We start from the raw sequence: 144,179 nt of genomic DNA, 5'->3' as shown, positions 1-144,179 counted from the left end.
CAGCTCCCACGAAGGGAACCCTTAGATTACCCAGGGGGTAGCTGTACTTATCTGCCTCAGTCATGGAGATATATAGCATGGCAGTAAGCCCTTTGGGCCAACTCATCCATGCTGACTAAGGTGCCACTTGCCATCTGTCTTTGTAACTGGGGTAGGAAAATCCTTAATCTTGAGGCGTAAAATATACTAACATTCAGCAAAAATATAATAAATGAAAAAGACTGATTTCATAAGGGAAGGTCATGGTTGACTAACCTCAAAAATGCCTTAAAAAATAACTGGTGAGGGTAGACATTGGTAAATTGGTAAATGGTACGTTTAGCGATATTCGATCAATCTTCTCCATGAGTATGATAAACTTGGGAGTAAAGATATGAATATATGGATTCAAGGGATGAGTAAAGAATAACTCCTGGGCTTTCTGACTTACGCCTGCTCTAAGTGAAGAGTGTCCCAAAACGGTATTGCGAATATCAAGGTTATGCACCGGGAGCACGGTGGCGCAGCGGTAGAGTTGCTGCCTTACAGCACCAGAGATCCGGTTATGATCCTGACTACAGGTGCTATCTGTACAGAATTTGTACATTCTCCCCGTGACCTGTGTGGATTTTCTCCGGCTGCTCCAGTTTCCTCCCATACTGCAAAGATGTACAGGTTTGTAGGCTAAGTGGCTTGGTAAAAATTGTAAATTGTTTCTAGTTTCTGTGTAGGATAGCGTTAGTGTGCAGGGATCCTGGTCGGAGTGGGCCCGGTGGGCCGAAGGGCCTGTTTTCGTGCTGTATCTCGAAATTAAACTAAGCACACAGCACCCCACATAAGCAGTGGAAGGAGCATACCTCCTCAAAGACTCATTATCCACCTGCTCCATTAGACATCTTAGTCTATCTGTGAAAGAGTCTGGTGGGGTGGGAGGGGTGTCCCACTTTAATCTCATCAGCCATCCCAGGATCCATAAAAGTGCAATGGAAACAAACAGCCTAGGTCCTAAGCGACTGCCTAAGAAGGATAAATATTTTGCCAAAATATTTTGTTTGATTATCAGAGAGTTCTGGAATATGGAAATAAACTTGCAAATTGGGTGGTTGATTGGTAAATTATCTTCAGTTCATGAGATAACGAACAAGGAACAAAACATTTTCTCGCAAAACCACAATGAGTAAACAGAGGAATAGATATTAAAGGGTTAAGTTGTATTTTCCCTTTTGATATCTCCCCATACATGTCTTTCTTGCATTTTCAATCAATGTTTTTATGATGTATTTTTCAGTAAAGCTCATTCTTTCCACTGTTGTAAAGCTAAATGGCCTGTGGTCTCTTAAACGTATCCTGCCTCATCTTTTAAGCACAGAATCATGTCCAAGGCTGATGACTGTGTCCTGGAAGAACTTTCATCTTGACCATTAGAATAAACTTCTGGACCCCCCATACAGAATTGATTATTTTTGGAACAACAGAAGCCTGCTCTGAGCTCACTGCATTTCAAAGACGTTTCCTTAACTACTCCTGATAATGGCAAAAAAAACGTATACTCAAATTTTGGAAAAATGCATCCACCCCAACGCTTAAAATGTGGATCACAAGTATGTCTGAGACGCTACATCTTGAAGATATGAGACTCGTCCTAGCAGGAAAATCAAAGCAATTCCTAAAGATATGGTCTCCTTTCATTGATTGATTACAAGTATAGTATGGTGCAACTCAACTGGAGATTAACCGTTTCTGAACTGGGTGATGGGTGTGGTGAGATATGAAGTAGGCATATCCCTTTTCTGTTTCTTTTCTCTTTTTTTTCTCTTTCTTTTTCCTTCTTCCTTCCTTCTTTTAAAAAAAATAATTCTATGGGTTTTTCTCTTTATCTTTCTACAGGCTATCACTTGTTAACCAAGGGAGTGGTACTCCAGGGGTTTACACATCACCATTTCCTTCACTCTTTCCTTTTCTCGCTTTCTCTTTCTTGTGTTACCTTTCTTTTGCTAAATTTAAAATAGAAGTTGTACACAAAATGTATTATGTCTTATGTCACGGTTTATACTACTGTACACTGCTTCTATTAAAAATACAAATTTAAAAAATTTTTAAAAAAAAGAATAAACTTCTGAAATTATCGCAGTTTCACAGGGCAATAAAACAAAATGCCGGACATTATTTCTAAAAAGTATGAAAGCAGCAGTAGTTTTGGTGGGAAAGCTCAGCAAGTCAGGTAGCATCTGAGGAGGGATAAACAGTTCGTGATTCAGCTCAATAACATTTCATCAAAGCTCAAAAGAACTCTGAACAGACCATACCATGGAGTTTAGCGAACATTTCTAGTCCTTCGTTTTAAAAAAAAGGATAAGAGGCACTAGAGAAGATTTAGAAAGTTAATAACAGAATTAAGAGCCTATAATGATATTGATGCAATAACAGACAGATTCCGTAGGTTAACTTATGATGAGCGTTTGTCGGCACTGGGCCTGTAGTCGCTGGAATTTAGAAGATTGAGGGGGGACCTCTTTGAAACTACAGAATAGTGAAAAGCTTGGATAGAGTGGATGTGGAGAGGATGTTTCCACTAGTGAGAGAGTCTAGGACTAGAGGTCATAGCCTCGGAATTAAAGGACGTTCTTTTCGGAAGGAGATGTAGAGAAAATTCTTTAGTTAGAGGGTGGTGAATCTGTGGAATTATTTGCCACAGCCGACTGTGGAGGTCAAGTCAGAGGGTATTTTTAAGGCAGAGGTAGATACATTCTTGATTAGTACAGGTGTCAGAAGTTATGGGGGGAAGGCAGGAGAACAGGGTTAGGAGGGAGAGATAGATCAGGCATGATTGAATGGCGGAGTAGACTTGATGTGCCAAATGGTCTAATTCTACTCCTGTCACTTATGACCTTGTGACCTCTCCTGCAGAAAATGAAGGCAAACAGGTGATCATAGATCTTCAACGTTATGAAAAATTTGAAAGGATGGGCCTCGGGAAGATGTTTCAAATTGTGGTTGAGCCCAAATTCATTGCTCCAAGTATTGGATGTTTTCCGCAAAACACAAAAGGGAATTCAGAGTAAACTCTCTTAGCTAGTGACTGGCGAGCATGTGGATCTCACTTCCACTGGGACAGCATTGGTGGATTGGACAGGATGTCAAGCTGGATAAACGGAGGAGGAGGAAGGAATATGAAGCTATCTCTTTAAAGAAAGCCATGGATCAGATGAAGAAACTCAGCAGACCCAGTAGCATCTGCGAAACAATGGAAAGTTCATAAGATCCAAAGATCATAGGTGATAGGAGCAGAATTATGCCATTTGACCCATCAAGTCCACGCTGCCATTCAATTATGGCTGATCTATCTCTTAATAATAATAATAATAATATATCTTTTATTGTCATTGCACGTCAGTGCAACGAGATTTAGTGTGCAGCTCCACTGATGTCCAGGAAAGGTAAATAAATACAATACATAAATAAACAAGCTGAATTGATTGCCGTGACCATCTGAGGGAGACTGTCCAAAGGGGGTGGGTGGGGGGGCACTCATTAGGGCCGGTTCAGAGCCGCTATAGCTCTTGGGATGAAACTGTTCCTGAGTCTGGAGGTTCGGGCGTAGAAGGCCTTGTAACGTCTGCCGGAGGGAAGTAGTTGAAACAGACCGTGGCAGGGGTGTGATGAGTCCTCTTAACCCCGCTCTCCTGCCTTCTCCCCATAACCTCTGATACCACTTCAGGTCTGTAACCCTTTGTCAGGTGGGATTTCTGGCATCTGAAGTGTTTTGTTTTATATTTACTGGCATTTAAACCCATTGAACCGAATGGGTCGTCACTGAGTTTTAAAGATCATGTAATTCTATAATGATCATTTCTCTGTTTAAAATTCTGTTTATGGAGGACTACACAGGTAATATAAAGGCTGCAGATTGCTATCACCATGTCAAATCTTATCCGGTTAGTGATAAAGCTCTTAATTGCCAGGTTAGTGTTGAAGTCCTTAAGAATGTGCAAGTTTCATGGCAGGCGCATATTGTTGGCGATGTAAAGGTCAGCACATTGCCTCCACCATGCCACTGGCAAAGGTCCTCAGGCTTGCTCCTTATCTGCCTAATCCTGCCACATCCGGAGTGCCTTTAGCTTCTGACGTCGGGAACATAATCTGTCTCCTAGATCGGGTCACGCAAGGGTTTCCCTACAACTCTGTTCTCCATGGCAACTACCTGAAGATACACATGCTGATGAGCAACACACAGTTGATAAGGACATAGCGTGAGTGAAGGTAGCTTCCCACGCAGTTATCCTGCTCTGTTGCAACACAGAAACATCCGGAATGTTCTGTTACACAATACAAAACCCGTTTAGCTGCTTCTAGCATCTCTGAAGATAGTAAGGGAATCTTGAATTGCTTTGAATTGCTGTTCGTTGCATACAGATGTAAAATAATAACAGCTTTCTAAAGATAAACTGTGTTTACGTTCATGATCTCGTTCAGGAATGCATCACAACAATGAAATAAAACTGTAATTGTCCAAATCGGAAATCAGGATCCAGGGCTATACATTGTTAGATCACTAACACCTGTAGCAAAGGTCGTATAAAATGCAAACAAGACATTATCTTTTCAATCTTTGATACCTCTGTGGTAATACTTTATGGTGATGAAATAAAACAATTTGAAATATATTACTGATACTCAGAAGCCAGGCTTCATGGGAGCGGCATCAAACAGTACATATATTGGGTGATGGTCTTAACGTCATTCGCTTTAAGGTGTGCCTTCCGTGACTGTCGGCCTGTGTTTGGTATGTAATTAACCCCCTTTCACAGGAAAAGCCTGGATACGTTGACAGGGTCCAAAGTATTAGGGCTCTGCTTCACGACTGGTGATCATTTTCACATTGCCTTACAACATAGGAGAACATTTCAGCCCATCGAATCCGCGCCAGCTCACAGAACAATCCCATTCCTTGCTAATTTTCCCTGCCATCTATCCTTCCGACATTCCCATCTGCTCCTCCCAGATTCTACCTCTCATCCACAGACCAGAGGCAATTGACAGTGGCCAATTGACCTGTCGACCCATCACTGAAGCCCGCACAGACAGCACCGGTGGGAAGGATTGAACCCGCGTCTCTGGAGCCGTGAAGCAGCAGCTCCACCTAGTCTGCCATCCCCCCCAAGCACCATACCCCTCCATTAAGGCATTTGCCACCATTTGCTTCAAATAGTGTTCAGTATATTTCTTTGTACGAAGCATACTTCAACTTGCCTGGAGACAGCTACAGTATCTTCATGCTATTCTGTGACCTGAGATGGGATTTAAACCAGGAATCCATCCTCATTGGGAATAATGAACCTTTAGTTAATCTCAGTTTGTGGGATCCAAATATCTGAAGGTGCTCCAGATTTTAAATGGATACTTTATATTTCACCTTGTACCCAGTTGGATCCAGTTCCACTAGTTTGGAGCGTCCCATTTCCACCAAAACCCCACGGGGACCTGCGCCCCAGGTGAGAAATCTACGTGATCTCAATTCAGCTGCAATCCCTATCAGGGTTTTGGATTTCCACAGAACTCCGACCCATCCTTCAATGACTGCTGAGTAGAGAACTGCACAGTTAGTTGCTATCCCTGGTTTAAACATTGTCAAGTGAGTCTTGCTATGTCAAGTCGAGTTTATTGTCAAATGCGCGTCCAGTGAGGTACAGGTATAATGAAACACCTCCTTGCAGCAGCATCACAGACACAAAGACTCAGATAACATATATAAACATAATGATACATCAATTATATGTAAATTCTATGAGATTGTATAAAGAATGTGAAAAAAAACAAGACATTAGTGTAAAACATAATTAGAAAATAAGTCCACAATAGTGCAAGAGGTAGTCCATAGTGTTTGATTGTTAAGGTAGGATTAGGTTGTGAGGTCAGTTCAAGAAGCTGATGCTTGTGGGAAGGTAGATACACTATTGTCCACTCATATGGACTATGGTTGCTGGCAGTGCCTGAAACTGCACACTTGGTGTAAGAGCAGGGAGGTTATTCTCCAAAGATAGACACAAAAAGCTGGAGTAAAGGACCTGTCCCACAGCGGCGACCTAATTCACGAGTTTAGAAGATTTTGCCCTTGACTCATACACGCATCATGGTCGACACAAGGTCCTAGGAGGTCTTTGTAACTCTCCTTCATGCTCGAGAGTAGTCCCCGCGTACTTGAGGCCTCAGCTAGATCGCGCCATTTTTTTCAAAATGCTGCAAAATGCCCATGAGTAAAAAAAGATCGCCATGGAAAAAATCGATATTTATTTACTCGTAGGTTTAGTCGAGGTAGGTCGTAGTAGGTCGTAATGCTATCGTAGGTAATCAAAGGCAATCGAAGATAATTGAAGGTAATCAAAGAAAGTCAAAGGTAAAGCTCGTTGAGAAAAAAAGGTAAGTAAACCGACCGGTCATGTTAAATGCCCGCTAAACTTTATTAAAAGTTGTCTGGCTTCTTAAACATGTCTTCACTCCATCTCCCCCCCTCTCCGCACTCTCTAAAGGACCTACCGTAACTGTGCCAGCCGTCTTTTACCTTCCTGTTCATCGCGGGTGTGAATTCCAGACAGTGCTCCCCCACTTTTCCTGGCTGTGTGTGTGTGTGCGTGTGTGTGTGTGCGTGTGTGTGCGTGTGCGCAGACGGTCGATCCAGCTCACAGTTTCATCGCTGACGGTCGATCCAGCTCGAGGTTTTTCAGGCGAGTGCACTCGAGCGTGAAGGTCGAAGACAGTCGCTGAAAAGTCGCGTTAGTGGGACAGGCCCATTACTCAGCGGGTCAGGCAGCGTCTCCGGAGAAAAAGGATGGGTGATTTTTTGGATCGGAACCCTTCTTCAGGCCTGACCAATTCCAACCCGAAACGTCACACTTCCTTTTTGGCCAGAGATGCTGCCTGACCGGCTCAGTTACTCCAGCACTTTGTGTCTATCTTCGGTATAAATCAGTATCTGCAGTTCCTTTCCACACAGGTTATTCTTCAACTTTATCAAATCTTGGGTGGACGTCAGATGGAGCTCTGCATGTAGTTCTGGTCCCCACTCTAGAAGATAGATATGATAGTGCTGTAAATAGTACAGAGAAGATTCACCAGGATGTTGCCCAAGATGAAGTGTTTCAGTTATGAGGAGAGACTGGGTCTGCTTCCCCTGGAGTGAAGTAAGTTATTAACCTCTGACTGAGGTGAATAAAATGATGAGAGGCAAAGATTGTAGATTGGAGGAAACATTTCCCCTTATCAGAGGTAGATAAAGCTAGAGTGCATAGATTTACGGCAAGGGGAAGAAATCTAATGGGATCTGAGGGGGACCTTTTCACCCAGAGAGTGGTGAGCACCTGCCTGAGGGAGTGGTGGAAGCAGAATCGCTGACGACATTTCAGAAACGTCTTGTTCAGCACTTGAATGACTCAGGCATGTAAGGCTACAGAACAAGTGCTGGAAGAAGGGTACTCACTGGTTGATGTGGATATGGTTGGTTGAATGATTTGTTTCCGTGCTGAGTGACTCTATGATTCAAAGGATAAGGTTCAGGAGAACAGATACTGCCTGTTGAAAATGCTATCAACAGTAACCTTATTTGACAGGGAGGCATAGTGGCGCAGCAGTGGAGTTGTTGCCTCGCAGCGCCAGAGACCACAGTTCAATCCTGACTACGGGTGCCATCGATGCAGAGTTTGTATGTTCTCCCTGTGACCACGTGGGTTTCCTCCAACATTCCAAAGAGGTGCAGGCGTGCAGGTTAATTGGCTTCTGTAAATTAGCCCTAGTGTGTAGGATGCAGAGGTAGGATAACAGAGTGTACAGGTGATCAGTGGTCAACGTGGGCTCGGTGGTCTGAAGGGCCTGTTTCCACGATGTATCAAAAAAAACGTTACATTTATGGAGTGACAGGATAACTCTCATCACAGTTTGGGATTGAGGGAACTCAATTGATGGAGGAGGAACCATCTCAAGAACAGATTTTGAGTTGAGCAATTTCTCAATCCATCCCAGTCAAGGAGTAAGGGAGTGGGAAGGGGAATCACTCACAATAAGTGAACTCACCGAATTCTAGTTTGGAGTTCATTGACCTCATCCAAATCCCACTTTAAGATTGAGGAAATTCCTCCAAAGTGAGTTGGGGTGTGAGTGAACCACTCCAATCCCACTGGAAGGATAAACTCCTTCAATCTTGAGGTGCGAAGGAATTGCCCGAATCCCAGTTGAGTTGTAGGAGAATCTCACTAATTCCAGAAGTATGGTGAGTAAACTGACCCACTCCCTGTGGGTGAGAACTGAGGGAATTCCACTAATCCCAGTTAAGGTCAGAAGAACCTCATCTAATCCCAGTAATGGGAAGAGGGATCTCTTCCAAATCCCAGTTAAGGAATGAGGGAACTCCTGTACTCTATGCCAACCTGGTTGACCTTTGCTATATTTTTATAGTCAATAAGTAGCACGAAATCTAAATCAAATTTGACATTCCAAAGTTCAATATTTATCTCGTGGACTTAACAGAATAGTGTTTTGATTGTTAACATTGTTATATTTCTGAGGAAATGTTATGTTCACAGTTTTCAGGTTGAGATATTTATATCACATGTTGTTAACCTCTTCACTGCTGGGGAAGAGGTAAAGAGAGAGTTATTGTGTTTGACATTTGCCTGTCACACCTGGAGCTTTGCTGAAGGCCAGCCCAGGTTAGACAGAATGATTATGTGTTCCTTACGACTGGAAATGAGTGGTATGAGGATGAAGGGGTGGGCCTCAGGTGGTCTTTCTGACGGGTGTGGTGCTGTGTGTTTCCCGTGATGGGACTTGTCCCCATGCTCTGGTTGACTCCCTACATTGTGCTGGGCTGGAGGCTCCAATCTCCCAATGAGCTGCTGGTGTGTGACTGTGGACAGTACATGATGCAAGGTAACACCATGCATACACACGCAGCAATCACCACATCCTTGTTCAGTGACGTCCAGGTACACTGAAGGCTTCCACTGGGAACCAAAGAGTGGCTGTGGAGAGAGAGGGGCTACTGACAGACGGACCATTGTACACAGTGACGAGGATGCTCAACTGGGAATCAAGAGGACCCGGGTCCCGTTCAACTCCCACTAGGAACGATGAGAAATTTCCATAAGGAAATAGATTCTGAAAGTAGAAACTAAGTCGATAATGGTGACTTTTAAACTGCTGGATGGTTAAAAATTCAATTGTATCTCTCAGTCCATTTATTACTTGTAGATGAATCGACCATTTGGTGCCTGGAGATGCTCCACTGTTCAATAAGATCATAGCTGGTCTTTGGCTTTCCCGCGTTCTTATATTCCATAATTCCTCTTATATTTAAAAGACTATCAATTTATACCTCCAATATACAATTGGCATTGTGTAACTTGCATCATATTGTGCCTCTCTAACCACACTGCACAACCCTAACCACAACCCTACCTCAGCACCGTACTTGGTAGACCTTGATTAAGAGTTGCGCTACATTTTTGTTGGCATATACCATAATGGTCTGGTTACTCTATGAAACTGATAATTTGTTATTTCTTATAAATGTATTTGTTGTGTTGTTCCATTAATGGCCCCTTCCCATTCCCACACTGACCTTTGTGTCCTGGGCTTCTGCCATTGCCAGAGTGAGGTCAGAGGCAAACTGGCGGAACAGCATCCAGTATACTACTGGGTCGCATACAACCCAGTGGTATGAACATTGAATTCTCCGTTTTTAGGTAACTAACCAATCCAACCCCTCTCTTTCCTGTGCCCTGAGATACACACCCATTTCTCACACTATCCTGCTCCCCCCCTTCCCCTGTCACCTTGCACCTGCATCCTATGACCTCACAATTTATGCATTTCTATCCTTATCTTACAGCCTTCTCTCATCTCTGGCCAATCAACCCCCCTCATCTGTATCCATCTTTCACACGTCTGGCTTTGTCCGCCCCCCCCCACCCTCTCTTCCAGGTTTTTTCCCCCTTATTTTACAACAGTTCTAAAATAGGGTCCTGACCCAAAATGTCACCTAGCCATCTTTTTCTGAGTGACCAGCTGAGTCACTCCAGCATTTTGTGTTTTTTGCAACAAAGAATTTCATTGTTCTATTCCCAGTACATATGGCAATTAAACTCTTTCAGCTTCTGAATTCTGTCCCTTTCAATGGGCTATTGAACTAAGATTCTTTGAGTCTGAGAAAACTCCTGTAATCTCATTTGAAGGTTGAAAAAAAAAATCCTCTAATCCAGTTAAGGGAGGAGAGGTCTCTTCCAGTCCCACTTTAGGAATGAGGGAGTTCCTGTAACTTTTTTAAATCCCTGTTTACGTGTAAATGTCCAATCTCTCATTTGCTAACCAGATTGTAGGAAACCTTCACAGAGTTAAACAAAGAGTTAATACTTGGTGTAAATTGCTCAATGTAAATTGTCGGTTTGAAGGTAGATTTTCTAGATAAAGGCTTGTATTACAATGATGTTTTCAGAAAGTGCCTCACTATGCCCACAGGTTGATGGAATGGATAAGTGTAATATAACTCAATTACTCCAGATTAAAGAAGACTTTTACTCTTTGTGTGCTGACATTGTTTACATACAGGTATCCCGTTCTGAAACCGACCATTCTCAGTTGCTATGTGGGATCATGAAACTAGTGCACAAAGGCCCAAAGATACTAGAGCAAGCCTTTCATCCAAATTACTCAACTCACCACTTTAGTCCTTCAGTAACAAAATGCTGAAAGAGTGGAAATCAGAAGGAGTGGTGAAGATGATGCAGTGCTCACATTAATTCAGTTATTGACTATGATTAACTTGCGATCTCTGAGAGTAAAGGGGCTGTCCCACTTGGGCGACCTAATTGGCGAGTTTAGAAGAGTTTAGGAGAGTTTGAAAAAATGTCATGTTGAAGATCTCCTTCGACTATGTAGAAGGCCTCCTTTGATCATTTTGAAGACTAGCTTCGACTAGCTACGACTAACTTCAGGAAAATTGGACACCGAATAGTGGAGAGTGAAGATGACCTCCTTCGACCTCCCTTCGACTATGATGAATACTATCTACGATTACCTTCGATTACCTTCCACTACCCTCGATTACCTACGACTAACATGACGACCGCTACGATGTACTATGACTAATCCTACGAGTAAAAAAGTATCGATTTTTTCCATGGCGACCTTTTTTTACTAGCGGGCATTTTTCAACATGTTGAAAAATACGCCGCGACCTAGCTGAGGCCTCGAGTATACCGGGACTACTCTCGAGCATGAAGGAGAGTTACAAAGACCTCCTACAATCTCGTGTCGACCATGCTGCGAGATTGAGTCGAGGGCAAACTCGCGGATTAGATCACCCAAGTGGAACAGTCCCTTAAGTGACCGATAGCGGTTGGAAAAGACACAGCACTGCTACATTACATTGAAGATTTCAGCCCAGTCCATTGAAAAAGGAGAATATTACAAATAATTTATTGCTACTCTGTTCACAGGCATCAGAGAGAGTGAAAGCATGTGGACCATTCAGCCCATCATCCTTGAGCTATCATTCATTGGTTCAATCTTCGGTTGCTGAAGTTTCTACTTCATTGAGGCCACTATAGCCACTACTTTTCACTATTCTACAAATTCTAAGGTTAATTCACCTTGTGGACGTCAGCCTGGTTCACTGAACGGTGTTCATGCAGCTGACTCATGAGCTCATGGGTTCCTATCCCAACTCCCTCGTTTGGTGACAGAGAAGTGAGCACAATATCAATGCTGGCAGGTGCCGTACTAGATGTGGCCGTGCTCAGGGTGAAACAACTGACACAATGCCACCAGCTACCGCACTGACGTGGATATGTGTGGGGTTGATGTGATGGCCAGTGACTGAGACAACTGGAGACCAGGACCTGCCGCATGAAACTTAATGCTCACATGGGGATGGGGACTTGGCAGGTGCACTCTCGTACACCCATAGACGCACACACCACGCACACGCCCTCACACATACCCCTACATATACTCCACGAATGTACATGTACACTACACAAGAGCATGCACACTTACCAAAACACACTTGCACTCATATCACACATGCTCACACATGCACTCACACACACACACCTTTTCACACAGAGGATGGTGGGTATATATGAAGCAAGCTGACAGGAAAATTGTTAAGGCAGGTACAGTAACATTTAAAATACATTTGAATAGGTACATGGATATGAAAGGTTTAGAGGGATATGAGCCAAATGTGGGTAAATGGGACTAGCCTTGATGGGACATCTTGGTTGGCATGGACGAGTTGGGCCAAAGGGCCTGCTTCAGTGCTGTGTGACTCTAAGATATAAGATAATCAGTCGGAAACCTGTGTCGAGCAGGTTGTTGGGCATAGTCTCGCTGCCTGAAGACTGAGCTGAACCCAATGTGTGTTAGTGTGTAGAGTGTTTCAACAAGCAGTGAGGGAGCTTTCCCACCTTCAGACTGGTGCCCTCATCAGCCAGTGTTATGGCTGAGCCACCAGCAAATGTAGCTGTGCGGAGTATTCTGCTAAAGCACGAACAGCTGACTTCACAGGTAGCCCGAGAAAAGCAAATACCATCGACTGTTGCCATAAGGAATGTAATGAGGTGTATGCAAAAATATAGGAGCCATCCCAAGCCTGATATTGTGCCTCACTTGACAGGTTCTCTCTCGGCCCCTTCACAAACTGTATTCATAAACCACAATAGCAGTTTACGGATTTCCGTGTGCTCCATTCAACCAAGTTCCTGAAACCAGATACTGTCGGACATTATGACAACAAAGCAGCCACTCTAAGCTGCGATACTTGAATTTGCAACACACAGGTATTTTGATCCTTGTGTAAATTCTCGAGGCAGCCTCTCACTGCCAACTTGTAGAGTTATCGCTAACTGAGCCACAATTTTCTGCAACCATTTCTCACGCTGATAATGGTCTTCCACAGGGAATGATTCCTATTGTGGCATCGTAAAGCACAGTGGTGTCGGTGTCAACATTGCTGGCACATCACATTACAGCACGCACATTTTCCTTCACCGTCACCCTTTCTATTTCTCTGTCCTTGTAGGTAGTGATACACCCTTCACGGAAGACTACAGCTAATGTGCGCAGTCCACACTATGGGGCCTTACCCCACTCCATCTTCCAATTGTCTGAGGCTAAATCAGATTGGTGTTGCAATTGATCCAGTTTCAGTTTAAAACAGTCCATCTCTATCTCTGCAACCCTGCCCACCTTCGCCCTGCCTCCTTGCCTCTGCGGAGTCAGGATGTGAGTGTTCTCTATATCCCTCCAAATCTCTCAGCAACACGAGGGCAGCTCCAGAGTCCCCTCCACTTTTCACCTCCCTGTTCTTCATGACCCTCCTTTAACCAGCCCCAGTAATCCCCATGGCCTGGTGTGAATCTCTGGTTGATACTCCCCTCCCCCCCCCCCCGAAGGACTTTGGGCTATTTTATTTAAGACATATAAAATGTTGTTATTTTCTATCTGGTCTCTTACCTTCTGGAGCCATTTATTCCCCTGAGCACAATGGATAACACATTGGTGCAGCTGCTGCCTCACAGCACCAGAGACATGGGTTTGATCCTGACTTGGGTGATGCCTATGTGGAGTTTGCATGTTCTCCCTGTGACCAGGTGGGTTTCCTCTGGGTACTCCGATTCCCTATCACATCTCAATGATGTGTGGGTTGGCATAGTATGGTGAATGGTAGAATCTGAGGAAGATGACGGAAAGGTGGAGAGAATGGGATTAATCTAGGATGAGTGGTGATGGGTAATTGATGGTCGGCATGGATTCGGAGGGCTGAACCTTTACAAAGGTACCTTTAGAAAGAAGATGACGAGGAAGTTCTTCAGCCAAAGGGTGGTGAATCTGTGGAATTCATTGCCATAGACAGTTGTGGAGGCCAAGTCTTTAGACAATAGACACTAGACAATAGACAATAGACAATAGGTGCAGGAGTAGATTTTTCAAAAGTGGAAATTGATAGGTTGTTGATGAGTAAGGGTGACAAAAGTTACAGGAAGAAGGCAGGAGAATGGAGTTGAGAGGGAAAGTTAGATGATTGAATTAATGGCTGGCAGAGGAGACTCACTTTGCTGAATGACCTAATTCTGCTCCTAGGTCTTATGAACGTATGTATTTGTGGTGTATCTCTACGACTGAAATACACTACAGTGTACTCCCATTTTGCTTGTTAACCAATGGGAAGGTGTACGATGGAATGGCTCCCAAGAACCGTGTGAAATGCATTACCCTTGATCCAGCCAAGTTGTCTAATTCTGGCCACACATATACAGTAAATGACAGGGGCCTTAGAAGCATGATGTACTGAGGGGTGCAGGTTTATAGCAGTGTAAAAATGGTGGCACAAGTGTATAGTGTATAGGGTAGTGAAGATGATTTGCTTATTTACCTTCATTGGCAGGGGCATTGGGTACACGTTGCAGCTGTACAAGACATTGATTCGAACACACTTGGAATATTGTTTGTGGTCTGGTCGTCAAACTGTGGAAAGGATGTAGTAGCGCTAGAGTGTGTAAGAGATGGTGCCTGGAATGGAGGGCTTTCGTTACGAGGAGAGATCAGATGGACTGGGATTGTTCTCACTGGAGCACAGGAGGCTGAGGGGTGACCTGATAGAGATTTAGAAATTATGAGGAGTAAAGAAGATAGGGTAGACAGTCACAGTATTTCCCCCAGGGTAGAGAGGGGGCAGGGTCTAAAACTAGATAATTGAGGTTCAAGGTTGAAGGGGAAAGATCTAAAGGAGATCAGAAGGATGTTTATTATACAGAGGGAGGGTAGTGGGGAGTGGCGGACTGGGTCTAAAAATATTGGTTGCCAGAAGACAAAGGGGGCCCACCCACAACTACAATGCTATCATTTAACAGGGGCCCACTTGCCATCACTTGCTATCACTTCATCAGGGGCCCACTTGCCATCGGGCAAGCTGACACCCTGGCCAGTCCGCCACTGGTGGTGGATATATGGAATGAGCTGCCCGATGATGTGGCAGAGGCAGGTGCAATCACTGTTTAAAAAAACATTTGGACAGGTACATAGATAGGAAAGGAATAGAGAGATATAGGGCAAGTTCAGGAAAATGAAATGAGCGTGGATGGGTATATTTGATCAGCATGGACGAATCAGGCGATCCAGCCTGTTTCCATGCTATATGACTCAATTACACTAATCTGTTCATCATTTGTCTATTTTCCATCGCTTAGATTTCCTGTGGTTTATTTTGTTTGTAGGATGGGCTACACATGAACAAGTATGAGGAACAGGCCACTTGGGACCTGGACCTCTTCAGACATTTAATACATTCATGGTTGCTCTGATTGTAACATTAATTCCACATTCCACTACAGTAACCATCCACTCCTTGCTGATCCACTGCTTGGAAAATATTCAAAGAGTCTGGTCCCATCTTCCTCTGAGGAAGCAAATTCCAAGACTCATAAACATCTGGTTTGTGCGTATGTGTGACCTCTTATTGTTAAACGGTGACCACTGTTCTAGATTCACCCACATGAAGAAACAACATCTCCACGTCCAAAAGATGTTTCAATGAAGTCATGCTCACCAGTCAATGGAGCTGAGCTTGTACAAACTTTCCACACGGCATTAATTCCTGTTTATTCCAGACATTTAGTCTGCTTCATTCCAGACATTAGTTTGTTCCCAATGCATTAACATATATTCTTTAATAAGGAGAGCAATACAGTACGCAGTCCTCCAGACGGGGTCACATCACAATTCTCCAAATATCAGAGGCATATCAGAGAAATATCCTTCCAACATTTCGCTTTACAATGAAGAATAACATTCTGTTAGATTTTCTAATTACCTACTTTTGAATCACACACTAGGACACCCACATCCCTCTGCATCTGAGAGCCATTACTACCAGTAGCTATTTCCCAAGTAACATATGACACATATTTGTCCAGACTGTGGGAAAGCCAAACATGAGTTAAGGGTTGGTGGTGAGAAATCAGCCGGTGGAGACGGGAGCGTGGGGGTCATTTCCCCACACAAGCCATGGGTGACTGGGCAATCTGAACGCAAGCACCGTTGTAAGCGGCTGAAGGAGCGCATCCCTTGGGACAGCCCCACTTTCCCATGGCCACGGCCGCCTTCCGTCTCGTCTCCCCCATGTGGCTGCACTGTGACGGGCTGTGGGTCGGGTGGAGCGGAGGTGTGGGACAGGCTGGTCCCTCCGCCCATCCAGAGTCACTGACCGTGATGCACCACCATCTGACCCCAACCCCCACAACAGGGTGATTCCCCCACTTCCTTCACAGGTGTATGGTTTCTTGAAGGTGGAATTGCAGGTAGTTAGGTTGGTCAAAAATGCTTTTGGCACATTGGCCTTCATCAGAGTATCGAGTATAGAAGATGGGAGGTCATGTTGCAGTTGTATAAGACGTTGGTGAGTCCACATTTAGAGTATTGTGTTCAGTTCTCAGCACCAGGTTATAGGAAAGATGTTGTCCAGCTGGAAAGGGTAAAGAGAAGATTACGAGGTTGTTGCCAGGATTAGAGGATCTGAGCTATTGGGAGAAGGTGAGAAGGCTGGCACCCTTATTTAATACAAACGCCAGAGAGATTAATGACAGATTCATAATAACCAGAATATTGTGGTGGACATTAAATCGTCTCCTACATTCATGGGCACTTAGGGATGGGCAATAAATGTTGGCATCGCCCATGGTATCAACGCCATGAGTAGAAAACTTGAAAATGGAAATATACTGGATTAATGATGGGTGGGACACCACATTACTTGCTGATATTTTCTGTTTTTGTTTCAGATTGTCAGCTTCTGCAGCGCATTTGTGATTTTCATTTAGTGGTGCATAATCTGGGGATGTTTGCTTTGGGACAGAGATGGCTGAGGCTAATTTATAAAATTATGAGAGGCCTAGGGTGGAGTTATACACCTGTTTGTCTTAGTACTTAAACAGGTATATAACTTGAACTTGAAGAGACGTGACCTTCAGTGCAATGGATGGTGGGATTAAGTTAGGATGTAGCTTCTCAATGGGCACAGACAATGAACCTCACACCCTTCTGACCCAGAGTCGAGGCTTTGACACAAGGCATCGTCAACCTGTTCTGTGCTCGTGAAGTCTGTTAGCTCGCATGTGATTCTGATTTTCCTGATCGCTGCCACCTGCACCCTTGGCAATTTCTTGCAACAGCATCGCAGGATCCTTTACCCCCACTGGAGGGACAATGAAACCTCTGTTTAACTTCCTTCTCAGCGTGTTCCTCCTCCAGCACTACGGTTGAAGAGTCAAGTCAGATTACGTGATGTATCTTGGGCTCTGGGCTCCTACCATTTTAAGAACAAAGGGTTCTATCAAAGAGAACCATATTCTGAGCTTATCTAAAGTCCTGAAGAGGAGAACAACCGGTCAAGTGAGGAGATATAACTTTTGTTTTGTGGCTTTTGCTGGTCACTCGATCTCGAGTAAGATCATGACATGTACGGTAGTGTACCGTACTGTAGTGTTGTGTATGGAGACAGTTGATTAGACCAACTGAGCTCGAAAGATCCTTCCATACAGGTAATAGCAGTGTGGGGACACTGTAGTTCCCGATTTTCAATATTCTCTTTTCCTGTTTGTTTCTTCATATAACTGAACACTTTGCACTAACAAATAGAGAAGACAACAAACCTTCATTAAAAATTGCCATTATACCCTAATGACAAACTTTATTGCACCCAAGCCGGGAGCAGGAACTTTATACCATACAGTGTGAGGTATCTGTTGCCGACCTGTTTCCCTATTTAGGAGGATGAGTACTAAAAACCAAACACTGGCAGTTCCAGCAATACTCAGCCATTCTATACTGGGACGGTGCAAATGTAATGTTTGCTATCACAGAGGGAGACAGCTGAGTCTCCATTTTTAGCATTTTTATGTCTAAAAGCAGCAGTTGGAAAAATAATAATCATCATTCAAGAACTCCAAATAGCTTCGAGACACGAAATGCAATAAAATAAACATGAATTACACAGTAATAATTCAAAGTCTGTAATTTAAAATTACGTTTTTCATTCTAGGTGGCTAAATCTGCCAGTCTTTATCAGTCAGAAGGCTCCAGTTGATTTCTAACCCATTCTTTATGCTTGGCTGTCTCTCTGTCTCGGAATTACTGATCTGTGAGGACTTCGGATATGTATTGAACTCTGTTACATCCCAAGCACCGTGGTAACAACTGGTTCCTTGGGTTTGCAACTTCCACAGTGCTCTCATTCCCAACAAGAGATCATGGAGGACAGATTCAATCCCTACCAGCTTCACTCCCCTTGTGAGCTCTCTAACTTTCCGCTCTCCAAGTACACATCCAATTCCCCTTATAAGGTTACCACTGACTCTGCTTCTACCACCCTTTCCAAGAGTGCAATACAAATTTTAATAACTGATGGAATTAAAAGATATCTCCTTAGACAATACCTCTTCCCACTCTGTCTCTTGAAAGGATGCCATTCCTTTTTCTTAGTTTCTCTGTCCATCATATCTGCACTACAAATGAAGCTTTCCACTCCTGGACATCTGAAATGTCCTTCTTTTCTCATGAAACATAGAAACATAGAAATTAGGTGCAGGAGTAGGCCATTCGGCCCTTCGAGCCTGCACCGCCATTCAATATGATCATGGCTGATCATCCAACTCAGTATCCCGTACCTGCCTTCTCTCCATACCCTCTGATCCCCTTAGCCACAAGGGCCACATCTAACTCCCTCTTAAATATAGCCAATGAACTGGCCTCGACTACCCTCTGTGGCAGGGAGTTCCAGAGATTCACCACTCTCTGTGTGAAAAAAGTTCTTCTCATCTCGGTTTTAAAGGATTTCTCCCTTATCCTTAAGCTGTGACCCCTTGTCCTGGACTTCCCCAACATCGGGAGCAATCTTCCTGCATCTAGCCTGTCCAACCCCTTAAGAATTTTGTAAGTTTCTATAAGATCCCCTCTCAATCTCCTAAATTCTAGAGAGTATAAACCAAGTCTATCCAGTCTTTCTTCATAAGACAGTCCTGACATCCCAGGAATCAGTCTGGTGAACCTTCTCTGCACTCCCTCTATGGCAATAATGTCCTTCCTCAGATTTGGAGACCAAAACTGTACGCAATACTCCAGGTGTGGTCTCACCAAGACCCTGTACAACTGCAGTAGAACCTCCCTGCTCCTATACTCAAATCCTTTTGCTATGAAAGCTAACATACCATTCGCTTTCTTCACTGCCTGCTGCACCTGCATGCCCACTTTCAATGACTGGTGTACCATGACACCCAGGTCTCGCTGCATCTCCCCTTTTCCTAGTCGGCCACCATTTAGATAATAGTCTGCTTTCCTGTTTTTGCCACCAAAATGGATAACCTCACATTTATCCACATTATACTGCATCTGCCAAACATTTGCCCACTCACCCAGCCTATCCAAGTCACCTTGCAGTCTCCTAGCATCCTCCTCACAGCTAACACTGCCCCCCCAGCTTAGTGTCATCCGCAAACTTGGAGATATTGCCTTCAATTCCCTCATCCAGATCATTAATATATATTGTAAATAGCTGGGGTCCCAGCACTGAGCCTTGCGGTACCCCACTAGTCACTGCCTGCCATTGTGAAAAGGACCCGTTTACTCCTACTCTTTGCTTCCTGTTTGCCAGCCAGTTCTCTATCCACATCAATACTGAACCCCCAATGCCGTGTGCTTTAAGTTTGTAAACTAATCTCTTATGTGGGACCTTGTCGAAAGCCTTCTGGAAGTCCAGATACACCACATCCACTGGTTCTCCCCTATCCACGCTACTAGTTACATCCTCGAAAAATTCTATAAGATAAGAAACATGTCTCCCCTCTTCTGTGTTTGATGAAACCTTCACCAGCATCTCCTCCACTTCCCAGGTTTCTGCTCTCATCCACCTCCCTCCAGGCAGAACAGGAATAGAGTTCCCTTAGTTCTTACCTTTCACCCTACCAGTCTCCGCATCTAGGACATCATTCCTTGTCATTTCCACTAGTCACATCATGATTCCACTAGTCACATGTTGTTCCCCTCCCTTCCCCTTTCTTCAAAGATCACTCTTGTTACTCCCTGGTTCGTTCATCCCTCCCCATCATCAGGGACTTTTCGCTTCAGCTGCAGGATAGTCTACAACAGAATTCTCCAGTTTCAAGTAACTGCTGCCCCCACCGTCTCTTTCTCTTTCCTTCTGATCCATTAAGTCCTCACTCACACAAACACCCTCCTTTCAAACTTCACATACACAGCACTGCAGGTCAGGATTGAACCCGGTTGTAAGGCATCGGTTCTACCAGCTGCACCACAGAGCTGCTCTGGAAGAGAGGATCCGTATTTTTTTTAGATATTTATATTTACCTATAAAAGTGCAGAGAGAGAGAGGTTGGTGAATGTGAGTTTGTCTGTGGTTGAAAAAAATGTCCACAGTGCGCTGAAATATTTCCAGTAATCCACATATCATACCATGGAAATCTGAGGGTTTGTAATCAGTTCTATCAATGATTCAAAGTTGAAACCTGTCAGCAGGATCAGATCATCGGAAAATCTAACCTTGGGGTGAGAAACCACTCTGTGCCAGTTAGCAACTCCTGATAGATAGCATTGCTGTAATGATGGGTAGTCTGTGGTATCCTTGACAAGGAGAATGCTGAGCAAGAGCATTTGAAGGGAATGTGAAAACGATAGCAAGTAGGCAGATTGGTGTTCTTGGCCAACAGGTACAATTAGGTTTATTCTTCATCTTAGCAGAGTCAAAGTAATTTGTTCTCTTCCTGTATTTGACATCTGAAGCAACAAAGATATTTTACAATGGCCAATCTGCACATCTTGAGGATGTGGGAGGAAACTCGAACACCTGGAGGAAACCCAGTGGTCAGGAGGGGGAGCTGATCACAGGTCTACAAAGGGTCCACAGACAGCACACGAGGTTAGGATCAAACTCGCTGCCTGTAGGTTTGAGACAGCAGGTCCAGCACATGAACATGCCGAAAACATGGGGAAAAGGGATGAGCGCGACATACTTTTTTAACCACATCCCGAAAACAAACAAAAAAACTCCACGATGCGGTGAAAAAACTATCAGGAGTTGAACCTAACATTGGGAGAAAGCAAAGTGTAGTTTAGTTTAGAGATACAGTGGGGAAACAGGCCTACACATCTGTATGTCTTTGGAGTGTGGGAGGAAACCGGGGCTCCCAGAGAAAACCCACCCAAAACTACCGCTGCACCACTGTGCCGCCCACTAAGGGTTGTGGTTAACTGGGATTTTAGTGATGGCAGGGCTGTGTGCAGCGGCTTCAGTGCTGAGCTTGGTTTTTGTGGTGTTTATAATTTAGAATTAAATGCAGGTGACGTGACTAAGGATTTGCAGATGTTGGAAATTTGAAATGAAAATAGAAATTGTAAGGAACAGCACTTAAGAAAGCGATGGGGTCACAACTTCTCTCTACCTGAAAGGGCGAATATTCACAGCCTTCCAGGTGACTCAACTGAGACGTACAGGTAACCTAAGGTCTACTCTGGGCCAATAGCTTCCCCCTGTGCTGGTAATCACCATGATTTGTTGATACTGGTGAAGCTGGACATCTCACCAGCTAGAGAATGGTCCTGACCACCCATCTACCTAATTGGAGAAGTTTAAACTATCTTTAATTGGACTTTACAAGATACAAGATACATTTATTTGTCACATGTACCAATTGGTACAGTGAAATGTGTGGTCGCCATACAGCCATACGAATAATAATGAGCACAGAACACGATAGTCTTTAACACAAACATCCCCACACATCGGGATCAAAGTTTCCCACTGTGAGGGAAGGTTTCAAAATTCAGTCATCCTCCTCCGTTGTCCTCCCGTGGTCGGGGGGCTCCCGAATCCCCCGCTGTCGCCGCTACGGGCGGCCCGATGTTCAGGCCCGCATGCCGGGGTGATGGAAGTTCGACGTTGGGACTGGAGGACATCCTCAGTGGCTTGGCCATCCGAATCGGCCACCTCCTACCGGAGTCCGCGGCTCCGATGTCCACAGGCCGCGCTGGGCGGAGATTCAACGCTGGTGTCCCTCGGCAAAGGGCCCCAGTACTCCGCGATGTTGAAGTCAGCGCCGCCCGCGCTGGAAGCTCTACGAACCACAGCTCCGGTGTTGAAGCCGCAGGCTTCAACGGTGATCCAGGTAAGCAATCGCCCGCTCCGCGATGTATCCAGCGCTGTGCCGCCGCCACTGCTGGTCCGGGTCCCCGGCAGGAAAGGCCGCTCCAATCCAGGTGGTAGGCCGCGAGGAGGGGGGTGGGGGGGCGAGGACGCGACTCGGAGAATAGTGACTGGAAAACGGTTTCCCCCTTGCCCTACCCCCCTCCTCCACATAGAAAAGCTAAAGAAATCGCCAAAACAAACTTTTAAAACTGACTAAAAATAAAAAAGGCAGAAAAACAGACAGACTGTAGGCAGAGGCTGCCATCAATGCGGTGCCCCCCGTGGGCAAGACTTTAGACAATAGACAATAGGTGCAGGAGTAGGCCATTTGGCCCTTTGAGCCAGCACCGCCATTCAATGTGATCATGGCTGATCATCCCCAATCAGTACCCAATTACTTTATCTTGCACTAAACGTTATACCCTTCATCCTGTATCTGTACACTGTGGACAGTTTGATTGTAACCATGGATAGTCTATTCGCTGACCGGATAGCATGCAACAAAATTGTTTTCCTTGTACCTCGGTACATGTGACAATAATAAACTAAACCAAAGCCAGTTCCTGACTGCAGCCCCAGTTGTAGTTCCATCAGCTGCCCAGATACTGTCTCGGCAAGAACCAGCTGGTGGTTTGTCTCAATATTCTGAAGGAAAATGATTCCTGGATTTAGCTATGCCTTTTCCTCTTCATTCATAACCCCCAACTCTAGCCTTCACCACTTTACAGCTGTCCTTGGTATTGTTCCCCATAAGCTCGACTTTCCCCTTCCCATACCCACTTATCCAGAACTCCATGAAATGGCTCCTACTCCATTCAAAACCACGGTGCATGGACTCCACATACATTGGGTTGAGGACCTAACAGTGAAACGGACAACAGACAATAATAACGATATACAGCAATGTTAGTTCAAAAATATATATTTTACATTGGTGTACTATATTAATTTGGTGTTGAATCATCAATATTAAATTCCTTCTAGGGTTGGGGGTTCTGCTGCTTTTTTCTTCTGATGAAAGAATAATAATAATAATTCTAATACATTTTATTTGTGAGTAAAAAAACATATAATCGGAATAAAATAAATAATAGAGACATCACCAGTACACAAATTAAAGACAGAATTCGATTCAAAGACAAATAAATCAAAAACACAATGTGAAGAGAGAGCAGCAGCAACCAAACCGTGCCAGCGTCCACTCTCCCTTCCGACAGCCATCTTGGACACAAACTTAAATATTCACTTACATACAAAAATCATCCCCCCACAATGGTTACCACTGTGGGGGAAGGCACAATGTCCAGTCCCCATCCCCAGTTCTCCCAAAGTCAGGCCTAATTGAGGCCTCCGCTATTGCCTCTACGGAGGCCCGATGTTCCTGGCCGTTCTGGCCGGGTGCTGTTGCCCCGGCGTCGGGAGAGTCCACTCAGCTGCTGGGCCACCTGGAACGGCCGCTTCCTAACCGGAGACCGCGGCTTCCGAAGCCGACAAGGCCGCGTCGGTTTGGAGCTCCCAGGCTCCGCTCCGCGATAGCGCTCCAGCGTTGTGCCGCCACCGAAGCCGAGGCGCTGGGCGGTCCCCGCCAGGAAACGGTGCTCCACGCCCGCTGGTAGGCCACGAGGACGGGTCGACGGGGCAGCCCGGAGAAAAAGCTGCCTCACCGACCAGGTAGGGACCTAGAAATTTAGTTACCCCTTCCCCCCACATTAAAAAGTCTAACTCTCCAACAAACAAGGCACAGGACTCACTAAAACTACAAAAAAAAAAAGTGAATTAAATGGAACGACTGGGCTTGCATTCACTGGAATTTAGAAGGATGAGAGGGAATCTTATAGAAACATATAAAATGATTAAGGGATTGGACATGCTAGATGCAGGAAATATGTTTCCTATGTCCGGGGAGTCCAGAACCAGGGGCTACAGTTTAAGAATAAGGGTTAGGGCATTTAGAACTGAGATGAGGAAAAACCTTTTCACCCAAAGAGTTGTGAATTTGTGGAATTCTATGCTTCAGAAAGCGGTGGAGGCCGATTCACTGGATGCATTCAAAAGAGAGTTAGATAGAGCTCTTACGGCTAGCAGAATCAAGGGATATGGGGAGAAGGTAGGAACGAGGTACTGATTGTGGTTGATCAGTCATGATCACATTGAATGGCAGTGCTGGCTCGAAGGGCCGAACGCAGAACCCCGGGTAATGGGGCACTGAAATGCCATGGGCATGGGTCAGATGACTATGGGGACCGAGAAGATGCTCAGGTTCTGGAATGCCAATGTGTCAGTGCCCATCCAGGCTTTGATGACTGTTGCAGTGTTATTCCTTTGCTACAGGAATAAACAACTTAAGCACAATTTTACAATTTACATGTAGTACACACCCTGCTTTAGTTTGCTTAGTTTTCCACTGGGGACGTTCCGAGTTCTCTCCAACTGCTCCATCTTAAGTGTTGGTGTAATAAACAAACTGCTGGGGGAACTACGCGGGTCAGGCGGCATCTGTGGTGGAAATGGACAAAACTTTTGGTTTCAGACCCTTCCTTGGACTGTTTCCGTGTTAGCTCCATGTAGCTGATAGGAAGAGATGAGGGGCAGGGGTGGGGTAAAAGCTTGCAAGTGAGGGGTGGATTCAGGTGAGGGGTTGATTGATGAGGGAGAGAAGGAAGGAGATAGTAACCAAGGCTGGAGGTGGACAAGCCAAAAGGGAAAACATGGTGGAATTTGATAAGGATGGCGAGGAGCGAAATGCAGAACTAGAGGAAGGGGGAATGGCCAGAAGGAAACTATGAAGGCTGGGGGGAGAAAATGAGGGACCTGGCGCAGGGAAGGGTGGAAAATGATGGAGGTGGTGAAGGGGGAAAAACTGGTGGAAGAAAGGTGTGCGTGGATGGGGCGTTGGGAGGGGAAAGCTGGGTGGATGGGAAGTGGGGGTGGGGGTGAATCTAAATTCAATGTTCATGCCATTTCAACATTGGCTGTCCAAGCTGATAATGAGGGGCCGATCTTCTAGTTTACATTTGGCTTCACTCTGGCAGTGGAGGAGGCCGAGGACAGTAAGGTCGGTTAGGGAATGGGAAGGAGTTTTAAATGGCTCTCAATTGGGATATCCCGCTGGTCTTGCTAAACAGAGAATAAGTCTTCGGGAAGCGGTGGCCAAGTTTATGTTTGGTGTCATTGATATGGTTGGGATCGCACTGCTCTCCCTTATTCATCGCAAAGACACACCACTGACAACTGACCAGATACATCCCCGCAGGCAGGGGCTGGTACTGCAGTTCAGGGCACCACTTACTGCTGAAAAGTTGTTTGCAACAGTAATGAGGTAACATATAAATAGTTCAAAAGCTTTAACGAAGAACACATGGAAGGCTTGGACCACAGTGCCACCTAGCTCCTCCAGAGGGTGGTTTAGGTCAGGCTGCTGTGAGGGGTGGCTAGTGGGAGATAACTCCACAGCTGTCAAAGTCAAATCTTTTTACCATCAAAAGATTTATGTTGCCCAAAAGGTATGAACATTGAATTCTCCAATTTCAAGTAATACCCCCTTACGCCCCTCTCTTTCCCACACCACCACCCCACATCCTGATGCACACAAATTTCTCCCACCACCATGTTCCTTTCCTCTCCTTCATGCACTCATCTCCCACTCCCACCTCTTTTCCAGCTTTCTCCCCTTACTCCAATCAGTCCGAAGAAGGGCCCTGAACCAAAACATCATCTATCCATTCCCTCTACAGATGCTGCGCTGCCTGGCCCGCAAAGCTCCTCTAGTACTTTGTGTTTTGCTCAAAGCCAAAGATCCTGGCTCGGAGCAGAGTGGTGCCATTTAACCCTTTCCAGACTAGACACCTGTGACTTTTACAATTGATTAACTATTTTCCAGCTGCATGCTATCAATGTTGATTTGGACTATGACTATAATCATAAATTTCAACTTAAGATCTCTATCAATTTGTAATCAGGTTATCACTGAAGATTTGTGCCCAACTGCCTACTGCCAAAACTTGTCAATGCAGTGATCCCAGGTCTCAGATGTGGTTGGAAGCCACAACAACTGAAACACTGAGTTACTGCCCCTGCAGTCTAGTGCGCCAGGTTGAATGGTGCCCGTATGTGAGTGAGGAGCCAGGCTCAGCTGAGGGGGACTATCAGGTGGAGGACAACATGTTCCCGATGTTGGGGGATTTCCAGAACCAGGGACCACAGTTTAAAAATAAGGGGCAAGCCATTTAGAACGGAGATGAGGAAACACTTTTTCACACAGAGAGTTGTGAGTCTGTGGAATTCTCTGCCTCAGAGGTGGAGGCCGGTTCTCTAGATACTTTCAAGAGAGAGCTAGATAGTAGCGATGTTACAAAACTTACCTTCAGCGGCGCTGCAGTTCTGCCACTGGCCGTGTGCGTGACTTTGGCGCCTTTGAGGGGGGGGGGGCGGGATTAAAATCCAGTTTTCTACTGCCTGTCCGAGGCGGATTTCCTCGGGCTGCTAGCTGCTGAAGAATAATCGATCGGACTTCCATTCCCGATTTTTTTTTTTTTTTTAAATCGTGAGACAATTTAATAATTAGATTAAAATAAAAAGCGACTTCTAACGTCCTCAACACCTACAATGTGACGGATCACAAGAACGGGACAAAACAAAGGGTAAATCGATTATTTTACATATAATCTTGCTTCTTGGGATGGATTTAATCCAGTAACATCCAGTCGTACTAATCAATCTGAACATCTGGATCAAACCAGTGACCGCTGCGAAAGGAGAGCTGACAACCAGGGAAAGACCTAGTGACGACCTGGAGAGACTGCTGGCCAGAGGGAATAGACCCCACCGGGGCTAGCATGGGCTAGTTCCTCACGCCAGCAGGATCCATCGCTAATCAGCGTTTTGGATCCACCCTTATATTGCTACGGAAGGAATCGCCTATGAATATTACAACTAGCATTGTAATTGACAGAGCAGCAGCACTGGCAGGACATAAGCTACGAAGCTGCATCTGTGGCTGGGAAAAGATAACATCAGAGAAGGCTCAAGATCCACCAGGGCAGGGAAAAGTGTGAAAGGGCCTCGCATTGACCATTACTTTCTAAGAGGTAGGCCGAATCAGTCGATTGAGGCCCAATGGCAGGTTAACCACCACAGTCCACAGGGCATCAGCACCCCAGGCGAAGCTCAACCAAGTACTATCCCACCAACGGACACGAGTCCAGAACCTAACCACCCACAGTCAACGGTAGAGAGGAAGATGGAAGGAAAAAAGCTGAATGAAGCAGTCACTGGCTATGGCTAAAGAGAAAAGATGCTGTCTGGGCTGCCACGTGACCATCTAGAGGCTAACCATAAGACACACATCCAGGTCTGATCTCCCTGCGGTGGGCCTGCCTCGACTGAGGGTGTCTTGTGATAAAAGGCCGAAACACCCAGTGACGTTGAGGTACACAACTGAAGATGTGTCTGATTGGTAGCAAAATCACCTAGAGGTCATCCCCAAGAATACCAAATGTTAATTGTAGTGAAAAACCTTAGGGATTGTTCTAGTGAGTCCTGTGTTTTGTTTGTGGGAGAAATAGACTTTTTAATGTGGGGGGAAGGGGGTAACTATATTTCTAGGTTCCTACCTGGTCGGTGAGGCAGCTTTTTCTCTGGGCTGCCCTGTCGACCCGTCCTCGTGGCCTACCAGCGGGCGTGGAGCGCCGTTTCCTGGCGGGGACCGCCCAGCACCTCGGCTTCGGTGGCGGCACAGCGCTGGAGCGCTATCGCGGAGCGGAGCGGGCGATGCCTTGCCTGGGTCGCCACGTTGGATCGATGCACTGGAGCTCCGGTGAGCTGTGACCGCCGAGTTCAACACCTCCGGGCTGCGGGTCTGCGGAGCGGAGCGGGCGGCGCCGACTTCAACATCGGGAGCCTGGGAGCTCCAAACCGGCGCGGCCTTGTCGGCTTCGGAAGCCGCGGTCTCCGGTAAGGAAGCGACCGTTCCAGGTGGCCCAGCCGCTGAGAGGACTCTCCCGACGCGGGGCAACAGCACCCGGCCAGAACGGCCAGGAACATCGGGCCTCCGTAGAGGCAATAGCGGAGGCCTCAATAGGCCTGACTTTGGGAGAACTGGGGATGGGGACTGGACATTGTGCCTTCCCCCACAGTGGTATCCATTGTGGGGGGATGATTTTTGTGTGTAAGTGATTATTTTAGTTTGTGTCCAAGATGGCTGTCGGAAGGGAGAGTGTACGCTGGCACGGTTTAGCTGCCGCTGCTCTCTCTTCACATTATATTTTTGATTTTTTTGTCTTTGGATCGAATTCTGTCTTTAATTTGTGCATTTGGTGATGTCTCTATTATTTATTTTACTCCGATTATATGTTTTTTACTCTTGTTAAATTCTGTAAGGTGTCCTTGAGACTTTTGAAAGGCGCCCACAAATAAAATTTATTATTATTATTATTGTAACATCCAGTCCTACTAATCAATCTAATTTTACGTTGCGAAAATGTGATTTGGGCCCCATACGAACCGGCAGTGTTTTTCCTGCCGATATGGAGTTTAAATTCACCGCAAATGCAACGTTCCAATCGATCGCGTTCCAGAAAAAACACTTGCAAGATGATTTAAATGCTCTTTTTCTTTGGACAATCATGTCATAAGAGCATCTAAATCGTCTATATTTTGTGTTATTGTCTCTCCATAGTGAATATTTTTATACTAAATATCAGTTTTAGTCCCATGTATTGTGCAAAAAAAAAATAATTTCAATTATATTGAGTGGATGTTTCTAGATTAATTTATGGGAATTAAACATTCCTTCCATCTGACATATAAATTCATGACAGTGAGATTTAAAAATCATGTTATATTGAGAATTCTTGTGTGTATGGGATTAGTTTGTTATTTGGATACTTAGGCTATTTAAAATAAATATCCTTTTCTTAAGAAATGGAATCTACAGGACATTCTTAATAGGAAAGTAGTGGGCAGAAAGGCATGTCATGCTTGGTTTGAAGAGCAAAATCTTGTAGTTTACAATGCCAAAATTGAAAAGTTGAGGAAAAACAAGATGTACAGAGTTGCTTATTGGTTACAATCTGAGGAGTATGATGATGCTACTGATTATGATATGCCAATGTACCAGCTAGCAACTGATCTTCTTCATAAAGACGGTCTATTGCTAGAAATTGTAATTTATTTACCTATCTGTTGCGGACTTACAGCATATAATACAATAATATTAAAGTTCTGATCTGGAGAACATCACATTTTTGAATTTTCAAGGCAGTCTGGGTGTTTATTACTATTTCCGTCACAACAGTCAATTTTGTAATTAACTACAATTAGGTAATTAACTAATTATATGCTTTAATTTCAGGTACAGCTTTTGTGTTAAGTTAATGGAAATGCAATAGGGAACAAGATGCTAATTTCCGAGTTTGAAAATGGCCATAACTTTTTTTAATACTGAAGATATGAAAGTGAATTAGGTGTCAAATTAAACCTCTTTTTATGCTTTATCTGATGGGATAAATTGCAGACTTGATTTATGAAATCTCAAAATGTTGTAACATTGCTACAGATAGGGCTCTTAAAGATCGCGGAGTCAGGGGATATGGGGAGAAGGCAGGAACGGGGACTGATTGGGGATCATCGGCCATGATCACATTGAATGGCGGTGCTGGCTTGAAGGGCCGAATGGCCTACTCCTGCACCTATTGTCTATTATCTGCAGGAGGTCAAGCTCGTAAACCTGGCCATACTCTAAAGCTGCAGTTTAACCATTCTCAAAGGGCTGCCACTGATGATCCCCTGATCACTGACCATCTCCCATCTCCAGCAAATGACTGCTCTGTCTTCTCAGTCCAGTTTAGTTTAGTTTAGATACAGCATGGAAACATGTCCATGCCCACCAGCAATCACCTGCACACTAGTTCTATCCTACATTCTTGGGACTATTTTTACAGAAATCAATTAACCTATAAACCTGCACATCTTTGCAATGTGGAAGGAAACCGGGGCACCTGGAGGAAAGTCACGCAGTCATCCTCACTTGGTTCATCGCGTCTCAATTACCTCATGAATATTGCTGTTGCCACATGCAGGGCAGATTTTGTCTCGCAAAATTGTGATGCAGCGGCACTCCAGGGGTCTCGCACCATCCAGGTTAACGTTGTCCAACTTGCAATATCTTCGCTTCCAACCACCTACTCCATTCCCTCCCTATTTTTCCTCTCCATTCAATGGCTTTCTTATTTCCATTTTCACTTCCCCTTAACTCACAGTGCAGTAAAGATGGTCGCTGGTATGGGTCCACTTGGCATCCATCCCCTGTTCTCACTGGTCCATCTGCTGCCGCCCACCACAGTTACACTTGTCAAAGGGTTTCCACACAATGCCAGGGAATTCCCAGGACAGGCCCAACTCTCCAAAGGATTAGCCTGTGATGTCCACAGGGGGTGAACCGGAGAATCATTGTAGTGGCCGCAGCTGAAGAGTGTGGTAGAACATGACTCCCCCTGCTGGTCCCCGACACCAGTTCTCAGACTTCATTGTACTTCGGACCGAGCAAACATTTAAATCCAGGCCCACTGCACTGCTGAACTGAGACCTATCACCAGATGAAGTGCACAGCCATGTTGGGCACAGTTCTCCTATTTAACACTTGCATAAAGTGCTAGAGGGGACTGGTCTTTCACACTATAACACTGGAATTCATTTCTAGTGGGGTTGGGTTTGCCGCTATATAACATTGGGGTCAGAAGTGGTGGGGACAAATCTGGTATTGTATAAGGTAGACAAAATTGCTGGAGAAACTCAGTGGGTGCGGCAGCATCTATGGAGCTAAGGAAATAGGCAACGTTTCGACTCGAAACGTTGCCTATTTCCTTCGCTCCATAGATGCTGCCGCACCCGCTGAGTTTCTCCAGCAATTTTGTCTACCTTTGATTCTCCAGCATCTGCAGTTCCTTCTTGAACACCTCTGGTATTGTATAAGTCTGGGGTACATTACTGATGGGGACATATTCATCCCAGTATAACACTTGGGTACAGCAGGTGGAGATGGTAAGCCTCTGTATAACACCAGGATACAGTACCGATGGGGACAAATCTGTCTCTAGACCATGGTGAAAGGTACTGATGGGGCTGGGCATGTCACTGTATACAGAGATATAGTCCTGGGGGAAAAAATCAGTCATTATAACACTGAAATAGTGTATGGCGGGGGACACACACACAACTGTCACTGTATAACAGAGGTACAGAACTATTCTGGGTCTGCCGCTGCAAAGCACAGGTGGGGTCTGGTTTGTCACTCTTTAACACAGGTACAGAGCTTGTGGATAGAGGTTTGCCACCAAATAACACTGTGGTACAGTATCACATTGCACAGAGTTGCAGTGAGGTGGTGGTAAAGAGGGAACTAAACTTTCACAAGTTGACAAGATAAACTGAGTACCATCATTTAGAGTTAAAATAAAACAACGTTCTCACCTCTGGTCTTTCAGAAGAGGTTTGGTTTGAAAAGCTGGTTGCCTTGCATTGTCCTTCTCGGTCTATCTTTCGTGGTGGTTGCGTTCGTTACCTGTTCACCAGGCAACCCTTCCTGCCTTCGGCATGGCACACTTTGCCTGCCTTTGTCCCTTTCACCCACAGAGTCGTCTCTGTCTTTGCACCTGCTAATGAGATGTTCAATTGTGTATTTCTTCCCGTTCCGATGGGAAATCCAGAACTGGAAATTGCTTCGACACAAGTGAAACTTGAGCCATTGCCGAGTTGTTGTGTGATTTGGAAAACTTCCTGGGCATTCCAGTTGCAAGTCACCACGTTCCTCAAAGTGATTTCCATGTCAGGGCTGCAGAGGCCTCCAGAGCATATCATTCCCTAGGGATCCATTCTGTTGGTGTACTGCGGGGAAACCTAGACCATGGTGTATTCTGTACCACTGCTGGGCATCCTACAGGCAACATATCTTGTCTCTGAACAAGGAGGGTATGAAGAAGGGTCTCGACCCAAAATGTTACCTAATCCTTTTCTCCAGAAATGCTGCCTGACCTGCTGAGCTACTCCAGCTTTTTTGCGTTTGCGTATATCTTGTCTCTATATCTTGTTTCTACCAGCATTGACCTGCAATGCTTAAAATCTTAGAGCTCTTCAATAACACTTAGCTTCCTGTGTCTTGTTGACTAGTGGCTGATAAATCTGTTCCTTCACTTCCTCCCAGCGTCTGATTCCCAAGCTTCCTGCTGTCTGGTCTTCCCTCTCACAGAATCACCAATGCAACCTTACTCCAACTTCATCCTCCTCCTCTCTGTGGCCATCCTTCTGAGCAAGGCCTCGGCAGTGGGGGGTGGGAGGTAACCAAACCACACATTTTTATATAGGAATACTGGTCCACAGATACATTCTGCAGTGCAGTTGTCAGGTGCACACTGGAATTCCTGGCATTCCCGATGGTTTACTCTATTTTAACGGTGCCGTGAAGTATTTCCAGAATTCATTTATTTTCCCCCTGATTTCCAGTAACCACAATATTTTTCTTTTGCGTGGAAATTTATCCCACATCTGCAGATTTAGTTCATGCGTTGTGTACTACACAGAATGGCTGCAAATCATCAATCCACAGGTGCCTGGAATACTGTATGTACTTTACCAGGGAGCTGCTGATGCCATGGCAATGGGGCCCTTAATTGCCAAAGGTATATCAAATTTAAATAAATGCTCCCAATTACCTACTTCTTGGATATTTGCAAACATTATGACGAGATTGTTTTGAAGGGGAAAATGTCTCATCAGGAGTGTGCATTTACGTGCACGACCTAATCAGAGAACAGACTTTATGTGGATTCTTTATAGCATTATAAATCAAACAAATGAACAAATTTGGCTCTATGAAGTATTGGCACTCACCCACACAGCAGCGTCAAATAAGATATTTTGTAATAGTTAGACGATACAGCTACTAATTATTAAAACCAAACACTTCATTGATATGGAGGTACAAGGTAGACAAAAATGCTGGAAAAACTCAGCGGGTGAGGCAGCATCTATGGAGCGAAGGAATAGGTGACATTTCGGGTCGAGACCCTTTCTTCAGGACTACAAGGAACTGCAGGTACTGGCATCTTGAGCAAATGCAAAGTGCTGGAATAACTCAGCGAGTCAGGCAGCATCTGTGGATGGAATGTATAGGCAATGTGTTACATCGGGGCCCTTCAGACTCCAATGTTTCTTCTTTCCTCGATGAAAGAACAGCTCAACCAACCCTCTGCCTTGGACCCTTGGACACATAATATAATATCAGAGGACAAATCACTGACTCTGCCAAGCTGAAAAATAAATCCAATGTAATCTGTTGGGAAGGAGCATCAATTTATTTGTTGTCTTTGTCACATTCTCTTCAAATATTCTTGCTGTTCATTCATACTGCCAAGGGCACCATAGACTACCTATCATTCCATCAATACTGAACATTTACAGTTACTTACTGGTGAAGTAGTTTCTCCCTTCAATGTTGGATGTCCAGACAATCTGGCTGTCAGTAGCTGAGCTGATAGATTTGAACTTTTGAATTATTGATAGAGCTGATTTCAAATTCTTAGATTTCTATGATAGGACCCAAAATGATATCTAAATTACTGGAAATACTTCAGCGCACTGCAGCACCTCTTTATCCACAGACTAACCGTCAAACCCTCTCTGGAGTTATAAAAATAAATATTATATTAAAAAACCCAACAACTTGGCCTTCTGGAGCAGCAGTGGCCCAGCTGTTGCCGCACAACTCCAGGATCTGTCCTGACCTTGGTTGCTGAACGTGTGAAATTTGCACATTCTTCCTGTGACCGCGTAGGTTTCTTCCTATAACGCTTGAGGGCCCATTCACCTGTCGTTTTAATTCTCCAAACTACACTAATCTCCACATCTTTGGCCACCTACGCCGCTCCAACAAAGCTCAACTTTTAAACAAGGGGAAGAAACACCTCATGTACATTGTAATTTTCTGCATTCAATGCTGAATTCAACAATTTCATCATTCCATCACTGCATCTAGTAATCCTAGCATTTTTATTTCTCTTCGCCCCCTGTCCCCCCCCCCCCCCCCCCCCCCCCCCCCTCCACTTTTGGTAACTCCCGATTCCATTCACTCACTTCAATTTGTACCACCCATCAAGCATACATTTTAGTAATCTTCACCTCTATCCTTCCACTGGCATTACCTCCTTTGATGTACTCAATCTTTCCTGGAGTCCAACCTACCATGGACATTCCCTTCTATTCTCTCCACTATACTGCAGGCAACACAGTGGAGCAGCGGTACAGTTGCTGCCTTTGACCCTGTCCCACTTAAGAAAGGAAACCTCTGGAGACTTTGCGCCCCATCCAAGGTTTCCGTGCGGTTCCCGGAGGTTGCAGGTAGTGGAAGCAGGTAGTGAGACTGACAAAAACCTCCGGGAACCGCACGGAAACCTTGGGTGGGGCGCAAAGTCTCCAGAGGTTTCCGTTCAGGTTTCCTAAGTGGGACAGGGGCAGTGCCAGAGACCCGGGTTCATTCCTGACAACAGGTGTTATCTGTACGAAGTTTATAGGTTTTCTCCAAGTGCTGCCGTTTCCTCACACATTCCAAAGATATGAAGGTTTGTAAGTTAATTATCTTCTGTAAATTGTCTCTAGTGTGTTGGATAGAACCAGTGTACGGGTGATTGCTGGTCAGCATGGATTTGGTGGGCCGAAGGGCCTGTTTCCATGCTGTATCAATAAACTAAACAAACTAATACCTACAACCCGCAAACTTTCTTTGCAATAGGGCTACAGGGCAGGGTTTTTTTTCAGTGGTGGGACTATTGAAGCTGCAAGTGATTATGGCGTTACATACACAAACAGAATTCAGCAAATGGAACATACAAAAATTCAAAAATTGAATGAAACAATGGCCTTTATTACAAAATGTTTGGAATTCAAATGGGTCTTATTCAGAAAGACCTGTGGAAATTCAGAATATCCCACCATCCCTGCTCAAGCAAATTGCAACACTACAAATGTAACTGGTGCTGCAGTAACATAACAATTTACAGAGATCAGCTGCACATGGTGATCACTAAGATACGTGAAAGTGGCTGAAATATATTTGGCCGAAACATGAATTGTTCTGATTCCACTAACACACTTTCCAGCTTATCCCTGGTTAATGAGAAGGAAGGTTAATTGATCTTTATGTAAATTCTAAGCTACTTTTAGCGAGAAATGTAAAAAGCAAGTTGCAAAATGTGCACATTGGTATTGCCCCATGGCACACCATACACTTTCAGTTCTGATGAGGGATCATCGAACTGGAACATTAACTGTTTATCTCTCTCAACAGATGCTGGTTTGACCTGGAATAAAGCCCCGGTTTTCTGTTTAATCTCAAGTTCCCACTGTCCACGGCATTGGATTTGTTGTGATCGGCCCACAACACTGAAAGTGGACAAAATAACGAAAATGTTCTAATCAAAATTCTGAAGGCTGCGTCTGGTTGGGATCACTTCAACTTGCTCGTTAGCATCTGTCACACTGTTACTTGGTTGCATCTTGTCTGTAACCACCATGTAAAAAGCACATACTCCAGACTGCATTTTGCGGTTTCTTTTTATTATTAGTGATGTAAAGAATTTGATAAATTGACACCACAGAAGGAAGGCAAATGAACACAACATCTGTAACAGGCTGGGAAAGAAAGATTCTTAAGGAAGCTAATGAGTTACATCTCATCAGTTTATCCAGGCATTTGAAGAGTTTGACGACAGGAATACAATCGGAGAACCTGTCCAAAGATCGAAGGGGAACCAACATTGAGGACTAAACGCCAACTGCATCTTCTGCTCAGGTTTACTTGGCACGGAAAAATAAAAAGTGAGGACAGGGGGAAGAGGTAAAATTGAAAGGGCAAAGGGCAATCTCTCAAACTGGCAGTGCCTCTTTGCCTTGCATTGCCAGCGGCAAGGGTTAAAGTAGGGAGACAATGATGACGTTGACACTATTTTAGAAATCTCTTGACTGCAAATGCCTCTTGAAATGGGGAACATAGTGCAAAGAAGTTCAGCACCCAGATCCATGGAGGAGTGCTCCCTGACCAGTATAAAAGCTAAGCACATGTACAGACATGCTCCATGTATCAGGCAAAGAGCGGCTAAAATCAAGCGGTTATTTGGCTTTGGTGCATCAGAGGACTTTTTGGTTTTCTTGCTTAATCCAATTAGGGCTCCCAGGAGTGAGATGGCTCAATCTAAATGAATCGCTCATTCCATTAATAACTCTCCCGGAGCAGGCAGATCCAGACAACAGCCATTCCTCATTTACATGCTGATTCTGGACTTAAAGTTTGTGCAGATGGACAATTACCTTTACACAGTTCCTTCTGCCATCATTCACATGTACTTACTGCAACTGTGAAAACTATCCACCACAGGCACAAACCTATTTGAGGATATTCAACAGTCCAGGGGTTCTTTAGAATGAGCATAATTCATAAGAGGTGAAGGCATCACCAGACGTCCCTTAGGTCACTGTACTCCCACCACGCCAAAATGGAACTAAACAAGGGTGCAGGGATTACGAGGCTTGACATTCAGTGCTATCAAATTTTCCAACTAGTACCACGAAGCAACCTCACTACAAGCATTGCTAAAATGTATCCACCATCATTCCAAAGTCTCTGCAGGACCAGTGATGCTGCCTGATATCCTTCTAAAAAAAATACAGAATTACATACTGACATTCATATACCTTGGCGCATGTGGATACAGTTGTTGGATCGACAATTCAATTACCAGCCAGCAATACAGAATGGGCACTGTGTGCACCTGTGGCTAGCTCTGTAAGCCCAAGGCAAAGGAAAACAGAGGTTCTTGCAAAGGCATCTTTTACTGAATATCTACCACCTGCAGTGAGGAAAACAGGCTGGAATCCGACTGCCCTGTTCTGCAAAGACTTTTAGTTTAGTTTATTGTCTCATTCAGCGACATGTTTAATGGTAGCAGAATTCACGGTTCCTAATTCTTGGGGTAATACTGTTACTCCTAGAAAAATGTGTAGAAAAACAACTTGAAAAACAAATTGTAGGGCAATAAAAAATTCAAAGAAAATGTCTTTGAAATAGAGCGATTAAAAGATAATAATCAGTCTAAAATGCTCCAAATTTGGAGGCAGAGGCGGTATATATAGCACTATGTGTCCTTAAACTTTAAGGACACTTTTACTTGATCATCCATCAGGTTACTTCAGGAATGTGCTGAACTTGGCCACAGATGCATGTATCCATTCATAAGGTCAACAACAGAGGAAGCATCAAACATTTCTATGCATCATACTGCCTTCATAAAGACAATTTGCTGAAATTGAGGATGCCACAAACATGCAAGGGAGATTTACAAATACACTAGCAAGAAATACATGTTATCTCCAGACCAATCAATAAATGACCCCTGCCCTCCCTCCTTTCCTTTCAAATTCTCCAGAATATGTTGCTTCTACTTGTTAATTCGTTCAAGGACCTTCCAGAATATCCTAGGTGGCTGAGTCATCAAAAAACTATGCCGGTAGTGGACACACAAGCAGAGGTTGATGAATATCTCAACATCCCCATATTGGTTTTCACAAGGCAACGGCAAGAAGCTAATCAGTGTTGGCCCAAGGTACCATCTTAGTGGCAGCTCCCAATACTCAGACCAAAGTGTGGCCTCATTCTGGCTCTTCTGCGAGCAGAAAAATCATAAACTCAGTTGCTTTAAAGGCCATAAGGAATGAGGTCCAAACTAATGGTGTCCACCTCCCCTGGAGACAGGACCAGTTACACATTCCCTCTGCTGCCAAAGCAGAAATGAGCTAGCTTTCAAACTAGGACAAGCCCAGGTTGAAACCTTTGGTCATATACCTCTAATCCATTGTGCACAGTGCCTTCAACCACAGCACACTTGGTCAGCTCTCTGGGTGTACAAGTGTAAATAGCATTGTGTTACAGTCATTAACCCCTAAGGTTCAACGATCAGCTGTGCAGATCAATTGCACTCTTTCTAACACTATCTTTATCACTTTATACAGTATTACACACATGCAGGTCTAAAAGCACAGTAGTATACATAAGATGCATTTCCTTTCAAGTGACCAGCTATTGGAATAATCCCTCAGGTTTATGAGCCAAGTCAGCCTTTGGTTTGGGGGAGGGGGAGATACAAAGACAAACTGAGAGAGGAAAGCAATTGCAAAGATTAACAAATTGGTCATTCTGTGGCAACACAGGAATGAATCTACTGGCAGTTCAAAACAAAAATTGGGTGTCCATACTGGTATAATTGTTAGGTCCAACGTGGACCTGCCTGGGTGGCTGCTATTCATTCATTGCAGCAGTTGGCAGTGGGGAACAGATTGCAGAATTCAAAGTCCAATGTTTATCGGCCAATGTGAATGGTCACCAACAAATGGAAAGCAATGGGATGGTAACGCCAGCTCCTAAATCACTGAGGATGGATCCTACATGACTATGAATATTGTTATATTTCTACAACAAAACAAATATTTGGAGGAAACTTGGGCACATTTTTATACTTGCGAGGACAACAAGGTACTCTTCTTGGTTTTGTGGACATTATTCCTTAGCGCCTCCTTAATGAAATGCAATTAGAATGACTGGCAACTCTCCTTGAAGTCCATCATGACCATGGGTGTTCGGTTTCAGCACTTGGGGAATCGAGACACAACCAACAAAGGACAACTTTCAGGTAATGAAAATTCCACTTGCATCAAACACAACAGCTGAGCAATGGGGACAAAGTATAAACCCATCAAGAACATTCAAAATGAGCACTCAAAAGTTCAAGCTGAAGTTCAGACTGACGGGTTAACTTGCTCAGGTGCTCAGGGAGAATGAAGTCAAAGAAACTCAGTTTACTTATTCATGGGGACTAAAGCAACAGGAAGATTTGGCGACGGCATCAGGATGGAGGGGTAATGGAGACAAGGGGACAAACAATATCTGCTTTCATTTCAGTCCGTGAATGAGTGCATTTAACATGCTTTACCTTCTTCATGAATGTCAGTGCTCTGACAGTGACCTGAAACATGATGAATACATTTAACACTTTTACACAATCCACTGAATTGGATCTCTCCTCCCAATCAATCTTCAGTTGCAACCTTGCTTCACTGTGTCCGTAGCTGGTAGTCTACAAAATAAAGGGAGAAGATAGGATTAAAAGGCGCCACGAATATTTGCACAGAACCCCAAATTAAAGAGTAAAAGGTTCAGAACATGCAACAAAACACTACCTTGCAAAATGTAAACTGCAGGCTGCACACTTTATAACTTTCATATATGTGTGGTCTGTAGTACATCAACTCACACTCTATTACTCTCTACAGATTCAACAAGGAACAAACAAAGCTGCTTCTTTTGAATATCTGCAGCAACATGACACTATGTCCTGTGATAATACCATCTGCTTAACATCCTAATCATGTGCAAAGCAAATGGGATGGAATTCATTTAGGCATGTAATGTCAAGACCATGATGTACCATAACTTGTATTTACAGATTCTGTTGCTCTGGGTTACATTTTGGGATTGCTACAACCTCTGCTTTGGGTCCTCACAACAACTCGCCTTATCCATCCTGAAGGCAAAAACAAACACATGTAACTCACCCTGGCAATTCTTGCATCCCTGTAATTCCAGCAGAGGTTGCTGCACAAGTGAGGAGAGACACCGCACAGCAAACATTCATCCTGCTCACTGCTACCTTGGCCAAATCAGACAACTCGGCATTAACTACAGGTCATAACCTCACTGCTCTCCTTTCCTTCCTGGACGCAAGGGATCAAATGCAAAATGACCACGTATTCCCTATTGACTCAAATATGCTTCATACTTAATTTTAGAAGTGCAAATGCCAGATTAATACAGTACAGAGTGCTCATTTAAAGCTCAAAATCTCAGGAGCTGGTTTTCTTATGGAAAAGCGGCTGTGTTGCAAGTGACCAGGAATGCTCGGCACAGGTACGGGAAGCAACTTTATTCTCTATTGTTTCATCGCTTAATTTATGACTAAAAACTTTAGTTACATGGCTAACAAATTCAAAATTGTCAGCATCTTCCCCAATTTCTTGATTAGAAATGTCTAAACCTTTTCAGCATTGTAAAAAGAAACTTTGTAAGGCATCTATCAAAAATTAAAGCAAGGTCATTCAAAGCAAGGAGTCCATTGCCCTGCACAAATATATCACAAATAGGTCAGTTGGAATAGATTCTACTTAGTTTAACTCACTGCTAACAATATGCATTGATATCTGAAATCCCTGCGATGGATTACTTCTGGCAAGAGATGAAATTACATAACTACGTGGTCTGGAAAGATAGTAGGGAATAACTAGTTCAACCCCTAAAATCTAGTAAATTAGTTGATCGATCCATATCATAACTCATAGTTTCGTCTAGTAATCATACCCTTTTTATTGCCCAATTTAGCAAGAATCTAACTCCAATTATCTCGCCCTGTACAGCCTTGGGGAAAGAGGGTTCAGCATTAGCACCACTTTTGCAAAAAAAAATAATCACTTCCTGATTTCTACTTTGAAAGGTTAAGTTTAATTTTAAGATTAGAACTCTCCTTCTTCCTGCCAATTCTATTCCTCCTCCTGACCCCAAGAATACATTTTCTCTCTGTCTACTGTATCAAATCGGCAAACACTAATGAGATCTTAAGGGGTTGGACAGGCTAGATGCAGGAAGATTGCTCCCGATGTTGGGGAAGTCCAGGACAAGGGGTCACAGCTTAAGGATAAGGGGGAAATCCTTTAAAACCGAGATGAGAAGAACTTTTTTTCACACAGAGAGTGGTGAATCTCTGGAACTCCCTGCCACAGAGGGTAGTCGAGGCCAGTTCATTGGCTATATTTAAGAGGGAGTTAGATGTGGCCCTTGTGGCTAAGGGGATCAGAGGGTATGGAGAGAAGGCAGGTACGGGATACTGAGTGGATGATCAGCCATGATCATATTGAATGGCGGTGCAGGCTCGAAGGGCCTAATGGCCTACTCCTGCACCTAATTTCTATGTTTCTATGTTTCTATCCCCCCACAATTTTTTTATACTCAAGTGAATAAATACATCAAGTTAATCAAATCTTCACATATAATTTATGGCTAGCATTCTGAAATGGGCAACAGCATGGCAGAAATTCCTCACCTCCCTTTAGTCCGAAGGATATTAGGATGTGGCCTGTTGCAGCTTTCATGATCTCTATGCTTCAAAAGCCAATAAGCTAACTGAAGATGGTGGGGCTGGGACAGAGTTGAGAGGGCAAAAAAAGAAAGAGCAAAGCAGCCACCAGTCCACAAGCAATATATTGTCACTACGTAACTACAAAAAATATATGCCAATGCATTGTGACAATGAGGTTGGGAGTTTGCAGGTAGGCACTAGCCAAAAACTGGTCAAAGGTATTGTCAAGAACCAAAGATTTCTTCTCCTTAAATCGGATGACTACATTGCTAAAGTTGTAAGTCTATTTAATAAGATCTCCACCCACACAATCTTACATCTGTATCCAGTTTGTGTGCATTCTCACGAACGCCATCTGAAATAGTTTCCTTTTTGTGACCGGATCAAAGGGATTTTCCCAACAGATCATTTCAGCTGCTGGCAGGACAATCGCTCCGAAAACTCACCAATTTCTATTTCCTTGCCCCAGAGGCTTTGCTTTGTATGTCTGTCTTGTGTGTAAGTTTTACATACAAAACCTTAATGGAGCCACATGAACATATGTTCCATTTCAGGCCAAGTGTCCCTCAGACAATAACTTTATACTTTTCAACAGCTCCAGTTTACTCATCACTTGCAGATTTTCAAATTAAGAGTAAACTGGCACATGGATCGCAAATACTACAGCTAAACCCAAAGTTTTGTTTTATATTAATTGCCTGGGTAATCATCTGAGACATATAATGAAGGGATGAATAACTCCCACTGAATCACTAAATGGTTGATGTCAGGTCCAAAGATACTTGATCTTTGGTCATGTCTGAACTGGCTCTATGCAAGAGCAATCCAGCTAGTCCCAAACCTCTACTCTTCCCTCAAAGCCCTGCAAATTTCTTCCTGTCAGATACCTATGCAGATCTCTTGCAAACACTTCATTTTCATCTTTGGTGAAGATTGGTGTTAAGTACACGTTTTGTAATTCAGTCATGCCTTCTTCCCCCCTTTAAAACAACTTCTGCTTTACTCAAATTGTACTTCACTACATTTGCAAATCAACTTACAAACAAGCCCATTACAACCCACAAGAGTTCCTGCTATGGGAGTAGAAGCAGTGCCGTGGTGTACATAGTTTGGCTGCAACTCTCCTCATTCCATCTAAAGAGTTGCAGAAGAGTTACTAGGAATACAGCAAATTCCTGTCCAGTGATTCCACAACATCATAAACACACAGCATTATATTCTCAGAGCAGCACTGAAGAGTTCCATATTTTCCATGACAAAACCTTCAGTTAGTGGAGTGGGAGGGGAGGTGTGATTGAGAGCAGACGTGGTGAGGATCGAGAGATACTAGAGAGGGAGTGATGATGGGCTGGTAACGGGTATTGGAATGTGCAAATAAAAAATAACACATTACATTCACAGTGTGAATAGAAGGGGAGTTATTTGGTCATTATTTGGATTCTTATTCACATAAGAATGATAAGTAATCAGAATCCTTTACTTAACTTGAGAGCATGTGTTTTGAAAGAATGTATAGATGTTACATTGCCAGATGAAGTCTAATTCACACTTTTTTAATGAGGGGAAAGCACTGCCTATTTAAAATTCTTGCACCTTTTAAACATCCTTTACAAATCTGAATGTGGAACGCTTCAGTGCTGTATTGGGAATATAAATCGCTGTATTTAGGATGGTCTCTTTTATATCGATGCTTAGCTTGTTGATTATTTTCCATCTTTAAATTGTTTCTGACTATCCTGCAGTGTTTCCACATTGGATGTAAAAAATCCGCAGGTAGATAAGGTGGTCAAAAAGACTTTTGGCACTTTGGCCTTCATCAGTCAGAATATTGAGTATAGAAGTTGGGAGGTCATGTTGCAGTTGTATAAGACTTTGGTGAGATCGCATTTAGAATATTGTGTTCAGTTCTGGGCACCATGTTATAGGAAAGATATTGTCAAGCTTGAAAGGGTTCAGAAATTATTTACGAGGATGTTGCCAGGACTAGAGAGTGTGAGCTATAGGGAGATGTTGAGTAGGCTGGGTCTCTATTTCATGGAGCGCAGAAGGATAAGGAGTGATCTTATAGAGGGGTTTAAGATCATGAGAAGAATAGATCGGGTAGATGCACAGAGTTTTTTTTGCCCAGAGTAGGGGAATCGAGGACCACATTGGTTCAAGGGGAAAAGATTTAATAGGAATCCGAGGGGCATGTTTTTCCACACAAAGGGTGGTGGGTGTATGGAACAAGCTGCCAGAAGAGGTAGTTGAGGCTGGGACTATCCCATCGTTGAAGAAACAGACAGGTACATGGATAGGACAGGTTTGGAGGGATATGGAGCAAGCTCAGGCAAGTGGGACTAGTGTAGCTGGGACAATGTTGGCCAACCACAGGGCTGTGTGCTCAGTCCTCTCCTGTACTCCCTGTTCACTCACGACTGTGCTGCTAAGCACAGCTCCAACATAATCTTAAAGTTTGCTGACGACACAACCATCCTGGGCCTCATCACAGACAATAATGAGACGGCCTATAGAGAGGAGGTAAAGGCACTAAACAGCTGGTGCCAGGAAAATAACCTCTCTCTCAATGTCAGCAAAACTAAAGAGATGATCGTGGACTTCAGGAGACAGCAGGGGAGTGAACACCTCCCCATCCACATCGGTTATGCTGAGGTTGAAAGGGTCAGCAGCTTCAAGTTCCTCGGTGTGCACATCACTGAGGACCTCTCTTGGACATTGCACACGGACACAATAACTAATAAAGCCCGCCAGCGGCTCTTTTTCCTGAGAAGTCTGAGGAAGTTTGGCATGAACGCCAGCATCCTCACAAACGTCGACAGTTACACCATCGAGAGTCTGCTGACGGGCTGCATCACAGTCTGGTACGGGAACTGTTCTGCCCACAGCCGCAAATCACTACAGAGAGTGGTGAAGGCGGCACAGCACATCACTGGCAACTGTCTCCCGGCCATTCAGGACATTTTCCACAGGCGGTGCGTGCGGAAGGCACACAGCATCATCAAGGACCACGGCGACCCAGCACGCAGACTGTTCTCCTTGTTACCGTCAGGCAGACGATATAGGAGCATGGCTGCGCATACCACCAGACTTAAGAACAGTTTTTATCATGCCAACAGGCGTCTGAACTCATAAACACATCATATATGTTGATTATTTTATTTATTATTGTCCTTTATCTACGAATGTCACTTTTATTGTATCTTTTTTTATCTAAATTTTACTCTTGTAATATCATTGCTGAGGTGAACGTTGTCTTGTCTAACACATTTCATTGTACCGTCGACCCTGTGTTAACCTACATGTGACAAATAAAACTGAACTGAACTGGGTTGGGCCGAGGAGCCTGTTTCCATCACTGTATCACTCTATGACTCTATTTTTGAACATGTATTTGCAAACTTACATGGAAAATATTTTAACAATGATTCCATGTTATGCCTATCCCCAAGTGGCCGTATAAAGGAATTAGATCCATTTATGTTGGGAGCAAATGGACACCATGACCACCCATCCTGGTGTTGCTTGCCAGATTAAACTCATAGTAGAGCACAACAAGTGAACTGAAATCATCGACAGTGAAGAGGCCTTGGGGACATTTATCATTCCCATTTATTGGAGCACAAACTGACAAGTCAGCAAATGCCAACTGTAATTGTGTAAATCCACCCATCATCCATATCAGAGTAATAGCAGCTGTAACGTTTGTGCTTGGTGTTATGTTGAAGTCGTAAACAATCTTTACAACCATTTTCCTTTGTGCACTGTTACCTTTGAATGTCATCACTTTTAACATTTGATCACTTCTTCCCCCCTCCTCCCAGACTGTTCATCTTCGAACCAGTCTTCCTCAGCTTCGCCTTTGCTTAAACTATCATTTTTAATGAAGTCACTGATCTTTAATATTAACTGAATTGCTCTGTCCATAGACCATGCCCAATACAATAATGGCATTTGAACTAGGCATCTAACATTGACTAAGTATACTAAGTGACAAAGAGTAATGAAGGAGAAAATATGTCCTCTCAAGGATCAAAGTGGGCAAGGAGGGGCGAAGTCTTCAATGAATATTTCTCCTCATATGCCTCAGGGGTCAGTGCTGGGACCTTTGTTGTTTGTCAACTACATTGGATGAGAACACACAAGGCATGGTTGGTAAACTTGCAGTTAACACTATTGTGTGTGGTATCGTAGACATTGAAGATTATCAAGAACTAGCAGTATCTTGATCAGCTGGGCAAGTGGGCCAAGAAATGTCAAAGAGAGTTTCAATCAGATAAAGGGCAAGGTGCTTCAAGATGTGAAGTGACAAGGGTCAGAGTTGAGTTTTTGGGCGTTTTGTACAACAGAGGGATCTAGGCGTACCAGAACACAGTTTCTTCTTGATGGCGTCACCTGGACAGATTCTGACATGCTGGCTGGAACAATTTGCAATGGAAACAGCAGGATAGAGCAACACAATGACTGATTCACTAGATTATAAGTGATAGTCCCTGACCCAGAGAGACAAATTCAAATTTATTATGAATGTGTAATATTTTATGTGTTATTCCTAACTGTCACTGTATGTCATGTTGTCACTTGTGGGTGGAGCACCAAGGCAAATTCCTTGTTCATTCAAATCCCAAAATAGCAATTCGGAAATTTAAATTCACATAATCAAATAAATGCCAAAAGGTATTTACAGCAACGGTCTAGATGATAATAAAGATGCACTTGGGTCACTGACATCATTTGTTCTGTGGAAGGAAATCTGTGATCATAACCTGGTTTGGCCCATATCTGACTCCACGCCATCAATGTGGTTGACTATTCCTTTCTCAGTTCAAAGAATAGACTATAAATACCTGCATTTCCCCCAATATCTACAACCTTTGAATGAAAAAATAAAAAGAGCGTAGCCAAGTGCCTTTCATTAAGATGTCCTCGGGCCTAATTTAAATCTACTTGGATAACTTGCTATCTAGTTATCTGTATCAGAACTGGCCATTTTGGCTGAGTTTTCTTATTTTATTTGCATAGGATACGTCACACTACCTCACTATTTATATTAAGGTTTGCACTTGGCCAGAGCAATTTGTTACTCATAGTTCGGCCAAACACATTACATACACAAAGAAGCTTAATGTGCTTGTAAATAGAGTCATAGAGTCAGCGTGGAAACAGGTCCTTTAGGCCAACTAGCCCACACCGGCCAACAAATGCTCCCACTAATCCATTTGGAGTCACCCTTGGAAATAATGCCTTTATTCTAATCTTGTCTCGCCATCTTCACTCCTGATGAAATCTAACATGTTTACTCTTTCCTGGTTCTGACAGAGTTCAAAACGTGAAGTATTAATTATTTTTCTCTTTAAAGATACTGCCTGCCTGCTAAGTGTTTCTAGAACTTTTTGTATTATTTTAGATTTCTAGTATTTGCTGATTTTTTTTTAGATTTTCTTAAATCTTCTGCTTATTCTTTAGTTTGTGCAGAATTATTTGTGCAAAGATGCCCCTCGCAGGAATGGAGGCAGATGGAAGTGTTTGGTGTTTACCGAAAAGACCACAAGCAAGGTCTGCAGGCTTTCGATACAAGGTTAGCCAAACTGGGTACACTTTAGTTCTGCATGAATTAGAGCAGTAATTTCTTTCTCCAAAAGAACACGTCACTCACATTGGCAGAGATGCCACTCTGGAAATAGTGAAAATTCCCTGGTTTCCAGAAGGAAATGGAATATTCTGATAAATTCCCGCCCTGATACTCTGCTGATGCCTAAGATATACAAATTGGTTGCCATATTTTCTCCATTAAAGTGGTGAATATATTTTAAAAGGGCTCATAGGTTTTAAGACTCACTGGGTCTTGCCCAAACCATGAAAGGCACCCATGTCAAGATGTGTTCTCTCGTTTTCATTTGACTAATGGCAGCATACTGGAAATAAGTATCTCCTAGCAAAGGAACCACATCTCACAATGACCTATTCTCTGCAGCAATAAATAGGGTATGCAGCTCTACAGTAGTCAGTGAAACTCTCCTGGCGAAAGATCAAATGCTTCCAATAAAAAAAACCCACAAGTGGCTAAATCTAGATCAGAGTAGGAAGGATAAATAAACATTAAGCAAAAGGTCCAATTGGAAAGATTTTCAACTTTTAATTTTAGAACATTTAGATTCTTCACATACTTTTGGTCAGATGGTTTACTGGTGCTTGGAATTAAACGTGAGGAATTTGAGACGGCTTCGTGCATGATTAATATGAAGCAGTCAGATCTTTGTGAACATTTTTTAGTACAAATGACAAAGGCTGAGGGAGAAGGTGCAGAATGGCTGAGGAAGCAAGGAAAAGGTACAAGGGAAAAAGCGATTGTAACCCGTCATCTATGATTTTATTGGGGAAAGGTGTGATGCATTCCTACCAGATAATCTGGCAATCTTTAATAGTCATAACAGTCCTATAGCACGGAAAAGGTCCTTTAGCGCAGCTCTTAGATGTAGATTGAGGTGCCTACCTGAGTTAGTCCCACTTGCCTGCATTTGTCCCATAAACATTCCTTATCCACGCATTTGTCTAAATGTCTTAAAGGTTGCAATTATACTTCTCTATTACTTCTTGTGGCAGCTTATTCAATACACCAACCATTCCTCAGTTAGGCATCGGTGGGGGCGCTGCAAGCCGGCACCCTGTCAGCAGCGTGTCCGTTTTTTTCAACTTTTTTTGTTTTTTTAGAATGTTTTAAAGTATGTATTTTGTGTTTCTTTGTGTGTATTGTGTGGGGGGTGGTGTGGGGGGATGAGGGGGAAACCGTTTCGGTCGCCTCCTCCACGGAGAGGTGACTTTTTCCAGGTCGCCTCCCCCGTGGCCTAACAGCAATGATCGGGCGGCCTTTCCCGGAGACGCACCCGGGGCTTCAGCGGCAGGCGCAGCGTGGACTCTCGGCGTGGAGCGGGCGAATCCTCGCTGGGGCTCGCTGGAGGGGAGCCCCTGAAGCCGCGGTCTGCAGAGCTACAGCTGGCGCGGCGTCTGCAGACCGGGATCCCTCGCGGGGGACCCGGGAGAAGGAGCTTCCACCGCCGGCCCGCGGCCAACTTCTACCGCGGACCCGGCGTGGACTTAACATCACTTCTGGAGGGGAGCTTCTACCGCCGGCCCTGCGGTCTGCGGTGCTTCTGGTTGCGGCGGGGACTTTAAATCTCGACCGCCGGCCTGCGGCCTACACCAACCTAACGCCGCGGTCTCCGGTGAGGAAGAGCCGATCCTGGACTGACTCTGGACTCTGGTCTCGACCACGGGGGGAAATGGAGGAGGACTGGCCAAATTTTGTGCCTTCCACCACAGTGATGAGTGCTGTGGTGGATGTTTGTGTTAAATTTTTTTACTGTGTATTGTGTGTTCTTTATCATTGTACCGCTGCTGACAAATTCAGTTCACTTGCACTTTATGTGCAATGTGACGAATAAAACCGTATTGTATTGTATTGTTGTATTGTATTTTGTGTGGAAAATGCTGTCTTTTCAGTCATTTAAATATTTCCTGCTCATCCTCTAGTTTTAGACTACGCTATTGTGGGGCACCTTATCTGTGCCTTTAATATTCCTCTAAGGATCATGTCTCAGCATCCGAGGAAAACAGCTTCTGCTTCTCCACTCTCTCCAGACTAGTCAAGCCCTCCAGTCCCAGCAATATCCTTGTGAATCTTTTCTGCACCTTTTCCAGCTTAATGATATCCTTCCTACAGCTAGGTGACCAAAACGGCACACAATACTGCTTGTGTGATCTCACCAACATCTTGTGCAACTGTAATATGATAGTCCAACTCTTGTGCTCAATGCCATGGCTAATGAAGACAAGTGTACCTTCTTCATTACCGTCTACCTGTTTTGCAATTTTCAAGAACTATGGACTTGTATCCCAAGGTCGCTCTGTTTTACAACACTCTCCAAACCCTGCCCTCGTTTAACTTATCAAGACTTGTCCAGGTAAACTTTACATAACGAGTCTGCAGCTCCAGAGATAATCCAACAATGGAACCTCCAGAACAAAATGTAATGACAAATTGATAAAAACTCAGAAATACACTACCAGTATGAGACAAATTAATATTACAAGACGACTGGATTTTTAGCCAAGCCTAAAACATATTTACAGAAGAGAGCATCTCTGGGCTTCAAATCCAAGCACTCATTCTGCACGCAGTCTGAAGGAAAACAAGCAACAGAATTTTTCCCAAATGCTATGGATGAATTTCACCAATTGATGCTTGATTTTAAAACTTTGTACCGGAAATAAACAATCATTGCTGATTTTTGCATAACCAATTATTTTCTGCCAACTGGACAAACATAAAGTAGTAGAACGTACACATCTGGAGCAAATACATTAGGGTCACAGATTAGGCTTGCATAGGTCCCTCGGAGTGTACTGGATTCTAATACAGCCCAACATACAAGAGTAGCAGAGTGTCAGAGACTAAACAGTCGAGACAGTTGAACTGCCACCTCAATTGGAATGTCTTTTGTTGCTGAAAGTTGGAGATCATGACCTTGGCTTATGGCTGCCTTCTTTGGCTGATTTCCAGGGATTTTCACAAGAGTATCACTGCCTTCAAATGCTTCACCTACTCACTTCTACAATAGGTCAGCCACCTATCACCCAGTCCTGATCAGTCTTTGTAGAATTAAAAGTTAAAAGAAAATAGAAGAGTGATATTTTTTTCTCTAATATTTCTGAAGACTTCATGGGCACTGCATAGGTGCACCCTGCACCATGTGCTGTGTCGTGCCAGATCCAGAGCTCTTCCCTGTCAAAAGGCAGACACTGATCAATGGAAAGAATTAGCAAGACCATCTCTAGAACTGCATAGCCTTCAAAACTCTTCAAACTGAAAAGAAAATAGGGCAGCAGTATGACTGGCAGCATCACATATCCAATGAGGTGGAGCTTCAATATGAAGCACATGGACGATTCACTTAACCACAAGAACTCCTTGTACTCCAACAGCGAGTACCAGATAATTGCCTTGGGGAAAACAAACTATAATCTGACTTGGACTTCAAAGAATCAGCATTTGTCTGGGCGGTTTACATAGGCTATGTTTCAAAATCATATAAAAATAAAATATACATTTTGTACAATATCCCTCTTAACAGAGGCCAGCACCATCATAAAGGCCACATGTAACAAACCTAGACATTATGCTGATAGTTGACAAATATAAAGAGAAAAATAAATTGGCTGCCATTACTACATTCCTTCACTGTCCTTTGACAAGCTGTTTTTCATGGCTAGAATAAAATTAAAAAATGTGAACTTAAGTTGCTCATTTAAAAATGATAAAACATTATAGCAATGTTTGAAATATTTGACAAGAGAAAGTAAAAAATCAGATGGAAACACTAACATACAAAGGGATTAGGTAAACGGGCCAATGGAAATGAGGTACAAGGATGCAGATGAGATACCTGCCCAAATCAAAAGCGTTTCTGACCTGCAGAAACCCTATCACCAAACCTTTAGAATCTTTAAAATGTTTTTAAAGCAGCAAGATTTCTCTCCTTAGCTGGGTCTCTACTTCCACTAAACGTTTGCCCTCACTCACTTTTTATTATATAATAGCCAATATCTTCTCCCCAGAACTGTTGGCAGATTCAGGCTGAGCATGTGCATGCAATTCCAGTCTGCAGATAGTGATTCTTAGTACTGGGGAAAGTATCTTGGGAAAGAATAAAAAAATGATAAAGCCAGCTCAGGACTGAGATACACGTAGAGGAGGGTTTAAAAAAGAAAAGTACCAAGCCCAGGGACTTGGAAGATCAGCAAGCATAAAAAGAGCAGTTCTGCACTTAATCTAGTATATTTGGATGCAATGTTAATCTAGTCGAATCAAGATTTTTTTTTAACACAGTGAATGGTAGGGCTTACATAGTGAATGGTAGGATGCAGGGATCTAGGACTGCAGGTGCATGATTCCTTGAAGGTGGTGTCGCAGGTAGATAGGGTAGTCAAAAAGGCGTTTGGCACATTGGCCTTCATCAGTCAGAGTATTGAGTATAGGAGTTGGGAGGTCATGATGCAGTTGCATAAGACGTTGGTGAGGCTGCATTTAGGGTATTGTGTTGAGTTCTGGGCACCATGTGATAGGAAAGATGTTGTCGAGCTGGAAAGGGTACAGAGAGGATTTACAAGGATGTTGCCTGGGCTAGAGGGTCTGAGCTAAAGGGAGAGATTGAGTAGGCTGGGATTATATTCCTTGGAGCGCAGGAGGATGAGGGGTGATCTTATTGAGGTGTATAAAATCATGAGAGGAATAGATCGGGTAAATGCACTGAGTCTCTTGCCCAGAGTAGGTGAATCGAGGACCAGAGGACATAGGTTTAAGGTGAAGGGGAAAAGATTTAATAGGAATCTGAGGGCTAATTTTTTCACACAAAGTGTGGTGGGTGGATGGAACAAGCTGCCAGAGGAGGTAGTTGAGGCAGGGACTATCCCAACATTTCAGAAACAGTTAGACAGGTAAATGGATAGGACAGATTTGGAGGGATATGGACCAAATGCGGGCAGGTGGGACTCGTGTAGCTGGGACACGTTGGTCGGTGTGGGCAAGTTGGGCCGAAGTAAGTAATGTTTCACAAGCTTTGAACACTTTTTTGGACTCTTCAATAGAAAAATCAATTTTTCTATCATCTCACTGCCCAGCAATATAACCAAGTAAGTAATTTAAAAAATGTTTCAGCACAATTTTCTAAAGACATTGGCATAATGCATGCGTAAACAGTGGTTGGTTCTTTCTGTTTGAAACAAGAAACAGTGAAAGGAGAAAGGATTTACCAAATCCTTTGAACTATAATTAATTGAACTTTATCAGAATTTATCTTGCACTAACTCTTGTCCCTTTATCCTTTATCTGTACATGTGGATTTCTTGAATGTAATCATGTATAGTTTTTCCTTTGACTGGAGAGCATGCAAACAAAAGCTTTTCACTGTACTTCGGTACACGTGACAATAATAAACTAAACTGGATAAAACAAGTGGAGGGCATGAAGGAACTAAACCGAAGATGTACCAAAAGGGGAGGAAAAAAACTCAGATGGCTACTAGGTCAGGACTGGGGCCTGTGCAAATATTCAGACGGTTGCAAGGTTAAAGAGAGGAGGTTTCAGAGAAGTGGGAGGCGGCAGCAGAATTTGCAGTGCATAATAAGAATTTAAAAACTAGAGAAGGGCTGGACATAAGGACATGAACCTTAATCACTTTCAAAATACTTAAGGGCCTGTCCCACCAGTATGCGATTGCGTGCGTCTAGCGCGACCAAACGTGGTCGCTTGAGGCGTACGGCCGCGCGGGGCCGGTCCCACTTCCAAGCGCGGAGGCTTATGGAGATGTGCGGGGCTGGTCCCGATATCGCGCGGGGCTCCAAAAATCCCGCACTGTCCGAAAATTCCACACTCCAACCACGTTGTCCCGCAGGCGCATTGAGAGCGTAACCAAGCGTCTTGACGGCGTTGCACGATGACGTCACCGCCCGGCGTGCCGTTGCGTGATGATGTCACCGCCCGACGCCGTGCGACGTCCAAATTCAGTCAGCCCGCCTCCTGCCCAGCTGATTGGTGAGTATGACGGAAATTACGTCACGCGCGTACTTAGCGCGAACTCCGCTTCCGTTTGGTCGCGCTAGACGCATGCAATCGCATGCTGGTGGGACAGGCCCTTAACAGGATTGGAGCCGAGTGTGAATTGCTGCATGTCACTGCAGCCACAACCCCCTGCATGCCATGCATTCAGAAAAACAAAGGTCTGTGATGAACACAAAACATTATTCACTCTATTGGTGCTTGTTCAGTATTTGATGCCTTTCTACAACCTTTTGATGGCTGTAGGACTGCAATTGTTTGTCTGGTCAGTTAGCACGATTTCTGTACTTTTAAGTACTACAACATAATTTTTAAAGGCTCACAGGGCAGACCATTGGTATCATCTCTGAACAGTCAGAGTTACACAGCACAGAAACAGGCTCTTCGGTCCATCATATTCATGCATCGACTCTAGTCCCATTTACCTATGTTAGGTCTGTATCCTTATATGCCTTGCCTGTGCAAATGTTTGCAACATAATTGCATCTGACTCCACTGGTTGCAAGTTTCATATATCAACCACTTTCAACTCAAGTCCGTTTAAAACTGCATCGTCTCACCTTAATCCCACACCCTCGTTTTAGCAACCACATCCCTCTTATGGTGTAGCAACCAGAGCTACACACAATACTCCAACTGCAGTCAAACCAACGGTTAATAACGGTGCAATATAATGCCTCAAAGTTTATATTCTATGCTCTGAGCCATGAAGGCAAGCCTATCATATGCCTGCTTCACCACTCCAATAACCTGCATTGCCAATTTCAGGGAACTATAGACTTGGACCCCGAGCTGACTTTGTGCATTATATTCCTTAGTGCCCTACCGTTCACTGTACATGTCCTGCCCTATCTGACTTAATAACAGCATTAAACAGTACAACCTCACACGTCTTAATGAAAATCCATATGCCATTTAATTTTTGCAGCATATCTATATCGTGCTGTAGCTGAAGACAACTTTCCTCACAACCTACACCATTAACCTTCCTGTCATCTGCAAACTTACTAATTATACCTCCTACATTCACATTTAAGTAATTAACATATATCACAAACAAGGATCTCAACACTGAGCTTTGCAGTACACCATTGATCACAGACTTATAATTGAAAAGCAATCTTCCACCACTACTCTCTGCCTCCTATTACCAAATTAATTTTAGATCCATGGATACATTAACCTTCCTAACCAATCTCCCACGCAAAACCTTATCAAATGCCTTAACAAAGTTCATATCGAGAAAGGCTACTACCCTGTGTAAGAAAGAACTGTAGATGCTGGTACAATCGAAGTAACTCAAAATACTGGAGTAACTCAGTGGGTGAGGCAGCATCTATGGAGAGAAGGATTGGGCGACGTTTCGGGACGAGACCCTTCTTCAGACTGATGTCGGGGGGGGGGGGGGGGGGGGTGGGACAAAGTTATAATTTAGACGGAGACAGTAAGACCAGTGGGGGAACGGGGGAGGGGAAGGAGAGAGAAAGCAAGAGCTATCAGAAGTTAGAGAAGTCAATGTTCATTCTGCTGGGGTGTAAACTGTCCAAGCGAAATATGAGGTGCCGTTCCTCCAATTTGCGCTGGGCCTCACTGACAATGGAGGAGGCCCAGGACAGAAAGGTCAGATTGGGAATGGGAGGGGGAGTTGAAGTGCTGGGCCATGGGGAGATCAGATAGGTTCAGACGGACTGAGCGGAGGTGTTCAGCGAAACGATCGCCGAGCCTGTGTTTGGTCTCACCGATGTAGAGAAGTTGACACCTGGAACAGCGGATACAGTAGATGAGGTTGGAGGAGGTTCAAGTGAACCTCAGCCTTACCTGGAAAGACTGCTTAGGTCCTTGGATGGAGTCGAGGGGGGGAGGTAAAGGGACAGATGTTGCATCTCCTGCGGTTGCAGGGGAAAGTACCTGGGAAAGTGGTTTGGGTGGGAAGGGACGAGTTGGCCAGGGAGTTACGGAGGGAACGGTCTCTGCGGAAAGCAGAAAGGGGTGGAGATGGGAAGATGTGGCCGGTAACTGAATCCCGTTGGAGGTGGTGTAAATGTTGGAGGATTATATGCTGTATACGACGGTTGATGGGGTGGAAGGTGAGGACTAGGGGGGACTCTGTCCTTGTTACGAATGGGGGGGGGAGTAAGAGTGAAGCTGCGGGATATCGAGGAGACCCTAGTGAGAGGATTGGAAGAGGAGACCCCCGGGGGTTCCCTAAAGAATGAGGAAATCTCCGATGCCCTAGTATGGAACTCCTCATCCTGGGCGCAGATGCGGCGTAGGCGGAGGAATTGTGAGTAGGGGATAGTCTTTACAGGAAGCAGGATGGGAAGAAGTGTAGTCAAGATACAGTAGCTATGGGGGTCAGTAGGTTTGTAGTACATGGCGGTCAATAATTTCCTGCGATGGAGACGATGAGATCTAGAAACGGTAGGGAGATGTCGGAGATGGTCCAAGTGAATGTGAGTGCAGGATGGAAATTAGTGGTGAAGTTGATGAAGTCAATGAGTTCTGCATGGGTGCAGGAGGTAGCACCAATACAGTCGTCAATGTAGCCGAGGTAGAGTTCGGGGATAGGGCCAGTGTACGCCTGGAACAGGGATTGTTCGACGTACCCAACAAAGAGGCAGGCATAGCTAGGGCCCATGCGAGTGCCCATAGCTACGCCTTGGATCTGGCGGAAGTGGGAGGAATCGAAGGAGAATTTGTTGAGGGTAAAGACCAACTCTGCTAGGGAGAGGAGAGTATTGGTGGACGGAAATTGGCTGTTTCTGCAGTCGTGGAAGAAACGGAGGGCTTTAAGACCCTCCTGGTGGGGGATGGAGCTGTAGAGTGACTGGACATCCATAGTAAAGATGAGGGAGTGGGGGCCTGAAAAACAAAGGCTACTACTCTACCATCCATCAATCTTCCTCGCTACATCCTAGGCAATCAAATTAGTGTTTAAAATTAATCAAAATGTAAGGAGCAAGGGATTGTCTTTTGGCCCAGCTTCAAACCCTTAACTGTAGCTTTACACCAACCATACTGTATGGTCCACAAGTACACCTCCAGGGTAATAGTCCAATGCAAGTCGTTTTGTAACTGTTTACCATTCATTATCTGGCAGACTTTCCATCCCTTCCTCATATTTTTTTCCTCCCACTTTATAGCCTAATCCAATCTGTGGCAGTGCCATACAGGTGCTAGCAATCTTCTAGTGCCTCAGCCAACTAGCTGCACAATACAATGCTCTGGGAATGCTGGCTGGAATTATTTATTTCCTGGTCCAAGTGAGTTGACGTGAATTGCAGCATGCCCCATGACATTTGGCAGAGAGGAGCTAACTCAACGCAGATCAGCAAATGAATCTCGGACCTGCCTGATCTAGATGGCTCAGTACCCGCTGGCATCACTCAGCAAGTCAGACAACAGCTGCGTTCTACAGGATTTTCAGCTGATCTTCATTCACCAAAATCACAAAACAAAATATGATTAAAAAGCAGTAGGTTACATCCAAATTGTAACCAGACTGGAGAGAAGTGTCCCAACGGATTACTTACTTCCTACCAAATTTACTGCACAGAGTTCGCAACTAACTTTCAAATATCCAAAAATTATAAATCGAAAGCAGCTGCATTCCAGGTGTAAAAGAGGTTGGTTGGACCCTTTGGTTGCTTTGTAGTTATGGCCACGTACTGACAGAGGGGCACTGTGGGTCTTGTGAGGGTGGAGCAGCTAGCTTCGTGATGAATGATGAATTTAATTTATACCGAAAGTTGAAAAATATTTACACTGGCTCTTAGTTTACATAATTGGGAATAACTATATAACTAAAAGCTATACTACGGAAAGGAATATAAAACAAATAAGTTACCAGGGAAGAGCAGCATCTGCTGGGAGAGAAATAGTGCTCACGTTTCAGATCAAAGACACTCGATAAAATCATGGCTGATCTTTTGCTTAAACATCATATTTCTGCACTAATACCTTGTTCCATGATGTGCAAAAATGTAGCATTTTTGAAACAATTTATTTTTAAGGACAAAATGCAGTGTGATCCAACAAAATGTTAAGGACATTCTGGACCTCAGGACAGAATCCTGTTGGCCGCAGTGCATTCCGGATGTCTAATCAGCTCAGCGTAAAATATGTTTTTTTTCGTTTTGCATGTTCTGACATTTTTTTAAATTGGTGGGTTGGAGTTGGAGATTGGTGGGTTGGAGAAGATAGTGCAGGTGATCTTGGCTTTTCCCAGCAAGAAGCATTTTCTAAGGGTCCCATTAGGCTAGATGAGGAACTACCTGCTTAGGAAAGTGGCAGGGCCAATCTCCACCAGGAGCTATCTGGACTTCCCAAGTGAGATGGGAAGGGATTAGACAATGTTTAAAATCGCACGCATAAAACCTGTTCTGAACCATTTGCCCCAGAACAAGTTTACTCCAATTTTATCAATGGCAGAACATGCAAAACGACAAAAGACATATTTTACGCTTCGATAATTGTCTGAGTGCTATTTCCTGCTTTGACATGAACATGAAAGTCTCATCAACTTTGCTATCAACTCTTCACTTCCTTTCTCAACTTCCCCATCTCCATCTTCGGAGATAGAATAGTGACCAATTTCCATTATAACCCCACAGTGTTTCACAACTATTTTGACTAATGGTTTAAGATTGTAAAGATTAAAATCTGAGATGGAGGAGGATCTTGGTGCGTGACTAGCACTAAGCTTGTCTGTGAATATGTAACAAGTATTGGGGAGAACTAACGATTTTATTATGTATTGCATATTATCTAAAGGCTTCAGTTTGGGCATTGGTGAGGCCACGTATGGAGCGTTGAAGGATAATTGGCTTCTTTTCCCAAGGATAGATGTTAATGCGTTATAAGCATTATAGTAAATCTTTCCTGCACCAATACCTGTAATGTGGGTTGTCTTGTGACAATAGTGTAGGCTTGTCGTTGTAGATTAGGGTGATTGGGGGAGGGGGATTTGATTTGAAACACAAGATCAAAACACAAAATCATGTTTAAGAACACTTGGATATTCTAAGATGAAGGTCCCTAAAGACGAGTAAAGCTGGCGACTGGTGTACATCAGATTGATAATTTGTGGGTAACACAACAGGTAAAACTCTTGGGCCTCCACAAGTCCACCTTAAATGTTCCCCGTTCTCTATGTTCTGTGTACATGTAGACTCTCTCAGTCAATGTTGGGTGCCTCCATGGCTGAGGAAGGACAAGAGAGGGAGAAAGAGAGCACATGTGTGTAGAAACGACAGATGCCAAGAGGATGTGTGACTGTTTGCCGGCGGTGAGATGGGGGGCAGAGGGACAGACGGAGATATAGTTGGTCACTTCGATCCTCTTCATCTGCCTTTCTAACATCTTTCATGGCCCTTCCTGAAGTTTTATTTCCAATAAACCACTTTCAAAGTATTCTCATTGTTATAGTCTGATTACAGAAGCACGTTTATTGATAGAATGGACATAGACTTAAGAGTAGATATGGTTTTGGGGTGGCACAGCACTAGAGTTGCTGTCTTACAGTGCCAGGGACCAGGATTCAATCTGTACGGGGTTTGTATGTTCTCCCTGTGACCGCGTGGGTTTTCTCCGGGTGCTCCAGTTTCCTCCCACACTCCAAAGATGTGCAGGTTTGTAGGATAATTGTCTTCGGTAAAATGTTCCCTTATGTGTAATATAGTGTTAGTATACAGGGCGATTGCCGGTCTCCGCGGACTCAGTGGGCCTGTTTCCGCTCTGCATCTCTAAAGTCTAAATCTTTCCTGAAGATAGCATCACCAGAGTCAGTACAAACATTAGCCCAGCCATTCGGGGCAGCACAATGGGGCAGTTGGTAGAGATGCTGCTTCACAGCGCCAGAGATCTCAGTTCAATTCAGACCTTGGGTCGTGTCTGCGTGGAGTTTGCATATGCTCCCTGTGACCGCGCGAGTTTCCTCCCACATCCCAGACTTGCGGAGTTTGTTGGTTAATTGGCCTCTGTCAATTGCCCCTTGTGTGCAGTGAGTGGATGTGAAAGTGGGATAACAGAACTTGTGTGAATGGGTGATCGATGGCAGACATGGTCGCAGTGGGCTGAAGGGCCTGTTTCCATACTGTATCTTTCACTTTCCATCAATTATTGCCCACATTGCTGGTCAGGATTTGAACAGAGGAACCTTCTGAATCAGAGACAATTACGAAACACCCATGATAACTTAACTGATGGAGAACAAACAAACTAGGAGATTAAAGATAAAATCACAATACTTTTTTCCTGAAAATATCACCAGTACTTCATAAATTAAGAACGATTCTGAAGCTCTACCGCTAACTCAGTCTGTCCTCATATCTTGAATATATTCATCTGCTTACCCTCCTCCTCAACCATTTCCTCATATTCTTCAAAATCAAATCACTTAATAAGACACCAATTTTTCTCTAGTTTGAGTGCCCAGTACACACAATCCTTTCTAATATGCTGTTGATGGTCCAAACTTCCACGAATGCTCATCAGGGACAGAGTAGGTGTGACAGCTTATTGTTTATAGCAATGGATATGCAATCCAGAAGTTACAGGAATTTCATCCTTTCTGAACCAATAACGGGAAAGCATGCAAACATAAACTGTTATAAAATCCCAGCTTGATCTTGAGTAGATGGCAAGGTCATTTGACATCACTAACCTAACATCAGAGCTCCCTGGATTAAGCCTAATGCTTTCAGGCTGAGCAGGAAAAGCAAATCAATGTGATGTGGTTGTTGGTGTCCCTATTCCCAAAACAAATAAGTTTAAATAATATACTAATTAGTCAACAATGCTTCAATCAGCCAGCTTACTATCAAATGCTTCCCTGTCACAGTTCTCCAGGTATCGACTTACGGTCCTGAACACTTGTACATCCAAAGGAAGAATAGAAATAGCTAATGAATGATAGGTATCATCATGCAGGAGTCACAAGGTTAGCTTGCATCGCCCGGTGGGGTATCGCCTCAGCGCAGAGGGAGAAGAGGAGGGAAGAGACAGTAACCCTAAGATTTTTGCCTCCATCACATCACAGGAGGTGCCTGGTGGACTTACTGTGGTGGATGTTAATTTGTGTTTATTGTGTGTTTTGTTGTTTATTATTACATGTATGGCTGCAGGCAATGACATTTCGTTCAGACCGAAAGGTCTGAATGACAAATAAAGGATCTAAGTCATCTAAGTCTAAAATAAGCAAGAAGGTTTTCATTACAATAGGAAGTTCATAAGTTATAGGAGCAGAAAGAGGCCATTCGGCCCATCAAGTCACCTCTGCCTCATGGCTGATCCATCTTTTCCTCTCAACACTATCCTCCTGCCTTCTCCCCATAACCCCCGACACCCTTACTAATTAAAAGATCTCCGTACGTTGCGCTGTATTCCTCCTGTAATTAAAACCTCCTCACTTGTTTTACCTGCAGGCTAACAATAGACAATAGACAATAGGTGCAGGAGTAGGCCATTCGGTCCTTCGAGCCAGCACCACTATTCAATGTGATCATGGCTGATCATCCCCAATCAGTACCCCGTTCCTGCCTTCTCACCCATATCCCCTGACTCCGCTATTTTTAAAGAGTCCTATCTAGCTCTCTCTTGAAAGCATCCAGAAAACCTGCCTCCACCGCCTCTGAGGCAGAGAATTACACAGACTCACCACTCTGTGAGAAAAAGTGTTTCCTCGTCTCCGTTCTAAATGGTTTACTCCTTATTCTTAAACTGTGGCCCCTGGTTCTGGACTCCCCCAACATCGGGAACATGTTTCCTGCCTCTAGCGTGTCCAAACCCTTAACAATCTTATATGTTTTAATGAGATAGCCTCTCATCCTTCTAAACTCCAGAGTGTACAAGCCCAGCTGCTCAATTCTCTCAGCTTGCTCACATCCACACAGGAAAAACTAAACATGTAGGCAATTGCTAATAGAAGCAATTACTATTGTCACTAGCTCAGCGATCTGCAGGAACCATCAAGAAGGGTCAAGAGACGAGAATGTTTAATTGTCATATGTACCAACAACAGAACAATTAAATTCTTACTTGCTGCAGCTTAATAGGCCTGTAAGCACAATAACGCACAGATAATATAATAATCAAAAATACAACACATTATGGAAAGCATAACAGTTGTTGAGCTAAGGTTAGTGTTTTGCAATGTTGGTTGCTGGGAAGAAGCTGTTCTTGATCCCAGTGGCCAGTTTTCAGGTTCCTTTACCTTCTTCTCGATGGAATCTACTCCTGACATTCATCAGGGCTTCCATAATTAACATCCAACTAAGGTTACTGACAAGAAACGCAACTGGCCCACCAAACCAATTTCTACTTTAACTACAAGAGGTCAGAGGCTGGGTATTGTACATTATGATCCATCTTCCTAAAAGCTTCCCTACCAACTGCAATGCACAATCACCAATGTGATGAAAAATGCTCCATTCGCATGTAAAAATGTTGCTCCATTAATATGTAATGCTGGCTTTAACATAGATGGTACTATTGCTATTGGGAATTCTCATCTTCACATAAATGTACTAGTTAGGCACCCTTGGGGACAAATTCATGCAATGTATTCAAGGCATTGTCCAAGAGTACACTATGGGATCAATCATGGAACAGGTTATTTTACAAAAAGTACCCGGGACGGAATCGAACTGAAATCAAGGCTTGAAATTACAAAAAATAGTTGTCGGTCTGAGTACTGGCAAAAAAATTTAGGAACAAAGATGACAAAAAAGTTAGAGGTGAATAGAGGATATGCTAGCAGGAAATTAAAAGAGGGTTTATTATGCAAAGAGGAAGACAGCAGCAAAAAACAATCTTTAGGAGATGAAACAGGGAAACTAATACTGGATGTTAATGACTTACATGTTAATGACTTACATGGAAAACACAGTTGGGGGTTTGAGGGAATGGGACCATTGTAGCTGACAATCCCTTCCACTACATCCCAGACATTCCCAAATGGAAGCACTCCAGCAAGCTTTCAAGGCATCAGGGGTAAAGATAATATTTTGTAGAATGCTTTTTTGTGAAAGTGAAATGTCATGACAGTTCTGATAAAGATAAAGTTAACACTTGCTGAATAAATTCAGTAATTATAACAGACTAGACTAAATGGGACCCATTGGTCCCTGTCACACGGGAGGCATGGTCCTCCAACGCAACCCGTTCCCCCAACGTAATATTCCACCACTCACCCATAGCCCCCAAATGCGCAGGTGCAACTCATTTCCCTTCATCCCCAGCACTCACTCCCCCTCCTCTTCTTTCCCCTGTCCTCCCCTCCCCACTCCCTCCCTCACCTCTCCCTCCCCTTTCTCCTACCCTGCCACTCCCTCCATAACTCCTCTCCCCATCGCCCTCCTATCTCTCTATCCTCATCTCCCCCACTCCTCACCTCCCCTATCCCCCCCACTATCCCTCCTCATCTCCCCCACTTCTCTCTATTCCCTCTCCCTCCTCACCTCGTCCCTCTTCTTTCCCCTCTCATCCTACCCTCCCCCACCTCTCCTTTCCCCTACCCTCAGTCCCTCCCTCCCTCCATAACTCCTCTGCTCTCCCTGCCCCCCTCCTCTCCCTCATCACCTCCCTCACTTTCCCCTCCCTCTACCTCCCTACCCCTTCCTCTCCCTCAATTCCCCCGTCTCCCTCCTTACCTCCTCCACTTTCCCCCCCTATCCCCTCCTCTCCCTCAACACCCCCACTCTCCCTCCTCACCTCCCCAGGATCTTGAGGTTGCCGCTCCTCTGACCAGAGGGTACCTTGACCGGAGGCCGAGGCGGGCGCTACCGGTGACTGACAGCGGACATGGTCAATCAGTGCAGCGATGGTGCAGGGAGGGAGCAGAGGAGACCAATCTGCGCATGAGCTGGTTTTAAGATTTTTAAACCTTAATAACTTTTAAAATATTCCACCGATCAGAATAAAATTTGTTGCATTTGCAGCACAGGAGCATGGTAAAGTGGCGAAAAATTGTGTAGCGATTTTGCGCAAATGTAAAAACAACGCAAACCGGAAGATAACAAAATGAGAGTTTTAGTTATGTATAGATGGCATAAAACTAAAAGAGAAGGCACGTAATATTGCAAAGATTAGTGGGAAGCTTGAGGATTGGGAAGCTTGTAAGGACCAACAGAAGGTAACCAAAAAGGCCATTCGGGGAGAAAAGTTGAAATATGAAGGTAAACTAGCCAATAACATAAAAGGGGATAGCAAAAGTTTCTTCAGATACATAAACTGTAAGAGAGAGGCAAGACTGGACATTGAACCACTGAAGTGATAAAGAAGTGGCAGAGGAATAGAGTACGTTTTTTGCATCAGTCTTCATGACAGCAACGTGCCTGAAATTCAAGTCAGGGGGCAGAAGTTAGTGCTATTACTAAGGAGAAGGTGCATGGGAACCTAAAAGGTTTGAGGGTGGAAAAGTCACCGTTAGATGCACTACAACCCAAGGTTCTGAAAGAGATAGCCTTGGAGATTATGGAGGCATTAGTGGTGATCTTTCAAGAATCACAAGAGTCAGGAGTGGTAACAGAGGACTGGAAAATTGCAAATGATACTCCTCTGTTAAAGAAGGGAGAGAAGCAAAAGAGCGGAAACTAAAGGCCAGTTAGCCTGACTTCAGTGGTTTGTAAGATGTTATAGAGTTCATTATTAAGGATGAGGTTTCAGAGTACTTGAAAGCACTTGATAAACTTGGCTGAAGTCAGCATGAATTTGGGAAGGCGAGATCACGAGAGTCAGTAGATGTTGTTTACCTGGATTTCCTGGCCTTTGATAAGTTGCCATACATGAGGCTGCTAAACAAGATGAGAGCCCATGATATTAGAGGGAAGATACTAGCATGCATAGAAGGTTGGCTGAATGGGAAATGGCAAACAGTGGGAATAAAGAGGGGGATGAGGAGGAATTTCTTTAGTCTCTGGGGGTGAATCTGTGGAATTCATTGCCACGGTTGGCTGCGGAGGCTGTCATTAGGTATTATTAAAGTGGAGATTGATAGTTCTTGATTAGTAAAGCTGTCAAAGGTTATGGAGAGAAGGCAGGAGAATGGGGTTGAGAGGAAAACAAAGATCAGCCATGATTGAATGGTGGAGTAGACGCGATGGGCCGAATGGCCTAATTCTGCTCCTATGACATGAACTTATTTGTGATTGGATTCAACCAATAATGAGTTAATAATTGAAAATATTCCTTACCTCCATTCTGAGTAATATAACGAACCCACGGCAAAGCCTGGTAGCCGCTTTTTTCAATGATCTTCAAGTAACGAACCTGTCCAGAAGAAGACAACCTTTTGTTTAAATGGCAAAATACATTAAACACATTAAGACATTTATTGTCAGTTGTAGCTTTGAGGATGAAGTCAACATGCAGGCATTGTTTCAGATATCTTGAACTTTATTTTGCATGAAGAACTGCTTAAAGGCACGTTTCTGTTATGTGTGTGCAATGAAAGTCTCAGAAACTAGTTCGAGAGAAAACTACGTGTTGTGAAGGATAGTTTGCTATGACCATTACACTACAGAAAAGACTGAATATTATCCTCTACTATCTTTACATGAACATTAATCGCACAAAACCACCATAAAATTATGTGTCGCTCTGAATCGTGAACATTTTTGACAAGCTTCCAGTTTTTAGGTCAATCCTTGTCCTCGTGGAGCTGCTGCCTCAAGCCTGACCTCTCATTCTGTTTGTGGAGTTGGTACATTCTGATGGTATGGATCCCCAACTTTCTTTCCTCCTACATCCCAAATACATGTAGATTGGCCATCCCTAGTGAACATAGGTAGAATATGGGGTGAAAAGAGTTAATGGAAACCTGGGGAGAATAAGATGGGAGTAATGCAAATGAGTGTTTGATGGTCAGCAAAGACTCAGTGAACTGAAGGAGCCCGTTTCCATGCTGCTTGACTGTATGATTCCAACGTCTCCTATTTTGCTTTCCCAAAAAACAGGATTAACACAAATTGGTGGTTAAATTTGACGCGGATTAAGTGGGCCAAATTACCGGTTTTCCTGTGGTGCGTCTTTGACACTAACATGTGAACAATTTCACATCTTCAACTAGTTGCTTTAATCACAAGTAAGTTGCTGCTTTTCAAATACTTCCATGAGTGGAGAGGCCAAAGCTCAAAAGTAGTCAGGTTTTAACAAAACAATTTCTTCCTTTGTTACATTCAAAGCACATACATACTCAATATTCAACTTAATGTTTCACTTTTATTTACATTCCCAACTATGACATTGCATATTGTGTGCATAAATTATATTATGTACATCACATACACCTCTACATTAAAAGGCCGGCCTTCTAATCCCTTCAAAAGCTTCATCTTTAGCATCATTTCATTACTCTTTCATTAAAATATACATTAGACATGTTTTTGTACTAAATGTCAAACAATAACAATCCAATGAAAGTTTCCTTTCCATAATTGTATCTTATATTATTGCATTTTATTGGGCACTTTGCTGCTGAGGGGAGTGAATCATTTTATTTTCCTTGTGTCAACCTTGCACATTGCTAGTTCAATTCAACTCAGTCAGCTGTACGGCAAACATTTCTCCTTCAATGAATAAAACAAATTCAGTTATGCATCAGGAAGAATCAAAGCAAAAATGGAACCTTGCTATTTAAAAATAGCACGATCTAATTGTAAAAGATTAGCTGAGAATAAATGTCTCTGGGTTTACGGGGAGACTGCTGTGTGCAGCTGCCTGATCGAATCTGCAATAGAAAGCTCAGTCCCAGAGTGTGCTGGTGAACCATATAGGTGGTTTCTTGAAATCTCAGAGGTGGCGCTCTGGTAACTTGCTCAACCAATTGTATTGCAGGATTTCAGGGCAGAGGTCACTTCAGTCTCCACGGGCCTTTTATTTTTAGATTAACCGCATTTATTTTTGTAAACACAGCGAATGCAAATATATAGGTTTAATTTTAGCAAAGACCAGAAAAGTCTTTGATTCCTACTTCAACTAAACTGGTGCCTCAGCATTTTAAATTTTGGTTTGTAAAGACCACTTTCTTCTAGCTACTAAAAATGTTGCAAAATGGAATTGTTAAGAAATAAATCATACTGCAAACGGACTTAGAAAAACATTCACATTTCCATAAAGGATTTCACCTTTACAGATTTCCGATTTCAGCTAAATCTAACAGAGAGGTGATTATTCTGTTGCGCCCAATTATAAACAAAGTTTAACAGAGCTGTATGTAGAGTTTCCTTGCTGCATGGGATGCCCAAGCATCGCAACATGCCGAAGAACAAGACTGAAAGTGAGGATTCCACGACACCTAAATTTACAAAACAAACACAATTCAATTGTGAAAGTCATAGGTCAGATTTATTTAGACCTTCAATCCAGTATTAATTATGAAACTTTCTATACGAACTACCAGCTGAAAGCCATGCAGTTTAAAAAAAATGTCCATGAATCTGTACCTTACTTGAGTTTCTTACCTTACTCCCCATCCCCCCCAGCTAAAACAATGCTTTACCTTTCATAAGTATAACTGAGTGATTGTCCTCTCACCTTTGAACCCAGTCAAAGGGATAATGTTATAACCCCCACATTGTCACATGTAGACACTATGATTTTTACTTGGTATAAAGTAGACTGAAAGATGACAATGGTTGAATTAGCATCTAGAACCACTGGGCACATGACTATGGCAGCATTTCTTGGGCTCCAGGATTATATTTCTTGAGCAGTCTACGTAAACTGATACTTTAGTGTAGCTCTGGGAGTTCCACACTATTGGAGGAGCTTTCAATCATAAGGGACCTTAAAGCGCAGTTGCGCCTATCCCCAAAGGAACAAAGGGAGAATATGTGTACTCCACAATCGTTACACTTTTGTATTTATGTATGCCTGTGCTTATGTACAGTATGATTTTTACTAAATTATAAAAAATAAAGAATGTAACTGTATCTGCACACATGAGACAATAAAGTACCATTGAACCATTAAATATTACAGCCCCACAAGCCAATTTTCCCTTCAGCTAGATCATTGCTAATCGGCACATTAATTCGACTTAACCACGTAAAGTCTGCAGGACTCAATAATCTTCCTTATGAGCATCCACATCATGAACAATCCAAGTTTTCACTGGCTAAACAAATATGTGCACTACAATCCTCAATCGTTACAGAGCGACACTATCATTTTTATTTGTGACGAGAACACACACACACACACACACCCAGCTGAGCGCGCAGCACGACTTGAGCACGTGTTTAGCGGCTTCAATCTAGAGCCCTGTGGCTCAAGTTGTGCTGCGCGCTCAGCTGGGCTCCTTGAAGTTCTACAACATGGCGGTGGTGGTCGTTATCACAGCGCGGGCGCGGCAAAGAGCGGTTGAAAAGTGGACGTGACGGACATCACAGGGGACAGACAAACACATAAATCCACACACAAATAAATACATCCACATCAAAGATCAGAGTTTTATATTATAATAGATATAGCTGAACAAGTGAAAATGGCGATGGTTTAATTAGCTTCTAGAACCACTGAGCACATGACTATGGCAGCATTTCTTCGGTCCCTAGTTTATATTTCTTTATCATGTCTTGACGTGGTCTGAAGTTCTTTTATCTACTACTGTATAATCTAACTAAATGCCCCTTACTAATCAAGTCAGCTCGTGTAGTAGTTGTGGTCTGCCATATAAATATATGGAAGCACAGTTCTTCTAATACGTGCCAAGTAATGCCAAGCTGGTTAACACATAATTTTCCACAGAACAACCATTGTGGGCACCCCTCACATTACAGCTTCCAATTAACTTTACTTGGCACATTAGCAACAATTCCCACATGTTTAAAATATATAAACGAGAATGCTCAACAGCAAACACTATATTTGACTCTGGCACTCAGTTCAAAGAAAGGATCTTGGAAATAGTCATTAAATAATCATCAAATTTAGCTGAACTTATGGCTTCAAGTTTTAATTGTTTGGTAAACATACAAGAGTTCCAAATTACACCACTAGATTTAGTTTAGTTTAGAGATACAGCATGGAAACAGGCTCTTTAGCCCACAGTTCGCACCAACCAGCGATCCCCACACATTAACACTGTCCTACACACACAAGGGACAATTTACATTTATTGTAACCAATTAACCTACAAACCTGTACGTCTTTGGAGTGTGGGTCGAAACCGAAGATCTCAGAGAAAACCCACGTGATCACGGGGAGAACGTACAAACTCCATACAGACAGAGTCGGGGTCAAACGGGGCTCTGCCGCTGTCAGGCAGCAACTCTACCACTGCGCCACCGTGCCACCCTAGAGTTTGAATAGATTATACTTTTCAATTAATTCCTTAATTCCTCTTTTATTCCTCCTCATGATGCCACTGATTATCAAAAGACAGAATCACAGGGAGTGTAAATTTCCCATCCCCAAAACAAAAAAGCATTTTTATCCTACCCATCATTTTGATCTTTGTACCTCTTAACCTTATTCCTCACTTAAATCATGTTCCAATTCCATTTGCCCTAAAACATTCCCTCTTGCTTATGTCTCTTATCTGTTCAGATTAATTTACCACGTCAAGAACTAGAGTTTTAAAAATCTTCCCCCATTTGATAATTCATTGGAGTTAAGAGAAATCCTGAGTTTCAATGGTACTTTATTCAATGGTACTTTACTGTCACATGTATCTAGGTACAGTGATTTTTTTTGTATGCAGTTAAATAACAATCTTTTAGGCACAGTCACAATTTAGTTATAAGATAGTAGATTGCACTGAGGCAGTATACTAGAGTCACCATGTTCCGGCACCATCAAGCCCTTGACTGAATTAATGTGCGTTTTCCCTTCGGCTGTCAGAAAATACTGCTACTGCTATCGTAACAGTGAATGAATTACACATCACATTAGATGCCAGCATCAGAGAACATGGAAACTCATCCACACCAATCCAAAGTGCCCATCTATGCTAATCCCACGTTCCTGTGTTTGACCTATATTCCTCTAAACCATTCCCATCCGTGTATCCGTCCAAATGATGAACTTCAATGCACTTTTAGCGGCGACTATGAAAATTCAAGCTTGGGCTTCTAGATGTTGGGATAAACCGTGAACAAGAAAACATGACAATGGGCAAAACTACGAGGGATGGGGGAATGTGTATTGCCCTAAAATCTACGTAAAAAAGGGCAGAGGTTGGCAACTGGGAGAGACAAAAATGTCAAAAGATGTTAAAACATTTGGTAAGAGCTTAAAAAAAGTTTCAAGGGAAACTTAAGGTTTGTTGTAATCAACATTAAAAAAAAATCGGGTTACTTAGGTTCTGCGGAACAACACAGTGGAACAACACAGTGCTCTTGATGAATCATGATATTGAAAATACAAGATGATATGTTGAATGATTACTCATGGACACCATAGAAGCAATGCCATAGAAAAAGAGATCTGCTGAATTTGAAGCATGCTAAAAGCAAGGCACGTAATAGCATTGAGACGTCAAACCTCAAGGATGTAAATTGTAGGGTTTAAATAAGTGTTCTAGAACACTGTTGAGCCCTACTGCAATCTTTCTAAAGGTCTTTCAAGTCTGGTTTGTCCCCATAGATTGGAAATTACTGTACATCATTCAGCAAAGCAAGGAGAGAAAGAACTCAGGAAATTATAGCAGAAATACCTGCCATCAGGGATTACTAAAGTACACATTTAAGTACAGAGTAACTGAACCCCTTCAAAATATCTGTCGATCAAATACAGCCAGTGAGGATTTGAAAAGAGTGGGTTATGCCTGATGAGGCACATAGATTTTGTGGAGGTTTATGCCCTTGGACATTCCTCAGATCACCTAACTGAGACAAAGATAAAAAATCATAGACATGAAAACAAATTATTGACTTGGATAAGCATTATAGTTATAAGATAGTTAACGCAGGTGTATGGGACTAGGGGAGAATACGTGTTCGGCACGGACTAGAAGGGTCGAGATGGCCTGTTTCCGTGCTGTAATTGTTATATGGTTATATGGTTATTGGCTGATATCACAGAGTTAAGGAAGGATTTTGCACAAAGAATGATAAAAGGATCCATGTCTATAGATCCTTATACCATGGATGGGTACACGGGATTAAACATTCTAATAAAGGTTATTCTTTTACATCTAGAAGATTGGTATAGTGTGGCCACAAGTCTTCTCATACAAAGCCCTAAATGAACAACTGCTATGAGCCATTCTGGACCCCCGAGTTTTCAGGGTTGAGGCATGGACTTGGATTCTTTAGGTTGCATATTAAGGAGAACTTACACAAACAAGAATGAAAAAAAAAATTGCTGCAAAAGCTCATAGTGTCTGAAATACCCAAGGCCAAAGGAAGAGTTAACAGCTCACACAACAGTATTCCATCAAACACGCAATGCTGGAAATCTGCTCTTTCTTCAACTACCTCATTAATCTAGCAACCAGATGGTTCATCAACATCTTATCACCACAGCAACCCAATCTCAGATTTCCCTTCTGCCCTACTCATCCCCTGTGCAATTTAAAACAGACTTGTTTTTTCACTTTCATAGTTCTTAGGAAGGTTTTTGACTTGAAACATCAACAGTTTTTCTTTCTGCTGATGCTGCCTAACCTGTTGAGTTGTCTGGCATTTTCTGTTTTTCTGACCCTCAGAATATTTCTGTTGAATATGTAAAGATCCAAAACAAATTTATCCTTTCTCCTCAGATGTTGGCCGACTTACTGAGTATTTAGATATCTTGTTTTTAGTTCAGATTTCTCACATTTACAGCCTTACTTTTAGAATGCACAAAATTATGGGAATACTTCTTTGGATTTAGAACACATTGGGGTGGTTTTCAAGGGGACAAGTTAGGAGAAAATGTTACCATTGGTAGTATCATCTAAGATTCAGGCTTTTCAGTCAGTTCAATGAGTGACCAAAGTCGCAAGCATTCTTTCCACCAGCAGCAATGGCTGTCAACTCAATTGATAAATTCCAATCTGTATCCATTAACTCAAATTAAATTGTGATATTTGGAGTTAATCACATATAAGCTGCGAACCCACTTCATGGTGAATAGGTACCAGAAGGCATACAAGAACATTGGAACAAGAGATAGCTGTGTTAGTGCCCCAGCTAACTTCCATATGCCTATATATTTTGATGGCTTATAACAAACATTTAGTTCAAGTCCTGTTTATAATACGCCTTTGGTTATTGCTGCGGCACCTGGTCTTTTGTTGCACATCACTGCCTCCAATTCCCCCTTTACTTCAAAAGGTGCGTGCATTGATGTACAGGTAGTTTAATTTCAGTACCATTTGTTCCTTTTTCTCTATTTTCTCTATTTTTGTAAAAGTGTTTCTCTACTTCTGCTTTATGATTATTGCTTCTCTATATATAACTGTTACTCTGTACATTGGTCTGACTTCCGCTCTCACTCACTGTAGATATTTTCATCTTGATATCCCCATGTTGTACTGCTTGAGTTGGTTACAATTATACTAATACTTGTTGAAAATGTGAAGAGTTATATCTACCCAGACAGGTGGTGAAAGTAGATACTACTGTTTACATTTTCCACAATCCAGGTAATATTATCACAGATTCGTACAGCATGGGAACAGGCCCTTCGGCAGAACTTGCCCACACCGATCAACATGCTCCATCTACACTGGACCACCTGCTTGCATTTGGCCCATATCCCTCTAAACCTATCCTATCCATGTACCTGTCCAAATGTGTCTTAAAAGTTGTGATAGTATCTGCCTCAACTATCTTCTCCGAGAGCTCCTTCCATACACCCAACTATTCATTAATTCATAATTCTAACAATTGTTAACAAGATGTAGACAGTTAATAGTATTTTAATACTATTGAGGACGCCACAATACAGACTGGTGTAAGACAAAAGTCCCAATGATAACCACCTACAGTGATAGGAAGATAGACACAGTTACATCTCTCTGGATTACTTTAGGAAGACATACACAAGTATAAGCATATTGTTTAGTGACACAGCACACTAAAGGGTCCGATGGCCCAACCTTTCCATGCTAACCAAGTTGCCTACCTGAGCTCGATCCATTTGCCAGCACTTGGCCTATATTCCTACAAGTCTATTTAATATTGGAAATAGTTATTACAATGCGCATTAGTATTAACTATTAAGTATTAACTGCATTAGCTCAAAAGACATGCAATTATTGGGAACCTTTTAAGACGTTTAACCACAATGAGAAAAAAAAAAGTATAGATGAAAATCAGGACGTAATATGAGCAATAGGGACTCAGAAGGTAAAGCCGTAGCCTCACAACTCCAGTGCAACCCTGATGTCCAGTGCTATCTGTGTGGGGATTGCTTATTCTCCCTGTGACCACATGGATTTCCACTGAGTGCTCTAGTTGCCTCCCACATCCCAAACAATATGCCGCTTAACTGGCCACTGTAAAATTCCCCTCGTGTTGGAAGATACAAAGAGAAACAGGGTGGAGTAGTCAGGCACACAAGATGGAATAGATTATAGGAGAACTGCAGAGGAAAGTGGACTGCTCCGAGTGTTGGTATAGATTGGCTGGGCTGAATGGTTTCCTTCAAAATTGTAAGAAAATGCAAACATGAGAAATCTGATTGATAATGCTGCATTTCCTATCCGATTAGTCTAGTCATGCACAGATATGATCTATAGTTGGGAGATATGATGAGCTTCTCTTCGGTGCAATGAAATGTCCAGTGGCACTGGAACCCTTTCTGGGTTAATATCTTTCAGCTGAATATGTCCAGACAGCGGCGCGGTAAAGCCTTGGCATTTGGGCCAAATTAATTTGGTGTGTAGTACCGTACCCAAAGGGAATGATAACCTTTAAAGTATCATTTGCAGCATCTGTTGTGTTATTCACAGAATTCCTGCTCTGTTGCTCCTCCAGGGTCCACTGTGTATATTTTGTTTCCACAGTAACCGCTTTAAATGGTATTCCCCTCTATCTATCTATCTATCTATCAGGGTAGCCAGGAGTACGCTAAACTTACATGTGTCTTGGAGACATTGCTGCACGAAACCACCCTTCCCATGGGACGAAGGCAGAAAATCATCTTTTACACCAAAAATGAAAATCCACACATAGTGGAAACAGAACAGCAGAAACCAAACACGTCTGGTCAAATGTTTATCCTCTTGAATAATGATCACTGTTTCCCACTTTCACTCACAAGGGTCAGGGCAAGAGCTGTATCATTTATCTGCTTGATTTTACTCTCATGACAAGGACTGTTTACACAGAGCACATAACTCACAGATAGGAATCTAGATCCATATTCCAGGGAAAGTATCTGAAGGGGTAGACGTTTGTCTAACTTTATGTTGAACCTTGATCAGATTAGTTCTGCTTGTCGTATTATTGAGCTTCACAATAAGGGGATGGATGCTCATTTGGGGATGACAAGAGCCAAGAAATTATTTTTCTACTTTTAAGTGCACCAAAACAATTTTCAAAAGAGCATGTGCTGATGCAACCACAATTAAATAATGTTGTCACATTTGGTGAATAACTGTGATTTGCCCCTGGTCAGAACATAAAAGTAAACTGATGTGTTGTCATAATGTGTGGTTACTGAAACTTTGCTCCAGACCTGTGAACTTCTAAACCAGCCTTCAGAGGACACGTTAACCATTGCTACAAATTGAACAGAGCGGTGCAGTGTGAAGAAAGGTTGCAGAGCTGCTGGTGGGATGCGGAGGGGAGAAGCACACGCCCAGAACCACTGAAAGGGATTCTACTGAAAGGGAACAGATAACCCCAGATCAGGATGTAGGTGCTTTAGAACAACTGCCAGGGGAAGATGGTGGAAACAGATTCAATGGTGGCATTTAACGGGCTTTTTGATATGCATGTAAATATATGCAAGAAATGGAGGGATATGTATCATGTGCAGGCTGATGAGATTATTTTAACTGGGCTCATCTTCTGCACAGACCTGTGCTGCACTATTTCTATTTTCTCTGTATAGCAGAGATCAGGGGGTATATCTGTAATGATTTTGGGACCAGGAAGCTAAGAGTGACTGTAAACTCGTTGGAGGCCAGTTCAGTCACATATAGGCTGTACATGGGATCAGAGGATCAGAGACCCATCTTGATGGAATTGCCTGCAGAGGGATTGTTCCCCAGGGAAGCCAATTTACCATGTATGCCCCTGTAAACTGAGTAGATAAGGTCTCAAGTAAGGACTACTTCCACACCACCTCCTTTCTGCTCATAATGACTGTTTCTCTTCCATGCCATCCAGAAAGAGGTGTTCTCGGTGTTGACAATAACAAAGGGAACTAAGTTTTGATTGCTGAAATGCGGTTGTGCAACAGAGAAATTTAAATATTAAGTGTAGTAGTCTGTACGTTACGCAGTGAGGCTGCAGAGTGCTGAGGGGTAGCCTGGTCAAATTTCATTTGCCAAGTCAGTCATACAATAAAAAGCAACGGAACACAAAAATACATTTTAACATAAACATCCACCACAGTGACTCCTCCACATTCCTCAATGTGATGGAAGGCGAAAAAAAGTTAAAATCTCTTCCCTTCTATACTCTCCCGCGGTCAGGGACATCGAGTCCTCCGTTGACGGGACGATCTTGACTCCAGTAGCCGGTGTCGTTTGGGCTCTCTGCATCAGGGGGAACAGCTCCTGCAACAGGGGGAATGTCAGCTCCCCTGCGCCGGTGATCAGACCCCGCCCTAATGCGAGCCTCTGCTTCGTTGGAGCTTCCCGACTCGGCCTCTTCAGAGACTGCGAGCTCCCGATGTAAAGTCCGCATGCCGCGGTTGGAGCGATCCCAGGCAAGAGATCGGCTCCAATCCACGCCCACGCCCTGTGGTGAGGCCGAAAGTTAGTCCGAGGAGGCCTCCAGCTCCATCGATGGTAGGCTGCAGATCGGCCGGAGATGCGACCCGGAAAATAATTGCATCTCCGGCAAGGTAAGAAACTGAAAAAAAGTCTCCCCCTCCCCCCACATAAAACAAACCAGAGAACATTTACACAGACTTTTAACACGCAAAAAATGTTTTAAAAAGACGAAAAAACAGACAGACTGTTGTCGGGGCTGCCAATCCTTCAGCGCCCCTACTTTAAAGGGATCTACATAATCCAATGTTTTGCTGTTGATCCTCCGCACCAATCTACATGAAGAATGATTCAGCAGCACTGCATTTTTTGTGAAGCGGAGGTCAAGTGGGCAACAAATGCAGCTGGATAGTATGTAGACACCACCACCCTCTAGTGGCCATTGCCAGCAACATCAGTTCAAGCAATTTATTTGATTTCTAATCAGAATATAATTTGTTCACAAAAAAATCTAGGAAGGGAAAAGGAGTCCCTTTGCCAGAACATATTGGCAGGAGAGAGAAGAATTTAACTAGGTCATGTTTACAAGTCCAAATGAACAGCATGCCAGATTTCAAGAGTACGCGGATACAGATAGACATGGAAAACTTCAAAATGGGCATACTTTTGAAGAGGCTTCATTGTTGAATGTAGACAAGATATTGCAAACCCCCCTTCCCCAAAAAAACTGCGGGTATCTATGGAGGGAAACGGACAGATAATGTTTTGGGTTGGGATTGCAGGGTTCCTACGCGAAACGCCATCTACCCTATTCCCCCAATGACGCTGCCCGGCCCGCTGAGTTCATCCAGCAGTTTGTTATTTGCTTTAGATTACAACATTAGCAGTCTTTTGCGTTGCAATACATGGATACGTTTGCCTCAAGGAGAAAAGTGGGACACAATTAGTTGTGGTTCATGTTGGTGTTTCATACCATGTACAACAATCACCAAAAGCAACGGGTTTGATAAACCTCTAACGTTTGCTGTGAATTGTGTGATAATTTGTGTCACAAGATGGAAACTGACCCTTTAGCCCCATGTCCTCACTGGCCCTTAATCACCCAATTATACTAATCCTGCACTAATCTCAATTTACTCTCCTCAGGTTCCTGTCAATACCCCCCCCCCCCCCCCCCCCACACACACACACAATGGGAGCAAATCTCACAATGGGAGCAACTGAGAAACAGCACCTTGGTAAACGTACCGATTATAATGGGACCACTGCGGTTCCTTTAATTGATGTTATTGCATCAGTTTACATAACTAAGCAGCAAGAACAAACGTGTCAGTAACTGTGCTTTAAAACAAATACAGCAGGTGCCGATAATCTGAAATAACAGAAAAATCGCAAATCTGCCTGGTGTTTGCCTATTGAAAGGTAATGAAAAGGATACAATCCTCAGTTCCAGTCACTGGTTGACATAATTGCACAGCAAGAGCACACTCGTAACATCAGGCGTCGGCTATTTGGTTCCCCCATCACGACCTAATTTGCCCGATAATTAGGGAGAAAGCAGCTAACCATGACCTAGCTCTTGATCTTTCAATGTATTTGCTAATTGCATCAATTTCATGATTTTAAATTAATTAAACTTAGCAACATGTGCCCCATGATGGAGTTCTAGATTTTCTGCTTGTTCCTAATTGTCGCGGACACAGCCCAGTTCATCATGCACACAGCCTCACTCTCATCGACTCTATGTACACCTCACTCTGCCTAGGGAAGGAAGCCAATATAATCAAAGACCACTTACACCCGAGGCATCCCCTCTTCTCTCCACTCCTATTGGGCAGAATATATGAAAGCGTGAAAGCAAATATCAACTGATTGAAGAACAGCTTCTACTCTGTCATTATCAGACTACAGGACAGACTTCATAAGAAAGGTCTTGACCTGAAATGTCACACATTCCTTCTCTCCAGAGATGCTGCCTGTTCCACTGAGTTACTCCAGCATTTTGTGTCTATCTTCTGATCTCAGGTGGAATTCTCCATCACATAGAGGTCCTTGCAATTTTTTTTTTTAATCTGCATTTTCTCTGTAGTTTGGGAACAATATTTTGCACCTTTTCCTGATTACACTACTGTACTCGAGTATGGTTTAATCATACTCATGTATGGTCTGTAAACTTCCCTTGGTGTATCGATCAGTGGTAGAATCTGGGGGAGTTGAGGAGAACAAAGGGGCATTGGCATAGATGAGAGCTCAATGGCCTGGGTGGACGTATGTGGCATAAGGGCCTGTTTCCATGCTGTGCATCTTTCTGGTTATAATTCTATGACTAGGTTATAGGAATAGAAACATACAAACTAGTTGCAGGAGTAGGCCATTCGGCCCTTCGAGCCAGCACCGCCATTCAATATGATCATGGCTGATCATCCAGAATCAGTACCCTTTTCCTGCTTTTTCCCCATATCCCTTGATTCTGTTAGCCCTATCTTGACTCTCCACCTTTACCCCCACCCCCCTCACCCCTCCACCCTAACCCCACACACAACCCAATGTGTACACTTCAAAACTGTGATGGACAAATATTTTCTGTGTAACCATGGCGGATGAATGGAATCAAGGGGAGATCAGCCGTGGCCTAGTTAATTCAATGAACTGAATGGCCTCCCTTTGTTATTTTGTAATGTCAGAGGAACTGTTGAATTCTACAAACAGTACAAGATGACCAAGTAACTTTGCTAACTAACAATGTGAAAAGTAAGTGCTATTCTGTGGGTAACCATCTTTTGGGAGCAAATGCTGGCTTTGCTCAAAAACAACTGCCTGTGCAGCTTAAAGCTAACCTTGTCACCCTTCCAACATCAACCCACACCCACTGGTTGGTGCATAATTAGAGGAGAGGGAGAGATTTATTGGGGCCAGGCCAGATCCTCAATGCTGAACTGTATAACTTTGGGTTAACATCTGTTGGAAGAGCCCTGGGGAAATAATTGCATAGATGAGAAAGGAAACAACTCACCAAGCAACATAAACAAACTGTATCAGTAATGCAGCAAGTGCCACGTGCAGCACTAGAATGGGAATGTGAAAATGGCATTAGTGTCCTTCAATATAACGTCTTATTGCAGTCTGTTTTACCAGTGTTCCGATGGGAAAAGACAAACGGTGACATCTAGAGTTCATTATAATAGTATCACCCACCTGTATTCCTGAAGTGGTAAAATAGGGAATTTCAAACTTCACACTGATGGGTGGCTTCCCCTCCTTGTCTTCAGCCTCCACACTGGGAAGCCCAAAGTGTGCTCTCATCAGATACTCCTTTCCACCCTACAAGCATAGGAGAAAGTCAAGTCAGCCAGTGATTTATTTTTATTCATCCACTGAATATTGACGTTGACGGCATTTATTGCTCCATTTCTAATTGCCCACGAGATGGTGCCAGTGATTGCAAGCTGCTACCCTGAATTGCTGCAGTTCGCACAGTGATGGCACTTGCATGGAACCAGAGAAGTAAACTTCGTCCCACCCAGCAGCGACAAAGTAATGATAATTTAAGTAAGGATTGTAGGCGATTTGGAAAGGAACTTCCAAGGGGAGCTATTCCCATGTGTAAAATGATTGGCATCCATCAACCACACTAAACATTCATTTCCTCCACCATTGATGAACAGTTTTGGCAAATTACTGCAGTGCACTTTATAGTGAATCCACATGTGGCCACGGTGCATTGGTGGCAGAAGGATTGTATTTTCCTGCATAGTGGAGCAGGTCCCATCAGCTAAACTGCTTTGGGCTTGGATGGTGGCAAGACCATAAGTATTATTGAAGTAGCACACATCCAGGCAAGTGGGATTTCATCGAACTCCTGAAGGGCCTTGTATGTGGCAGAAAGGTTCTGAGGCATCAAGAGGAGAACGCAGAATGCCCCACCTCAAGCCACAGTACTTTTGTAATCTATATTGAACCCCATCCATATCCCCAACTTTTACATGCTTCATTTTTATATCTATTCATTATTCAGGATCTGGGCACTGTTGACACCTATTGCCAATCTCTAACTCAGTTGAGAAGGTGGTGGTGAGCATTTTATAAACCACCCCTGGGGAAGGTGTTCCATCAGAACCATTTGCGAGGATGTTTCAAGCAAGTAATGATGAAGGAACAGCAATATAGTGCCAAGTCAGGATGGTGTGCAACTTGAGGGGAACATGCACGTGGTGGTGTTCCTATGCATCTATTGCCCGCTCTTCTTGGTTTTAAAGATTGGGGGTTTGGCAGTAGCCAAGGTGAGTAACTGCATTTTACTTTGTAGATGGTACACATTGTCGATACTGTGCAGCGATGGAAGGAATGATTGTTTAGGGCGGTGGATGGGAAGCTAATCATTCATGGATTGTGTTGAGTTTCGAGAGTTGCTGGAGCTGCAGTCACCCAGATAAATTGAGAGTATTCCATCACATTCCTAACCTGTGCCTTGAACAGAACGGCTTTACGGTGTCAGATTAGTCACTCAATGTAAAATCCAATCTCTGATCAGCTCTTTTGCAATTGTATATATCACGCTTGTCTCATTGAATGTGTTGTATGGTGACCTCCAAGATATTAATGGTGGGGGACTTGGACAACTTAGTGCCACAGAACGTTATGGGTAGATGGTTACCTTGAACCATTGTGAATCAGTCGTGAATAAAATTGAACATTGTGCAATTATCAGCATACATCTCCAGCTGAATTGATAAAGTAATTGATGAAGCATTTACGATGACTTCAAAATAATTTCCATACACAAGAAAATAATCAGTGTTTGTGCAGATAGTTAACATAGAAAACATGAACAAAGATCCTTACTGGAAACGATTTGATCGACCACACTATTTCACTGCTCTCTGGCATCCACTTCACATTTCCCACCGTGGTCTTAAACTTGGGTGAATCTGCATCATTTGGGACAGGAATGTGAATCTCAACATTGTTGGCTGTCGATCTACGTTTGAACTGACTCTTGGCCTGAGGAAGATACAAAATGTGTTAGGTGCTGTCGAGTTATTGCAACATTGCTATTATCATTGGCTTGCTGTCCAGTTATATCTTTTCAAGATTTGCAAGCAGTTATTTTTAAAGAACAAACATTATGAGTTGACAAGTTACGGTCAGAGATGAGATAATACAGGACAACACAATTAATAAAATCCATAGAGTTAGCGTTGTGTTCAATTTAAACATTAATGCCACAGAATTAAAGTGAGATATCATTGGTATAATTTATATAATTATCTTATAAAATGGGAATATTCAACAATTCCAAATATCTGAAACAAAAGCAAGAAATGGTGGAAAAACTCAATTCAGGCATGTTCCAGCATCTCAACTGTTGTTGATTTCCATTTGTCTAAATATCTGGAAAACTGTACAGAGGCCTATAAAAATACCAAGCAGTTTCAAGTATTTGTCCTTTATGCTAAGCCAGCTGATATTGAAATATGTAAATTCCAGAATATGGGAGGAAGTTTTCGGAGTTCTACAACACAAGTACTCCCACATGGGTTGGCTCTACAATGAAACTGAATGACACTGGGTTAGGCAACATGAACCTGAAAATGACTGACAGCTTTCTGACATCAATAGATTTCTACCTTTCCTGGGAAGCAGACATTCAGCCCATCACAGACGTACTGGCTCTTTGAAACAGCCATCAAATAAATGCTTTCTTTAGAATGTAACATTCTTTTCTTTGCATAAATCGACCACCATTTTAAAGTCACTGCTGTGCAGCCAGACCTATTGTCTGGCATACTATGCTCTAACACACGCACGCATGCACTATAAGGCAAGGAATATTGATGCAGAGAATGACAGAAAGTTGGCTCCCTTTTACTCATTAACATTCTTATAACACATTCTCCACAGTATCTGGAAAATCCAGAGTACAAAAATCCAACAATCGGAAGAGTTTCTATGCAAGCTAATAACCCTGATGCTTTGCAAGTTATTGTCAAAGCCAAGAATGGGAAACTGATTGTACACAATCGAGTAGGGTCGCCATCGTAGACTTTTTGATAATCAGGCATCCTACAATTGTTTGGGTCTGACTAGATGTACAGAGGCTGATACATCATTAGCAAAACACAAACTGCAAGGTGAACCCAGAGAGTTGAGCAGCATTTGTGGTGGGCGAATAAATTGTTGATGTTCTGGGTTGAGGCCTTGAATTGGGACAGAGAGTGGAGGGCATATAGCTGGTATAAAGAGGAGAGATGGAGAAGTAAGACAAAGGCAAGTAGGTGATAGGTAGACAGGAGGCTGTCAGGCAGCTGGAGATAAGTGGAAGGATGCTGGCAGCTGATAAACAGGAAGACTAAAAGCTGCTATCTGTCTGCACCACAAAATCTAGGATGTTCAGTTATCCTTCTTGACTCATGTTATTCACACTGTAGGTTAAACAAAGCATTGTTAAAGTTAAACATGCAGCTTGATTTCAAATGGCAACTAACCTGATTATATTGGGAGATCTGATGAATTTTATTTCTAAGCTTCATAACTCAATTAGGATTTCATCATGAAGTACAAAGGAGAAGTTAAAAGTGATGTGATAAGTTATTTCAATTGGATTTCAGCTTGAGTTTCTCAGCTGGGCCACGCTTCTAAAAATCCCTTGGGTATTGGGTGCTTTGGAACATCATCAGTTAACTCAATTTGGGGTTTTGTTCCCGATTGATCTATGTTGGAGAATAGAATAACTCACCTTAATCATATACTCAATCCGACTGTGGGAATGCTTCTCGATCACAGACTCAATCCAGATTAGAGGTTTGACCTGATCATAAAAATGCAAGATCATAAGTACTGTGACTAATTTGAGAATTACATTTTAAAAAGGCAATTGCTCTTTGCAGATTTAGTTTAAATTCATTCCAAATAACATATTCATTAGCTGAAACATGAGTGAAACTGTATGCCGTGCATTATAAACACACTGTCCCAGCTCTGCAGCAAATCAATTTCACAGGTGCAGTGACTTCAAAGAAGTCAATAAATTTAGTGCTTGCGAGTTCTTGTCCACATGTCAAGCATTATTTAGCTCAGGGGAATGAGCTTGCTTTGCCTTGGAGTTTCAGGCAGAGGAGGATATGCAGCAGGCTGTCAACATATTGAGAAACCAGGACTTAACATATTTTCCATATTAAGCTGCCTGACGAGCGGGCTGGAGAAAGAAATAAGCTGAATGCAAGTAAATAAGAAGGTTGCATGAAAAACTAATGCAAGATCAGAAACTGTTCTTTTTCTTATGACAGTAACTGCACAACTCAATCTCTGAGCAGATGGGTCATCAAATGCCTTGCATTGTGAATATTAATATTAATATTGATTTTCTGCGACCCAGTGAAAAACTAAAATGTTGTGGTATCTCATGGGGAGTGGCAAATTAGATCGAAAACACTACTGTCCAAAGTACTCTACTCCCAATTCCTCCATCTACGCCGCATCTGCACCCTTGCTTTCTCCCTCCCTCCTCTTCCTTCCCAGCTCTCCCATAGCCTACTGTCTCCGCTTCTTCCTTTCTTCTTCCCACCCCCACATCAGTGTGAAGAAGGGTCTCAACCTTGAAACATCACCTGTTCCTTTGCTCCATATATGCTGCCTAACCCGCTGAGTTTCTCCAGCATTTTTGTCTACCTGTCCAAAGCAGGGCTTAGCTTTCAATGCTCTACTTATGGATGATGGGATTTAAGCCCCCTAATCAAATGCATCCAAGTAAATAGGAGTCGGTCACTGTCTCTATCAAGTTTGCTGTCATTTTGTGCAATCACGCAGATCTGTCCCCGGTCCTCAGCTCCTCCTCTGTGGTAGCTCTACATAGTCTTCAATTCTTCAAATTGAAAAAATAAATCATCTACCACTTCATTAATTAACTCCAGTGATCAGTCTGGACAACACCGTGGAGCGGAGAATTCCAGAGGCCCAGCACCACTTGAGAGAAATTCTAATGCACCCTAGTTTTAAATAACCATCTATGATTAAGTAGCAGCGGTAATGCTTGAAAAACAACAAAGAAACTACCACTTATTGATGTGTTTAAGAAGGAACTGCAGATGCTGGAAAATCGAAGGTACACAAAAATGCTGGAGAAACTCAGCGGGTGCAGCAGCATCTATGGAGCGAAGGAAATAGGCAACGTTACCTATTTCCTTCGCTCCATAGATGCTGCTGCACCCGCTGAGTTTCTCAAGCATTTTTGTGTACCTACCACTTATTGATGTCCATCTATTTATTTCAGGGCTCACTCTATTATCAAGGATATGGAACAAGTTGTATTTTGTATTCCAATCACACAAACCAGGCCAAGGTAACCGTTTTTCATGATTGAACATTCTGTTCGATGCAAACCTCCATGGTTTTAAAAAATCTAAACAAGATAATTATGAGACAAAAAAGCAGCACACAAGCAAAAGTCCAGAATCTCACAATTACAGCTGATTCAATTCAACTGTTTTTCATTTAACTGCTGCTGCGATAATTCAGTCATTTTGGACAACAGATACCCTCCCTTCCAAAACCCGGATCGAGCCAAACAATAGTCATCCTCATGCTTACAATTCTATATTATCCAATTAAAGCAACCGCCTCCTCCTCCCCTTCACATTTTCAATCCAACTCTCGAAAAGACTGCCAAAAAAAACCCCATCTGATCAAAAATAATACAAATGCGAGGTAGTTTCTTGGGAGATATGGATTTCGATACACAGAATTTCAGTATGTGTTTTAGTAGATTTAAACATCGCCAGTTTACTGACATTTGGCTACAAAAGGAGACAAATGTCACTATGATTTTTTATCGTCATAAACGCTTAATAATAGACAATTATCAGCAGGCTATTAAATGCTACATGAGAAGGATTCCTGCAAACTGATGGAAGGTCTATCAGGCTTCACAGACAGTCAGGCCTGTTAACAACTCACCCAAGCACGACACGTGGCTCAATACTTACATGTGTATTTAAACGGTAAGACATCAGTTCAAACTCTCCATCGGGTGGAATGAAGGATATGGTTCTGTCGTTTTCGAATCGTGACAGCCGCACACATTGGTGAAATTTCACATCTTCTAACTCCACAGATTTGCTTTTCCCTCCTGTCTCAGGAAAGAAAGGTGACCCTTTTGAACAGTTTTACACACCAGCCCTGACAATCTTGTTCAAAAGGAATTTTTAAGCCGTTTATCAATTACTCCCTGCAAACATTATTACTTTAAGAATAAGAACACACTTTTGAACTCCGAACAGAAGATTAGATACGTTTAGTTTAGAGATGCAGCATGGAAACAGGCTAAGGGCTGTAATAGAACTAGTTCTATCATACACTCTAGCGACAATTTACAGGATCCAATTAACTAACAAACTCGCACATCTTTGGAATGTGGGAGGAAGCCGGAGCATCCGGAGAAAACCCACACAGTCACAGGGAGCACGTGCAAACTCCGTACAGACAACACCCGTAGACAGGATCGAACCTGGGTCTCTGGTGCAGTAACTCCACCACTGCGCCGCCCATGAGAAATGATTTTTGTTTTTCCTTGCCAGAAGTAAATGGTTTTTCAAGCTCTTAGATTTGCAAAACATTAATAAACCAAGATCAGGTATTGGTACACACTTGTAACAAGTTTTATTTTAACAGTAGATACAAACAGGTTGGTTTACACTCTTCCAGGAGAATACCACGTTTGCACATTTTAGATAACACTATCCAAACTCGAATCTTTGTGAATTTAACAAAGAAGTAATTGGACTCTTAATCATTAGTTCCTTGTCATCGGGATACAAGATGTTTGAAAGGCTGTTACATTTTAGTATATGTAATCATTTCATAATGTACCAAATTCTTTGTTATTTGCATGGTCTAGCACCTTCTGTCATCATTGGAAAAAGGCTTTCTCTCAAACACTTCCCCTTTTTCTGGGCAACTCTTGAACAACACTGTTGCTTTTTCCACAGGTTTCTGCTTTCAATTATCATTTTAAAGTGGATTAATAATCTGAGCCAACCTTTCAACTCCAAGCAATATTTTCAGTTTGTCGTTTGCTATGGTAATTTTGTCCAAAAGGATGCCAATCTTTTTATTATCTCAGTGGGATGCTTAATGCTATATGTGATTAATGCATATGATGGGTAACATGTTTTCAATTAAAGAAGCTTAGTAAATAGTGTTGCCTTGCCTTGTTTTAGGATTCTTTTATAAAAGCACATAAGACAAGTATTTCTGACCAATTCTTTCCTCATGATATTGATTGATTCATTGATTACAGCTCGGCATTGAATACAATCATCCCCTCCAAACTGGTTATCAAACTCTCAGAACTGGGTCTCTGCGCATCCCTCTGCAATTGGATCCTCGACTTCCTCATTCACAGACCACAGACTGTTCGAATTGGTGGAAAAGTGTCAGCCTCGATAACAATCAGCACGGGAGCACCTCAAGGCTGCATGCTCAGCCCCCTGCTGTACTCACTCTATACTCATGACTGCGTAGCCGGTAATAGTGAGAACTCCATCATCAGGTTCGCTGACGACACCACTGTTGTGGGACGTATCACTGATGGAAACGAGTCAGAGTATAGAAGTGAGATCAATCGACTGACCAAATGGTGCCAGCACAATAACCTGGCCCTCAACACCAGCAAAACCAAGGAACTGATTGTGGACTTTGGAAGGTGTAGGATGGGGACCCACAGTCCCGTTTATATCAACGGGTCAATGGTGGAAAGGGTCAAGTGCTTCAAATTTCTGGGCGTGCACATCTCTGAGGATTTTTCCTGGTCCGAGAACACTGATGTATAAAGAAAGCACATCAGCGCCTCTACTTCCTAAGAAGCTTACGGAGAGTCGGTATGTCAAGGAGGACTCTCTCCAACCTCTAAAGGTGCACAGTAGAGAGCATGCTGACCAGTTGCATCGTGGCTTGGTTCGGCAGCTTGAGTGCCCAGGAGCGGAAAAGACTACAAAAAGTAGTAAACACTGCCCAGTCCATCATCGGCTCTGACCTCCCTTCCATCGAGGGGATCTATCGCAGTCGCTGCCTCAAAAAGGCTGGCAGTATCATCAAGGACACACATCATCCTGGCCACTCACTCATCTCCCCGCTACCTTTAGGTAGAAGGTACAGGAGCCCGAAGACTGCAACGACCAGGTTCAGGAATAGCTACTTCCCCACAGCCATCAGGCTATTAAACTCAACTCAAACAAAACTCTGAACATTAATAGCTCATTATCTGTTTATTTGCACTTTATCTGTTTTATTTATTGATGTGTGTATATATTTATACAATGGTATATGGACACACTGATCTGTTCTGTATTTATGCTTTCTATATTCTGTTGTGCTGAAGCAAAGGAAGAATTTCATTGGCCTATCTGGGACACATGACAATAAACTCTCTTGAATCTTGAAGTTAATTGTCTGTAATGTGCAGTCTAACCACATGACAATTACCAATTCCTTGATACTTCCACCTGGCTACCTATACTAGGAATAATCTGCCATGGGCAATTATCTTACCAACCAGCCAGTCTTTGCAGAAGGAATCTGGTTCACACAGAGAAAACTAATGTGGTCATGGAGAGAACGTGCAAACTCCATGCATAGAGCTGTCAGGGTCAAATCAGACCTGAAGCTGCAAGACAATTGCATCTTGCAGCCCCATTGTGCTGCCCTTGTACAATTTTACTTTGGCAAAGTAGTCACAGAGGAACAGGTGACAATATCTGCACAAGGGATTTTAAGCATTAGTCAAAAATAATTAATGTATGACATCTTAACCTGCTACCATATACGAGTCAGCTGGACCATCCCATTATCTGCTCATTAGACACTGCTTAGCTGCAATCATCAGCACTCCTGTTCAACTCCAGATGGAGTTCATCAAACTGGATCTGTGGTGAATACTGCACTGCTTATCAATCTGGTACTTGAGGAGGTTTTGTAACTGACTTTCGCATGTGACAAACGCAACTTCCTTCATTTCAGGTGATTGCTCACGGGTCCCTCGTGAGGTTTTTAGATTTAGTCCCTTGTTTGGGATAAGGAGTGTTGTCGTATCAATCTCCACCCCAATAAAGGGAACAGCTGAGAAATGCCATTGCAGTTGTCATGGCGATTGTCCGCAAGGGAGGAATTTAGGAAAGCAAATTATAACACAGAAATTACATCCAGCTATCTTGTATGACAAATATACGAGTGGACACCATAAAATTAATCCCCAATTAATTTATTGAATGGCCCAATTCTGCTCCTATCACATGACCTTAATGCACCCAACTATCAATCTGTTGCGAAGGTCGCCGGCCCTTCCTCGAAACAAAAAGAAGCTTGGTCAGACGTGTGAGCGTATGCGTGTGTGGGGGCAATGTCTCTGACAGGGTAAAATCAGGGTGAAAATGGGAATAGCCTATAGACAAGGTAATGTGGTCAATGAGTGAATGGGAACAGTTAGAGAGTGAGAACACGGACAAAAGAATGTAGGAGCTGTGTAATGAATGAAAGACAGGTCTGGCTGGGCGCAACCTCCACCCCCAGTGAGAACAACGAATAAAAAAAAGTTAACATTACAGATGGATAACTGATACAGATGCAGCCTGACCTGCTGAATATTTCCAACATTGTCTGTTTTTGTTTTGTTTCCAACATCTGCTGTGTTTGATTTCCATCAACACAAAGACATATTTCACCTTTCACATGGAATAAGTATAACTGGAAACACCAGACGGCCACTATTTTCAGATAAGTGTCACGCAGAAAAAAAAATATTTACTGAGAGTCATGTTTTCATTAGAGATTTGGCTTTGGAAAAACACAGCACAGAACTGCTCCAATGCAGAATAATTACATGACAGAAATGTTCCTAAATGTCTGGCCCAGCCAAGACAGTTCCTAACTACAGGAAACACGAAGAGCTGGCATAAACAAGGTTGCTGGTGGTTTATATGCAACAGATCATTGCTGACCAATATATCATTGGGAAATTAATTGTGTTCATAAAAATAACATTTGGATTTAAGTGTATTCTGGTTAATCTTGTATAATCTGTTTATGCTCTGATTTCAACAGCAGTAATGAAGACCATGGCAACAAGGTTTGCTGATCCCACAAAGTATAGTGTTTATTTGGCTGTACATATACAGCGTAGAAATAAGCCCTTCATTCCAACTTGCTCACGTCGACCAACATGCCACATCTACATCAGTCCCACCTGCCTGTGTTTGGCCAATATTCTTCTGAACCTAAACCATCAATGTACCTGTCCAAATGTATTTTAAATATTGTGCTAGTACCTGCCACAACTACTTCCTCTGGCAAATCATTCAATATACCCACCACAATTGGTGTAAAACTTGCCCGTCCAGGTTCCTATTAAATCTCCCCCCCCCCCCCTGCCCATTTCCCTTCACCATAAACATATGCCCTTTGGTTCTTGATTCCTTTACTCTGGATAAATGACTCTGTGCATTTACCTTATCTAATCCCCTCATGATCTTATACACCTCCAAGAACACCCCTCATCCTCATGCACTCCAAGGAATAAAGCCTGCTCAACCTTGCCCTTCAGCTCAGGCCCTCGAGTCTGGCAACATCTTCGTAAATCTTCTCTGCTCCCTTTCCAGCTTAACACCATCTTTCCTATAACTGGATAACCAAATCTAACACAATACTCCAAATGTGGCTTCACCAATGTATTGTACAACCGTAACATAACCTCCCAACTTCTATATCAATACTGATGGAAGGCCAATGTGCCAAAAATCTTCGCGACCACCTCATCTATCTGTGACACCATTTTCAAGGAACCATGTACCTGCACTCCTAAACCCCTCCGCTCTACAACACTTCCCACTAAATTCACACTAAAGGTCCTGCCGTGGTTTGGCTTACCAAAATGCAACACCTTGCACTTATCTGTATTCAGCTTCATTAACCACACATCAGCCCACCTGACCAACTGATCTAGATCCTGCTGCAATATTTGATAACCTTCTACAGTGCCGCCCATTTTAATGTCATCTGAAAACTTGCTAATCGTGCCTTGTACAATCCCATCCAAATTTTTGATAAATTGTGATATATGATGCCTTAAGAGCAGGGGAGGAAGATCTCCACAGTATCCTGGCCAAGATTTATCCACAAAAACTTTACAAACAAATTATCTGATAATTTTTCAGAAATTGGAAGTGACAGCTGGGTGTGTACTTGGCCAAGAAATAGGAGACAGACAGCAACAGTGAACAGATGCTTCAGTGACAGGAGAAACAAACTATGCAGTGGGAATTAGGATCTCTGCTGTTTGCTGTATATACAGTGCCCTCCGTAATGTTTGGGACATTTAATTATTATCATTTAATTATTTGCCTCTGTACTCCACAATTTGAGATTTGTAATAGAAAAAAAAATCACATGTGGTTAAAGTGCACATTGTCAGATTTTAATAAAGGCTTTTTTAATACATTTTGGTTTCACCATGTAGAAATTACAGCTGTGTTTATGCATTGTCCCCCCCCATTTCTGGGCACCATAATGTTTGGATCACATGGCTTAATAGGTGTTTGTAATTGCTCTGGTGTATTTAATTGCCTCCCTAATGCAGGTTTAAGAGACCTCTCAGCACCCAGTCTTTCCTCCAGTCTTTCCATCAGCTTTGGAAACTTTTATTGCTGGTTATCAACACGAGGACCAAAGTTGTGCCAATGAAAGTCAAATAATCCATTATGAGACTGAGAAACAAGAATAAAACTGTTAGAGATATCAGTCAAACCTTAGGCTTACCAAAATCAACTGTTTGGAACATCATTAAGAGGAAAGAGAGAACTGGTGAGCTTACTAATCGCAAAGGGACTGGCAGGCCAAGGAAGACCTCCACAGCTGATGACAGAATAATTATCTCTATATTAAAGAAAAATCCCCAAACACCTGTTGGACAGATCAGAAACACTCTTCAGGAGTCAGGTGTGGATTTGGCAATGACCATTGTCCACAGAGGACTTCATGAACAGAAATACAGAGGCTACATTGCAAGATGCAAACCACTGGTTAGATGCAAAAATAGTTTACAGTTTGCCAAGAAGTACTTAAAAGAGCAAGCACAGTACTGGAAAAAAGGTCTTGTGGACAGATGAGACGCAGATTAACATATGGAGGAAAGTATGGAGGAGAGAAGGAACAGCCCAAGATCCAAAGCATACCACCTCATCTGTGAAACACGGTGGTGGGGGTGTTATGACCTGGGCATGTATGGCTGCTGAAGGTACTGGCTCACTTATCTTTATTGATGATACAACTGCTGATGGTAGTAGCATAATGAATTCTGAAGTATATAGACACATCCTATCTGCTCAAGTTCAAACAAATGCCTCAAAACTCAATGGCCAGCAGTTCATTCTACAGCAAGACAATGATCCCAAACATACTGCTAAAGCAACAAAGGAGCTTTTCAAAGCTAAAAAATTGTCAATTCTTGAGCGGCCAAGTCAATCACCTGATCTGAACCCAATTGAGCATGCCTTTTATATGCTGAAGAAAAAACTGAAAGGGACTAGCCCCCAAAACAAGCATAAGCTAAAGATGGCTGCAATACAGGCCTGGCAGAGCATCACTAAAACAAGACACCCAGCAACTGGTGATGTCCATGAATCGCAGACTTCAAGCAGTCGTTGCATGCAAAGGACATGCAACAAAATACTGAACATGACTACTTTCATTTACATGACATTGCTATGTCCCAAACATTATGGTGCCCTGAACTGGGGGAACTATGTATAAACACTGCTGTAATTTCTACATGGTGAAACCAAAATGTACAAAAATACCCTTAAATAAAATCTGACAATGTGCACTTTAACCACATGTGAGTTTTTTTCTATTACAAATCTCAAATTGTGGAGTACAGAGGCATATAAATAAATGATTGGTCTTTGGCACCGTAAATGATCTGGACTTGCAAAAGGACCACAATTTCAAAGATTACAAACAATGCATTACGTGGTCATGTAGTAATCATGAACAAAGCAGATGGCTCCAAGCAGGTCTCAGATTGCAAAATGAACATATGAAATTTATTGCAGATAATTGGAGTGACACAATAGGATAACAGAGGGGCAGTAACATCTAAATAGTAACAATCTGAGATAGATACAGGCACTGTGGCACTTGGGAGTGCATATTCTCAAAACGTTAAAGGTGTGAGAAGAGGTAAAGGAGGCAGTTAACTGCATTGTATGCTTGGCTTTGTATATAGGGAACATTCGAAAATCTGGTTAGGTGCAAAAATATTGCCGTTCTGAGCATACATTGGCACGGGTATTAAAACCAGAGAGTGCGCACAAAGGCAAATTACCAGCAATCCCGGTCTTAATTAGCTGGATATATTGGAGGGGTTCAGATTGTTCTCTTTGCAACACAGGAAAAGAAGAGAAGGTCCAAGACAGATGTTAAAAAAAGATTTAGAGCAGGCAGGCCAAATTCTGTATAAAGAATGGTTCAATCAGATTCAATTGGAACCTTCAAAAGGCAATTGGATATTTATTCAAATAATTATTTGTAGTTTTTGGGAAAAGATGGGGCACGGAACAAAACTGGACAGCTCTTCCAAAGAGCGCACTCAGCAAAGACAAGCCAAATAGTCGCTTCACTACTGTAATATATATGGGATCTTGCCATGTGCAAAGCAGCCGCTGCATTTTCTACATTAACACACAACCAAACGTCGCCCATTTCCTTCGCTCCATAGATGCTGCCTCATCTGCTGAGTTTCTCCAGCATTTTTGTCCACCTTCGATTTTCCAGCATCTGCAGTTCCTTCTTAACCATACTAGAAATCGTTTCGATCAGCTGTAAATAACTCTGACTATGATGTAATTCTAGAATACAATCATTTTCATTTGACCAAAAGGATTGGCGAGGCCCATGGTCATTTCTCTCGCTCAAACATAATCCAATCTAGGTCAAAGGTAGACAAAAATGCGGGAGAAACTCAGCAGGTGAGGCAGCATCTAAGGAGCGAAGGAATAGGTGACGTTTTGGGTCGAGACCCTTCTTCAGAAACACTTGCCCTGCACATAACTGAATATCACTAAAGCAGGAACGCTGACAGAAGAGAACCAGCTTCTGCCTCCATCTCAGCTGTGTGCCGTTTCTCTGGCCTTCTCACTACAACCTTGCCACATTAATTTGCGCCCTTCTCTGCTTATATTCATTACTTTAATTTTCAGACATCCCATGCTCCCTTTATCCTTTTATTTCCTCCTTGTTACTTCCCATTCAATGTCCTACTCTACAATCAGATCACTATCTAGTTGCGACTCAACAATTCCTACGTTATCCCAACTGTCCATCCATCTTCTTTCCCTCCACTGAAAGATGAGCAAGTTTATAGTATAGTTTAGTTTAGAGATAGAGTGTAGAAACAGGCCCTTCAGCCTACCAAATCAGTGCCGACTAGTGATCACCCGCACGCAAACACTATCCTACAAGGGACAATTTACAATTTTATCAAGCCAAATAACCTACAGACCTGTACATGTTTAGAGAGTGGGAGGAAACCAAGAGAACCCAGAGAAAACCCACGTGGTCACAGGGAGAACGTACAAACTCCATACACACAGCATCTGTAGTCAGGTTGAAACTGGGTCTCTGGCGCAGTGAGGCAATTCTACTGCTGCGCCAGCGTGCTGCAAAGTTGTCCAACCTGACATCAAGAGCAGTGGATCAGATAGCTTTAATTCACTCCAACCCTTTGAATAAATGAGCAGCAAGATACTTATGAACAAAAAACAAAAAAAAATGATCACAGCAGCCGAAATCAGCCTTTAAACCCTTTTTATCAGCATTCAGTGAGATAGAGTTGCATAAGCATTACTCCGATAAACTTAAATTCACAACAAATCATCCCTTGTTTATGTAAACTCTCCATGCAATTTTACAGTGTATGTATAATTTGGGTAAATACACACTGCCTATTTTCAAGGCCAAAAACCGTTTATGAAGACATGATAGCCAAAACTGTACATTGTACTACAAATATTCTGAAGCCGGGACTTTGCATTGTTGCAGCATAGCTTCAGTCCACTTTATATTCCAATTCACTAGAAATGGACAACCTTCCATTAATAATTTTGCTGGTTATTTTCTCTGCAAACAATTTAATAATCTATTTATATGGACTCAACTCTGGAGTCTTTTTAGTCCTCTATTGTTCCTAACACACCAATGCATTTAAAGAGATGTGAAGTTAAAAGTGAATAACATCACAAACATCCACATTAAATGTGTCATAAAGAGAATAGGTCATTGGGAAAGCACAAACCTTTCGCAACTGATGAAATACTTCTGCATTCAATCTTGTAAGAATACTGAAACACAGCCACAATTAGCATAGATCTACTATGTTTTTTTAAATGGATATAAATTTTGGTCAGAAAACTGATGTAATTCCTCTTCTTCCAAAATTCCGCTGTGACTTTAATATTTCCCCAGAGCTTCAGGTGACTTCACTTCTTCACTTTCTTTAAATTTCATCATCAAGCTGCTGGCTAGTTCCACACAAAATACTTTTTATTCAAAAGACAAAGCATCTCAGCATGAAATAACTCGGGCTTCACTATCACCAAATTCGTATTGTACCTTGACACAGAGCTTAATGTTATTTCGGTTGATACAAAAAGTCAACCAAATGCTAATGACTGGTTAGTAATTTGCATAGAAAATTAAGAATACTTACGGCCCGTATTCTCAAACAATACTTTGTCATTTAATCCGAGTCTCAGCTCTGGCATTCCTGATAGGAACACTCGCATTTTGATGGAGCCCACTATTTCACTACGTAATACATTTCCATTAGCACTGACCTAGATTGGGAGCAAGGAAGATGATGTTGACTTTGGAATAGTTTGCATGAGTCTCCACTTCAAACAAAGTGCATTTAATAACTGACTACCTGTCACAATACAATCAGGAAAAGTGAGTTGCTGAATACATTTTTCAAATATTCTAAAATGTTTATTTTCATAAAATTTGTGTTAAGGAACATTAATAATTCCCAAGCGTTCACTTCAGGGTTAATCACTACTGCAAGCTCTGCTGAATTCCAGCTTCTCCAGGATGAAAACTTTATTGCCAGCATACACCCCCTCTGGATGAAATTACACATTTATAAGGAGGATTCACTGATTAATGACTAGATGGAAAGAATCCAAGCTCACCAATGATTCTTGCAGCTTGTACTTTCGTACAGTAAGCATGGGACAAAATCAAACCAGAAGTGAGAGTTAAAGTACCATTTGCACTAATCCACTACAGAAATCACTACAGGAGCATATATATAATTCATCAATAAGACGCCATCTTCGTCTGCCACTCCACTAACGTTCTAGACATCACATAAAGTGGGGGAAGTGTTGAAAGAATGAGATGCTTAATAAATCAAGAAAAGTGAGAGAGTGGTGGCACAGGAGAGTGAAGGGCAAATTAACAAAGTCTCATATGCAGCACAGAGCAAAAAACAAAGCTTAACTGTCGTTATCTGACTGCATACAGCCTTTGCAATAAGACTAATGATGGACAACACTGATAACAAAATGCAAGTAATATCCATTAGCCATTACAGAGTCATGGTTGCAAGGTGACCAAGACCAGGTGCTCAATATGTCATGCTGTACCGTGTCCCAAAAGATCAGGACAAAGGAGAAAGGGAGTGGCATATTTAATCAAGAAAGGCAGCGTGGTGTTGAGTTATGACAGAGGCTGTGGATAGTAAGACAGATTTTGGTTGAAATCAGGAATAGCAAGGAAAAGTAGACATGGGTGGGAGTGATGTCTAGGTCCCCAAAGTATAATTACTCGATAAGATGGAGCATATATGGGGAAATATATTGGGTATGTTTGAAGAGAACTGCAATTGCCACAGGAAATTTTAATCTATATATTGACTAACAAACCAAACTTGCAAAGGTAGTGCAGAAAGCCTTGGAGTGCATCATTGTTTAGAAAGGCAAGAACGGGCTATTTTGGATTCACTCATAAGTAGCGGGGAAGGGCCGGAGATCTTATGCTTGAAGATCCTGTCAGAGGTAGTGAACACAAAATGATAAAATTCTAGATGTCATTTGATGGTGAACACCACAGAACTAAAACCACCATCTTCAACTTATACAAGGACAATTAGAATAGAATGAGGATGGAATTGTCCAAGGTGGACTGAGAAAATAAGCTGAGAGACAGGTCAGTAAACGAACCTTGGCAGATAATCAAACAGCTGAGAAGGAATTCATCCCAATTAGATAGAGGGAACACAAGGTGTTGACAATATTAACTTGAAAAGTAGTGCATGCAGCATGGCTGGCGGCAAGTAAGAAGATAAGAACATTTTAGGATCCAGCAATAAAGGATTAAAAAACACAAGGGAGAAAATTGATTTTGAGAGTAAACTTGTGTGTAATTATAAAAACAGTAGGAGTATTGAGACATTCCAAATCTCTTAAAACCTCTAAGAAAGTAGAGGCGCGGCGCAAATTCTTCATGATTGCATCCATGTGCTGGGCCCAGGACAGGTCATACAAAATTCCTAGGAATTTGAAACTTGAACTCTTTCCACCACCAACCCATCGATAAAAAACAGCATAGGGTCTCCCAACTGTGTTGCAACACCATTCAACCAGGTGTTCCCCCCCCCTCTTCGCTGTACGCTGACTCATCAGCACCACTGCTTCACCTGGCAAAAATATAGATGGCATTGGAGCTGTTCTGAGGCACACAATCATGGATGACATTTGCACATAGTTTAGTTTAGAGATACAGGATGAAATGCCAGCATTTCTCACCCATCCCTAACTACCCACGAATTGAGGAGGCAATTAAGTCAACTGCATCGACAATCTAGAATTACACTTAATCACAAGTGTCATTCTAGATTTGAATCAGAGATGAACTTCCCCAGAGGAGCTTAGTGAACTAGAGATTTTTGTTCAAATAACATTCAGTAGTTTTATGATTACCTTTACTATAGATTTTTTTTAAAGTTTGATTTATCTAATCGCTTGGTTTTAAATTCTCCAGCTGCCACAGTAGCTTCTGAAGTGGTGTGTCTGAAACAGTAGTCCAGAACTCAGGTTGCTAGCCCAGTAGCCCAACCACAACACTGCCATACAACCCTTCCGGAAACTTTACAGTGGTTTTGATTATATGCTAATGATATTTACTGAAGACAAAAGGATTTCTATTCCTCAGTGATGCTGCTCATGAGATTATTTTAGGAGGAAAGAAAAGGGAGGCGTGCATTAATGGCAACATCTCCATGCTAACAGGGGTCTATTTACAATAACTCACCAGTAGGTTGACAGATTCAATAACATCAAGAAACACTTCATTTTTACGATACTTAATTCCCTCTGATCTCCAAGACACTGCATTGGTAACAGTGGCTGGTGGGCGGGGCGCCCCAGTGTCCAGCTTATGACCTTCTTGAGTGATGTACCTGGGAATAGAATGAAGAAAGGTTGGAGCTGATCAATTTAGATAGACTAGAAGAAATTTAAATGTGCAATCTGTAGATCAGGAATGCAGCTAACCCATCCGTCAAAACCTAGGATGCTGAAATTGTGCCGCTACTTGGTAGGTGCAAGGGTGGAAAATTATACAGCCAGACCATGGATAGATAAGCCAAAAAGGTTATTTTGTCTCTTGATGCTGTGCTGGATCTTTGCAAGTATAATGCAGCTGGTCCCTTTTCTTATGGTCTTACAAGTTTGTCTTGCAATTAATGATCCAATTCCCCATTACAGCATCATTGACTAAGGCTACATCACACTGTTCAATGCTTCATTCATTCATTCATTCATCATAATTGAAAACATTAGCGACGCAGTGGTGCTGGTTTCCAACGGGAACGGTGAGGGACACACCACACATCTCTGACCTCCAGTTCCTGCAGACTTCCATCACTGGAAGAATAGGATTTTGGTGTGTGTGCTTTATCATCATTCCTTACAATGCTACGTACGACAGTGATCTTAACATCTATTGAAGTGTGGATGGTTGTTGGCTTGCTAGAAGCTCATCCGCCCTTTGACAGGTCTTATTATTGGTCCTGCTGAAGGTCCACAGACCCCTCCTCAACTGGCCGACCAGGTGGGGGAGACGGTTTAGTCGCTGACTATCCCACCATGGAGCAGGTAGCATGGGATTACATGGTACTCATGGAGGAGGGGAACTCCCCCCAACCTGACCTGAGAATGCTGCATTCCAGAACACAATCACTTTCACCTGTCCCTCCTCTCTTCCAGCTTTCTTTCCTTGCCCCCTCCTCTCCACAATCAGAACGAAGAAGGGTCCCGACCCCAAACATCATCTGTTCATGCTCTCCAATGATGCTGCCTGACCCGCTTACTCCAGCAGTTTGGGTCTTTTTTTGTAAACCAGCGTCTGCAGCTACTTGTATCCATTTTCTATGAAAGTATTTTTCCATATGTTGCCTTAATATTTTTGTCAATTGGGTCTGGCCTCTTCCATCATTGGCAACATATCCCCACTATTATGAGCGTTCATTGTACATCTCCCCTTGACCTTCTTATCTTCCAAGGAGAACAACCCTCGATTCTCTATCATCTTCCCAGTAACACAAATCACTCATCCCCAGAATCATTCCAGTAAAGATTTTCTGCATTCCCCTCCAAGGCCTTCACATTCTTCCTAACAGGTCAGGCAGCATTTCTGGAGAAAATGGATAGGTGATGGTTTGGGTTGGGACCCTTCTTCAGTCTGTTTGTAGAGTGGGGTGGAAGAAGGCTGGAAGAGAGGATTAAAAGGACAAAGCCTGGCAGATAATAGGTGGATCCAGGTGAGGGGGAGTTGATAGACAGATGGTTGGAACCAAGACCAGTGAGTACAGCAGATAATACGAGACAGGTGGGTCGAAGAGTTGCAAATTGTGAAGCCAGAGGAACTATTAATGTTTTTACCCTATGTAGCATGTTTCCAGTTCATAGAAGTAACTTATGACAAATACAACAGCTTTGCTGAGAGCATTGCCTTGTGTGCTGTGATAATTCAAATCCTGCATGGATGAGCTCAATCTTAATATATGGCTGGATGGGACTGCAATCCTCCAAACCACTCAGCTTCTATGATTTAACTTCTCAGAGCCACTCTGGCCAAGTGGAGTGAAGTGAATTGTTCTTTGAATCACCCAGGCTATGATCTGAGCTTATCACAATGGAAGGCCAAAATCCCCATTATTAATGGGCCCTTGAACAATTCAGTTCTGTCTATCTGGGTGGTCTCAGCAAAATATACTGCAAAACAGTCAGATGTGAACGGCAGCCAAATAATTATTCCATAACAGCACTATATAATGGGAAATAAATTCCTGCATTTCATTCATATTTATTTTCATTGGCAAGCAGCAACTTGTTTTAGAAAAGGCTTAATCATCAAATAAAATGGTCATTTTAATATTAGCAACAACCAAAACATCAATAGAGGAATAGAAATTAGAGTAAGGAGATCAAAATAAGCTGAAATTGTTTAACAACATCTGGTTTCATTGGCATTCTGGGAAGTGAAAACAGGAAAGCACTTTCTTCCTTTAAAACATTCCACATTGAGCCTCCTTGCCAGGTTATTCGTGGAAACAAGTCAGAAGGATCTGTTACACATCAAGGTTTTCCAATTACAATTTTCCTATTACATGACACTTTCTGGCACAGCTCATCTGTCAGCTACAGGAAAATGGAAAAATAGCAGGCCAGCTTCATTGTTCAGCTGTATGCTCAATAATCATTCCCATTTCTTTTCGTGTCCTGTATCAAAAAGGCTCTTAGCTTTGAATTAGCTCTGCTCCTGAGAATCAACACCTCGGTGATGCAGAATTCAAAAGATTCTCATGATTCCATGCAAATCTTTCCTCAGCTCAGTGCTAAATGTCCTGAGAATATGATCCCCCGAGTTTGGAACTCTTCAGCAAGGAGACGTTGACCTTAAACTGCCATTCCATGCAAGCCTTTACATTATTTTTTTCATGGGACATTCTCTCATTTTGGTCAAAATGCGGGATAGAGGGCTAATTTATTCATTCTCCCGAATTATAATGAATATGGCCACAGTCCCTTCATGTAACCTCTTCATCCCATTCTAATGCTTTACCCCTGCTTTCTTACACCATTCACGTGAAACTTCTGGGAAGCGGAGCACAGAGATGTGACAGAGTGGGAGGAGTAAAATGAGAATCCGCTAGCTAGTCACATAGTAATCACCAACCCTCTGATAAAACAAGTATTGGCATTACTGGAAATATTTGGCTGGTATTGTTTACCCTCTAGCACTATTTTATTGCAACGCCTCCTACTTACTCTTGTAAGATCTTGCTGTCTGTCGTCTGCGGGTAACCGAAGTCCATTAACTCATCGAGTAGCTCATAAATTATAACAAAATTATCACGAATACTTTCTTCTTCTAGTTCTTTAAAATACTCAGAAAATACCTGAAAAGTAAAGAGGACAGAGATATTAAAGGCAATTCATGTCTCTTTCAGCTGCTGGCCTCAAGATAATGGTAAGGCTGGAGGTCTTCAGAATGGGAGGAACCAAAAGCAATGCATTTTCATAAGCTAAAGTTTCTAATCCTCCACAGGTAGGAAACAAGACTGCTCTTACCAAAAAAAGGAAGAAAGCTGTGACTTAAGCAGTTAAGGCAGGGACTATCACAGCGTTTAAGAAGCAATTAGACAGGTACATGGATAGGACAGGTTTAGAGGATGTGGGCCAAATGCAGGCAAGTGACACTAGTGCAGATGGGACATGTTGATCGGTGTGGACCTTTTAGGCCGAAGGACCTGCTTCCACACTCCACTATGACTTTAAAAGTAGATAAGGTAAAGTCAAGCTATCAGTGATCAATGGACTGTCGTGTCAGATGTTGTGGATAAATGCAAAGTTATTTTGCTCCCCTCCCCTCCACGTTGGCGAATCAGGAATGAGAAGGCATAGGCTTAAGATGAGAGGGGAACAGAGAATGCTATGTAGATCAAGTAGTAGTTGAGGTAGGCCAATAACAACATTTTATATACATTTGATCAGGTGCATAGATGGAAGGCGTTTAGAGGGATATTGGTCAAACGTAGCTAAATTGGACTGATGTAGATAGGCACTTGGGGAGGTTAAGCTGAAGGGGCCATTTCAAAGTCCCACTCCAAAGACAGAGCACAAAATTATATGATACCCCAGTGCACTATTAAGGCAGTGCTGCACTGCCGCAAGTACCATCTTTTGGATGGAATTGCACAGCTAGACTATCTGGTTTATCAGGTGGATACAAAAGATCCCACAGTCCCATTTGTAACAGGGGAATTATTTTTTGGTGTGTTATCACCTTGGTCTCTGTGAAAGCTTGTTTAACAGAAGTGACTATAAGAGGTTCATTAACTGTACTAGTCTTCATGATAATATGAGTTATAGATTGGGTAGATGCACAGTTTCTTGCCCAGAGTAGGGGAACATAGGTTTAAGGTGAGGGGGGAAAGATTTAATAGGAACCTGAGTAATAACATTTTCACACAAAGGGTGATGGAACAAGCTGCCAGAGGAGGTAGTTGAGGCAGGTATTATCACAACCTTTAAGAAACATTTAGACAGTTACATGGATAGGACAGGTTTAGAGGGATATGGGTCAAACATAGGCAGGTTCGACTAGTGTAGATGGGACATGCTGGTTGGTGATGGGCAAGTTGGGCCAAAGGGCCTGGGTCCACGTTGTATGACTCTATAACTGCTTTGAAATTACACCATTAATGGCATATGGAAATGCAAACGTTTTTTTTTTCTTTCTCACACACCACCCTTGGTTGTGCTGTCAAGTATCTGGATGATGTCACATGCATTCATGACCAATGGTCTTCAGCTGCAAAGGCAATGCCTATCAGAATAACCTATCAAATCTGATGGAGGAGAACTACCTACCTCTAATGAGCTAGTCAACCTCAGAAGCAACTTTGTTGAGGTATTCAGCACAGAGATAGGAAAACCGCAGGATTAAAGACAGGAAATAAATCACTGAACCTGGAAATGAGGCTGTGGGAAAAGAAGAAAGCTAATGTTCTTACCTGAACCACCTTATACAGGAAGGCAAACACCAGCGACACGCATGCATTCTTCTTGGAGGTTGCGACAACTGCACAGATATTAAGGTCAACCTGTTAAAAAGTGGCAAGCTATAAATTCTTAGGAACACACAACTGTAGGGAGTCCGGTTTCCCCTGAATCTAATTTATTAAATATACCATGGAACTACAAGCAACAATCATACTGAAGACTGATGTAGGTCGCTGTTTGGTCAGTGGTAGAAGGCTACTGGCATTACGAAATACAATATCTATGGCAAACATGAACTATGTTAGGTTGTGATGTTGTCCAATCATGAAAGATAGTTCTCCAACTATGAGACTGATGGTGCCAAGAGGCAAACAATAGGATATCTGACAGTTAAAATCTCCCAACACTGGAAGAAATAATCCAGAAAATGGATAATTGAGAGTTGGGTAACAGATGTGGCTATCACTGACGTAGTACGTGCAAGAGTGTTGATAGATATTATTTATAAAGGCCTGGCCAAAAGCAATAAGAGCTTCCATTGTTTGTTGAAAATAGTTAATATAATGCATGGCTGTTCCTGCTGTGGTAACCTCGAGGCCCGAATTATCGTTCAAGAATCATGAGCTTCAATTGCAGTTTAAAGGAAGTTTAAAACCTGTTAAGTAAATAAATCTTGAAAAAATAGCCAACATCAGTGTCTTGAAACTGAAACCTTGTTGCAAACCCCACTCTGGCTCGTGAATGTACTTAATAAAATCCTAAATTTGTGCAACTATATTCCTAAAAAACAAATTGTTTTCCTTTCATAATGATCCAGCATACCTTCATTTTACCTGCATTCATTTCATCAACGAGGATACATGGAGTTTCAAAGTGCAATACAGCCACATGAATAGAACAATTGGTTAATTATCAGGAAAGAGAAGATAATCGGACTGGAGGATTAGTTAGTTCCATCATGCAGTTAGTTCCCCAAAGATTGGGGATTAGGACCACAGCTGTTCTTAGTATATTTTAATAATTTGATTTAAATAGAGGATATCATTTCCAATTTTACAGATGATTAAAATGAAGACACAGCGAGGACAATTGTTAGCAACATCAATGAAACAAGCTGTTAGAATAGGCAGATTGGTGACATGAAATTCTATGCAGATAAATGCTAAATAATTATTATTTTGTGGGGAGAATGAGATGAGGCACTATAAACCAAAAGGATACAATTATAAAATGGGTACAAGAACACAGCCCCCCCCCCCCCCCTCCACCACCAATATGGTGAAGTCATTAATCACGAATGCAAAAAAACCATGAGAGAGTTAGATTTGGCTCTGAGCACTAAGGGAATCAAGGGATATGGGGGGAAAAGCCATAACGGGGTACTGATTTTGGATGATCAGACATGATCATATTGAATGGCAGTTCTGGCTCGAAGGGCCGAATGGCCTACTCCTGCACTTATTTTCAATGTTTCTATGATGCAACTTCATTAAACACATTTTGGCAATAACTGGGGTACTGATGAATGGCATGCTGAATTGAACAATCAAGAGAATGCAAACACTGACAAAGCAACTTTATTATCCAAGAACAAATAACTGCAGATGCTGATTTATACAAAAGGCATAAATTTCACAACTTTTCTATCCCCGAGCTTGACAATTCACAACTCTCATTTTCAGTCTTACATCTGCTTTTTCATCCCTTGCCTTTGTCAAGAACCTCCCCCCCCCCCTCCTCCTCCCCACCTGTGTTCACCTATTACCAACCATGTTTTGTCCTGCCCCTCCTGTTTCCCAGCTTTCTTTCCCCACCCCCCAACAATCAGTCTGATGAAGGGTCCAGACCCAAAAGGTCACCTATCCATGTTATCCAGCAATGCCAAGTTACTCCAGCATTGTGTGTTTTTCTTTATTATATCAGGCTCAATAACAAGCTGGCAGGTTTGCACTGTACCCCTCAAAGGACAATAAATTATTTATTGGATGTGTTACCCAGAATTAAAGGCCGTGCTTCATATGGAGACAGACAATTAGAAAATGGAATATAATTTCTTCCTCTGCAATGGACACAGAATGTAATCCCCATCCTCTTGAAATAAAGATCAACACTGCATTTGCCCATTAACTTTTTTCTGTCCACCATACTCATCCACTCAGCTTTTTGACTGTCAGTTCCCTGCAGCAAAGTTCACATCTCTTAAAAACTACCCTACTCCTTGCATCATGTCCACTGTGGATGATCTCATACTCAGGCTGAACACCATCAGGCACATTTTTGCCCTTTCACCTAATCCTTCAATATTGTTTTCAACATTTTGATCCTGGCTATACAATTTGTTTAACTTTTAACTTCATATTGCCAAAAGAATTTAGATATGTGGTCTTGTTTCTTCATCCACATCATTTTTCAAAAATGCACGCAAAGCGGTCCACCCACTGCACGTACCTTGGTTGCTCTCTTATTGACCCCTTTAAATCCTCCACCCCAAGTCCTTCAAGACTTAAATGGACATAGGCCACAGTAGGATGCATTGCCAACTGAGTCTGATCATTAGACTAGAAACAAGGAACTACAGATGCTGGTTTACAAACAGGACAGGCGTCATCTCTGGAGAACATGAATAGTGATGCTTAGGTTGGGACCCTTCTTCAAACTGATTGTAGGAAAGGAAAAGTGAAAGAGAGGAGGGAAACCCCCCGCCCCTCCGCCGACCGAAGAGTCCCAACCCAAAATGCCACCTATCCGTGTTCTCCAGTGATACTGCCTGACACGTTGAGTTACTCCAGCACTGTGTGGCTGATTGTTAAACTGTTGTGTATACCAAAAACTGCTCGCTGTTATAGGATTATCCTCAAATGCAAAGATAACATCTGTCTCATTTTCTTTGCTGCAAGCAAACGTCTTTAACCTCTAGCCTCTGCTGTCATTTACAGTACAATTGGAGTCTGGAATGCACTACATTGGTGGAGGCAGGTTTCAATGTCAGCTTCAAGAGGGAACTGCATAAATATATGAATGTAGAGATATTGCATGACCATGGAGAAGCAGTGTGGCTCGTGAAGTATACTTGAAGAGCTGACATTGCAGATTGAGCAAAAAAGTGGAACCGAAATGCAATTCAGAGCAAGAAATTGGAGAGAACAGCCATTTTCTGTGCAATACTAATCTTTTGTTTATTTTCATGGAATCATATTATACAACAGATACAATATTGACTTAAATATTGAGCTACTGTTATATTTGAAATGTGGCTGCATTGTGAGTTCATACATCTGTGACAGATGTTTGGATGTGTCACTTTTACCCTGATCGTTACCAAATACAAACAGTACAACACAATAAAGCAATTACAAACTAGTATTCAGGGTGTGTAGGAAAGAACTGCAGATACGGGTTTAAATTGAAGGTAAACACAAAATGCTGGAGTAACTCAGCAGGACAGGCAGCATTTCTGGAGAGAAAGAATGGGTAGCATTTTGGCTCGAGAGCCTACTTCAGACTGATCTGTGATATATGATCACCCTGTAGTATTCAGGGTGCAGGTTTCCTCAGCCATAGTTTTTGATTTGTCCTTTCCTGTACTGCTTGCTTTTAGACTAGAGATTTTAGAGCTACTGTGCAAACCAGCCCCATTGGCTCACCGAGTTTGCACCGACCAGCTATCACCCCCATACATCAACACTATCCTACATCCTAGGTTCAATTTACAATTTTACAAGAGCCAATTGACCTACAAACCTGTACGTCTTGAGTGTGGAAGGAAATCGGAGCATCCGGAGAAAACCCACGCAGTCACAGTGGGTATATTAATGATTTGGACAAGGGGATTGAAGGCTTTGTGGCAAAGTTTGTGGATGATACGAAAATAGGTGGAGAGGCAGGTAGTGTAGAGAAAGCAGGGACTCTGTAGAAGGACTTCGACAGTTTGGGAGAGTGGGCAGAGAAGTAGTAAAGAAAGCAAAAACTCAATGCTACCATTTATTTCCAAGAGGGCTTGTATACAAAAACAGGGGTGTAATGTTGAGGCTCGATAAGGTGCTGGTAAGGCCACCTTTGGAATATTGTGAGCAATTTTGGGCACCATATCCGAGGAAGGATGTGCTGGCTCTGGAGAGGGTCCAGAGGAGGTTTACAAGAATGATCCCAGGAATGAGCAGGCTAACTTATGATTAGCATTTGTCAGCACTGGGCCTGTACTCGCTAGAGTTTAGAAGAATGGGGGGGGGGGACCTCATTGAAACATGTAGAATAGTGAAAGGCTTCGATAGAGTTGGTGTGGAGAGGATGTTTCCAATAGTGTGGTCAATAGGTCAGAGCCTCAAAATTAAACAACATTCTTTTAGGAAGGAGATGAGGAGAAATTTATTTTGTCAGAGGGTGGTCAATCTGTGGAATTCTTTGCCACAGAAGGCTTGTCAGTGGATATTTTTAAGGCAGAGATAGATAGATTCTTGATTAGTACAAGTGTCAGAGGTTATGGGGAGAAGACAGGAGATTGGGGTTAGGAGGGAGATAGATCAGCTATGATTAAATGGCAGAGTAGACTTGATGGCCTAATACTAATCCTATTCTTTATGACAGTGAGAACGTAAAACTCCGTACAGACAACACCCATAGTCAGGATCGAACACCCCCCCCCCACCGCAATTTAAAACAAGTAACGTCATGTCACAGGTTTTCTTGAAAATTGGGAACAGTTGCGACACGTCTGATAGCATCCGCTAAATGCCAACACATTCTTCATGTGTAGTTATTTAGTTTTAGATCCTTAAGACAAATGCTCAAAACAGTTTAAGGATACGATATAGGTTGTTATGCTTAATCCACATGAATCGAACTGCTCCATGCGACAAGATGGGTGTCAGAGAACACTCCTCTTCTTTGTCCATCAGAATGGGCATAAAGTGCTCTATTTCTGACATCTCCACATCTCCTCGATAATTCCGACAAATTAAGACCTGTGAAACAAAAGACACATTTTCCAATATTGCGACATGCACTGGAAAGCAATGACATGACTTTGTTAATTTCATTATTTCTAAAGCACCATTGATAACACAAATCATTCTACACCAGAGTAAGCACATATTACTGCACATTCATCATGTTGTCCTACGAGATGAAAGCAGTAAAGGGAGTGTACCTCCCAAACTACAATCTCTATCACCTAGAAAGTCAAAAGGTAACGGGCTGATCCTTTATTAAACACTGATTAGGCCACAACCCAGTTACTAGGTCATTATAATTTAGGAAGAATGTGAAGATTGTAGAGAGAAAGCTGAAACATTTACTAGTATAACTTCAGGTCTGGGAGATTTCAGCTGTAAAATTAGATGAGAGGCTGAGATTTATCTTTTCCTTTGGTGCAAAATTGTTTGAAAGGCAACTTAATAAGTGATGTGCAAACCCCCCAGATTTAGTGATCAGCAGAAATATGGTGCAAAAAAACGTACGGAAAGAATGATCAGGATCTAGCAATCACTGCTGGCGATGATGCTGTAAGAATCTATCAAAGTTTTCACGAGAGAACTGCTCAGGCAGGAGGAGAAATAATTAGTGGAAAGGAGGGGGAGCTAAACTGATTAGATTGCTCCACAAGCAGGTGGATGGAACAAATAATTACATTGCATGGGAATACTACCACTGACATAGTCCCAATTTGTGATGTTTAAATATTTCCAGGTCCAAATCGAAGATTCCAGTTTAAGCTGGAGTCCCAGGATGGCCACCTGTCAGTTGTGGCAAAACGTGCAAGTAATAATGAACTACAAAATGAAGTCAGACAATTTCGCTGGCAACAACACATCTTTCCCAAATGTGCTTGATGCATTCTATACGTGATCTATACGTAGTGAGGATTATTGGAATGTCATCCATCCTGTCAGTCTCAGGTGCCTCTGTACCATTGGTTGAAGATGTTCAATCAGCCTTCCTTAGATTGAACCCAAGGAAAAGCAACTGGCCCATATCGAGTCCGTGGCCACGTGCTCAGGACTTGCACCGACCAGCTTGCAGGACTGTTCACGTACATCTTTAATCTCTCCCTACTCCATTCCAAGTTTGCCACCTTTAAGTTGGCTACTATCATCCCAGTGTAAAAGAAATACAAGGTAGCGTGCCTTAACAGCTTTGACATCCACCATTGTGAAGAGCTTCAAGAGGCTGGCCATGACACATGTTAACTCTAGCCTCCCAGACCATCTTGATTCACTGCATTTACCTACACTTGCAAAAGGTCTTCCTGGTCGTTCACACATCCATGAATCATCAGGATAACAAGGACACCTACATTACACTACTAATTGCTGACTAAACACCCAGCTTGTTTACCATAATCCTATCCAAACTCCTGGATCTAGTGGTGTCAGTAAAATCTCATGCAACTAGATCCTCGACTTCTTAACCCATGAATGATAGTGAAGATATGCAATAAAAACATCCTTCACGATAATTCTCAACACTAGTGCCCTACAAGGATGTGTTGCAAATATAACAGCACACTGCAAATGCTGGCAGATCCTGTCACTCAGAATCACTTCCAATAACTTTTCCACTGTTGTTCGGCCCACCGGCCTGTCTTGTCTTTGTAAATCTTTTAAAATTAAGCCTTCCTCCAGTACTTTACTTGGCTCCTCCCCTCCCCAGCACTGATCTCTCCCATTGATACCATGGAACCCACTGTACTTATGGCATGTTAACCTGGCATGGGTTCAGTGGATAGATTGTTTTAGCCCAAGAGCTGGGATATTTGAAGAGCATCATACGACCTCTTTGGATTCATAGTAGACAGGTGCACAACCTTTTATCCGAAGATCCAAATAACGAAAACCTTCGAATAGCGGACATCTTTTCGGTCCTTGAAGAAAGGTCCTTGAAAACGTTCACCGAGGGCGGCCCGCAGAGGTGACAGCGGAACCTCCGGTCGATCCTCGAAGAAAGGGGAACTAAATCCCCATTCATAAAAGAGAAGGTGAGGGTATATTGCGCGGGAGGGTTAATAATTGACAATCTGCTGCTGCCTGCCCGCTGAGTTAAAAGGTTCCCACGGTAGACTCACGATACACAGTGTATCGTGAGTCTTGCGTGGGAACTTTTTAACTCAGCGGGCAGGCAGCAGCAGATTGTCGCTCCCTTCAGTTTCACCCCACCTACACCCCTCTGCTTCCTTCCCCTCTCCAGCTCCCCGCTCATTGCACCGGCGCGGGGGCTTTGCACTGTCTTCACGTCGGCGATACCAGCAGAACAGTGCCAGTCACCGGAGACGTCAGGACCAACGGGACACCGACCCCCAGGCCCACTGCAAGCACGGAGATCCCAGAGACCCACAGCCAGCAGCAGCCCAGCCCCGTTCCAACTCCAGAGGAAAACTGCAAACTGGCCGGAGACGTCAGGACCACCAGAAGCCGTTCCCCGAGCTGCGCCCCCTCATCGGGACATCGACCCCCAGGCCCACTGCAAGCACGGAGATCCCAGAGACCCACAGCCAGCAGCAACTCCAGCTGAGCCCCGCTCCAACTCCAGAGGAACACGTAGGGGCAGAAGCTGATGGTGTGCAAGGTACGTCTTGTTCTTGGGGTGGCGGATGAGGGGGCGCAGCTCGGGCTGTGGGCAAACTGCCACTTGTCGCCGTAGCGGCCCATCGGGGAGCGGATTCCTCTGGAGTTGGAGGGGGAGGGGGGTATTGTGCTGTTTGATCGCCCCCCTGCTATCCCAGGGACAGGGAGACACAGCGGCTTTTTAGACTGGTGGGCAATCACTTCCAAAGTTCTGCCCACACAGTCAGTCCACCTCTCCTACACTGCATTTCATACAAACATTTATTCTGCAAGAAAAAACTACATTGAAGACTCAAACTCGCGACCGAGTAACTGCCGGGATCAAGGCGCAAACTCGCGACCTTGCGGATATGAGCCGAGCACTCTACCACTGAGCCAGCCATTAAAATCTACGCTAAAAAATTTCCATTCCGAAGGCCGACAAATTCTGAATTACGAAAAGTGTCTGGTCCCAAGGCTTTCGGATAAAAGGTTGTGCACCTGTATGTCCAAATGACAACAGAGGTATTGTGACCAGCACACAGTTGAACAAAAGCCCAAGTTATATACTCCATTCAGGTATTGCCCCATTATGGTATTCCCCTGGTAGGTCTGTCTCAGATGAACAGTTTGACATTTAACATTGTTAAAGACCTACGTCTTAATCAGATCTCACAAAAAGTAACCCAAAACCCATGGAGTTTTTTTCCCTCTCGCCAGAAGCATTTATTCTCTTTCTATCCCCACAGGTGCCATCTGACCTGATGAGTACTCTGAACATTTTTCCAATTTTAACAGTATTTTGCTTTGGACTTTTCATATTTAGATTTGCTCAGGTGCTTTTACACAAAAAAATTGTACTCAGATAGCATGCTTCTGCAAACAGGTAGCCTCAATGAAGACAGGTTTAAACCCACAATGGTGAGGGCTTAAACATTTCCCACAGATGATATTCTGCTAGATATTCAGTCCACAGCCATGCTCAGCGTGGGTTGCTTGTGCATTTAATATAATTAAGGCTAACCACAAATTTGGATAGCAGATTACATTAATATGCGCAACAAATTAAAGACAACTGTTTACACAAGATAATAAAATGAATTACCAGCAATTCTATAAAGGAATGCATCTCATTCAGATTAATTTTCTTGTGTTTTTCCAGTAAAATATTGAACATTTTTAAGTTAATTTGTTGTGTCTTGTCTTTGTGTGATAACCTTTAAAAACACCTCACCCACAGGAGCAGCCTATTTTGCAGCCGAACAGTAATTCAGAGAGACCTGGCTTTGCCTTTTGCAGCGAAGCAGACAATCATTGGAGGCTTCAACGCAAAAAAAAAAGCAGGCAACAAAGATCTAGTAAAAATCAGCAGATTTTGAAATATTAAATTACATTTGTAGAATTATGAAAGAACAAAGATTCTGTTAATGATAATTTCTTACAGTATCGTTAAGAAAGAGGCCATCACCAAATGTTCCTAATGCAAACAACTCCTTGAAATGCAGGAGATGTTACAACATTGTGCATAATATACAAACACAGGAAAATGAGGGGGAAATTCTCTGCATGAGAATTAAGAAACACCCAATTGATCTGTGCATTTTCTGGTCATGCAAATGTGCCTGGAAACCTTCAAACTCAGACTATCCTCTCAGCATCAACATCTATTTAGACTCTTTCTTACACTTCCATTTACTGAAATGGCTGGAGGGATTCTCTGCTTAACCAATGGAATAATTGTCCATATCCTCCTTTGTCATTCCTAGGTCCTTTGAACATCTTGTTTATTCCAAAAAATTAAAGTGCTGGAGGAACTCAGCTGGTCAGAGAATCTGTGGTGGGAATAGACAGATGACAGCCTGGGACCCTTTTACAAAGTGGACCCGAAACATTGTCTGTCCTTTCCCTCCACAGATGCTGCCTGACCTGCTAAGTTCCTTCAGCACTGTTTCTTGCTCAAGATTCCAGCATCTGCATTTTCTTGTGTCCCCTCTCCTCTATTCCTGTTGCAAAGCCCACTATTTGATTTTTTGTATTTAGTTCAAAACCACATTGGCCATGTCTCTTCAGGCCTCAGGTGTTGTTGCTTGGAACCTATAATCTTGGATCTCATGCTCTTCCCCTTTATAGCTTCAATTTATCTAACAATGTATCTACAAGCCAATTTCAATCTATACAGTTCGGCTTCTAATAACTTGATGTATCTGAATCACCACACTCAAACAGCAGTTGTAGCTCCCAAACCATTTATTCCAAGGTAATACACCTTACAAATTCCTTCTTTAGAACCATATACAGCAGTGAGATGGCACAATAAAAAGAACTGACAGAACACATTTCAATGCATTGCATAATTTATTTTGAAGTAATTTGAAATTAGTAATTCTGTGCCAGCCACTGCATATATTCATTCACAGGGTGAAAAGCAGTTAATCTAACAGTGCAAGTCAAAGGTGGAAGCTTGACCAGAGTCTGGAAAGGTTCTGCAATTCCTTTCATTTAGTGTCACAGGCCGATTAAGATCCATCGGTACGGCAATGACAGTTTCCAAGTCTAATGTCTTGCAGACTGCCGTCAACAAGATAATTGCTAGCAGCCTTTTCTTCTCAAATATCCAGACACAGTCTTGAGTGGAGGGTCAAAATGTGCTGCATGTTCTTTCATAATGTGTACCAATCCATTCTTTAGTAAAGTTCATAAAGTGAACTCTCATTTTCCAGAAGCAACAGTGAAATTTGCAGGATTTTCTGAAATAATACGTGTTACTCGAATACAAAATATTGGTTAACCAAATAACACTTTAAACTAAAATGATCCATCGATAAATACTGACATGTTTAGATACAGAATACTTCAAAATACAGTGACAATAGTGCATTCATTTATAAAGTGTTGAAGGTAAAAGCTAAATCTACAAAGGATCCCCTGATGAAAGGTAATTGACCCGAAATGTTCATTCCAGTCGCCCAGTATCCAAAGGGTAGAAAAAGTGACACCATCTTCTCTGACAAGGAATCACAAACAAGAGCAAAGACTAGGGCATTCAATGGCAAGGTCAAGACGTTTTATTTATTTTTATTTTTTTTAAATTTATTAGAAGTACAGTAAATTACAATAGTACAAGCCAGATATATCTTATTACATTTATTGTACCCCTTCATTTTTTAAGCTTCAAGGAAAGATATAGATAAAGAAAGTAGAAAAAGTAAGAGAAAGAAAGTTGTGTTAGTGTAAAAGAGTGATCAATGAGAAAAAAAAACAGAGACCCATTGGTTAGAGAAAAGAATTAAGAAATAGACCCTAGAAAAGAAAGGGGGAAAAAGGAAAAAAAAAGGAAAAAACACCAAAGCTCTATTATAAAAACCACGCAAAAGGGATATACCAATTTCATATTTTTCCTCCCCCCTTACCAGATCCTGACACCATTTCTTTTTTGAAGTACTGATGCACCTTATTCTTGTAGTAAGTCGATAAATGCAGACCACGTCTTTTGGAAGTGGTCTGATTTGCCTGCAAGGAGGAGTCTCATATCTTCCATGTGTAATGTTTCAAACATATTTGAAATCCACATATTAATGTTGGTATAGGAGCGCTCTTCCAGAATTTAAGTATAAGCTTTTTCCCCATTATTAGCTCATAATTAAAGGTCAAGACGTTTTCAGAAAGGATATGGAAATTTGGAACAAAAAAAAACTGTTAAAGGAACTCAGCAGATCAGGTAACATCTTTGGAGGGAAATGGACAGATGTCGGGTTTTTTTAGAACTCCTCTTCAAGAATAGACAAAATTCTGGAGTAACTCAGCGGGTCAAGCGTGGAAAACGTGGGTGGGTGGCATTTCCGGTTGGTCCTGTCGTCAGACTGCTTCAAGTCTTCAAGATATTTGCAGAAATTTAGAATATGTTTTGCCGAGCATTTGGTGAGACTGGAGCGTGGATTGGACTTGTAAAATGGCACCTAACATGTCACCTCGTGCATGGGGGCTCAATAGACTATTTCTGTACAATTGCTAATCAGGGGTGGTATGGTGATACTCTCCTGGACTGTTTGTAAGAAAATAATTTCACTTTGCACTTTGTGACAATAAAGCACCGTTGAACTAAAACCTTACAATCTCATTAATTTTAGAAATGGATATTAAAAGATACAGAATTAAGATCCAACCCAGCCAACAGAAAGGCTCTCTTCTTCTCAGGCTGACTCCAGTTCTGTGGATTTTGACTTGGTTGATGAGGCCAATATGGGACCCACAGCCTCGCTTGACGGGGCAGGCAAATGGAAAACGTGAAAGGTTGTGCACACCTGCCGATGTTAATGCTAGATTTGTGTGTGGCTTTCTGTGTCCACCTGACACATGCACTTGAGATTCTTGATCTCATTTCTCCATCCTCATTTTAAGTGGTCATGATCCACCATTTCCACAAGTTATGGTTTCCCACAATTTATCTGGGTGGCTTCAAAACCATCTTCAAATAGTTAAGTGTCCACCTGATAATCCCTTACAATGATAAATCTCAGAACAGCTTTTGTATTTCAGGTGTCTGGTATCAAGAGTGCAAAAGACATGGCCTGTCAATCGATGCTGACAAAATGTCATTAGAACCACATTTCTTGAGATGCTGGCCTGGGAGACATTGGTCCACTTATTGGAGGATTTTGCAAAGACCAAATATCCAGTACTTTGAGTTTAAGAAGGAACTGCAGATGCTGGATAATCGAAGGTATACAAAAATGCTGGAGAAACTCAGCAGGTGCAGTAGCATCTATGGAGCGAAGGAGATAGGCAATGTTTCGGGCCAAAACCCTTTGGGTTTCAGCCCAAAACGTTGCCTATCTCCTTCGCTCCATAGATGCTGCTGCACCCGCTGAGTTTCTCCAGCATTTTTGTGTACCATCCAGTACTTTGAGATGCTTCCTTGGCCCCGCTGGTCCACTTCCTCTGCCCTTTCTTTGTCGCACCTGACCATCAAGGCTGAGCAGCTCATAAGGAATAGGAGTAGAATTAGGCCATTCAGCCCATCAAGTCTACTCCGCCATTCAATCATGACAGATCTATCTCTCCCTCCTAACGCCATTCTCCCCACAATCTCTGACACCAGGCGAGGAAAGAGCTGAGGAGACTCCACTGAGGCAAAGCCACGGGTCCTGATGGTGTCAGGCCTAAGGTACTCAAAGCGTGTGCCAGCCAGTTGTGTGGAGTACTCCAGCATATCTTCAACCCGAGGCTGGTCCTGGAGAGGGTTCCTGTGATATGATGTGACCCCTGACTAAACCCAACCTGGACCCCATGCAGTTCGCTTACCAAACAAAGATGGGGGGCTGCTCCATCTTTCCTAAGCTCACCTGGATAAGCCGGTAAGCCCTGTGAGGGTCATGTTTTTTGACTTCCCCAGGGCTTTTAACACCATCTGGCTGGCACTGCTCGGGAGCAAACTGACAAAGATGCAGGTGGTGTCCTGGATCACCAAATACCTTACTGGATGACCACAATATGTCAGGCTATGGAACTGTGTCTCGGATATGGTAGTGAGCAACACAGGGGACAACCTCTCTCCCTTCCTGTTCACCATCTACACCTCGGACTTCAGATATAACTTCCCGCCTCCTGCAGAAGTTTTCAGATGACTCTGCAATTGTGGGTTGCATCAGTGAGGGGAGGGAAGCTGAATAGAGAGGTGTAGTTAATGACTTTGTTGAGTGGTGTGGACTGAATCACCTGCAGCTCAACACCGACAAGACTAAGGAGTTAGTAGCGGACTTTAGGAGAGGAACACCATTGTCTCTATCAATGGTGTGGATGTGCAGTTTACCAGGGAGCACAAATACCTTGGAGTGTACCTAGACAGTAAACTGGACTGGTCCAGGAACGCTGAGGGCCTGTACAAGAAGGGACAGAGCCGCTGCACATTTTGAGAAGGCTCTGCAGTAAGTCTGCAGTAAGAGGCTACAGGTGTTCGACTAATCGATGGTAGCGACTGCCATCACCAGCTGTCGTGTGCTGGGGCAGCAGTGTGAAGGTCGCGGACGCCAATAGGATTAACAAACTCATCAAGAAGGCTGGCTCCGTCCTGGGGGCGGAGTTAGGTTCATGGGAAGTGGTCTTGGAGGGGACGATGCTCTTCAAAATGCGGAGCATCTTGGACAATACTGCTCACCCTCTCCATGACACACTGGTCAATCTGCGGAGTACCTTCAGCAACCGATTACTTCCACCAAAATGCAGTACAGAATGCCACAGGAGATCCTTCTTCTCTGTGGTTATCAAACTGTACAACTCCTCCCCCTTCTGTCATGGGGTAGACTGATTCCCCCCTTCCCCCCCACCCCCCTCCCACCAATTTTTGCACATCCTCAATCCTTCCCACTTGTTACTTTAATTTCATGTTTCATGTATTTTGTGTTTTATTACTGTTGGTAGATCAATTTCCCTCCTGGGATAAATAAAGTTCTATCGTGTCACTACCATATCGTATCGTAGTTCATGTCTCAAAAACCTGCAGGACAGCATTGATCACTCTGGCTTCACAGATAGCAAACTTTGTGCTTGGTATAAAACTATAAATGATGAACAATGGCTCTAGTGGCTGAATGGCCATTACCTATTCATTTGTTGCAAAGCTTCAGAAATTGTTGAACATAAGTTAGGTATTAAACTAAGGATCAGTCTGCCCATGCAGGTAGACATATGCATTTATTATCCACTGCCTCAAACGGAGGTAATTGAGAGCCAACCACATAGGTAGTACAGAAGTAGCATGATGAATAGATCAGGTAAGGGAGATTTCTTTCCTTGAAGAATATTAGTGAACCAGCAGAGTTTATGACACCTGCTTTTGGTTCTAAATTGTAGATTTGTTTGAAGTTAAATTTTAAAGCCGCCACAGTGGGATTTGAACCCATGTTTGGAATCATTGTTCCAGAAGTCTTGCTGTTTACAGTAACTTCACGGCTACATTATTGCACTTTGTGTAAACTGGTTTATTCTCTGTACCATACTAACAAAGGTAATTGTAGATCATTGACCCTTGGGTAATAGGTGCCCCGTATATAAAATATATATATATTTTTCCCCCTATAGCATCACTCAAAACCTCAGGCACATTGCAGTGTTTCAAGGCTGATGTCATTGTTGTAACACAGAAATAAAATATCAACGCATGCATGTTATGATCCTACAAACAGCACAATTCAGACAGATGACATCCTGGAACATAACTGAATCAACCCACCGCCTGCTCCCACTGACCACAAGACAGTCAGTGGAGCACAACACTAATATCCACATGGAACAAGCTTCCCACTAGCCACATATGGGGAAGCCGTATTTCCCAAATCGAGGCAATCAAATCAATCCACCGCAATTATCTGGCTGGATGAAGGTGAAAACCTTTGCTCAGTCCACTCCAATCATCCCAAGGTACAGGAGATCTGCAGAAACCTTATTGTACACACATTCCTGGGAGTACCAGAGTGAGAAAAGTAAAAGTAATGGAAGGTGCCATATTGTGACTCTTCTCTCGTCTGACCTGGCATTTTAAACCTGTTATTCTACCTTACTCATTGCCCCCATTTAACCTACTTGAGCTGGATTACACACAATTCCAATCAAGCAAATTCTATTCCCAAAATTGTCCCAATTAATACTTTACCTATTTTATGGTCACATACCAAGGCTCACTCCCTACATCCTGTCACATTGTAGCTATAAAAGCTGGTCTCAGGTTGTTATAAACTCATCTGGTTCAATAATAATTAAATCCACAGTCCTTTTTTAAGTATGCATCTCCTATGCATTCTCACACATTGCCCATTCCTTACCTTAGCCTTCACTTTAAAACAAATTATATTTGACACGACAGAGGAAAGGGGTAGGATAGTACAGATGGAGGCAGGCTGGGGTGCAGCGAGGAGACTGGGGAGGAGGACCATGTGAGCACATCGGGGTGTGGTAGGATGAGGGGACAGTGGGATGGAGGTGGGTGGGATATGGGGACAGCTGGGTGGGATATGGGGACTTTGAGTTGGGGTGGAATGTGGGGGAGGGTTGGGGTGGCGTAGGGGCAGGGTAAGTGGGATGTGGGGATAGTGGGAATTGAGTGGGACTGTGGGGTGGGTGTGGGATGTGGGGTGGTTGTGGGTGGGATATGCGGACATAGGGGCAATTTAGGTGGGATGGGGGCATCGTGGGATGGGATGTGGGGACAGTGAGATGGGGGCACCGTGGGATGGGATGTGGGGACAATGGGGTGGGGGTGGGATGTGGGGACAGAGGGGTGGTTGTGGGTGGGATTATGCGGACATAGGGGCAATGTAGGTGGGATGGGGGCACCGTGGGATGGGATGTGGGGACAGTGAGATGGGGGTGGGTGGATGTGGGGACAGATGGGCGGGGAAGGTGGCATGTAAGATGAAGGGACGCTGAGTTGGGGACACAGTAGGTGGGGTGTGGGCACGGTGGGATGGGTGGTACTAGCCCCTCCACTGGGGCCTGGAGGATCCAGCCCGCACATGCACTGCGCTTCCTTACCTTCCCCTTCAGGTCCAGCACATAAACGGCTGAGGCCGACATCTTCCCGCCGGCTGTCCAGCGCCCGGCCGCACCTCACGATCTGCGCCTCCCGGACAAGCGCTCACCGGAGAAACGGAAGGAAACCAGAACTCGCTCCAGCTACCCGGGCCGCAGCGTCACCATAACAGTACCGTCACTTCCGCAAACCGAGCAACAAGGCGCGTTGTGGTTGGCCAGGGCCGGCGAGGCACCATTCGCCCCCATCACGTGGCAGATGTGGATGCATCCTGTGGGCAGAGGAATGGACTTAACGTGAGCTTTCTTCACGACTGGACAGCTCGCATGATGAGCAAGTCACGCTGTAGTGAAAGAGGGCAGAGGTAGATCAAATAAAACTAGCAAATGTGATAGAGGAGTGAACCAAATCTGTTTCAGTACTTGTCTCATCCCCATATTCACAGAGTGCGCCTGTAATATGCAGGAAGATTGTTCCCGAAGTTGGGGAGGTCCAGGACAAGGGGTCGCAGTTTAAGGATAAAGGGGAAATCCTTTAGGACCGATATGAGAAAAACATTTTTCAGACAGAGAGTGGTGAATCTCTGGAACTCTCTGCCACAGAAGGTAGTTGAGGCCAGTTCATTGGCTATATTTAAGAGGGAGTTAAAGGGATTAGGGGGTATGGAGATAAGGCAGGTACAGGATACTGAGTTGGATGATCAGCCATGATCATATTGAATGGCGGTGCAGGCTCGAAGGGCCGAATGGCCTACTCCTGCACCTATTTTCTATGTAACTGACCTAGCATCACATTCACATGGGTAAATTTACCTCCCCAAATACACAGGCAAGACACGTAGCTTTCTCTAGTTCACCACAAGGTGCATCGTGTATCTGGCTCTGTCCGCCGTCCACATGGTGCACATGCCCATGCACAGAGTGCACTTGTATCTGTCCAAGTCCCACATCCACAGGGACTACCGCATATCCACAGGGTAGATATGTAATTCGTCCTGCTCTTCCTCCACAGGGTGCACCGTGTATCTGACTCAGTCCCTCATCCACATGGTGCATCTGTGCCTGGCTCAGTGATACATGCACAGTGTATATGTCCAAGTCCCACATCCACAACATACACCCTTTAGCTGTCCCATATCCACAGGAGCTGAGGAGTAGGTGAAAACATGGCAAATGCAATTTATTGTGGGAAAATGTAAAATTGTCCACTTTGGGGCACAATAGAAAAGCAGATAACTTTTTAAATGGTGATTTGTATAATGTTCAAAGGGACCTAAATGTTCTTGTACACAATTCACTTAAGGCCAAGCTGCAGGTGCAGTATATGATTTGGCAGGCAAATCTTACGTTGGCCTTCATCATGATTTGAATAAAGATGTCTTAATGAGGCCTTGGTGAGATTGCATCTGGTGCATGCAATTTTGGTTTCCTAACCTAATAAATACTTGCCATAGAAGTTTAGAAGAATGAAAAATAATCTCACTGAAACCTATGAAATAAAGAGTTTAGCAAGCTGAATGTAGGGATGACATTTCCAAGTCTCAAACTATAGGTCGTAATTCATGATAGTTCAAGGGTAGTTCATTTAGAATTAGGATGAGGAAACATTTCTTCTCAGAGGGCAGTGATCCTTTGGAAACTTGCACTTTCCTTTTTGACATCCAATGCTAGTTCGTCTAATTTCTCAATCTGTCTTGCCATTCTCTTGAATTTAAATGTTCTAGTGACAGTATTCACTTGAAATTGGGTCACAGTCTTCATGTGTATTTGAAGCAGCCATTTACTCACAGAGAACCCCTACAAACTAATGAGATGATCCAGTTTGTGAAGTTGATTAAGAAATAAGCATTTGCTGTCTTGCCAGACAATATCATCTCCAATTGTGTAGTGTAAGATCAGACGGTCCAGATTTTTGTGTTTAAGTCTCTGGACTGTTACCATCAAACCACAATTTTCTGTCAGGGGTGCTACGAACCTCTGGCTGAAAGCCAATGCTATTCTGCTCACGCCGATTGTGGTGTAGTCGCACTTTTGGGGTGGCATGGTGGCAGAGCAGTAGAGTTGCTTCCTTACACGCTTACTGTGCCAGAAACCCGGGTTTGATCCCAACTACGGGTGCGATCCCAACTACGAGTGCTGTCTGTATGGAGTTTGTATGCTCTACCCATGACCGCATGGGTTTTCTCCAAGATCTTCGGTTTCCTCTCACACCCCAAAGTCTGTAGGTTAATTTTCTTGGTATAAATATAAATTGTCTCTAGTGTGTGTAGGATAGTGTTAATGTGCAGGGATCGCTGGTTGGTGTGGACTTGGTGGGCCGAAGGACCAGTTTCCACGCTGTGTCTCTAAACTAAAAATACTTAAATTAAGAGTAATGAAGATGCAATTAAAAGAAAGACATGCAGCCTGGTTGGGGTGAAGGTGCCTTTAAGAAATAATACTTGACCATTCTTCAGTGACATGTGTTGGGATCATTTTGAAAAAGTTTTATTGTTGTTGAGGCACATAAAGCAGAAGGCCTAAAGATTACCCGAGGTAACTAGGAATGAGAGAGCAGCTAAATCATGGAGCCCGAAAATTGCTCTTCAAAGTCCTGTCTGATGACCACAATAGAACTGTCCACCAAATTGAATCACAGAACAAGGAAAAAGCAAATGACACATTGAGAATAAGAGGCTTTTGTAATTATAGGGCTCGAGACATCCCCATACACTTCAGTCAATGAACATGGAGCAGCACAGCAGAGATATATGACTTTTGACCCTTCATTGCCTGTACACGATCCATATTCCTTCATTGCCTGCACGTTAATGTGCCTCCCTAAATACCTTTTAAATTAGTACAGTTAGGTGCAATCACTCTTCATACAGTCACAAAGAGGCAAATATCCCACAGACAGGATACTCAGATTCACAACCTTCTTAACTCTTCCATGTTCACAGATTTACATCCCCAGTGACACAGTTGCCCAACATCACATAATCAGACCCAACTCCCAACAGCTTATTTCACAGTTCCTTTTAAAAAACCTATTGTGCAATTCTGGCACTTCCTTTCTAGATATGCCACTCATTCTTCCAATAAGCTTGCATGGTCATAATTAAAATAAAACCTATTTCAAAACGTTTGGTTTTTCAGCTATAAAGAGTAGAAACTGTTATGACTAAGCCTCTCATTAATGCGAAATACTGCAGGCAGACTAACAACTAACTTCAAGTTATAACACTGATACACATGGACAAAAATCTAAAATTGCAAATCTTAACGATAAGAAGTAATACCTGGCATAAAATAACATACAGTGCAAGTAGCTCACTCTTAAGGTCACATGTTAAGCTATCATTTTGCACATTCACATTACAAAGTTGATTGATGCAAGTTATTTAATGGGAGTTATTTATTGTTTCTCTGGCGTCAAGAACATATAATTTCAAGGACAGCATGGGAAATCATATTTACAAAGCAGCACTACGTCATTAGATAGATGCAGGTCTCTTCCCATCACGCACGTTAGCTGAGAAACAGTGAAAAACTACTTTATTTACTACAGATGCAAAGAATGGTGAAAATAATAAAATGATGTCCAAAAGCTGCATCTCAAATCATTTCGTCCAGCTGACTTTGGGAATATCGTAATGTTCCGTAAGGGTATCCAGGTGTCTGTTAAACTCCTGCAAGAGAGACAAAGTTACAAGTCAGCATTTTAACCAATGGAAATTTCTTAGTTCCCAATGAATCAAGCTCTGAAGCCGGCAGTGGAGGGATGTGGCATGTATATTTGGGCAAAGTGAAAAGGGCAAAGGGAATGCTGCAGGCATTCTATACTGTTGGGACTGGCATTTTTTCCCTCCCACCCCATGTTAAATTTATTGCACGTAGGCCATAAACCGTACACCGTACACCGTACAGCCATTCAGCTTGGCTAGTGCAGGTACAGTTTACCACACTATTTGCTACAGGCATGGCAATGATTTAATATGACCCCAGCCCCCTCAACTAGCCTGGTCTTGATCCGACGTTGACATTACTTGTGTGCAGTCAGGCTTCAACTCGTGGTCTGGGGTCTCCAGTGGCCATGAACTAAGTTGAGGCATAAAGCCACAAACAGAAACAATATGGGCATCAGATCAAGACCAGACTCATTGGGAGCATGGGAGACATTAAATCATAATGTTTAAATTATAGTTTTAGGCTGCAGATTTGGAGCAATTCTGAAATTCATCTAGCCATTTTGTACCAATGCCCAGCATCCACAGGGTCATCAGTCATGGAGTTGATCCACAACCACATCCGCGCTTCATCCAAAACAAGAGTTTCACTCCTCACTACTAAAACTGTATTCAAGGTTGATTGGGTTCAGATCTGGAACACTACAGATCTTGCAGTGTTTCACGGATCACTGTGACCTAGGTTACCAGCAACAACACTAGTGAGAACAGTGGCTTAACATAATGCACAGACGTCATCTAAGTTATTACACTGCTAACGCTGCCAATAATTTGCTTTGTCGTCATAAATGCAGGCTTTAAACAATCACTGGACATTAACAAACACTTCAAAATTTTAAAGGTACAAATTCTATTTTGTTAATGAACAGAACATTTTCAAAACCCTCTCCTTTAAAAGAGCCATTTTAGACAAACTGACGTCTACCAGTCTTAATACAGGCTGGTATTATCATGCAAATTTGATCTAATTTAGCCTTCAACCTTGAGATCCCCTGCAAATCACATGCCATCTCAATTTGGAACTCAATCACCATTCCTTCCAAAGATCCTATAGGATCTTTGATTCCTTCATTGTTGCAGGTTCATTTCCTAGAATAGCCTTCACTGAAACACTGCAGGAGTATCTTCCCCACACAGGCCGAAGCATTTCAAGCTGGCAGATCAACCCAATCTCCCTCAAAAGGACTTTAAGAGCAACCTTTGAACCTTACACATGCTGGCCATGATTTTGATAAATGCCAAACAGCACTTTGGTTCAAAATGTCATTGAACAACCACACTTTATTCACAATTTTTTTCTCATAATAGAATTTGTTTAGAAAGAGGTTGAATACAAAATTAAGTAAACTGCATTACTTTTCTAATGCATACTACTTGGATCTTCAGAATACTATTTCCTTCCGTATTCATTAGCTATTTAATTTCATATTTACTGTGCCTTTAAAATAAGTTGGAAGCTTTGCTCCTCATTCCTTCATAGTACTTTGCACTGAATATATATTTACTTGGTTTTAATGTTAACAATATTTCTTTATTTATCCAAGTTGTTCCATTGCTCTCCACTTTTGTAAGCAGAATATAACCCTCCTGAATATATATATACTCTACAGCTATTCTTCCATCTAAATAATTAAGGAATTAATTCTCTACTGTTCCATTCTTTCCATCCTCAAATTTTCATTGGCCTATCTATTGTTTGACATTGGTCACTGTTTTACTTATGTAAAACTTTAAAAAAAACTTTTACTTAAAAAAAAATGTTACTTTAAAAAAAAAAATCAAATTCTTAATTTGAAGTGGCAAAAGAATAATTGCATTCTAGTTATTGAAATTGCATTCTTACTTCAACGCTCTGTTTGTGTGTTTTCGATGCCTTCTTCAAGATCCTTTCGATTTGCTGCAAAAAGCGAAAGGAGAGTTTAAAAAGCAGGAAGAAAGTTTAAAGAAGCGGGCCACAGAGTCTACGAAATTAAGTGTGGTGGTGGTGGTGGTTGGGGGGTTGAGGGGGCGGAGGGGGGGGGGGGGGTGAGAATACATATAACCAAAAATCCTCATACAGAAAACACCACTGCAAAGGAACAAGGACAAGGTGAGGAAGGAGGGGGTGGGTGACAGAAGGGGAATGTTGATGGCTGGGTGTGTGGAGCCATGTATAAATGTCCTGTGGAGCTCTTTCATACAGACAGAAGACAGCAAAAAGATATTGATAATATTAGCATTTACACATCTCCACTTTTGCCATTTATCTTACCTTCTCTGCATTAAAGCATTTATGTATGCAAGTGCGCCTTTCGTGTTCCTTTTTAAACAGTCCTCAATAATTTTGACTTTCTGTAACCAGGTGTCTGTACCGTAACACCAGAAAACAGGAGCAAGAGGAGGCTGCTGACCCCTTCAAACCTGTTCTACCATTCAGTTTGATGCCACAAACATTAGACCTGACTTCCTCCTCCGTACCATATCAAGTCTTAGGTCTGATACTGAAAACTAACCAAACTATTTCCCCTCCATAACACATGGTCTAACCTCAGGGGCAGCTTGTGCCTGGGGTTCTGTACCAACTCTTCAAGAAGATTCACCTGTTTTTATTTCAGAATGCATCTGCTTGCGAATTGTTTTTACTGCATTCCATTTTTTCATTCTGACAGTCATAGTTCAGAGCATGGAAACAAGCCCTATGGCATATCAAATGTACGCCAACAAGCAAGCATTAATTTACATTAATCTTATCAACTCCTCCCCCCCCCCCCCCCCCCCCCCCATTCTACCAGGCATCCAAACACTTGGAGCAATTATAGCAGCCCATAAACCTCCCAGCACCCGAGGAAAACTCACACAATGACAAAAAAAGTATACAAACTTCATCTGAGAGGACAGGATTGAACCCAGTTGCTAGAACTATGAGGAGATCTATTAGTTGAGCAACTGTTGCTCTTTCTAAGACACACATTATCCATTATGTGCAGTTCATGAAGCATTGATTTTTGTGTCTTTTAACTACTTCAGCAGACAAGCTTCACACAATGACCATTTTCATGTCATCCTATTTTACTCACATCATTCCTCCCCATTGTGTCATTTCTCTCATCCACTGCATTCAGTCCACAATCACACCACTTCCAACTCTGACACAGAGGACAAAGACAAAAAGGCTAACTTTAAAATAAATTCACTCTAATTGGGTACTGACTGACTGTAGATCTGCATTACTCATAGCTTTTCTCTTTTATCCAAGAGATGCACAACTCACCCGCTTCTCCTGCATTTTGTCAAATGCCTTCTGCGCTGGAGTTCTTTTGTCTACAATTGTTCGTTTGTTTTCTTCCGCATCGTCATACTGCTGCTGGTTTGATGTAATCTGTTGCAGCATTTTCTTGATTTCTTTATTCTTTTTCTTCCTATTTTTTGAAAATCAAGCACAAAATACCTTACTTTTAGTATTTGTTTTGGAATCTTGACAGTAAAGTAAAGTTACGTGCCTTGCAGTCATAACATAGAATAAAATAACAAAACACACAATAAACACAGATTTAACATCCACCGCAGTGAGTCCACCAGGTCCTCCTCACTGTGATGGAAGGCAAAAGTCTTAAAGTCCTTGTCTCTTCCCTCCTGGTTCTCCCTCTGCGTTGAGGCGATCCAGGCTTTCGATGTTGCGACCCCGCCGGGTGATGGTAAGTCCCGCGGCTGAATCCGAGCTCCGCGAATGAGCCGGTTCAAACTCGGCGGCCGGGGCCTTGAAAGCAAAGTCCCTGCTGAGGTCCTGGAACACAAAGATTAAGACAGTCAGGAACCAACTCTAACTAAAAGGTAAGATCTAAAGTCTGAATTTATGAAAATCTATCTGTATGGAGTTTAATTAATTTAATTGCACCCTTATATAATGTGAATAACTGCCGTTTCAGACCCCGACAGCGGGGAAAAAACGGAGGATATCTGACCATTTCTCACTGCAATGGAAGCCTATAAATAGCGATCGATATCCCTCCGTTTTTCTCCCGTTATCGGGGTCTGAAAACGACCGCTATAGACGGCACTATGTACAGCCTCCCCCCCCCCCGCCCTGCCCGCCCGCGGAGATGCTCCGCGTTCGCGAATCAGCCGCTTTTTAATTGAGACAGCGGCTTCACTTTACCGCGAGTACCTATGTCCCGCGATCGGAGCACTTTTTCCCGGTAAGTTTTCGCAGGCAGCTCCGAGATTAGCTGTTAAAGACTTATTACTCGGGTAATTGACTGCGTTATTGAAACATATAGTTTAGGCCCTCAACTTCATGAATGAATGAAGTAAGTGAATGAATGAAGTGAATGAATGAATTTATTCACATTATATAAGGGTGCAATTAAATTAATTAAACTCCATACAGATAGATTTTCATAAATTCAGACTTTAGATCTTACCTTTTAGTTAGAGTTGGTTCCTGACTGTCTTAATCTTTGTGTTCCAGGACCTCAGCAGGGACTTTGCTTTCAAGGCTTTCTTCCACTTCCTCAACTTAGCAGCACTTTCTTCAGCCTTTTTAATGCTTTTCCCACTAAATACAATTACCTGCTGCAAGTTTCCACGACATTTATTCCACTGAACAAATCGGAATCTCCAGTAAAACAGGCATCTGTGAAGCCCCCTCAGCCATTTTGTGTGCTAGCCTGAAACAAAGCGTGTGATTGGCCAACTGGCAGACAACTCAATGTTAAATGTGCTTTGATTGGACTAAAAATTACCCGAAATTTTTCCGGTTTTTCTCTAATTTAATAAAATAATGTGCAAGTCTTCTTCATATCGAGTTTCAGGGGTGATTTATATAATTTTTTTTACACAATATGTGAAAATTTCATGTAGTTTGGTAACTTGGGTCACGAAATCCTATTTCTAAACACATTTTTGATGCTCGGCCCACAGCCTACATGAGCTTCGAGGGGGACAACATCTGGTGTTGGGCTCACCACTGGAATAATAGAATTGCATGTAATTATTGGCTTAGCATTAAATCTATCAGAAATGTATCACTACAGTTCAGGTACATTCCCTCTTAAGTATCAATCATTGCTGAGCAAAGCCTTTCAGAAACAAAGTTATGTTACATTTATTATTTTTCTTAAAAGTTTAATTATAGTTGGAGATATGCAATAAAATGTTATATTTTAATACTGTGCTCTTCTTCTTCTTCATGATCCTTTTAGCTCTCTCTGATATTTCTCCATCTTTAATATCAGAAAGTAGAAACAAGGAACTGCAGCTGCTGGTTTACACCGTAGACACAAAGTGCCGGAGTAAATCAGCTGGTCAGGCAGTATCTCTGGAGAAGATGGATAGGTGACGTTCCAGGTTGGGATCCTTCTTCAGGCTGAAAGCTGGGAGAGAAGAGAGGCAGGACAAAGCGCGGCAGGTAATAGGTGGACACAGGCGAGGGAGAGTTTGATAGGTAGGTGGCTGGAGAGTAGCAGAAATCACAAAGTGAGAGAAGTAATTGTTTCTACATTTTGACTGCTCACTGCGAAATATCAAAGTATGTCTACTTTGAAGATGTGTGTAGGAAGGAACTGCAGATGCCAGTTTACACTGAAGATAGACACAAAATGCTGGAGTAACTCTGCAGGAAAGGCAACATCTCTGGATAGAAGGAATGGGTGATGTTTCATGTTGAGACCCTTCTTCAAACAGTCAGGGGAGAGGGAGTTAGAGATATGGAAGGGCAAGGTGTGAAAACGAGACATCAAAGGGGACAAAGTATGGAGAATTAAGAATAGATCATTGTTAGCTAGGGGGAGGTGACAACCAAGCATACAAAGATAAATGGAATCAGGAAGTCAGACTGGTCAGAGGGGGAGAACTTGGATGGGGAGGGATGGAGGGAAGCAAGGGTTACTTGAAGTTAGAGAAGTCGATATTCATATCACTGAGTTGTAAACTGCCCAAGCGAAATATGAGGCGCTGATCCTCCAATTTGCGTTGGGCCTCACTCTGACAATGGAGGATGCCTAGGACAGAAAGGTAAGTATGGGAGGGGGAGTTAAAGTGTTTAGCAACTGGGAGATCAGGTAGGTTAAGGCAGACTGAGCGGAGGTGTTCAGCAAAACGATCGCCGAGCCTGCGCTTGGAGCAGCAGAAACAGTAGGTGTGGTTGGAGGTGCAGGTGAACCTCTACATCACCTGAAAGGGATGTCGGGGTGCTCAGACGGAATCGAGGTAGGAGGTATAAGGTTTAAGTGTTGCATATCCTGCGGTTGCAGGGGGATGTACCTGAGAAGGGAGAAGGGGGGGGAGGAATGCGTTGGTGGGAAGGAACGAGTTAACTCCAGGGAGTTGCGACCAAAGATGTTATAGCGGATAAGATCTTTGGTTGCGACGGTCCGCACATCAGGGGCTAAGCAGCTGCGGCCTTCCAGGCAAACAGCCGTCCTGTTGCCGCTCCCACACCCTGCCGAACCCCGTGGTTAGGCCATTCCCCTGCCACTGGGCCCAGTAGAAGAGCCAGGTTGCTTCTTACTTCTTGACACCGAGATCAGCGACGCCTTTGAGCCGGAGACTTCCGCGCTCCACCGCCTCGTAGTCGGCCATCTTCGCCCGCGCACAGACTGCTGGACCCGCGGACCAGGCCCCGCCCACCTCAAACATGGCCCCGCCCACCTCAAACATGGCCCCGCCCACACGCCCTTATATCTTTCCACAGATGCTGCCTGCGCTACTGAGCTCCTGCTACAGATTGTTTTTAAGCTTCTGATTCCAGCCTCTGCAGTCTTTTTTGACCATATTACTCTGATAACAGTTTATTCCCATGGCTACCCCGGTTTTACCCTCTACTCCGCCATCCATGCAACTTATCAAACACCTTTTGTCTCCTTCCCAGTTCTGAGAAACGTCTTCCACCTGCAATGTTAACTTTGTTTGTCTTTCAGAGAAACAGGTGCAGGAGGAGGCCATTCGGCCCTTTGGGCCAGCACCACATTCCTAAGATGTGGCCTGACCTGCTGAGTACTTCCTGCATGATCTGTTCTTATTTCAAATATCCAGCACCCGAAGTTTATTTTGGTTAGCATGCAACATAAGCTTTTCACTGACCTTGGTACACGTGACAATTAATTAAACTGAAACTTTGTTATTACCTTTGCTCAGCAGTCTCTAGCTGCCTCATTGTATTTCTTGAACCATTGGCCAATCTTCCCAGAACACAGGTCTCCCCCACCCCCTTCTACTTACAGTCTGAAGCAGGGTGCCGACCCATAATGTCACCTATTCATTTTCTCCAGAGATGCTGCCTGACCTGCTGAGTTACTCCAGCATTTGTGTCTATCTTTGGTATAAACTAGCATCTGCAGTTCCTACCTACACTTCCCAGACACTTTGGTTTCATCACATTTGCACTGCCCCAAAATTGAACACGTATCGATGCACACGTACATGTTGAGAAACCAAATATCAGCTTGATTGTATTCATGCATAGTCTTTTGACTGGGTAACATGCAAACAAAAGCTTTTCACTGTGCCTTGTTACACGTGACGATAATAAACTAAACTAAACTAAACGAAATAATCGGTTGCTGTGTTTCCTGCCTAGCAGTAACTATTGTTCAAAAACACTTGTTTGTAAAACATTTCAGGCTATGAAGTGAGCTTGAAATGCGTATCATTTGAAATTGACCACAAATCAGGCTTTTAGATGTACCAGCACTTTATGTTTCAAAAATCCAAAATATTAAACATTTTAGCAGCTTCTAAGTTCACCGGCAAGAATAATGTTGTCATTCATGCCATTCCATAACAAAATAAACACGCAGTATGCACCGACTGGATTCCGAGAAATTCCTAAACATTCCACGAGGTTTCACTGGCAGTAAGAAAGTATCATCAGTATGTCGGGAGTTTACAGATTCCAGTACAAGAGAGCAGCCAACACACATCAGCTCAGGAGATAAAGAAAGCCACATCTGGCGTCAGGGATGGAGAGCTGAGGAGGTTCAGCAAATGGTCAGAATGTCATGTAGGGGACATTCACTCCTCCAGGTCCTGAAGGAATTAGGGCTCAGGGCTGGGTTTTCATCTGCTGGAGAGGTTAGCAGTGAGGCGAAGCCTTCACCCCCACATATAACAACTCTGCTGACCAACAAGTCCTCAAGGGTCCCTGTTCCTCGGTGGGAACCTGAGGCTGGCAGCAATGATCAGGGCAAGGGTAGTTGGGGCACAAATTACGGCCAACTAAAGCTTGTGGGGAAAGGGATGTTGGAGTGGGCACAATTTGTTAAAATCATGGGGCAAAATAACCTGAGGGAACATGGTTGGGGATGGGGTAGAAGAATGAGCAGTCCCAGATCCATGATTACACTGCGTAGGAAGGAATTGCAGATGCTGGTTTACACAGACACAGATAGACACAGAATGCTGGACTTCAGCGGGTCAGGCAGAAATGGAATAGGTGACATTTCGGATCGAGACTGAAGAAGCGTCTTGACCCGAAACGTCTCCCATTCCTTTACTCCAGAGATGCTGCCTGTCCTGTTGAGTTACTCCAGCATTCTGTGTCAACCTCCACGATTACACTGGTGGATCTGTTGCTGATTGAACTGGCTGACTGTTCAGCAATGTGGGAGGAAGATGCGTGAGGGGGTTATTTCACAATGGCTGGTGCAGCTTCCTCCAGCCTTTGCCCTGTCAAACCGTTAGTCCAGGGGGAAACTCACGCAAGGGGTATTCCCAGAAATTCTCCATGCCCAGATTGGCAGGAGAGATTCTGCTGCCCATAAATAAAAACACGTTGTCTATATTGGCCACGCATTTGGCTCTATCAATGGGGCCGGTAAACAGGAAAAAGCAAGCACACAAATGTGTAAGATCACACTCAATTATAACTTTAAAAAGAGAATTAGGTAAGCAGAAGACGGGGTAAAATATACAAGGAATGAAAGGGGAGTGAGATTGATTGTAAAGCTCTTCCAAGGACCCAGGCACAATGGGTGGGTGCTGTATCGTTGGATGAGGTGAGGTTACTTCAGTGCACAGAGGGTCAGAGAAGTGGTGAAATCTCCGATCTGCAATGCAGGGTAGAGGGGCTCGGTGAATGCCCCCTGCTGGAAGGTGTGTATCGGGGTAAGCTTCCTGTCCGCCACGCTGTAAAATAAGATCGTCCCAGCCTCATAATCCACGTACACCCCCACCCTGGAAATGTTCCCCGCAGTCAGCTTGGTGTCGTTGTCGTCGTGGAGAGCCAGCACGGAGCCCACCAGCGAGTAGAGGCACCACGACTTGCAGTTCCTGCCCAGCAGACACTCGGTGCCCTTGCCCTTGCGGCTGATGCTCTTGTAGCAGAGGCCGATCTTCCAGACACCGCTATCCCCGGCCACTTCCACCTCCCAGTAGCAGCGGCCCCCCCTCATCCCCTCGGCGCACAGCAGCTGCTGGCAACAGTCAAAGCGCTCCGTGCTCCTGGCCACCGGCTGCCTCTTGGGAGACAGGGACACCGTCCTGTTACCGTCACACAAGATGAACTGGGCATGGGCCGTGTTGAGATCCGGGGACAGCCTCTGTCCATCTGTGGATACACAGAACTGCGTGATAGACCTCTCAGGAAAGGGCTCGGAGGCAATGGTTCAACCAAGTTGAACAAGAGTATTCTGGCCTGCACTACAATTAGAAAGTCAGGAACAGATGCAAGAAGTTATTCAGCACCTCATGCTTGCTTCACCATTCAAGGAGTTCATGACCAGTTTCTTACAACACTGACACACTAACCCCCCTGTCATTGATTCCCTTAATATACAATAATCATCCAATCGCTCTCTTAAATAGACTCAACTACTGAGCCCCCACTGTCCCCATGGAAAACAATTCAAATATTCTCCACCTTCTCCTCTGGAGAAATCTCTCCATTCTCAGTGCAGTGAGGCCGTCACTGAGCAGATGTCTTAAAATTGACACAACTATCAAAGCCTGAGATAAAATCAAGTCAAGCATTCCATGTGGCAGTCTGAAGGAGAATCCCGACCTGACAGTCCATCAGTCCATTTCCCTCCACACATGCTTTTCGACCTGATGAGTTCATCTAGCAGTTTGATTTTGCTCATGATTCCAGCACCTGCAATCTCTTGAATCTCAACAATGCTCTATTTCTCATAGAACAGAAATTCCCAAAGACATCACTGAACCCCAAATTCTAAGATTTCTGTCCGAGACTGGTTGTTATTACAGTTGTCACAGTCTGCATGAAGCCTCTGCCTTACAGGAAGCCACCATCTCTGCCTTGAGGTCGAGAGAAGTTGTAATTCTATATTTATGTCCCAATACAGGAAGCCGTTGGCTGATCTGTATGATGGAGCTGCACCTCCCATTAGCCAATGGGAAATGATCAGAAAGTTGATGCCTGCCAGGGAGCTACAATATGTGTTGAAGTTGCCCCCTGTGCTTCTGAATTGGGGGAAAAGTCAGATACAGTCTGTCATGTATTTATTATCATATGCACAAATACAGTGAGGTACAGGTACAATGAAAAACTTATTTACAGTACATAGACTCAACAACATAGAAAAACATAAATTATACATAATCATCCAAGACAGTAAAATAAAAAGACGGTGCAAAAAGACATCAGTGCAGAAACACAATTCAAAGCAAGACCATGGTAGTGCAGGAGATAGTCCGTAGGGTTCTCTTGTCAAGGTTTACTGAGGCACCCTTTACTTTGCAACGGTTATCCAGATGTCAGATGAAGTCTTAGTTTGGGATTCCCATCTCAGTCCATTATATTTTTGTTGTCCTGTTTTCCTTAGTCTGGGTTTACCACAGGGTTCCATTCCTGAAAACTGTTTGCAACCCAAACTGTTTGTAGGTTGGAAATAAAAGGTAGCGTGTGGGAGAAGATCACAGAAACAGCTGTGATGGGAGAGTGCGAAGGCGAGGGAAGAGTGGCCACCAGCCGGCCTTACTGACTCAATGAGTGAGCGAGTCTGCTCAACGCTCCCAGCTCTGTTCAGCTCCACCCAGCTCCCGGTGGTTATGGCTCAGGGAAAGGTGGTGGAAAGGTACATAGAAATGCCCTGTTCCTGTCCAGCAGAAGATGCCTGTAGTCCCACAGCAGACAGTAAATCCACCCCAACAGTCTCCCAAATGCAGGATCCGTTCATAATCCAGAGAGGACCTTACTCATGAGTAAACAACCCCAGCCTGGTCAACATTTCATGATTCCAACCCTTTAAACCTCCTCATAAATCCCTCTGCACCCTCGGTAACAATATCACATCCTTCCTGTGGAGTGGTGTTCACAGCTGAGATCTAACCAATAGCCAATTCAAAGGTAACCTTTCTGAACTTATATTCTATGCATCATCTAATAATGGCAAATATCCTGCATTACCTTTTGATATCACCTTATCTCACCATCCTGCAACTTTCAGGGATCAGTACACCTGCTCTCTGAGGTCCCTCTGTTACTTCACACATTTTAGTATCCAAACAATTATTTTACCCTCCCCTTGTCCATGACCTCCATTTTTACACCCATCTAATTAGTCCATTTATACCGTGCCTCAGTCTGGACCCTTTGTTGTCATAATCGACAGTCACAAATTAATTAATCATGTCCTCTGCACTTGTCCAATCAGTAACATATGCCATAAAAATCAAGGGCTCAATGGCCTGCAACCACTCTGCTACTACCCTCCAGCCACTAACACCACCATTGACTTTCACTTCAGCCGCTAACGGAAGTTTTCATCTTACATCCTACTTTTCCTTGGATTGTAACGATGTTTACCCTTCAATGTGTCATTTGGATCTTTGTCAAATGCCTCCATCCAGTCTACAACAAAGGCATTGCCCTCAACAAATCTTCCAGTTACCTCTTCAATAATGTTACCACAATATTAGCTGTCCTTGCAGGCCGATATTCTCCTTGTATGAAGCACGCCAGAAGCCATTTTCCATGTAATGCATGGATGATATATAGCTACAAGCATGGCAACATATTACCATAGTTACACCATTGGTACTTAGCACACAGTGTAGCAATGACATACGATAACAAAAAATGCTGGAAATACTTGGCAGGTCGCGCGGCATCTGTGGAGAGAAACAAAAGTAAGGTTTCCAGCATTTGATGCTTTTTATTTCAGAATTCCTTGCAGGTTTTTGATTTTAATCAATGACGTGGCCATGGGTCTGCAGAATATAACCTGAAATCTAGCAGATGTCCATTTTAAAGAGGATGGTTTCATAAGCCGTAAGTGCTTGAAAAGGTAACATCAGTGGGGCAATGGGGAAAGGACAGAGTAACAGAAACTAATAGACTATGTTTTCTAGAGGGTGCACTATGATGATGTACAGAACGATCTCCTTCATTGCGGGATGATTCTTTGGTTGCAAACACAGTCGCCTTACAATTTGACTCATTAGCAGTCATGTACTGCCACTTACACAAGGAGATTAGACGATCCCTGTCCTTCTTCACCTGGGAAATAAGCTCGTAATTTTTCTGCGTGTGATTTTTTATCCTATCCAGTTTTATTTTATCCAGGCAAGGATGAGGCTGAGGTGACTTGAATGGTGCGGATGCATTCTTTATCCTGGAAAATCAATGCAACATATTATCCGTGCACGCAATAGATCGTCAGCAGAAGGCTTCAGCACTCGCACGCACAACACACTATTGAGGGAATCACAATATAAATCATCCCACCTCTGACATTCTGGGAGAGGCAAAGAACTAGAGACACAACGGTCAAGAACAAAATATACAGCTCAGAGTACAAAGGGATCTTGGGATGCAAATCAATAGCTCCCAGAAAGTGGCAACACTCGTAGATGATATTTGGTAAAGAAAGTGATGGCATGCTTGCCTTCATCAGTCAGGGCATTGACTATTAGGGTTGTGAAGTCATATTGTAGTTTTATAAAACTTTGGTTAGCTGGGTTTGAGATATTGTGCGCAGTTACAATTGCCCCATTACAGGAAAGATGTGGAGGTTCTGTAGAGGGCGCAGAAGAGGTTCACCAGGCTGTTGCCTAGTTTAGAGCGTTTTAGCTCTATGGAAAGGTTGGACAAATGGGGATTGGGTTTTTTCTGGAGCATCAGTGGTAAGAGGAAACCTGATTTAAAAAAAAATACAACATTTAAAAACAACGTGGTAGTTGGAGTATTTTCCAAGGGTGGAAATGTTAAATTCTACATTGATACTGTGCTCCAGATATTGTGACTTGAAGTTATAGTACTCTGATAGTCTCCCAGAGGAGGAACGGAGCCCCTTGCTTGAATGATACAGGCAGGCCCGATATCCTAAGTCTTTGATTCACTCCCCTTTCACCACACCCACCCTCCAAATCTATCGCCCCACCACTTGCCTTGCAAATCTCTTTAAACTTTTCCTCTCATCTTAAAACCTCTAGTTATAAGGTGGATGATGGTATTGACAGATCTCTTCCTCTGGTCTATACCCTCTGAGGTCTCTCACCCTCTTCAATTCGATACTCCCAGTGTTGTAGGAAGGAACTGCAGATGCTGGTTTAAAATGAAGATAAGACACAAAATGCTGGAGTAACTCAGCGGGACAGGCAACACCTCTGGATAGAAGGAATGGATGACGTTTCGGGTCGAGACCCTTCTTCAGACATCCCAGTGTTCCACACATTGCCTCACACTTGGAGCTAAGTCATGCCTGAAGAAGGATTCTGAGCTGAAATGCCACCCATCCGTTTTCTTCGGAGATGCTGCCTGACCCGCTGAGTTACTCCAGCATTTTGTGTCTCTGCTGGAAGCAGTCCGATAGGTGTGGGAGTGCATGGCACAGGGGATGGGGAAGAGGGCTGATGTTTGGCAATACTGTTCTGTGAAAGAAAATCACTTCACCGAGAAAATGCTGGAGAGTGAGACACGCGGAGGTGGATTTTAAACAACTCTTGCTCTTACGTGGTTGCAATAAATAACCGATCGTGTGATTTGAACTGAATCAGCACATCAAAGTGACGATTTTACTTCAACGTGTTACTAGGAAACCAAAGATCTTGTGAATACGTTATATAACAGCACAGCGCTGATGTCCCTGTGCATTACACTGAAAATAAAACTCCCACAGGTTTAATATATTGTGTGTTATGTTGCCATAGCACTCCCATGTATTAACTTATAAAGCACCCATTCAAAGCCCAAGGTAGATTCATTTTCCATAGCCTGATGGACAAAGGTACCATTTTAATGAAGGGGCAAAAAGGCAAATGAATAGAAAAAATGAGCAATATTTGGAAAGTATTCAATAAATATAGGGATTTATTCCATGTGAAACAATATTAACAGGATAACATTTTAAGTTCAATTTACAGGCCAGCTGCTATTTAAAACACAGAAATTCAACCTTTTAGTATCAGTTGCTTCAAGGCAAAATAATCGTACACTGAGGGCCTCACCCTGACCTGACTCCTTGTGTAGTGGCCTATTTTCCTTCACATCTAATATCAAAGTGTGGGGTAACTTATAACAGCCTCCAGCTTGCAATGTTGTGGGATCATAAAATAATACAGATGGAAAAACTTAGTTCACATCATCCTTCAAGCACCGTTACGCTCTCATTTTATTCTCCATCACGTCCCTTTGTGTTCCCCCAGATTTTACCACTCACTGACACATGAGGGGCAATTTTACATGTCTAATTAACCAACCATAGCTTTTGTATACGGGAGGAAACTGGAGCACCCAGAGGAAATGTAAGCAGCCTCAGGAGAACATGCAAACTCCACACAGCCAGCATCTGAGGTCAGGATTGCTGGAGCCATGAGGTGACAGTTCTTACTATTGAGATGGCCTTTCATTGCCATTCAGTAGACTGTAGATGGGAAATGTCAGAGCAACCATGGCTTAATGCCCAGGGCTGTTCTTTCCAAGTGCCACAATCAAGATAGTGCTGCATATTAGCCAGTCTCCTAGAAACATATATTGTCATCATTATATGCCAGTCCATTTAAATAGATTGTAATAATGTTATAGCCACTTACCTGGTTATCATTGAACTGAATCCCTGTAAAATATAAGACTCAATAAGTAAATTTGCAGTGTAAAGTTTGAAATTGAACATCTTGCATACAGTTTAAGATCTAAAATAGGAAATGATAATCTTTAGTTTAGTTTAGTTTAGAAATGAAGCGTGGAATCAGGCCCTTCGGCCCACCGAGTCCGTGCCGACCAGCGATCCCAGTACACTGCACTATCATAAATGCTAGGGACAATTTATATATTTTTTTAAACCAGAGCCCATTTAACCTACAAACCTGTACATCTTTGGAGTGCATGTCCAAACAGTCATGGGAGAACGTACAAGCTCCGTACAGACAGCACCTGTAGTCAGGGTCTAACCCTGGTCGCTGGTGCTGTAAGGCAGCAGTTCTACTGCTGCGTCACCGTGTCCACCTTTAAATATGTTCCTTGGCACAGAATGTAGGATGCAACTCAGAAAGAGATTACCTCTGCCCCATTCTTTGCTCACTGCTCTCTCCTGTTACCATCATGTAGTTTGCCCTTTAATCAGTTACTATATTTAAGGTAAGTGACTGGCCTTTTGTGAACAGTACATGTTAATTCTATGAGGGAGTTCAGTACTGCAACCACCACCCTGACCTCCTACACAAGCAGTTTCTATTGACATGTGAAATTAAAGAACATTACGTGACTCAGCAAAATAATTAGTTAGTTCTTAGAAAAAACCAACCTTTCTATTGCAGAAAATATCTTATATAAAACTCTGGTATTGTCTGTTTAAGAATATGACTGGGAGCTATGAAGATAACAAAAATATCGAAGGAAGAATTATACTGCACACAGCAACAATTATAGATTAGCCAAAATTTCAATTAAATGTATTATTCAAGAGTAAGCATTATGTAATCAAATGTAAATTACTGTGTCTCAATTTTAGTTATATTCTGCGTTCTCCTTGAATTCGTTTGTCCTGACTTAAGTCTTCCTGTATCGTTTGCTTCTATATAATATTTAAACTTTCAATAAACCTGTCCAAATTAGATTAGGTGATATACATTGGCCATTTACTGACCAAAGATTACTTTTGTCATCGAGCCAGACATCATGGAATTAGGCCCTTTGGCCCACCACGATTACACCAACCACCAAGCACCTCCCCTCATACCATCTTTCCACTGCATTCTCTATTGTGCAGCGCATTGAACTGTGCAGTGGTGCAGCAGTGGAGTTGCTGCCTTACTGCATCAGAGTTCAACCCTGGCTATGGCTGCTGTCTGTATGGAGTTTGTATGTTCTCCCTGCAACCACGTGGGTTTTCTCAGGGTGCTCCAATTTCCTCCCACATTGTGCAGGTTTGTAAGTTGATTGGCTTCTGTAAATTGTCCCTAGTGTGTAGGATAGACCACAGTGTATGGGTGAGCGTTGGGCGATGCAGACTCAGTGGGCTGAAGGGCCTATTTCCACGCTGTATCTCTAAACTAAATTAACTACTTTCCCGGCACTTTATTCTGCTCCATCTACCCAATCAACCTACACGGTCCCTGGAGTCGTGAGACCTCAGCTCCAACCAGTTTTAAATGTTGATTTTAATTGTTGTTTTCAAAAATAAAGCTTGGAATAACCAGCAAGCAAATCTGCCACAAATGTCACATATCAGCCAGGCATTAGTGCAGAACTTGTACACAGTGAGGTTAAGCAGGAGGCAAAGAGTTGACTCATGGTGCATTTTTTTTTAACCAGAGCCAAGATGTTTATCAGCAGGGGTTCTCAGCCCTTGATCAGAACAAAGACAATCATAGTGGTAAGGATTGTCACACAGAGTGTCATGTGAGCTGAAATAAGTTGTGTATCACCTGAACACTCTGCTCCATCTAAGGAGGACTGAGAATAGACTGGAAACTGGATTTACCAGGATGAACATTATCTCCACTAACTGGGTGTCCCCAGAATTAAAAAAATTGTCCCTGGATTCTCCTGCAAAAAAAGAGGCTTTTCCTACCAATTTAAATCTGACCAGACTCTCAACCAATGGTTCATTTCTGTTTTAGATCTGCAACCTCCTCGGGCTAAAATGCAGCCCTGGTGCAGGCATACTGAGAAAGGCAAAATAAAAAATGACAGGGTGGCTGATTTTACGGTAGCTTTGAATTATCAATTATTTACTGACTCACAGTCCAAGCGATCTGTGGAGCCACCACTGAGCTAAAATGTAATTAACCTTCCAGAATATAATCTATAGTTTACACTAGCTGACGAGATAGTTCATGACACTTGCAGCTCCACCATCTGCTATACAGTCCACCTTGGCATGAGTCATAGGACCAACTGTTATACCTGTCTGGGACATTAAGAGTGGCTGGAGATTGGATGCTAAAAACCCTGAGCCTGGGATAATAAAGCTGCCGTCAATATCCATACTCTTCCAGTATCATTTACATCCCCGGATATATAGACCTTCTGTAACAGAGTACGTCTGATCATCACTCTGGTTGCAAAATCAGTCTTGTGCCTTCACTCTGCTCCAATCAGGGAGTCTTCCTTTCACACCATTTCCAATAAAGGTGAGGAGATGATACCTTAAAGATTAATAGGTGGGAGGCGGGGTGTGGGGGGAGTGGGGGGTGCTTGGGGATCACTGTGATACTATGTACTAGTTATTGCAAACCAGTAACATACTGGTGGAGTGGGACTTATCTAATTCACGTGAAATATTGTATTGTACACATTAACAATAAGGAACTCTGGATTCCTGCAAAGTATGAAGGCTGAGTGTATTATATTACCCCCAGTTCTGTTGCCAAGGAGATGAAGTATTTAGCTGTCAATAATTATGCATCAGTGAATTTTTTGCACAGTAGTGGCTATCTAACCACGGACATTATTATTATGAGAGTGGCAGGAGAACAACACATAAATTCTAAGAACCTTCAAAGTCAGTTCATTGCCAGCAGATTTTGCAGCGCTGCTCTGGTTTCTCAGCCTGAGCCTCCTTAGACAAGATCAGCAAGAACAGCACTGCCAGGAATATGATAATAACTTGTACAATTTAAGTGAAAATAAAACTTGAGTAGATAAAGCAGTGTCAAAATATTACCCTCATAAACACGTTAGCTGTAAATTACATATTTCCCACTTAATCGTACGTTATTTGCACAGTCATATTACTTTTATAACTGTTACATTATCTAAATAAGTAGCATTCCTGCTACTTTAGCAGTACATTGGACAGCAGATTACTTGTATAAACAGCATATAACCTGGATTTGCCATGCATTACGAGACAATGAACACGTTTCCTCCTGAACATATTACCTGTATAAATGAAAGCTTCTCAGTCTTCTGTGAAAGGTCATTAAAATTAACCAGGCACATCCCAAAGAATTTAATTTCCTTTTCCAGCTTGCAGATCTGAATGTCAATTGCTGCGATCACCCGGCTCTGCTCCTTATCGAGACACAGGAAAACATCGCGCTCTTCATTCTCAATGTGTTTCCTCAATTCATCGTACTTCTCCTTGACTTCCCTTTTAGTTTCTGTTATCAGACTCTTAGAGAGGAGTTAGCTCTGGTTATTAATTTGTAGATAATTATACTGTAGGTAAATATCATATTAGGCTTTTAGTAATGTAATTGAAAAATTAAAAACAAGGTAAAACAAGGCACAATTTAACGAATTAATCCCTTTTGATGACTGTCTCAATCAATCGTGTCGCAAAGTCGCAAAAATTGACATTTCTAGACGTGATTCATATTTCTGTTTGAACTGATTTACTGGTGATGAACAGTGGCGTAACTGGTAGAGTTGCTGCCTCACAACACCAGGCACCCAGATGCGATCTTGACCTCGGATGCTGCCTTTGTGGAGTTTGCATGTTCTCCCTGTGACCGCATGGGTTTTCTTCCAGGTTCTCCAGTTTCCTCCCACTTCCCAAAGACATGCAGGATTGTAGGTCAATTAGCCTCTGTATTTTGCCCCTTGTGTGAAAGGAGTTGATGAGAAAATGGGATACATAGAATTGGTGTAAGCAGGTGATCAATGATTGCTGTGGACTCAGTGGACCAAAGGATTCCATGCTGTATCTCTAAACTAAGCAAATTTAAACTAAATAAAAAGAGAATTTTCTACCAGGAGCTTAATCTCAGTAGCAGTGATGTTGATGACAATGTGTTCTGAACTACCTTTGATGGTGGTCATTTCCCCAGTGTGAATCTTAAAGCATTTCATTAAAAAAATTAAACATGAGACAACCAAAGTCACCAAAGGGACATCAAAGGGATAAGCGGTAACAGGAAATGGGGAGGTTAATGGAAGCGATTTCATTTTCCCCAATGTTTTTCGCTGCAATGTTGTACTTCACTTCCTGCAGGAATGGAACTAATCTACAAGACACATGGGAAACTCTTCAAACTACATTGCCTCTGCTCCAGAATCAAGGACACCAAACCAGTCATTGAGCTGCATGTGTGTGCTTGTGTGTATCATAGACTGAAGCAGAGCTCCAGGTTCTCATCAACTCGCTCACAGTGGCATATGAGGGAATGGGCTTCATGGTGAACCTGCAGAACAAAGCTGTTAAACAACCTATCCCATTGTATAACACTTCCTTCCAATAAGATAGATGCTTGAGAATAGACCATTTCTTTTATCTAAGGAGCCACCTCAAGAGAAAGATGGTGTGGATCATAAAGCATTTCATGAAAAAAATGGAACATTGGCTCGCTGTTGAATTCACCACTGCTATCATAGCACCAGCACAGCATTTGGCTGACTGGGGAAAGGGGATTTAAAGATTAAGATCTCAAGCCTGGCTCAAATCTCACAGGCTGCTAGGCAGCAAGAATCTCTGCCCTCCTGAACACTTCTGAGACATGAACTATCTATAGCAGGCTCCTGAAAGCACTGGAGAGGAATTACTAATGTGGTCTGTGCACTTTTGTCATATGAAGAGAAATGAAACAGGTTGGTCTATGGATTCTCTGGAGTTTAGATAAATGAGAGGCGATCTCACGGAACCATACAAAGCTCTTACAGGGCCTGACAGGGAGATGCAGAGATGATGATAAGGGGATCCTATAGAAACATATACAATTCTTAAGGGATTGGACAGGCTAAATGTAGGAAAAATGTTCCCATGTTGGGGGAATCCAGAACCAGGAGTCACAGTTTAAGAATAAGGGGTAGGCCATTTAGACTGAGATGAGGAAACACTTTTTCACCCAGAGAGTTGTGAATTCTCTGCCACAGAAGGCAGTGGAGGCCAATTCACTCGATGTATTCAAGAGAGTTAGATATTGCTCTTAGGGCCAATGGAATCAAGGGATATGGGGAGAAAGCATGAACGGGGTACTGATTTTGGACAATCAGCCATGAACATATTGAATGGCGGTGCTGGCTCAAAGGGCTGAATAGCCTACTCCTGCACCTATTTTCGATGTTTTTATGATGCTTTACCTGGCTGAGGAATCTGGAGCTGAGATAGCGATTCAGGATAAAGTTGGGAAGAAATGTATTCACTAAGCGGATTTAATCAGGCAAGGAGACATGGAAGCTCAGTCCATTGAATATATTCCAGGTGGGAACATAGAGTTTTGAGTTTGAATGGAATTAAGGGACATTTGGTTAATGGAAAAAAGGCGGATCTAGATAAAAGATCAACCATGATCGTATTCAATGTTAAGTCATGAGCTAGTGAACATCCTACTGCTTCTATGTCCATTTTGTATGCTCTTAAAGTCATCCAAATCCATTGGAGAGATGGATGAACCAACCACTGTCCCCAGCATTGAGGCTTTAATCACACCCAGTCACCTCTGATGGGCAGACCACATTGTTCACATGCTGGACAACATATTTCCAAACTTGACACTCCACTCTGGGCCATGTCACTGCAAGAGATGGTTAAACAGAGAGAGAAAAATACTCAAGAATATTCTCAAAGCCTCCAGAAACTGGTGAAACATTCCCGCTAGCTTCTGGGCATCCCTGACTCATCATATAGAGAATACAGATCTAATCTACTCGATCTCTCCATATGCCTGGAACCAATCTAGTCAATCTTCACTTCTCTCCTTCAATGGCACGTACATCCTTTCTTAGGCAGGGAGACAATCTTGTGCATACTGCTCCAGAAAAAGTCATACCAAGGCTCCATGCAATTACAGTAACACTTCCTCCCTCCTGCATTCAAACAGTGAAGTGGGAGTGAAGTAAAGATTCGCAAGCCTAGTCCCGCAGTGGCATTTTTATTTGTATAAGGTTGAGCAGACATACACTGTTTCACACTGTTGCCTCCCCTCCCATTTAGTGTATATCCACTTCCTTGTTGCACATCTCCAAATACATCACCTCACACATTCCTGGATTAAATTCAATTTGCCTTTATTCAGCTTTCTCCCCCCCCCCCCCCTATTCCCACCGTCTAAGGAAGAGCGCCTGACTCAAAATGTCACTTGTCTGTCCCCTCCCCAGATGCTGTCTGCTCCCGGTGAGTTCCTCCAGTACTTTGTGTTTTACTCAAGATTTCAGCGTCTGCAGTTTCGTGTGTCTGCCCAACTGGCTGCTGGACCATCATTGTCACCCACGCGGCCAGTGTTTGTTTTTATCTATAGACATCGTTATCATGCCCCCTACATTAATACTGTTTATATCATATAGAGAAAGGGACTGAGCACGGAGTCGGGGGTTCCCACTACAACCCTATCAGATCTATATCCCTCAACATTGCCTCTGCTTCCTGCCACTCGCCTAATTTTGGATCTAACCTGAGACTCGATAGGCTTTGGAAGCAGTGATCTGATGCCAATAACACACCACTGGAGGAACTCTACGGGTCAGGCGGCATCTGATGTAGAATCCAGCATCTGCAGCTGATCGTCTTCATCTATTGCGGGATCTTGACCCGAAACGTCGACCACCCACCCCTCTGCCTCCACAGATTCTGTCTGACCCGCTGAGTTTTCCCAGCCGTTTGTTTTAGTCATGGATCGTTAAATTCCCTTCACCGACCAGCCTGACTCGCGAGACGTCGTCAAAAGCATGGTCACCCACGAATCTATGCAGACCACACCAAGCAAGCATGCTTTCCCTCAGCCGACCCTCCTGGTCTCACCCTCCGGGGCCGCCCTTACCCCTCTGTCCCCCGACATATCCTGCCCGGCCCAGCGGCCAGGGGGACCGAGACTCACCTGCGTGTTGAGCTTCTGTGTGTGGAGGTCGCTCAAGGCCGCCTGCACGGACGCGGTGTTGCACTCGATGGTCTTGAGGTGTCGGTACAACTGGGCCTGCAGGGGAGACGGGTAGCGGGTGAGCGCGGCTTTGCCGGCGACGGGGTGGAGAGAGGGAGGGGTGAGGAGATGAGGGGGTGGACGCTTGGACCTACCCGCAGCTCCCGCTCGCCCTCGCTGATGCTGCCGCAGCGGTGGCCGCGGTGGCGGCCGATCAGCGTGCAGAGAGTGCAGACACACACGCCGTCGTCCTTGCAGTAGACGTCGAGCAGCTTCTCATGCTCGGCGCACTTCCAGGCGGACAGGTCGGCGGCCGTGTCGACCAGCGGGTGGCTGCGGAACACGCCGCTGCCTGTGTGCAGCTTGAGGTGAAGCGGGCACATCGAGGCCTCGCACTTGAGGCACGTCTTGACGGCAGCTTGCCTGGTGCGGCTGCAGTAGCTGCAGAGCACGGGGCCGGCAGCGGCCCCGGTACCGGACTCCAGCGCCCGGCACTCGGGGCAGCGGCCGTCGGTCGCCTCGGCCAGGCAGGAGCGGCAGAAGCGGTGCTTGCAGCCCAGCACCACCGGGTCGGCGTAGACCTGCAGGCAGATGGGGCAGGTGGGCTCCTCGCCCTGCCACGGCTGCGATGCGGCAGTTGCCATGGCCGAGGCGGGATTTGCAATGGGCGGGATTGCACGTCGCGGCGGCTGGGTGCGGGTGGGCAGAGACGCCGCACTATCTCCGGCATCCGCTCATCTACAGAGGCGGATCGGTCCGTCAGACGCCCGGCGCTCCCGTCTCACAGCGTTGTTCCAGCGCTGCCTCCCCCTCCCTCTCCTCATTCTAGTCACTCCAATCGCGGCTAATGCCTGGGATGAAAGCGTTGTCCTGTCACAAACGACTAAAGAAATTAGAGCTCAACTATTTGGAGTTTAGGAGAACGGAGGTGATCTTATTGAAGATTATTATTATTTATAAAGGGTGATCTTATTGGTCACATTTATCTTATCTTAGGTACACAAAAATGCTAGAGAAACTCAGCGGGTGCAGCAGCATCTATGGAGCGAAGGCAATAGGCAACGTTTCGGACCGAACCCCTTCTACAGACGGGTTATCTTGTCTTAATTGGTTCTTTAAATTGCCCGGGTTGTGAAATGTTGGGAGAATAAAATATGGGATCAATGTAGGACAATGGGGTGAATGCTTGATGATCAACGAGATCCCAGAGGATGGAGTCAGGAATCCAGGGAGGGA

The 144,179-nt window shown here is 43.1% G+C and overlaps 3 protein-coding genes across 4 annotated transcripts; all 3 read right to left on the bottom strand.

Moving 5' to 3' along the window:
• Nucleotides 1-35,114: 35,114 nt before the first annotated feature.
• Nucleotides 35,115-117,236, bottom strand: ap1m1 (adaptor related protein complex 1 subunit mu 1). The gene is made up of 12 exons (XM_033046713.1): nt 117,049-117,236; nt 105,789-105,945; nt 100,996-101,063; nt 99,248-99,378; nt 96,228-96,375; nt 93,625-93,751; nt 83,855-83,997; nt 81,610-81,681; nt 79,716-79,874; nt 78,069-78,194; nt 64,252-64,327; nt 35,115-39,396 (listed from the first exon to the last, which is right to left on the bottom strand). Exons 1-12 carry the CDS (start codon nt 117,088-117,090, stop codon nt 39,374-39,376), a joined length of 1,272 nt encoding a protein of 423 aa, XP_032902604.1. The 5' UTR covers nt 117,091-117,236; the 3' UTR covers nt 35,115-39,373.
• A 3,178-nt stretch (nt 117,237-120,414) lies between these two features.
• fam32a (family with sequence similarity 32 member A) lies at nt 120,415-127,389 on the bottom strand. Its single transcript, XM_033046715.1, has 4 exons — nt 127,261-127,389; nt 124,024-124,171; nt 122,617-122,670; nt 120,415-120,716 (listed from the first exon to the last, which is right to left on the bottom strand). Exons 1-4 carry the CDS (start codon nt 127,386-127,388, stop codon nt 120,648-120,650), a joined length of 399 nt encoding a protein of 132 aa, XP_032902606.1. The 5' UTR covers nt 127,389; the 3' UTR covers nt 120,415-120,647.
• Nucleotides 127,390-128,443: 1,054 nt separating this feature from the next.
• LOC116989382 (probable E3 ubiquitin-protein ligase TRIM8) lies at nt 128,444-143,865 on the bottom strand. Of its 2 annotated transcripts, none has more exons than XM_033046711.1 (6): nt 143,099-143,865; nt 142,905-143,000; nt 139,033-139,266; nt 135,741-135,763; nt 133,173-133,321; nt 128,444-130,296 (listed from the first exon to the last, which is right to left on the bottom strand). In XM_033046711.1, exons 1-6 carry the CDS (start codon nt 143,585-143,587, stop codon nt 129,752-129,754), a joined length of 1,536 nt encoding a protein of 511 aa, XP_032902602.1. In that variant the 5' UTR covers nt 143,588-143,865; the 3' UTR covers nt 128,444-129,751. The 2 variants fall into 2 exon arrangements, with proteins under 2 accessions (XP_032902602.1, XP_032902603.1); XM_033046712.1 differs by lacking the exon at nt 128,444-130,296 and adding an exon at nt 130,899-132,818.
• Between the last annotated feature and the right edge of the window lie 314 nt (nt 143,866-144,179).

This window comes from Amblyraja radiata, chromosome 29, assembly GCF_010909765.2.
Source record: "Amblyraja radiata isolate CabotCenter1 chromosome 29, sAmbRad1.1.pri, whole genome shotgun sequence".
NCBI classification, from domain to species: Eukaryota; Metazoa; Chordata; class Chondrichthyes; order Rajiformes; family Rajidae; genus Amblyraja; species Amblyraja radiata.
Note: the sequence above shows the minus strand (reverse complement) of the source record. Positions and strands in the feature narration are given on the sequence as shown.

What these genes read in the sequence shown, in the direction of transcription:
- LOC116989382 (XM_033046711.1), bottom strand. Translation starts at nt 143,587, where the DNA reads ATGGCAACTGCCGCATCGCAGCCGTGGCAGGGCGAGGAGCCCACCTGC. An exon ending in CACAGAAGCTCAACACGCAG is followed by an intron (nt 139,267 to 142,904) that starts GTGAGTCTCGGT and finishes CTCCTCTCTAAG; the next exon opens with AGTCTGATAACAGAAACTAA. An exon ending in TTCAGTTCAATGATAACCAG is followed by an intron (nt 133,322 to 135,740) that starts GTAAGTGGCTAT and finishes TTGATTTTCCAG; the next exon opens with GATAAAGAATGCATCCGCAC.
- fam32a (XM_033046715.1), bottom strand. Translation starts at nt 127,388, where the DNA reads ATGTTTGAGGTGGGCGGGGCCTGGTCCGCGGGTCCAGCAGTCTGTGCG. An exon ending in GCTGATCTCGGTGTCAAGAA is followed by an intron (nt 124,172 to 127,260) that starts GTAAGAAGCAAC and finishes TTCAAAAAATAG; the next exon opens with GAAGAAAAAGAATAAAGAAA. An exon ending in ACAAAATGCAGGAGAAGCGG is followed by an intron (nt 122,671 to 124,023) that starts GTGAGTTGTGCA and finishes CGCTTTTTGCAG; the next exon opens with CAAATCGAAAGGATCTTGAA.
- ap1m1 (XM_033046713.1), bottom strand. Translation starts at nt 117,090, where the DNA reads ATGTCGGCCTCAGCCGTTTATGTGCTGGACCTGAAGGGGAAG. An exon ending in GGTCGATCAAATCGTTTCCA is followed by an intron (nt 78,195 to 79,715) that starts GTAAGGATCTTT and finishes CTATGCTTGTAG; the next exon opens with GGTGGAAAGGAGTATCTGAT. An exon ending in TTACCACTTCAGGAATACAG is followed by an intron (nt 64,328 to 78,068) that starts GTGGGTGATACT and finishes TCTTCTGGACAG; the next exon opens with GTTCGTTACTTGAAGATCAT.